Source organism: Protomyctophum bolini, assembly GCF_963924005.1.
Source record: "Protomyctophum bolini genome assembly, chromosome: 4".
NCBI lineage: Eukaryota > Metazoa > Chordata > Actinopteri > Myctophiformes > Myctophidae > Protomyctophum > Protomyctophum bolini.
In genome coordinates this window covers 5,451,214-5,595,392 of record NC_137865.1, presented here as the reverse complement: position 1 = coordinate 5,595,392, position 144,179 = coordinate 5,451,214, and the positions used below count along the sequence as shown (strand labels likewise).

General features: G+C 41.7%; 6 protein-coding genes across 9 annotated transcripts; 5 read left to right on the top strand and 1 right to left on the bottom strand.

Moving 5' to 3' along the window:
• The first annotated feature begins 31,187 nt into the window (after positions 1 to 31,187).
• On the top strand, positions 31,188 to 91,002 carry ano1b (anoctamin 1, calcium activated chloride channel b). Of its 4 annotated transcripts, none has more exons than XM_080761951.1 (25): positions 31,188 to 31,563; positions 44,653 to 45,135; positions 49,158 to 49,256; positions 49,833 to 49,984; positions 52,683 to 52,737; positions 53,470 to 53,521; positions 53,649 to 53,704; positions 55,804 to 55,842; positions 58,071 to 58,135; positions 59,170 to 59,304; positions 61,497 to 61,657; positions 62,632 to 62,726; positions 67,073 to 67,147; positions 69,423 to 69,500; positions 76,881 to 76,955; positions 77,408 to 77,609; positions 78,265 to 78,376; positions 79,305 to 79,362; positions 80,494 to 80,594; positions 81,483 to 81,625; positions 82,742 to 82,894; positions 83,299 to 83,351; positions 83,973 to 84,157; positions 84,398 to 84,503; positions 85,831 to 91,002. In XM_080761951.1, the coding sequence occupies exons 1-25, from the start codon at positions 31,453 to 31,455 to the stop codon at positions 86,143 to 86,145; spliced, it is 3,159 nt and encodes a 1,052-aa protein (XP_080618077.1). In that variant the 5' UTR covers positions 31,188 to 31,452; the 3' UTR covers positions 86,146 to 91,002. The 4 variants fall into 4 exon arrangements, with proteins under 4 accessions (XP_080618077.1, XP_080618078.1, XP_080618080.1 ...); XM_080761952.1 differs by having other exon boundaries at positions 62,632 to 62,714; positions 85,831 to 91,001; XM_080761954.1 differs by lacking the exon at positions 69,423 to 69,500 and having other exon boundaries at positions 62,632 to 62,714.
• A 3,682-nt stretch (positions 91,003 to 94,684) lies between these two features.
• LOC308314050 (proteasome activator complex subunit 3-like) lies at positions 94,685 to 95,473 on the bottom strand (the record flags this gene model as incomplete). Its single annotated transcript, XM_080761434.1, has 1 exon — positions 94,685 to 95,473. The coding sequence occupies one exon, from the start codon at positions 95,471 to 95,473 to the stop codon at positions 94,685 to 94,687; it is 789 nt and encodes a 262-aa protein (XP_080617560.1).
• A 2,194-nt stretch (positions 95,474 to 97,667) lies between these two features.
• On the top strand, positions 97,668 to 98,441 carry LOC308313897 (proteasome subunit alpha type-1-like; the record flags this gene model as incomplete). Its single annotated transcript, XM_080761224.1, has 1 exon — positions 97,668 to 98,441. One exon carries the CDS (start codon positions 97,668 to 97,670, stop codon positions 98,439 to 98,441), a length of 774 nt encoding a protein of 257 aa, XP_080617350.1.
• Positions 98,442 to 120,242: 21,801 nt separating this feature from the next.
• Positions 120,243 to 120,887, top strand: LOC308313896 (guanylate kinase-like; the record flags this gene model as incomplete). The annotated part of the gene is made up of 1 exon (XM_080761223.1): positions 120,243 to 120,887. One exon carries the CDS (start codon positions 120,243 to 120,245, stop codon positions 120,885 to 120,887), a length of 645 nt encoding a protein of 214 aa, XP_080617349.1.
• A 2,055-nt stretch (positions 120,888 to 122,942) lies between these two features.
• LOC308313895 (cytochrome c oxidase subunit 6A1, mitochondrial-like) lies at positions 122,943 to 123,284 on the top strand (the record flags this gene model as incomplete). Its single annotated transcript, XM_080761222.1, has 1 exon — positions 122,943 to 123,284. One exon carries the CDS (start codon positions 122,943 to 122,945, stop codon positions 123,282 to 123,284), a length of 342 nt encoding a protein of 113 aa, XP_080617348.1.
• Positions 123,285 to 128,663: 5,379 nt separating this feature from the next.
• Positions 128,664 to 132,446, top strand: tprkb (Tp53rk binding protein). The gene is made up of 5 exons (XM_080761439.1): positions 128,664 to 128,715; positions 128,978 to 129,126; positions 129,525 to 129,647; positions 131,649 to 131,825; positions 132,223 to 132,446. Exons 2-5 carry the CDS (start codon positions 128,986 to 128,988, stop codon positions 132,307 to 132,309), a joined length of 528 nt encoding a protein of 175 aa, XP_080617565.1. The 5' UTR covers positions 128,664 to 128,715; positions 128,978 to 128,985; the 3' UTR covers positions 132,310 to 132,446.
• The last annotated feature ends 11,733 nt before the right edge of the window (positions 132,447 to 144,179 follow it).

Below are 144,179 nucleotides of genomic sequence, written 5' to 3'. Positions count from 1 at the left end.
GAAGAGGAGAAGAGCCACAGTCTGCTCCAGGAGGAACCAGAGCCTCCACACATTAAAGAGGAACAGGGGGAGCATAAAGAACAACAGGAGGAGCTTAAAGAAGAACAGGAGGAGCTACTTCAAAGACCAGAGGAACCTGTTGGGTCAACGCTGACATTACTAGCAGTGAAAGGTGAAGAAGAAAATGATGAGGATGATGAAGAAGACATATCTTCCCACTGCTCTGAGATTGAAGTTGAACTTGAATCTGATGAGGATGATGAAGAAGACATATCTTCCCACTGCTCTGAGATTGAAGTTGAACTTGAATCTGACACTGAAGTCACTGACAGTCATGATTGGGAGGAGACCAATGAAGACGATGATGACGAACAGCATGACAAGAGTTTCAGTGACTCGGGTTCCCTGAAGAAGCACCAGGTTGTCCACACTGGAGAAAAACATTTTCTCTGTAAACATTGTGACAAGAGTTTCAATTGGTCAGCTGACCTGAAGAGACACGTTTGTGTCCACACTGGAGAAAATCCTTTCCAATGTAAACATTGTGACAAGAGTTTTACTGTATCATCCTACTTGAAAACACACCTTCGTATCCACACTGGAGAAAAACCTTTCCAATGTAAACATTGTGACAAGATTTTTACTGCATCATCTTCCCTGAAAACCCACCTCCGTGTCCACACTGGAGAAAAACCTTTCCAATGTAAACATTGTGACAAGAGTTTCACCTGGTCATCTTCCCTGAAAACCCACCTTTTTGTCCACACTGGAGAAAAACCTTTCCAATGTAAACATTGTGACAAGAGTTTCAAACAGTTAAGTAACCTGAACTCACACCTTCGTCTCCATACTGGAGAAAAACCTTTCCAATGTAAACATTGTGACAAGTGTTTCAGTGTGTCATTTACCCTCAAGTCACACCAGCGTGTCCACACTGGAGAAAAACCTTTCCAATGTAAACATTGTGACAAGAGTTTCAGTGAGTCAGTTAACCTGAAGTCACACCAGCGTGTCCACACTGGAGAAAAACCTTTCCAATGTAAACATTGTGACAAGAGTTTCACACAGTTAAACAACCTGAAGTCACACCTTCGTGTCCACACTGATGAAAAACCTTTCCAATGTAAACATTGTGACAAGAGTTTCAAACAGTTAAGTAACCTGAACTCACACCTTCGTCTCCATACTGGAGAAAAACCTTTCCAATGTAAACATTGTGACAAGAGTTTCAAACAGTTAAGTAACCTGAACTCACACCTTCGTCTCCACACTGGAGAAAAACCTTTCCAATGTAAACATTGTGACAAGAGTTTCACTGTGTCAGTTAACCTGAAGTCACACCAGCGTGACCACACAGGAGAAAAACCTTTCCAATGTAAACATTGTGACAAGAGTTTCAAACTATTGCATCACCTGAAGGCACACCAGCGTGTCCACACAGGAGAAAAACCTTTCCAATGTACACATTGTGACAAGAGTTTCAAACTATTACATCACCTGAAGGCACACCTTCGTGTCCACACCTGAGATAAACCTTTCCAATGTCAACTTTGTGACAAGAGTTTTACACTATCATCCTACTTGAAAACACACTTTCATATCCACACTGGAGAAAAACCTTTCCAATGTAAACATTGTGACAAGAGTTTCACAAAGTTAAACAACCTGAAGTCACACCTTCGTGTCCACACTGGAGAAAAACCTTTCCAATGTAAATATTGTGACAAGAGTTTCAGGTTGTCAGTTAAACTGAAGATACACATTCGTCTCCACGCAGGATAAACACCTTTTCACTGTAACATTTGTAACAAGAGTTTCAGTATCTCATCGCTCCTTAAGCGACACATCCGTGTCCACACTGGACAAAAACCTTTCCAATGTACACATTGTGAGAAGATTTTCAACAATTCAAGGAATCTAAAGAGACACCTTGGTGTCCACAGTTCTCACAGGGCAAAAACAAGGTGTCCACTTTAAACGGTGTGACCAAAGTTTAAAATACTCGGGTCACTTACTAAGACACTAGTGGTGGGAACTTTCGTTCTTTTCAGTGAACGGATCGGTCGTTCGTTCGTTCGTTCACTAAAATGATTCGTTCATTTCGGTCATTTCGGTCCTGTAAGCTATAGGATCTCCCGCACGGACCATGTGCGGTCCCACACGGACCCACCAGTCACTCGAACTAGTCGTTCAATCATTGGCCGAGCCAGGCCAATCGTTCTTCCAGGCTATGGGATTTTCTCTGGGAGGGATGGGGTCTAATCTCCTCTTGTGCGGCTGAGAGTAGCCATTTTTCCCCCTACGGTCTATGGTAGTAGCAGAGTAGCACTGTCAATTAGCATCGAACATTTGCACTCGTTATAGCTAAATACGGTATTAAAAAAATATTTATTATCGAAAATCTCAGTTACAATGAAACTGAATGGAGGTGTTTTTTTGGAGGGTAACTGTTCCGTTTTGGCAGAGTCAGACGATCCGCGATGTCAACACCAGTCACTCCTCCCAGTCACCCCCAGTCATGATGCCTTTTACCCGGGCATAATTTCCTCTTTACGTCCCCTGTCTGTCTGGGACCATCAGAGCTCCAATACCTATAGCAATTATCACAATTTAAATAAATAAGCATATAGAAACTATTTCACATTAACAATGTTGGTAAAACTAAGATATTTGAGGGGAAATATATAATTTATATCCACAAATACAATATTATCATTGATTAACTCCATTCCTCTACCCTCCATCCCTTTAGTTTCCATGGTTATTGAGCCCCTCCAATATTTAATCTATACTAACCAATTATGGTAATATGAATTGTATGCTATTAGTATAAAGAAGGAGCCTAATCTATTTTCATGTTTTTATAGCATTAAATACTATATATATTTATTGGTATGTATTAGCCTGTTTATTTTCCATTGATATAATTTCACCATAATAGTATAATTTCACCATAATATTATAATATCACCATAATAGTAGCAAATTGAATAACCAGTCACTTTTATTGTTTGATTGTCACTCTTTGATGAATTGAACAAGGTGGTCCACCTTGTTCAATTCATCAAAGAGTGACAATCAATAAAGCAAGCATTAAAAGTCCACAGACTTGGCTGCCATGACATCACAGGGGAGCATGAATAAAGCAAGCATTAAAAGTCCACAGACTTGGCTGCCGACATGACATCACGGGGGAGCATGAATAAAGCAAGCATTAAAAGTCCACAGACTTGGCTGCCGACATGACATCACGGGGGAGCATGAATAAAGAAAGCATTAAAAGTCCACAGACTTGGCTGCCACATGACGTCACGGGGGAGCATGAATAAGTCCACCGTGGACCCTCTTGTAAACAAGTAATTCTGCAAACTGTTAATACATATTTCAATCAATCAATCAAAGTTGAATGTTTCTACGTTAATCATCATGACGTTTGTTGCACTTGCAAGTAGTATTTGTATTTGCAACCAGAGGGCTACAAATACAATCAGTCAGTCAGTCAGTCATGCATTATTATATAGACTCGTCGGTCTTTTCTTCAGCGAAAAAAAAACGTACGGGTTTCCAATGCTAGACAATGTCAGATCCAAGTCAGTCATTCGTACACACTTCACAGTTAGTTTACAGCACTTCGTTCAGTCACCACTCTCTTCTCCCGGTCGGTTATACTGTTACAGCACTGTGAACGAAGAACGAAACTTTCGGTCTCCTCGGTCAATGTACCAGTATGACCGATCCGACCCACTTTGAACGAAGAACGAAACTTTGAACGAAGGACGAATAATTTCGGTCTTTCGGTCTCCTAGCTCGATGATTATCATTATCATTATTATCATAATCATTATTATCATTATTATTGATTGCATAGGGTCTGAATGGAAACAAGACCAGAAGGACGTAAGTGTTTGACTGTACTCTGTTGCTGTTTTTGATCCTTCAGCTATTAGTGTAGATTTTCATCTTACACCAAAATTAAAATCCCATTGAAAATGAATGGAGAATTTCACGTCATAGTGTCTGAGCAAATAGTTATAGTGTCTATTTTACGTTATGTTGATGTACAGGTTTTACCAAATTGTACGGCGATTTCTTAATTATTTACTGTAGTCCTACCAGACCCCAGGAAATTGCATCTGGCTAAAATATCCAAGAGATTGGAGAATAAAATAAAATTTATTCTTAAACTACACTTGTGTGACTTTTTGGTTTGTTTGTTTTTATATTTATCGTCTCTGCTTGGCTGCTGCCTGCTGACGCTATTTCCTGTTACCTTTACGCACGGGGCGCACCGTGTTTCTCCGGTCAGCTTGACAGTGTGTCTGTGTCCAGGGACAGGGACTGTGTTAGGTGCTTTTCTTGCATTTTTGCAGTGGAGAAAAACTGATCAGTGAAGATACTGTTAGGCTCGACAACACGTTTGTTAAAGGTGGTTTCACTAATTGGCGCAAATCAGCAGAAAAATTCAAGGAGCATGAGAGGTCAGAAGCTCACTCATGCTATCAGAAATAGCTGCTCAACAGCGAGGAACTTACTGGAGCTGTTGTTTAGAAGCATTCGCTTTCTCTACTATGGAACAGTTCTCATGCAGCCTACAATATGTGGACCAGAAGTTGCAGTCCCACTGTGATTTCTTGGGCTTCTACAATGCCCCCGACTCTACTGCAGAAACGCTGTTCAACTGTGTGCGGGATGTTTTTCTGCGGTTGAATATCCCCATTGAACGGCTAGCAGGATTTTGTTTTGATGGAGCAAGTAACATGTCAGGGCGTTTTTATGGCGTACAAGCACGACTGAAGGAGCTGTGCCCAGACTCATTGTATGGTCACTGCTGTAACCATTCTCTAGACCTGGTATTGCAAGAAGTTGCGCGTAAGGTGAGCCTTGTGGCGAATGCACTGAACTTTATGCGGGTTGTAGCAGTGATAAACAAATCATAGAGTAGACTATTGTCACGGTCTCAGACTTTGCTCATCTAGATGTTGTTTTTCTATGTTATGTTCTACTTGTTTAGATTCTATGTTCTGTTTATCTAGCTGTTGTATGTGTTTAGATTCTATGTTCTGTTTATCTAGCTGTTGTATGTCTATGTTCTTGTTCTAGTTGTTTTGGTTCTATGTTCATGTCTTCCCCATGTGTTTCTCATGTGTAATCAGCCCTCCTGTGTATATTAGTCTTGTTCCCCAGTCAGTCCTTGTCGGTTCATTGTTTGGTGTCACTCTGCTTTAGTCTGTATTTGTGATTTCTGTTCTGTTCACCTCCTGTTAAATAAAATAGACTATCGACTATAGTCTATAGAGTAGACTATAGACTAACCCTAACTAATGCTTTACTAATGTATTAGTTAATCATTATTTCAAGTGTTACCAATTATTTTAAGCCTAGAATCAAGCCTTCCAGGATCCTGGAATGACCATAAATCCTTTTATCTGTGAATAAATGAAAATGAAAAATGCTAAACAAAGAGCATTTATTTATCATACTAATTCAATATGCAATCTTGTTTGTTTTCTCACAGAATCAGAGGTGTTATGGTCATGACTCACCAGGATCCTGCATAGATTGATTCTAGACTGAGCCTTAATGCAGGTCAAACTGGGGGTCCTTGAAATTAAATGGGTTGAGAATCACTGCTAGAGCCGTAAAAACTTCTCTCATGAGGGTCTCTGGCATATCTTTTTTCAAATGGGGGTCTGCGGGCTAATTAGTGTCAATTTGGGGGTCCTTTGCATGAAAAACTTTGGGAACCACAGTTGTAGAGCATCGTTTAAATGCTTAATTTATAGTTTTAATTTGCAAATGAACAGTTTTCAATAGATTAGAAATAAGAGTACACTCTAGAGTATACTCTTATTTTGAAGAGTACACTCTAGAGTATACTCTTATTTTGAAGAGAGATTTTGAAGAGATCGTCCACCGGAAGTCTTATATTTGCCAAAGATTGTCTGGCTCCGTCTAATGAGCAAATTTAGAACTTCCGGTCTGAGAGCTAGCAGATTTAAGACATCCGGTTGCTTTCAGAATAAAATAAGGTTATTTAATTCGTTAATTAAATAATTTTTACATTACATTATTAGTATTATTATTACATTACAGTTATTGTAAAGACACACATTATGTTTCTGTGTAAAATAAGTAATTAAATAACATAAAAAAGTTATCTAAATGGATAAATGCTATTCACTGGAGTGCATGGACTTTATAAAGTGGACACTGGACAAAAGACGGCTCCGCGAGGCAACTATCTGGACATACCCACGCGTTTGGGAAGATGTCCTCTACCACCCCACAGTCTCCGCTAAGCGGGAGAGGTGTAAAATTCACAGCAGCAGAGCTTCTACTGGGGTCAATGCAAAAAAATGTACCGTTTCCGGACCCAGAATGGACACTGGACAAAGAGGCCTCCGCGAGGCAACTATCTGGACATACCCACGCGTCCGGGGAGATGTCCTCTACCACCCCACAGTCTCCGCTAAGCGGGAGAGGTGTAAAATTCAGAGCAGCAGACCTTCTATTGGGGTCAACACTCAAAAAAGTGCCGTTTCCAGACCCAGAATGGACACTGGACAAAGAGGCCTCCGCGAGGCAACTATCTGGACATACCCACGCGTCCGGGGAGATATCCTCTACCACCCCACAGTCTCCGCTAAGCGGGAGAGGTGTAAAATTCAGAGCAGCAGACCTTCTATTGGGGTCAACACTCAAAAAAGTGCCGTTTCCAGACCCAGAATGGACACTGGACAAAGAGGCCTCCGCGAGGCAACTATCTGGACATACCCAAGCTGTGAATTTTACACCTCTCCCGCTTAGCGGAGAGTGGGGTGTGGTAGAGGACATCTCCCCGAACGCGTGGGTATGTCCAGATAGTTGCCTCGCGGAGCCGTCTTTTGTCCAGTGTCCATTCTGGGTCCGGAAACGGTACATTGTTTTGCATTGACCCCAGTAGAAGGGCTCCAGCTGTGAATTTTACACCTCTCCCGCTTAGCGGAGACTGGGGTGTGGTACAGGACATCTCCCTGAACGCGTGCGTATGTCCAGATAGTTGCCTCACGGAGGCCTCTTTGTCCAGTGTCCATTCTGGGTCCGGAAACGGTACATTTTTTTTGCATTGACCCCAGTAGAAGGGCTCCAGGTGTGAATTTTACACCTTTCCCGCTTAGCGGAGACTGGGGTGTGGTACAGGACATCTCCCTGAACGCGTGGGTATGTCCAGATAGTTGCCTCGCGGAGCCGTCTTTTGTCCAGTGTCCATTCTGGGTCCGGAAACGGTAATTTTTTTTGCATTGACCCCAGTAAAAGGGCTCCAGCTGTGAATTTTACACCTCTCCCGCTTAGCGGAGACTGGGGTGTGGTACAGGACATCTCCCTGAACGCGTGGGTATGTCCAGATAGTTGCCTCGCGGAGCCGTCTTTTGTCCAGTGTCCATTCTGGGTCCGGAAACGGTACATTTTTTTGCATTGACCCCAGTAGAAGGGCTCCAGCTGTGAATTTTACACCTCTCCCGCTTAGCGGAGACTGGGGTGTGGTAGAGGACATCTCCCCGAACGCGTGGGTATGTCCAGATAGTTGCCTCGCGGAGCCGTCTTTTGTCCAGTGTCCACTTTATAAAGTCCATGCACTCCAGTGATGAGCATTTATGCATTTAGATAACTTTATTATTACTATTATTATTATTTAATTACTTATTTTTACACAGAAACATAATGTGTGTCTTCTAGCATCATATAGCATCATTTAAATGCTTAATTTGTAGTTTTAATGTGCAAATGAAACTTTTTTTTCATACTCTAGAGGGTACTCTTATTTTGAAGAGATCGTCCACCGGAAGTCTTAAATCTGTTCATTAGATCTGTTCACTAGACGCTGCCAGATTGGGCGGCTGTCTAGGCCTACTATCTGTTACACAAGGGGCAGCTCGTGCGTTTTCCAATGTTGACATTGACAACAGACTGACTGAACCATCTTCTACAGTAGCCGCCCTAGCCTAGCTTGTCCATTGATTGAATCACCTGTTGCATCAATTGGATTTCCCCGACCTTATAAAGGACTTCTTCGCCTTAAAAGAAAGCACTATCATACGGTAAGTCAAATATACAACGTGTGTGTGTGTGTGTGTGTGTGTGTGTGTGTGTGCGTTTGCAATGGTGATTAGCACTTTCCCCGTGGTGCAGCTGTATATAGCTCTAATAATTATAGGCACATATGTGCCTACAACTACAAACTACTATAAATGGTGCTTTGCAATGTAAGCACCATTTATAGTAGTTTGTAGTTGTACAATGTCTACTAAATAAACACTGCGCGCATTACGCATGGGCTGCGGGTGTTACACATGTCCCTTGGGAGGAGTGGAGGGAAGTTCTCTAATTTAACATGCAATTGTGTCATTGTATGGTCGGGGTTCATTCATAATCGCAGGGAGGGCCTCCCTCCACACACACACACACACACACACACACACACACACACACACGTAAAAGCTGTTGACTTTCACCTAGCCCTGCATGGTCCAGTGCATCAGAGTGACTCGCTGACGCACTGGACCAGGCCTAGCTTTCACCATGCCAGCCAGGTCCAGTCCAAGTGCTGAAAGTTTGAAACACGACTGAGCGTCATGTACGTAAACCATGGCTAGGTCCAGTCCAAGTGCTCTGAGGGTCAAGCAAGATTTCTGTTGTATAGGTATGGATTTCTGGCACATCCCAGTGTGTTACTTATCTTATGTTTAGACTTTATTTGTCCATCCCCCAACCCCACTTAGAATGCACAGTGAATGGCATAGCCTACCTCTAGTGAGGCTTTTGGACTATAGTGATTGATGATTGATTGAATGAAAATTGTATTAACAGTTTGTAGAATGGGTACATTTCAAAGAAAGTACAGGAACATACAAAAGCTGGTACGAAACCAGAAAAAGCACTAAGACTTGTTTACTTCAGGGTCCTCCATTTTCAATGCACCAATACATTTAAAGGCATACACATATACACATTACACATACTGTATGCAAAATATAAATCATCAAATACACAGTTAAAAAAAATCTTAATGGCTGTTGGTATAGGGCATTCCACATTTTAGTGGCATAGGAGCGAAATTCATTTAACCCCTTGTTTGAGCCAAATCTGGGTTGCACGTGGTTTGTTCAATGCCCTCTGGTGTTGTGATTGTGGACTTCGTTGACATTATATTTAGACAGGTACATGGGTATCTTAGTGGTGTAGCGAATCTTGTGGACCAGGACCATTGCAAATTGCTGTACTCTGTCGTCAACCTTAAGCCATTCCAACCTATTGAAATCAGCGGAGGTGAGGTGGGTTCTGGGAGTAGTAATAGCCTGACCAGTTTGTTTTGGGTTGTCTGGAGTCTTGTTTTTAGGGCCTTTGGTTTTGGCTGTGGTACCATGGGGTACATATGCTAGCTGCAATTTGAAACTCTCGATTTTTTTATTATGGGATAAATCTAGAGTTGAAATACCCTCCATTGACTCCCTACTCATCCGATCTGCTTGTATCAAACGACGTTAAACTCACCAACATTGCAGCTGTAGGCCAAGCTTGAATTATCCTCTTTCAATCTGCCGAGCTTGTTTTTCATAAAAATCCACCGTAGACATGTTATGAGCTGCTTTCTGTCAAGAAATTCTGTGCATGTGTTTTTCTGTGCAGTTTGGAAGCACTCGTTTTCTTCCACGGGTCGAGCTGCTGCCTCTTGCATTATGTGCAAATGCGAATGTGCAGGTGGTACCCAGGGCCGTTCAGTGACTTACGACGAGTGCTTCCAAACTCCAGCACTTAGAAAAATAATTACATGCACAATTGCACAGACTTTCTTGACAGAAAGTAGCTCTAAACATGTCTACGGTGGATTTTTATAAAAAACAAGCTCGGCAGATTGAAAGAAGACAATTCAAGCTTGGCATACAGCTGCAATGTTGGTGAGTTTAACGTTGTTTAATACACTAAAACATTCCGGGTGACTAAAATGTGACAAAATCTCCATGAAAACAATTCAAGAGACTAAAACTAAAATAGAAATTTGCTGCGTTCTGTAGTTGTTCCCAATAAGGACCAGGACTGCAGGTGTAGAACTACAAAACACTTGATGTAATAAATAATATTAATAATACACTTTAGGAATTTAGCAGATGCGCGTAGTTTTAGTCAAATAATGCGACCAACGGTGGATTTGAGAGCTATCATAGGCTAGCGCTTGCAGTGTGCGTGTGTGCCTGTGTGTTGCGTGTGTATGTTTATTATTATTTTTTTTATTTCACCAGTTGTCACAAAGCTGTAGCCTCTCTCAGTGAGGATCTTCATCAGGTAGTCAGTGAGGTCTCTGCCGGCCAGATCCAATCTCATGATGGCGTGAGGTAGAGCGTAACCTTCATATACTGGGACGTTGTGGGTGACACCGTCACCAGCATCTAGGTCGGACAATGCCTTTGGAGATGGAGGGCCAAGGTATACACAGATAATGTAAAAGACCAGGTCATCATCACACTGCAGTGTTGTTCTTGGCAGCAAATTGTAGTTTCAGTCTCATAGTCTCTTCAATAGTTTTCATTTTAGTCACCCGGAATGTTTTAGTGTTAGTCTAGTTTTAGTCTAGTTTTATCCTAAGATTTTAGTCTACTACATCTACAGTTGATTTAGTCGGCTAAAATGTATTTTGGTGAGCCTTGATGCTGTTGTAATGGCTGACTTTACACTTGCTGAAAATAGCAGATCTACAAGCTCACAATGCGTCGCAGAGCGACTCTTTGTGAGCTTGTAGATATGCTGTTTTCAGCATTCAGACCAAGTGTAAAATGACTTATACTGGATCTTTCGTCCACTACTAGTCCCTTCCTAACATTTTAGTCTAGTTTGTGTTCGTTGATGAAATTGTCAATATATTTAGTCTTAGTTTTTAGTCATCGTAGCTTAATTTCCATTTAGTTTTCACCAGTGAAAAATGGTAGTCGACGAACATTTTTCGTCTTACACTGGCCATATTCACACCATAAAGCAAGCACTCAATAAAGCACTCGAAATCTGTGAGTATGCAACACTCATTGTGTCCACAGGAGGGCTACAGAGAACATAGAATAATGTTATTTGGCTTTACATCAGCTGCCCAGAAACTACAGCATATTATTTCATGAGCACAGAACATGAACCATCCATTGCTTCAGTCTTGGCTGTTATTATCTCTTAAAGGGTTGGTTCGGATTTTTGGACATGGAGCTGTATGAAAAGCTTACCATAAATATCGCGGGTGTAAAGGTATTAAATGACTGGCCGAGTCCCTCTGCTCCTGTTTGGTTGGATATCAAGTAGTTTCCAGGGTCACTGGGGGCCACGCATTAAAAATAAACCAATCTACAAAACTACCGTAATTCGTGTTGTTGACCTATATCTAGCATTATAGACTAACTTTCGCTCAACTTTGACCCCACTGTCACATGGTACTATTTTCTTTGTGTCCAGTATCACTGCGCCGCATAGAACACCATTGAGCTGCCGCGCCGCGGAAGCTGCGGCGGGATACAGTACCAAAGCTAGATGCTATGCATCTGCCCCAGGTTAGCTAGCTACGGGGTTTCAACGCGAAGGCGCGCATACGAGGATTTTTTTGATTCAAAACATTGACGGTTCGGTAACTTTATAGGTGTTGACAACACTGTATTATAGATCAAAATGGTACGAAGTTGCAACTTTCCGGGATGTCCTAACAAGAGTACGTCTGGATCCAAACATTTCTTCCACCGTTTCCCTAATAATACGAGAACGAGACAACTTTGGCTTGCTGCAGTGGGTTTGAACGTCCATACAATCTTGAGAAAATAACAGTTTCGCATATGCAGTGAATGCCAGTGATCATTCACTGCAGCTTCCCTAGCTCTCTCCTCTCTCTCTGCCCTTTCTATGTCCATATTACGGAGTTCATCATCGGTATATTCCGGTTCATACATATATCCCATCGGCTGTGCAGTGAAAGCAATATCTTCATCACTGTCGTTGTCTGACTCGTACTCTGGGTTTGAAGTGTCTGATTCTGACATGTTGAAGTCACGCTGATTTTTAGATATAGATTTATATATATTTTTTTATAGATATAAAGAATTGAAACAACTATTATTTTCCTCTATGACACAAAACAAAACTTATAAAGTAACCGGACGTATGCGCCGTCGCGTTGAAAACAAACCCCGTAGCTAGCCAACTATAGCTGACCTGGGGCAGCTGCATAGCATCTAGCTTTGGTACTGTATCCCGCCGCAGCTTCCGCGGCGCGGCAGCTCAATGGTGTTCTATGCGGCGCAGTGATACTGGACACAAAGAAAATAGTACCATGTGACAGTGGGGTCAAAGTTGAGCGAAAGTTAGTCTATAATGCTAGATATAGGTCAACAACATGAATTACGGTAGTTTTGTAGATTGGTTTATTTTTAATGCGTGGCCCCCAGTGACCCTGGAAACTACTTGATATCCAACCAAACAGGAGCAGAGGGACTCGGCCAGTCATTTAATACCTTTACACCCGCGATATTTATGGTAAGCTTTTCATACAGCTTCATGTCCAAAAATCCGAACCAACCCTTTAATATAGAGATTTATTTATTTCCGAAACCAATTCTGATGCCCAGGCCATAACTTGCATATCGGTCGATAGATACAGAGTACAAATATGATTCCAGTATGTGTAATTTAAACAAATATATATAGTATAAAACAGTCAATCAAAATATGACTGTAAATGAAATACCATGTGCTAAATTACGTGGTATCGGAATGGCATATATGTTTGATTTATTTGATATATTCATGATACAATTCATAGAAGAGCAGTACAGAATTATCAGGATTGCACAAAAAGTCAGAGGACTTAATTCCATTGTGATCCAAATAAATAAATAAATAAATAGTTACAGCATATGATAAGAAGAACATGTGTACTAACATTACAATACTAATGACATTTACAACCGGCCATCATAGATCAATAAACAAAAGACAATAAATAGATATAACTAGATAAATACAGCACTATACTAATTGCCCATCAGCCACTTTTTCAACATATTTAAAAAAAATGTTCAAATCCTCCACCCCTGTATATTTAAATGAGCTTCTACCTACCCCTATGTCTCAGGTTTGGTGGTTTAAGATCAGCTACACTAGCCCTTGTGTTCAAACTATGGGACTGGTTAACATACGGGAAGTAACCTTTAAAATATAGACTGTCATATACTCACCGATAGCAGCATTTTAGGCAGTATCGGCAGCTTTTCCGATACTGGTATCGGTATCAGAACAACTCTACTAACTAACCACTACTTGAAGCCTATAGCATCCCTATTCTGGGCGGAACAAACCTCATTTTAGCTGGGGACCCTTCTGGCGGTCCCCGGACCCCCGAACCTGTGCTAGGATAATTCTACTTTATTTCTGTATTGAGGTAGGGAACACGACTACAGTACATTCACCTTGGGAGGATATTATTTTTCCAATGACCTAATATCGTGGTACTTTATTAGCGTATTGCAACCAAAAACAGACTATACAGCCCATAGCTTCTGTCAAGATAACCTTGTTTAATGTAAGATCTCTGTCACAAACGGCACCTGAAGCTCTTCATTAGCCTACTTCCCATAACCTTTTCTTCATTTTAATTTTTAACTGTGACTTGGCAGTGATCATTGGGATTATAAAAAAGGACCATTCTAGCATTATTATTATTATTATTATTATTATTATTATTATTATTAATTTGATGTGGTTGTTACAATGTTACATTGATATTTATTCAATTTCATAACGGAAGTCAATGGCAGTCTGATTGGACTGAAACCTACCTTCCCCAAATATCATATATGTTGTACATATGTCATAGCTGTTATTATAATGTTTTGTGGGCGGGACTGCGACGCTCTATAGAAACAGGGGTCTCCCCCAATCCCTACAGCTTTAGTAGTATAAACAAAACAAAATACATTTTCAGTTCAGGATACCAAACTTTTGCCAATGAAGAGAGTGAAGATGAACAGGATACAGAATAAACAAGTGGAATTCGAAGTGATACAATAATAGTTTATCGTTATTTAATGAGTAAACTAAATTGGAACTGTGAACAAATGCAAATTTGTTCTCTCTCCTGCGTGGAGGAAATTGCTGTCCCAACTGAAAAAAATATATTTTCTGTTTATCAAAGAGCTGGGAAGAGATGGAGAGACCCTTGTTACCGAACAAACAATGCTACTTGCTACAATAATGGAATATACAGATTGAACATAAAAAAGAAAAAAAACATTTGTAATCACTTTCAGCTCCTTCACCTCTGAAAGTGTAAAAAAAAACGTTGTGTATCATTTCAATTGAATGTCTGTGTCTAGCCAGTAGCCACTGTGAACACTCCACATTTGACTCTTGCCCTTTTGGTTGTGTAAAGATCTGGCACCATACCTTCTACAATGAGCTGAGAGTGGCCCCTGAGGAACACCCTGTGCTGCTGACTGAGGCCCCACTCAACCCCAAAGCCAACCGAGAAAAGATGACACAGGTATAGGGAACCAAAACAAACAAAATACCCAAGACAACGGGCAGCTAATGAATGATGACTTTAGTGTCACATTATTTTACGCTATATGAACTTATGATTATGAATGAGGTCCTTCTTTGTCTCTTAGCCTATGATTCATATTTTTTCTTCTCCTTTCGTACCCGTCCTCACCACTCATATTCTTCCCCCTCTCCTCTGCTCTGCCCTGTCAACAGATTATGTTTGAGACCTTTAATGTACCAGCAATGTATGTGGCCATCCAGGCTGTTCTGTCCCTCTACGCGTCTGGAAGAACTACAGGTGAGTGTATAGATTTATATTTGTACAGTAGAAAGAAACCAGACAGCAGAATGAATAGTCATGATGATTATAATGATCCCTTTCATGACGGCGCCAGGCCCAGGAAATAATTCGCAATGCATTTTCCCCATAGACATTTCTAAAAGTATTTATTTCTGACAACAAAGACAATATTTTGGACCAAACAAATAATTACAAAGAAGAAAAACAACAAAAAAGTGTTTTAACCTGCCGTTTCTTTTTGTTCGGCCCAATTTTTCTTTTTTTTGTTGTCATGATTTGTCACAACTCGAGTTGGCTTTGTATGACGCTTAAAAGGTCTTTAAATAAATACTTTTTGAAAAGACTATGAGGAAAATGAACGGTGGATTCATTTCCTGGGCCCTGGTAGGGGGCGGGACTGCGACGCTAGTCTATAGTGATCTATTTTAACACTTATTTTAACCAATCATAATACGTGTACAGCACCCATAAAATGGTACCCATGGGATATCGGTGTCTTCTTGGATACAAAATACATAGAAAGGAGGAATGAAAGAGACCTTCTCCATGTCGTCCCAGTTGGTGATGATGCCGTGTTCAATGGGGTATTTGAGGGTGAGGATACCTCTCTTGGACTGGGCCTCATCTCCTACATAGCTGTCTTTCTGTCCCTGCATGCCCACCATCACTAGCAGATCTACAAGCTCATAGCGCGGCACCGAGTGCCCCGCTACGAGCTTGTAGATCTGCTGTTTTTGAAAAAGATCGTGAAAATGTTCAAAATCTTTTGAATATATATTATTTCACAGTCATATATCTATAGCTTCTGGGCGGTCCCTGAAAAACGTGTTTTCAGACGGCCAATTACATATAATTTTTGGGGGTCCTTGACATGAAATATTGAGCACCACTGATATAGAAACATGAGGTATTTCAGAAAACTCGTCACATTTTTTTAAATGTCAACGTCAGGTCTAAATGCATGGGTTAGCAGATGAACTGTTTTGTGCCCAGAGTGAGACATTTCAGTTGGACACCAGAGTTGGACACCAGAGTTGGACAGTTTAGTTTGTTTCAGCTGTGTCACCAATGACCATTCCTTATCGGCAGTGGTGGACAATAAGTGATTTTATTCACATCAGTACAATATTCTACAATTCTACATAAATGCAAAAATAATTTTATGCCAATTCTTTAGTGCTTTTACTCAAAACCTTTCTACTTTCACCACTGCTTGTCAGACATACTATTGCCATGGACTGGACAAGGCATTGGAATCTGGGACAGGATTGCTATTGCACAGCACACAACAAGCACATATTGGTCACCCGTGACAAAAGGAAAGCCAAGCAGTTAGCGAGGTACTGCTCAGTTTCAGCCATTATAGGAAGCCTATACCTACCATTAATCTGAGTTCCCAGAAGTTTTATTTTTCGCCACTAGGGGGGCAACCTACCATACTCTTTAAAAGGCAAATAGAATAAATAAGTACTTCACAGTCAAACTAAGAACGATACAGAATTGCAAATACAAGTGCAATTCATCTATCATGATTTATTTTCATCTGTAAGCACCACACACGCGCACATGCACACATTCTGATAGACAGCCAGCCTCTTGCAGAACCACGGCTTAAACCTTTTGGTGTTTTACGCTCATAGCGCGGCACTAAAATAAATACTTGCCCTATAAGCCTATAACTAAAATGTAACATTTAAAACGCATACGATATCTTCTTCTGTTAAAAAATTGTTAATATTTTAACCCACACAGGGTGGGAACCCCTCGAGTGCCGTGCTTACAAGCTGATAGATCTGCTATTTCTTTTAAATCGTCAAAACGTGTGCAAATCTTTGAATATATTTTATTTCACAGTGAATATTTTAACTGATATCTTTTCTTCTGGGAGGTTCCAGGAACAATATCTTCAGATGGGGGTCCGCGGCAAAGTACAGATAATTCTGGGGGTCCTCAACATGAAAAGGGTTGAGCACCACTGACAAAGAAACATATAGATTTTCCAGAAAACTGTCAGGATTTAGAAGCCTATATATTTTTTAGAATCGAGTTCAGTTCTAAATGGGTTAAAGCACCCGACGCAAGTATGCTGTCGCATGCCTACTTCTGTAGTCCAGCTCATATCTTGCGTTCACACGGGCAGACGCAACGATGCAGCAGTCTACCATTCATTGTCAATGGAAGCCAGCGACATGATGATGCAAAGAAGACGCAATGATGCACGTAGCTGCTCCAATGATACTCCATTTGTCTTTGCATCTTTGCGTTTGCACGCGTGAACGCAGTGATAGGAATGTATGGAATGCATCAAAGAGTGTTGCTGCTTATAGAAGTATGTAAAATTGAGTTCATAATGTTTATTACCAAGTATCATTTTATCCGGTTCATGGGTGACATTTTATAGTGCAAATCAACATATATAATGTCAGAACAGGTCGTCAGCTCCATATATGGAGATCTAATGGGATGGCAGCGGCGACAGTGTCTTGAGTGTACAGAGTTTGATGAGGTCAGATCAACATATGGAATGAATTATGTATTGGCCATCCATGTATGGAGATCAAAGGGTGCCAGCAGGGGCAGTGTCTTGAGTGTACAGAGTTTGATGAGGTCAGTTGAGGTCAGATCAACATAATGGGATGAATTCTGTATTGGCCACATTATGGAGTGTGTCACGAGGCCTGACGGACTGACTGACTGACTGACAGGTTTTAGCGTGACCGTTTTTTCAGGTTTTCATAGTAAACAGCGACCTGTGGTCGCAATAAACATATTTATTCTTTAAGTGAGTCACAGCAGAGGCTGATGGGTTGGCAAAAACAAACAAAAAGAAACAGACAGAGGTAGCTGCCTGTGGGCGTTTTGCTCATGCACAACGGATTAGACATGGACCATTAAACATGTTAGCCTATGATGAGCTACTTTCTGTCAAGATCACCTGCATAGAGTGATTTTTATGAAACAAAACCTTTGCAGATAGAGGATAATCCAAGCTTTCTGTACAGCTGCAATGTTGGTGAGTTTGACGTTTGAATCAGATTTTCTATTTGGATGTACAGTATGGGCTGTCAAGGGTTGGTATTGCAACTCTAGCTCGATTCCTGTGTTTTATCAGTTGCCTGACTGTGTCCCTGAATGACAGAGGAATTAAGCCTACAAAAGCCTCTCTGGTGGTGTGTGGCAAACAATTTTCTACAATAAATAATCTACATATTATATTTCAGAACAAAAACCGTTAACTGTAACTGTAAGAGAAGGCGTGCTCTACTCAGGTGGAGTCATAGTCATAGTTGATAGGTGGAGATTCTTGGAAAAAAAACATGAAAAAAGGAATATCCACACTCTCCGCGCTCTTGTTTCAGCTCGCTTTTAAGAAGAGCATCCCTGAAGCCTTTTATTCCCATTGTGTTCGAACTGAACACTTCTGTGCGGCTTATGACCTTGACGTCTACAACCTTTTGACGCTGCACATCTAAAAAAAAAGTGCAATATTTGGCTGAGCGGCCTGGTCACACCTCCCATCACCACAGAGCTCAACTTCTGCTGTTTCTGACTAGTCACTACTGCACTCTGCTCTTTGAGCCATGTTTTTTCAACGACAGGAAACACATACTTCTCTCTCAGTGTTGTGTAAGTGCATCTTCACTTATAGTTTCATGAGGTTCACGTTACTTACTGCAGAACCGTTCAAATATAGAAAAGTGGATGCCATCATGCCACTGAAAAGAACTGATCAGGTTCAGGTTAATTTATTTGTTTGTCCCCGAGGGGCGATTTGAACAATAAAACAGGATGGCATTTCAAGGTATTCATAACATTTTCAGAACAGTTGTATAAATAATTCCTACAAGCGAGTCAGGTGACAAGTTACCTCCTCCTCCTATCGGCATTCAGAGCCTGGATAGACACAGGCACGAAGGAGAACTTATACCCATTGCTTTTAGCCCCTGGAACTATTAGGCGAAGGCCAGAAGGAAGCAGCTTGAACTCAGAGCTGAGGGGATGGGGGTTGTCCGTACAAATGGACTTGGCTTTCTTAAATACTTGATTCTAGGCTACTGAAATTGTAGCCACTCAGACAAGGCTCAGAACACCATCTATAAGTACAGCTGTTGGTACACGTGAGCGCTAATGTCAGCTGTGTGATCCTTCATTTTGTATCTCTTTCATATCATGGTTAATGTCAGTCAATGAGCCACATTTGGAACAATATAGTTTTAACTGTTTCTCAAAAAACAGAAAACACCCTATCCTCTTTATGGGAGGCAGACGAAGCTTGTGACTCCTGTGTGCTTTGAGAGTGCCAGATGAATTTACAATATATTCTGAACCAGATTGTGCCTATTGCTGACTCTCCTCGCTATTTTCATCATCTGAGAGGAAGAGATCCTGTGACTGAATGTCCCCCTCTTGTTTTAATTTTCAACACAACTGTATACCTGCATAAACATGGCCCATATACACTGGATATTGAACATCTATTGGAAACTGTACTGCCGCATCCGACATGTAAATGTCCGTCTGAGTTTCTGCATTGGCCATATGACTGGAGAACACTGAACTGGGAGGCTGTCAAGTTCCTCCATGATCGCTGTATTAGGCTGCAGATGCAGTAGTGAGAAGTAGTAGTACAGTATCTCCCAGGAGCGCATCCAGTGTCTCTTGTCTTTGATGCTTCTTAACACGGTTCTCACTCGCTTCCTGACTCCTTGTGAGTAACAATTGTAGGCACGGAACTAGTTTTTGTCTTGTCCAATAACCACCAGCAGTACCTGTTAGTTAGGCATCATAGTTTCAGTTGGCGATGAAAGCATGAAAACTGTAAGCTCTTTAACCGTTACCAGCATGTGCATTTGGAGCAAAATGTCGCAAACAAAGACGCAGTTCTTTGGGAAGTTGTACTCTTCTGCAAGCGTGTGTGTGTGTGTGTGTGTTCAGCTGGTGCTCGTTGACACTCATTAATGTCAAGGCAATTATGTTTCTGCACTGTCAAATACTGTAGGTCTACATCTATTCTAAGGTAGGATATACCTGTATATTATCCTGCTCATTACTGTACACAATGTATTATATATACATACATCTTTGTGTTTAAGCAATTTTGAGAACCCACACATTTTCTGCGTGAGTGCAAAGCACGCACACTGTGCGGCCCCCTACACACAATCATTCTATACAGTTGTGGCCCCCAGACAAATCTAGTTGAATACGCCTGTTTTAAGCCATATACGTCTTATCAGCCAGGGTTCCTTTTAAGTCTTCAGGGCAGATGGTCAATCCTTCAAGTTTTTTTTAAAGATATTGTTTGTGCCTTTTGCCTTTATTGATAGATTTATAGTAGTTTGACAGGAAAGGGGGAGAGAGATGGTGGTGGGAGACACGCAGAAAAGTCCGTCGGGATCAGGACTCGATCCCGCGACACACTGGATTACCAGCCTAGGTGCCTGGACCGCTCGGCCAGCCCAGGCCAATCTTTCAAGTTTTAACTAAAGTTTGAATTAGTTGTGTGCCGGACACTGCCGGTGTCATGCTCAGTAAATAGAAGATCTACAAGCTCACAATGTGACGCGTTGTGACACTTGTAGAACTCAATGAGTTGCATTAATTGGTGTAAAGCATGTGATACAAAATAAATTGATGGTTAATCCTTTTGAAGCGCTTAGGCAGGAATCAAACCGTTTTGCAGTGCTTGAAATATACACGTGTTCTGTATGGCAAGACAATTGACATTAAAAATGTCAATGATCTAAGGAAGGACCTGTTTGCTCAAAATTGTCTCTCAATGGAAAACATTCCTCGCACACAGGCTGCACTAACCTGACACTGCCAGATCCAAGAAGCTTGCTACACACATTTGTTTCACAGTCTTGGGGAACATGGTTACTCAATACCGCCCCCATCTGTCAGAGTCAGGTTAAGGCTGCACTGCTACAACATTCAAATTGAGCAGTTTGCCAATCTGGCTTTTGGCCCAGAAGCCTGAAAGCTATGCAATCTCCACCGGAATATGGACGGATTAAAGTCACTGATTTGTGGACACTTTTATGGACACAGAAGTCTGCCAAAGTTTTTAGAGAACTCCTCAAGTGTATATATTATAGTGTGACAAAGAGTTTAAAAATATGAAACTTATGTTTAGATACCCGCCAGATGCCACTTTGATTAAATATTATGTTTGCGCCTGCCCTTCCAACTTAGCACAAATCCTCATTGATGGACAAAAGGCCTGTCTTATCCAAGTGAGTGATGCGTTAGTCGCATATACCGATATATATTTTAAAGATTAGTTTTTGGCTTTTCTGCCTTTACTGATAGTATCAAGTGTAGATGGACAGAGAGAAGGGGAGAGACATGCAGCAAAGGTCGTCATGAACGGGACTCGAACACGCAACGCGCTGTCAGGCCAGAGCCTATTATGTGGCATGCGCCTTGACCACTTGGCCAGCACGCGCCCAGTTAGTCGCATAATTGCATTCTAAATACTACAGTGCTACTTAGGAGAAAATATTATACAGATAATACATTTTCTACATCACTTTGCTATGATCACTTTGGGGCCTGGGCAGTGTTGTTTTTGGCTGCAAAGTTCTATTTTAGTTGTAGTCATACAGTATAGTCTCTTGAAAAGTTTTCATTTAGTTTTAGTCACATTTTATTTTAGTCACCTGGAATGTTTTAGCCTTGGTCTAGTTTTAGTCGACTAAATATAAGATTTTGGTCGACTATATATAAGATTTTAGTCGACTAAATCTACTGTTGATTCAGTCAAACAAAATGTGTTCAGGCGGGCCTTGGTGCCGTCGTACTTACTTGCTGAAAATAGCAGATCTACAAGCCCACAACGCGTCACGCTGCAACGCGTTGTGAGCTTGTAGATCTGCTATTTTCAGCATGAAACCAAGTGCAAAATGACTTCTACTGGATCTCTTGTCCACTACTCCCTTCCTAACCTTTTAGTCTAGTTTTTATTAGTTTTTCTTAGTTTCAGTCTTATAGTTTTATAGTCATCATATAGCTTAGTTTTCATGTAGTTTCCATGTAGTTTTCGTCAGTGGAAAAAGGTAGTCGACGGACATTTTTCGTCTTCGTTTTTGTCGACGACAACAACACTGCGGCCCTGTGAAGCCATTTTAAGAATCGCAATGATGATTAAGTGGAACACATACTCGCATAGGATGTTTAGAGTTCCACTACGCTGTCTAAATAAACACCGTTCAGCTTTGTGATCCAAGTCTATTCCATGGAGCCATACGTAGACGTAGAGAAGTGTAAACTGAGCATAAAAATCACGAATCAAGCATCTATTTATTACACTAAACGGTAACGGATATCGACGCAGAGCCATCGTTTTATTAATGTACTTCCTGGAACATTTGTCATGTGACTGTGGACTACTGCCACCACTGTCCTAACCACAGCCAACATTACAATTAAATAGAAATAGACCTCCATGTGATACCCTCATTTCCTGAAATGGTTATGTAATGGACAAAATAATACTATAATTATTATCATGTACAGTAATCCATAATGCTTTTGTATAAAATTAACCCGTTTTTTTTAAACATTGTTATAATTTAGCTATTGAAAAATAGCAGATCTACAAGCTCATAGCGCGCCACCGAGTGGCACGCTATGACCTTGTAGGTCTGCTATTTTTGAAAAATCGTGAAAATATTTATTTCAGATTTAGAAGGAGGATTTAGAAGATTTTTTTATTTTATTTTGAAGTCGGGCCTAAATGGGTCAAAAAGGTCTTGGCAGTCCTTAGAGGCCATGCTGATCTTCGCACCCAACCCATAAACGTTTTAAACGTCCAAATCCCTAAAAGTCCCATGTGTTCTGTTTTCAGGGGTCCCCCAGGGCTATGTCCCCTTCCTTTTTTCTCTACACCATTTTATTTGCTGAAAATAAGTGACATACACATTGACGGCGCATTGCAACAAGAGTTTGCTTTATGTTTACTTTACGTGGCCGGTTAAGATTAAGGTTAGGGTTACGGTTAGGTTTCTGGTGTTGTTTGAGCCCCTCTTTTGGTTTGTGGTTTCTCCTCTGATTCATGCTGTCGTGGCGTATTTACATGTTCATAATATTTTATCAAACCAGTTTGAACATTGATTGGTTTCAGTCCTGCATTCCGCCTTAGTCTCTGAACAACAGCATTGTTCTATCATTTCCATTGATTTAGCTAATAATGTCTTAAGTTGATACAGATGAGGTTTTTTTTTATCCCACAATCTTGCAGCCCATTTTTTCACCCAGTGTCAATTATCTAATGTAATCCTGGGCGCTATACACTTCCTCTGCCAACCTGGGGGGGGGGGGGGGGGGGGGGCAGCGGACTGACCTCATGCTTCCTTCTATGCATGACTCATGAGGTGACCAAGCTGCTTCTTTTCACCTGACAGGGGGGTGGGGGGGGAGTTTCCCCGGCTGGACGTAGCACGTGGAAGGAACACGTTATTCCTACCATTTCCTTTATCCATCAGGCCAGGGGGAGGTAGTTTTAGAGACCAGGATTACTGCATGTTTTTGTGAGGGTGCCTACCCTATAGGGGACACGGGGAGAACATACAAACTCCACACAGAAAGGCCCTTTCGCCAGCCCCGCCTCGGGTATGGGCACTGAATGACGCACGTGGAGGAGAGAACATGCCCCCCAGTGCACACAGCGGGAATGGAACCCAGGACCTTCTAGTTGTGAGGCGACAGCACTACCGACTGTGCCAGGCGCCACCGTGGCCCTAACTCTTTTCTTTTTTTTAAATAGATTTGTTTTGGGCATTTCTTCATAGTTTAAAGTGAAGATAGACATGAAAGAGGGAGAGAGACAGAGAGAAGGGGAGAGACATGCAGCAAAGGTCGTCATGAACGGGACTCGAACACACGACGCGCTGTCAGGCCAAAGCCTATATGTGGCATATGGGGGGGGGGGGGGGGGATCTGCTTGTTGATAGCAGATCAACAAGGAGATCAACCTCACATTGCGTCGCAGCAAGACACATTGTGAGCTTGTAGATCGGCTATTTTCAGCAAGCAACCAATTGTAAAATGACTTATACTGGATCTCTTGTCTACTAGTCCCTTCCTATTCCTAACAATTTAGTCTAGTTTTTATTTGTTGACGAAATTGACAGTATATTTAGTCTTTGTTTTAGTCATCATAGCTTAGTTTTTATTTAGTTTCCATGTAGTTTTCATCAGTGGAAAAGGTTAGTCGACAAAAAAAAAATGTCTTAGTTTTAGTCGACAAAATCAACACTGGTTCACTGATGTCAACAAACAAACCCATCCACTTGCTTAAACCTGAAACCACTTGGCTTTGAACATCGATGGTAGGCCAATATTTGCTAATTTTAAATATTCATAGATCTGCAATCTTTCAGTGAGGGAGTGTTTTCTTCAGAATTATTATTCGTTTTCATGTTGGTACTAGAATGCAACATATCACTCAGCCATTGCAGTGTTTTTTACATACAGTAAGCCACACTCAACATGTTGATTGATGTATTGAGAATGTTATTTCACAGTATGCAGAATGGGTATAGCCTACATATCAAACGAAAGCACAAGTTAATACTGTTGTAAACTCTAAGTACTGGACCCTCGTCTGGTTTGACAGACAGGTAGTGTGTGTGCCGGCTGGAGTGGTGTGTGACAATCCGGTTGAAGTATACCTTTGGTAAGGCGACAGCGGTGGCGGGCCTGGGAGAACAATAACGCGACACGAGACAGTATCACGCTAAAGGTTCACAAAGTTTATTACACACACAGGAACATAATATGTTATAGTTCTGGATCCCAACTGACGTGACCACAAGATATCAGACATAATAACCGCTAACTGCAGCAAGGCTGACCTTGCTGTCTGAGATGTTTCTCGTAGCCTAACGTAATATATATATACATATAAAGTATGCTACAGATCAGGCAGTACACAATACATATCAAGTACACTGTGTCTCACGTACAAGTACACAGCCATGGGCGATCAGATTATAACAACAAATACAACAAATGTTACTGTGGACGACTGGAGGCGAGCTCTGACAATAGATGAAACGATACGAAACACACAAGATTAAAGTAAGCCAAGAGTCACACGTGAGCAAGTTAAACTTTGACCAAGCCAAGGTATAAAGAAACGGAGAGATTTTCACCCACAAAAAGCTGAAGTTGATACACACAGAGCTATAAGAAGAAAGGGGTGAGAGTGACGATGGAGGTTCTTTGGGACACAGACCAGCTGTGTGTGACATGCAGCAGCACAGCTACACGCACGTCTCGCTCTGTGACAGAGAAAAGAGAGAGAAGGGACAAGAAGAAAGGAAGATGGATGAGTTGCGGGGTTAGAGAGCAGGGTTGAGACTGGAGGAAAAGAGCAGGAGTAAGGGAGGGGGGGGGGGGGGAGGGGGGCGTGAGAGCGAAGGAGGGGAAGAAAGAAAGGAGAGGCGGAAAGATCGAGGAGAGGGGGGGAAGAGCCACATCCGGAGATAAAAAACCCGAGAATGTGGTCAACAGTCTCAGCTGCTAATTACATCTGTGAGCTTTGTTATGTCACATGCCTCTGAACTCTGGAGTTCTTGTTAGGTTTTTTACATTGTCTTTACCTCATCCTTTAGTTCTTGTTAGTTTTCACATTGTCTTTACCTCATCCTTTAGTTCTTGTTAGTTTTTACATTGTCTTTACCTCATCCTTTAGTTCTTGTTAGTTTTCACATTGTCTTTACCTCATCCTTTGGTTCTTGTTAGTTTTTACATTGTCTTTACCTCATCCTTTAGTTCTTGTTAGTTTTTACATTGTCTTTACCTCATCCTTTAGTTCTTGTTAGTTTTTACATTGTCTTTACCTCATCCTTTGGTTCTTGTTAGTTTTTACATTGTCTTTACCTCATCCTTTAGTTCTTGTTAGGTTTTTACATTGTCTTTACCTCATCCTTTACAGAGTGCACGTGTAGTTTTAGCTCGAGTCGTATTCGTCTGAGGAATTGACTATAGTTTTAGATTAGTGTTGAAGTTTGACTTTTTCAAGGATTATATAAGCCTTGTTCTATAGAAGCGGAAAACCTTTTTCAGCTTTTATAGATCAAAGGCTTAATCCTTGGAAAAAGAAGAACGAATGCATGACCTCGAACATGATTAACATTATTATTTGCCACACGTGCCTATAGAGTGACGATTCCGCCTATGGTAACGGGAGGGAATGTGTTAACAAAACATGTTATTGTTTATTAAAGGTCCCATATTGAGCTAAATCAGTTCAATATGGTACGGAAATATATCCATGAACCCCAGTACCATATAGGTATATATAGCGACCACAGTGCCTATGCAGTTACAGAAAGAGTTAGGCCTCACTCACACCTTTCGATCTAGCATACAACATTGATGCATGCTAGATGTAAGCAAGATGTAAGTGTCATGGCCGCCCCAATGCATTTCCAATGGAAGTCACATGGTTTGATACAACATTTTGCACTACAAGCTGTTGTATGGCTTTCGGCTGTGTTTCGACTGCCCCCCTCCCCCTCTCATACAACACAAATGTTGTGTCAAACCATGTGACTCCCATTGGAAATGCGTTGGGGCAAGATGTATCACACCCTTTGTATACAACACAAGCATACATCAGTCTGTTGCGAAGGTGTGAGTGAGGCCTTAAGGCCTATTCATAGTCTTGATTTTCGGTGGTGAGCTGACCACCGCTGACCACCGCGAAATAACGTTGAGCGGTGGTGAGTAAAAACAGAGAGAAGGGCTGGAGCGGCTCGTGACGTCATGTTGTAGTTCGGTGGTCACCTCACCACAGAAAATCCAGACTATGTATGAGCCTTTAGAATTGGGGAAAGCAAGAATAGAGAAGAAATAAGCAGTGGTGGAAAGTAACTAAGTACTTTTACTTAAGTACTGTTTTGAGGTATTTGTACTTTACTTGAGTATTTCCAATTTCCAGTACTTTCACTTCTACTACATCTCAGAGCCAACATTTTTACTTTTACTCCATTACAATTATTTGAAATTTTTAGTTACTAGTTACTTTGACGATTTCAAATTTGATTAGAAAACACACATTAACCACTTAAACCCTAAACATTTCAGCCATTTGTTGCGACGCATTGTGGGCTTGTAGATCGGCTATTTTCAATAGATTTTGTACACATTTTGGGACATTCTGAGTACTTTAAGTACATTTTGATGCCGATACTTTATGTACTTTACTCAAGTACATTTTCAAAGTAGTTCTAAATTTCAGTATTGGTACTTTTACTTAAGTAAAGAGTACTTTTTCCACCGCTGGATAATAAGGAACACAGAACTATAAAAGGGTGCTTCTCGGAGAGCGGCAGATCCCCACCAGGCGTGGTTGCTCAAATTGATCAAAATTGTCGTCCACTAAAGTAAAAGTACCAATACTGCAATTTAGAACTACTTCGCTACGAGTAAAAGTACGGAATTGAAAATGTACAAAATGTACAAAAGTATCGGCATTCAAGTACTAAAAGTAAAAGTACTCGTATTGCAGAATGTCCCATTTCACAAGTTCAAAATGATGAACAAAATCTATTGAAAATGTTTTCAAATGGCCGAAATGTATAGGGTCGAAGTGGTTAATGTATGTTTTCTAATCAAATTTTAAATTGCTAATTTTTTCAAATAATTGTAGTGAAGTAATAGTACAAATTTTGGCTCCGAGATGTAGTGTACTTGAGTGGAAATACTCAAGTAAAGTACAAATACCTCACAATTGTACTTACAGTAAGTACAGTAATTGAGTAAAAGTACTGGGGGGGAAAAAAACCCATATGAATCACTTTTGTGTACAGTACATAACATGAGTCACATGACGTGACTACATTATTTCAGAGTTCAACTGAGTTATGGGAACACACCCGCATGGAGTAACGAAGAATCTGGTGTTTCTTGTGAGAAGCGCAACATCTCATCCCCACTTCCTGCTCCGATCACCCAAGCACACACACACACACACCACACACACACACACACACACACACACACACACACACACACACACACACACACCCCACACACACACATGTTCCCCCCAGGGAGTGTCGTGTGGCCGGGCGCTCCTCCACGTCCTACGCTTGTGAGGTTCTTTTCTTTTTTTTTTTTGCTGTCATTTCCCCCCCCCCCCTTTTTTTCTTTTTTAAACTCCTTATGTCTAAAAATACCATCTGACCCCGGATGTTGGGGCTAGTGATGTTACATAAGCTCCTTGGGACTGAAGTGTTGGGACTTTGGTTTTCTGGAACTCAGCACTCAAAAGTAAACAATGGCCCGAAAGACAATTTCCAGGACAAAAAGGATCAAGAAAGAAATAATACCCACAATTATATAGCTTCATTGTGATTTCAGAAATTGTCACAGGTCTTCCTGGTTTCAAAGGAGAATTCTGTCCCAAATTAATGTTTACTTTAATTAAAAAAAAGAAAGAAAAACATGGTATGGTGACTATATACATTGTGAGATACTTGATGTGTCATCACTTAAATTTAGCTCAACTGGAGTTAGGAGTTTTTTTTACCATTAATGTGGAGATTGTTTTGTCCATCATTGATTAGAATGACTAAGTCGGAAAAAAACATCCGAGTTGGACTTAGATGGTTTAACCCGACAGCTTGAGTATCCAACGGAGTGTAGGAGCCAGGTTCAGTCAGTTCAGTGCTTTTTAATATGTTTCATTGGTTCAAAACCCACACACGGAAAAGGGTATGTTAAATAGCATTGATTTACTTTTTTTTAAAAGGTTGAAAAATGGAGATAGTTGGTTTCTGCGCCGATATGTTAGATTATATAGTAGCACTGATCAACTATAAACTGGGTTGGTCTTATACATTTCTTTGTAGGCCACACAAATTAAACTACAAAGTCTTCTCCTGTCTGGCTGGCTATAAGGTGGTGTGCTATATAGATTAGTACTGGGTTGATACCGGTATGCAACTATGCATGTATAACCAGGAGACATTACCAGGACATTTGTGAGCTCTCATTCTCCGTAGTCGGTTTCACCTTTTCATTATATAGTAAACACATTGACACATTTGATCCCGTTGCCAGGTATACTCATCCTGATTATTTTAATTTCGCGCAACTTTTGACCAGTAGGCTCGTCTTGAGCAGTTTGATATCGCTATAAGATTGCCTTGCTTTTATCCCTTGCTGTGCACTGTTGTCAGGGCCCCGCCTGCACTGTTTTTGTTTCAACATAGCCATTAGCTTCTGTTTTAGTCGCGGCCTTTGCACGCTCTTTTCTGGGAAACTACTACGCCGCTGTCCCGTGCACTCATTGTGTTAAATTATGTTCATATTGTGTAACATAATTATATTTGTTCTTTGCAAATATAATGTAACGTCACCCAATTTGCCAACTCTTTTCATCAGGTATTGGTAGACATACTGTACTACTGGATGTCATGCTGTGTAATGTGTGTCATGTCCCAGAAGGGGGTACTGCACAAACAGTGTTTAGCACACGCACATGCATCTGGCAGAATGCATTTTTGTTATTCCATAACATAACATAACATGAGTTAGTAGACTGGGGGACTAATGCTTCAATATAAACAACCTCCATGTATTATGATAGAAAAATGTTCATTTTAGGGTTGGGGTTAATGTTTTAAATAGTTTTAAAAAGCAGTAGCAAAAATAAGTTCTGTTTTTCTGCCTGTGCATTTTGAAACCACAGGGGTGGATAACTTAATAGTCCAAATGGAGTTCTTGGAGTCTCTCCAGGAAGCATTTCATGTTCGCACCATGCAGATTCAAGTGGTGATTCCCTGGTTTCTAATACTTTTATGCCTACACACATATCACTTGAAACTCTCTCAGGAATAAAATATGTGAATTATGTTTTCCCTTTGGATTTCCCCTCAAATGTTTGAAATAGTTTGTAATAATAGCAGATCTACAAGCTCGAGCTCGTAGCATGCCACTCCTCTCCTCTCTCTCTCTCTCTCTCTCTCTCTCTCTCTCTCTCTCTCTCTCTCTCTCTCTCTCATTAGCAGGCAACAGTGCAGCACTAATACTATCTCTCTCTCTCTCTCTCTCTCTCTCTCTCTCTCTCTCTCTCTCTCTCTGTTTCTGGCACAACAGCGCCCCTACTGGTACGGTAGTCATAGTCATACTGGTGCTCATGAACCAACACATACATACTGTAGGCACACGCATAGGTGAACACGGACATTGCTGTTCCTTGGAGTGGTTGCACCACTCAAAAAATCGTGAAAATGTGGCGCAAATCTTTGAATATACATTTTTTAACTCAAATCTTTGCGAATTCATAGTATCATAGTATATCATAGTATAATATGTGTTCCTTCCATTGCTATCAATGCATGTCTATGAGGGACAGTAACGGTAAAACAACCAAAACAAAACAAATCTTGAATCAACAGCCAGGCATGTACTGTAGGCCTACACACACACACACACACACACACACACACACTAATTGTAATCGACACCGTTGAAGCTCGATACACAAGAATGTCCACTGCCTATAATGCTGTTACCATCTGTGTTGTAGAGCAATAAACACATTGGACATGGACACTCTCCTGAACTAGGAATAGACTATACAGTGTGTACAGTATGTATTGTCTTATACAGTATACTGTACGTCAGTTGTCCCAAAGTTCAAACACTGCAGGTTGAATATCACTGGCTCTTTGACGTCTCTTTGATTTATTATTACTGTAGACCTTATTTATTTTTTTTTTTATTTTTTTTTTTACTTTATTGTAAGATGGCGTTGCATGGAAAAAATTGCCTATTTAAGATAGCCGATCTTCTAGCAATCTTCACCTTTCCCCTCCTTTTTTAATTAATTAATCAATCAATTAATATTAATTAATGTGTTTATTTATTAAACTTGGGACATTTTCACAACAACATTCCCAAGAGAGGAGGCGGGCGCCAAGTTGGATGTGGTTAAGTGAGTATATAGGCTACATTGAAGTATACATTATCCATTGACGTAAACATCAAGCAACTCTTGTAGTGGGGCTCTTCTGGAATGTTTGTCTTTCGTGGGCCATATTTATGTTAACCTCCAGCGTGTAATGCATCTTAACCTTGACCCCACTGTGATAGAGAGAGAGAGAGAGAGATGCTTGGTAAAGTGCTGTGGTAGTTTGTTGTAAATGATTAGGGGGGCTGGGGGGGGGAGAGAAGCAGCAGAAAGTGGGAGAGGGCACCTTGCGTAGATCACAGCTTTATCGTCGACTATGTTTAGATCTTGGCTTCCACGACTGCTTCTCAAGTAACAGGGCCGCCGGCTCAGCTCACCCCCCCCTTCAGACGTGAGACTATGAGAGCAAAGTGAGCGTTAAAGACACACACTGGGGCAACACAGGAAGTCTGAGGGGAAAAAGAAAAGAAGAGAGATGAAATGAGCCAATCAGAGCCACATGGTCGTAAAAAAAAGTAATTGAAAAAGGAGTCACAGAAAAAGAGAGGGAGAGAGAAACGGTTCCCGGGAAACTGGAGTTGTTCAGTTGAATCCCGAGCTCTCTCCTGTAACGGTGTTTGTTCCGCCTGTTCCTCTTCCGTCCGCTTGTTGTCCGTCCACTGGCTGTGATGGGAAGATGGCTGGGGAAGGAATAGAGACTCCCAGCTGTTCCCCGGGCCCTAGCGACCAGCAGCGATCACCATCTGCACATTTCCTGCGAGATGTGATCTTCCACGGCAAGTTTAAAGTGAGTGCAACCATGGGCAATTGGGGTGGAGAGAGAGAGGGAGAGAGAGAGAGAGGCTGATTGAGAAGGTTAGACCTGCAGTGAACACACAGTGGAGGATTATAGAGAGCTATAGGGTGATAAAAAGGGAAAGAAATGCTGAGAACATGAGGCAGGGAGTGAGTGAATGAGGTGGATTGTGTTGGCTTTATATTCACTACTGATAACATTCAGGCTTTAAGTCTTCTTTAGGGACGAAACCCTTTCCAGAAACATAACGTTCTCAGCTACTGTATGGGCATTGTTTTTTTGTTTTTTTTACTATTTATCAATGAAATACTTTTTTGTACATCCAATAGTGAAAATGGCATATCGTAAAGCTCACAGTGCATATCTTCGCATGTTAATAATATTTTGATATGTCCAGAATAGGGACACTAGGTTTCATGTGGTTAACTTTATAATGTGTCCTCAAAATGTGTCAGATTAACTTTTTTTTTAATAGTCTGAACAACACCTGAACTATAGCTTTTGAATCTGCTTGTTTTGCCACAGTAGACATTTGACGAGCTACTGTATATTAATGTTCCGTCTCTTTTACAATTTGATTAGGATAGAATTGTCTTCAGGTCAGATAACTCTTGTGACTGGAAAGAGACCTGCATTCCAAGTGCAATGCTGATGCATTAGGTGAAGTTGTCTGATAGGACTGTTACTTGTGTCTGTGAGTTACATCTGTGTGTCTCACACACATGCACGCGCGCGAACACACACACACACACACACACACACACACACACACACACACACACACACAGTTTACAACAAAAGAAACAGATTCGACCACTGTGTGTCTTGACGCTTAAGGTGCTTGGTGCTTGCTGTGCATTGAGTTCTTACTCCTGCGGGTAATATAAGTACGTCTAATGTGTAAACATTATGAACACGCAGAAGAATGCAGAAGCCGTACAATGACCTGACCCTCAGCATATCAGCATCTAATGTAAACATGTGAGCACGTGGAAGCTGCAACGTGGCCAAACAAAGAACTAAATTGAATGCGAGGGCAGCGTCAAATAATAGAACACTTTTTAACTTTTGTCGGTTGTAAAACCCACGGGGGGTGGGCATCTTTATATACACACATTTGTGGATTTATTTTCATCTGTGTCAGCCGGGAAGTTGCAGAGAGTGTTAGAGGGGCAGGGGCTGAAATCCCGTAAGAGGGCACTTTTTTTAGACACAAATAGCAGAGCTCACAACGCGTGGCGCTGCGACACGTTGTGACTCTGTGAGCTTGTAGATCAGCTATTTCGGGGCCCAACCCCAGCACTCTTTAGCTAGTGGAGATGCAGGGGTGTAACGACATGGATTTCTAAACACATTTTGTTCAATGCAAAATGCTGCGTTCAAGTTGCGGAGACTTAAGGGGGGAAAAAAAGCAATTCTCCTGAATGCTGCCTTCCGGCATGGCATGGAAAAGGAGTGGCATTTCTTCCACTGTAGTAAACGCTGCATTCGTGGTCTGGAGAGGGCAGTTGTTTTACGGACGAGTAAAAGGGGCAGGTGCTGAAGCCCTCCTTTGATGTCTACAGAATGTGTGCACGTCCCTGAGTCTCAGGGTTCCTAAATGTTGTTAACATAAAAGGCACAAATGCGGGACAAGCGTCTCATTTGGATCTTTCCCCGTAAAACTTGAAATGGTTTAGATATAACAAAACAAACAAACAAACAGGCAAAGCTTTGAGGGCAGCCATTACCCATGGTTGCGTACGGTAGCCTATTTTATTCCCTACATGCGTTCTTGCAAAAGGTTGCTGCCTCACAGACAGAGTGTATCAAATATGAGTGACTGAGTGAGTATAATCGCAAACGCTACAGATTACCGTGTTTATTTTTTTGGACCACAATTCAAAGAGATGATTCTATAAGCTGACCCAATGTTATTCTCAATAGAGAAACTATACACTTCCGTGACCCAGGGGATGAGTGAGTGACGTCAGGACTCAGGAATTCTGTACTCTATATAGCAGCGTTTTTTTTATTTAATTATGTTTTATGATACTTGCCTTGGTGATTCATTTTATTCTACACCTTTTTTTAATTTGTCCTTTCTGGGCGGGAACCCCTTTTGGGGTTTTAAGCATTATGTTATGCTTTAGCTGTTGAAAAATAGCAGATATACAAGCTCATAGCGCGGCACTCGGTGCCACGCTACGAGCTTGTAGGTCTGCTATTTTTTTTAAATCGTGAAAATGTGCCTCAAATCTTTGAATATATATTCCGAGTGAGTGAATATTTTTAACTCAAATCTCTTCTTCTGGGGGGGTCCCTGGAACAACATGTTATCAGATGGTGGTCGGCGGCCAATTACATATACATTTTGGGGTCCTTGACATGAAATATTGAGCACCACCGATACAGAAACATAGGTATTTCAGAAAACTGTCATGATTTAGAAGATTGTTTTTAAGTTTCGACGTCAGGCCTAAATGCTTAATCTAAAAATATGAATATGACTTGGAAACAGTCACTGATGTTACGTACTGTACGTGGGAGTAATGACATTGCCACGAGAACGAGGTTTGTTCCATATTGTCAATGTGGGTCAGAATGCCTGGATTAGAATCAGTCCGTTCTGTTTTTTAATGTAGGCCAACAATCCATTTGATTGACGGAGAACAAATAGGCCAATCGGCAGGGTCGCATGCCCCTATCTAAACACGCTGCATAACATCGATAGGACAATATTATCATACTGTAAGTAATAACAAGGTTACAGGATTGTTGGTCATAACTGAGTGTAGTGGCGTCATCGGTGGTGGGAACTAACCAAATGTGACTAAGTTTGACTGAGGGACTGCCATTGGTTTTTTTTTAGTTTTCGTTTTGTCATGTCATATGAAAGCATAGGGAATCATATAGCTTCAAATTGACATTGGTTGTTCAGTTTGACCCACCAGTTTTGGAGATATGGCTTATAGAGTAATGTCTTGCAGAAACAGCGATTTGAGAAAACAGGCTTGAAATATTCACTTCAAGCCTTGAAAGGTTCACCTAGCTACATGTTTAAGCATTTATTTCATATTTACATGTCGATTTCAGCTCTGACACTTATTTCAGACATGCTCTAGTATGTGAAGAGTCTGCCTGTGCTATTAACTCATTTTGATAAAAATAAAAATCTCCTCTGGTGAAAAGCTGGAATTGGCAGGCTCTCAGTCAAATCTGGTCACATTTATATAGTGCGAAGGCACTTTACATAGATGGTGTATTACATTCACCCATTCACACACACATTCATACACCGATGGAGAGTGCAATGCAAGTCACCAATCTGCACATAGGGAGCAATAATTTAGGGCAGTGGTTCCCAAAGTGGGGTCCGGGGACCCCTAAGGGTCCTTGAGGTAGTTCCAGGGGGTCCCAAGCTAAATGATAATTAGCAACCAAATGGACCCTTATGGGTCTGTAACTCAGATTGCACAAATGGAACCAAATGGTTCCATTTGTACACTCTCATTAAATGAAAGTTAAATTTACTTTGATTTTGCAATATACATTGGGGTCCCAGAGATAGAAAGGCCATTAAATGGGCCCACTTTTGTGGAATCTGCCAAACTGTAGAACTGTACAGGCACTCCGTTTGGCTCCTCTCCTTTCCTAGTCCACTTCCTATGGAGATGAAGAGGTTTCTTCTACATTAGGTCAAGTGACCCAGCAGCACGTAAAGTATTTAATATCACAGCTCCACCTTTACCGGACTTAAGCCCCGCACCACACCAAAGGGTCGGGTCGGGAGTGACAAAACGTTGTTTATACGGTCAACCACACCAATGCAACTCAATGAGTTGCATTGGTGTGGTTTACTTGGTGTGGTTTACCTTATACGGTTTTGTTCCAAGGTGTCCCTATACCGATGTGCTTTGGGCTTCAGTCAAAAGACAATGTGACTTAGGCCAAAAAGCATGTCTTGGACTTAACCCATTCTGACCTGAGATCAGATTCATACGAGGTTTCCACGGGACACACACTGGTCTGATTAACCCATTCTGACCTGAGATCAGATTCTAAAAAATGTCAGTCGCTCTTCGATTTTTCAAAAATAGCAGACCTACAAGCTCGTATCGCGCCACTCGGTGGCGCGATATGAGCTTGTAGATCTGCTATTTTTCAATAGGTAAAGCATAACATGATGCTAACACCAAAATGGGTGCCCGGTCAGAATGGGTTAAAGGACAACTTTAGTTTTTTTCCAACCACGGTTCATGTTTTAGGTTATTAGAGAAAGTAAGAGGTGATTTTTTTTTTTTTTTACATTTGCTGCTTTCTTTCGTTTTAGCAATTTTAGCTATTTTTGACAGGGAGCGGGGGTATTCGAACATGGTCCTAAATATGTTTTTTTTTTACAAAATAAATATGGTGATTTATTTTTTGATTATTTACTATAGTCCTACTAGACCCCAAGAAATTATATCTGGCCACAAAAGATCACAGGATCTATTTAATGTGACAAACTGACATATTGAGCTTACGACACACAGTATGGGAGCCCCCTATACCTTCACATTCAGTGGATCCTGTGATCTCCTGTGGTGACAGATGTACTGGGGTCTAGTAGGACTATAGTAAATATTAATAAAGAAATCACAGTAAAAATGTGTAAAAAAACCCCAGACGTATTTAGCCCCATGCTCGAATGCCCCCACCCACCGCCAAAAATAGCTAAAATCGCTAAAACGAAAGAAAGCAGCAAATGAAAAATAAATCACACTCACCTTTTACTTTGTCTAATGACGACCTAAAACTTGAACCTTTGTTGAAAAAAACTACACCAGTTTGGACCGTTTTAAGGTCAACCACACAATGCAACTCATTGAGTTCCATTGATCCCAGCTGGTGTGGTTTGGGCTTTAGGCAACATAAAAATGGCCTATAGGTCACACTCAAGGCCGTTACACTACTTGGGTTGGAACTGCATGATCTTTGTAATAAGGTTGCAGCCTTGCAGGCAATGTTGCCAGTGCCACAGTGTCTTCTTTCTTTTACTTAAGCCATTATTTGAATTAACAAGGTCACATTTAGGATTATGTAACTTTTGCTATTAGCATTATGTAACTTTTTCTGAACGCGTTTCTTTTCTTTTCAAGATGATTACCAATTTTCTTCTTGGTTTTTTGAGTGGTGCTGCAACCACTCCCAAGGAACAGCAATGTCCGTGTTCACCTATGTGTTCACCTGTGTTCACCTATGTGACGTTAATGAGCACCAGTATAATGAGTACCAGTAGGGGCGCTGTTGTGCCAGAAACAGAGAGCGGGATAGTGCTGCACTGTTGCCTGCTAATGAGAGAGAGAGAGAGAGGTGGGGGGGGGGGGAGTTGCACCACTCAGTTCACAGTCACACGGGTGTGATTTAACTGATTTTTTCCCATCCAACAACAACATTTGAAGCCGTGGGAAGTGCTGGGCGTTGTATTCCAGGCAGAATATACTTTTAGATGACTCTGACGAGGAGGCCAATGAACAACGTGATTTAGTGTTCGCAGTATGCAAAAACTGAGATAATCTAACCACATGAGCACCGCGCGTATAGTGCGTGCACAAGGTTGCAAAATGCAGTAGTGCCGGGCCTACTAACTGCACACAGTATCTCTTGGTATTTCCGAAATGCATTTTTGCCCTGCATGAGAATCTGGAGCGCTAATTTAACGCGCATGCATGCAGGCCTCTCGTTTGCAGAGCGGTATAAACAACATTATACAAATGGACTCTTACACTCTCAGAGTAGAAGTTAACACTGTGGATTTTGACTCATGTGCTGCTCTTTGACAGCTGCACAAGCAGCCATCAGTAATTCAATGCTGCGGACATGGACTTTAACCCATTCTGGACTGAGGTCGATAAAAAAAAAAGGCTTCTAAATCCTAAAAAAATTCTGAAAAACCCATGTTTCTATGTCAGTGGTGCTCAACCTTTTTCATGTCAAGGACCCCCAGAATGATCTCTATTGGGCCACGGACCCCCATCTCAAAATATGTCGTTTCAAGGACCCCCCCCCCCCCCCCAGAAGCCAACCTTTTAGTTAAAAATGTTCGCTCTGAAATATATATTCAAAGATTTGCGCCACATTTTCACGACTTTTCAAAAATAGCAGACCTACAAGCATACACCCATACATATAATGCTAACACCAAAAGGGGTTCCCGACAAAGATGAGTTAATAGAATAAACCGCTTGCAGTCGCACCCTAATTCTAACCCTAACACTGGATGTGTGGGACTCTGAGGTGCAAAAGACCTCCACTGGCTAGATTCCTCACGCAGGCCTTAAAGGAGTATAATATACTATAGTTCACCCCAAAAGAATACTTATTTTGAATTCATGGAGATTTGTTTGTTTTGGTTTTGTTGCTTTCCTATATAAGCCCATCATTTGACCAGTAGGAGAGTCTCTCCATTGAATCTTCTCTGTGTGTGTGTGTGTGTGTGTGTGTGTGTGTGTGTGTGTGTGTGTGTGTGTGTGTGTGTGTGTGTGTGTGTGTGTGTGTGTGTGTGTGTGTGTGTGTGTGCAGGCCACTGCCTTACAAAGTACAGTATATTTACTCAAGTAGGTACTGTACTTAAGTACAGTTTTATTTTTTTATGTTTTATCCCACAATTTTTTAACCCAATTTTCCACCCAGGAAAAATTATCACATTATCTAATGTAATCCTGGGCGCTACACTTCCTCTGCCAACCTGGGGGGGGGGGGGGGGGGCAGCAGACTGACCTCATGCTTCCTTCTATGCATGAAGAGTCCAAGCTGCTTCTTTTCACCTGACAAGGGAGAGTTTACCCCGGCCGGACGTATAGCGCGTGAAAGGAACACGTTATTCCGACCAGTTCCTTTCCCCTCCATTAGGCTAGCCAGGGGAGGTAGTTTAGAGACCAGGATTACGGCATGTTTTTGTGAGGGTACCTACCATAGGGGACACGGGGAGAACATGCAAACTCCACACAGAAAGGCCCTTTCGCCAACCCCCGCCTCGGGTATGGGCACTGATGACGTGGAGGAGGGAACATGCCCCCAGTGCCCACAGCGTCCCCAGCAGGAATTGAGCCCAGGACCTTATAGCTGTGACAGCACTACTGTGCCACCATGCCCCTCTTAAGTACAGTTTTGAGGTTTGTTAGGTTTTACTTCAGTAGTTTTACTACAAATATTGTACATTTACTTTACTCCATTACAAATAATATTGAAAACTTGAGTTACTAGTTACTTTGTAGATTTTGATTATTATACTATAACAAAACATTAACAGTAACCACAGTAGCCCTATTTACATTTTGGCCATTGAAAAACAGCTGATGTACTGTACTGTACTTTACTGTACTGTACTGTACTGTACAAGCTCACAATGCGCCTCGTTGCGACACAATCTGCTCATTTCAAATGATTGTTATATACATGTTATGCATTTGAAAACTTGGGACCTTCTGTACAATGAAAAGGTAAACTTTTTTCCCCCCTACATTGCAGTATTGATACTATTACTTTAGTAAAAAATGGGAGTACTTTTTCCACCACTGTGTGCGCACGTACGTGTTTTCAGTCTGAACGACACAGCTCTCACACAAAGGCGTCGTCAAAGTGACTCATTGTGAGTTAGATTCAAGATTGGCTATTTTTGAACCAGCATTCCCCGCATGTTTCAACTTTTTCTGTTGTCCTGGACATGGTTTATTTTTTGTGCGCCGCCAGCTGAGCTTATCAGACGTATACCAGTATCAGCAATGAAGGCAGCCACCTGCCTTTGGAACTTCAGGATTTTATTCTGTTTATAAACGGTAAGAGAGAAGCTCGCAATGCTCATAAGAAGCTCACAAGGCGATAGGCTCAGTTGTACAATTCCTCAGGCAGACACACAGCCACCAACACAACGCGAATGCAGTTAACTATGACGCGTATAGGTTTACATGTGGGCTCCCCACACACAGAGAGAGAGAGAGAGAGAGAGAGAGAGAGCATGTGCACGGGCCAGGAGTTTTGCATCTGTATCCTACTAAAAGTTTAAGGGGATGCCCTGCAGCCCAAGTGCAAGTACTGAATAAAAAAACCCTCATATGACTAATGTAACAATGTTGGATGATGGCTGAAACCGACCAACATATTGTATACTGTAGGGGCTTTTGAGAGTTATAGACGAATGAGCGTTTTTAATGCATGATTTACACATCCAGACTATATCAAGCTATTCCACATGCTCTTTATTTCTGTTGATATGTGGATGGGGGATTCCCCTTTTAGGCCAGGGGTTCTCAACCTGTGGGTTTGGCGACCCTCTGGGGGGGTCGCCAAATTATTTTGGGGGGGTCCACAAATTATTTTCAACTGAATGGCTGGAAAATGGAAATGAAGAGTTTACATAGTACACATTACACAGTACAGTAGGCCTACATGCATAAAAACGACCAAAAACTTTGAGAACCCCTGCTTTTATAGGCTACAGGTTATAAGAAGAAGTTGGCTTTTACACGGAGACCCGGGTTCGAATCCCGGATGTTAGCCTACATTGGTGCCGTGACCCGGATCTGGTTTCCCGGTGGGGAGAGGTCAAAATGGGCTATAATGGAGTGTAGCAGTAATAATGGCTCAGACTCAGTAGTGGCATTAGCTTGAAGGGAACTATAGTGGTTAAGCTGTTGGCTTTCTTACGACCCGGGTTTGAATCCTGGGAAACACACACACACACACACCAGTGTGTTTTATTTGCCTGATTGACGGAGAAACAAAATCATAGAAAATATATTTTACTCCTCTAGACCGGGTTAGTCTAGAGAGGTCATGTCAACTCAGACACATGAAAACATTGTCTCTGTGTCTTTAGACCCCCTGGTATGTTTGTAATGTATTTGTTTATTCATCATGTGTTTATTCAACTTGAAAGAGCAATACAGTAAATATTTTTAAAAAATAGGTTGTGCCGGGTCATTGTGAGGACTGAGAATCAGTACTATTGTGTATGCTAGTATTTATGTGTATGTGGATAACCTTCGTACACGCAGCAGGGCAAGTCGGGCAACACAAAACAGCACAAAAACACACAAACAGTTCTTAGCGTCTGCAGACTGAGCTAAGTTTAGACCCTGTTCGCTTATGACCCCACCACGCACCACTTTGTTCTATAACTAAATACGACATTCTTTAGAGAAAACGGTCTTTATACCCTGGCTGTCACAGTGACCATGATACACTGCCCCCGCAAATAAACACACTGCGCTTCAGTGAGCTCATACACTTTGTGTCGAATGACAGCGGGAGGAAGAGGAGAAAGGAGGGGTTGAGGGGGGTACTGTTTCCTCGTAGTTTATAATACTGCTTGTCGGCTTAACACATTTTGGACTGATGGCGATTTAAAAAAAAAAAAATCTGAAAAACCCATGTTTCTCGGTCAGTTGTGCTCAACCTTTTTCATGTCAAGGGCCCCCAGAATTATCTCTATTGGGCCACGGACCCCCATCTCAAAATATGTTGTATACCAGGGACCCCCCCAGAAGCTCTGAAATATATATTCAAAGATTTGCACCACATTTTCACGACTTTTCAAAAATAGCAGACCTACAAGCTCGTAGCGCGCCACTCGGTGGCGCACTATGAGCTTGTAGATCTGCTATTTAGTCTTTTTCAATAGCTAAAGCATATCGTAACGCTTAAAACACCAAAGGGGGTTCCCGCCCAACATGGGTTAATAGCATTATTAAAAACGTATGAATTATATGGATATGAATTAGTTGCAATCAGGGATGCTAATAGTTAATCGATGAATCGCCGTTAAGAAATTAGTCAGTTAAACTTAACAGTTAATAACTAATCGAATTAATCAAAACGTCTCTGCTTTCGCATGTGATGTGACAGACAAGACGGTGCACTTTTCATTTAACCCAATTTCTCATACAAATGATGTCATTGCCTGGCCCTGTATCGCAAATGGTCAAATATCTATTTGATTAAGGAATATAATATGCCTTTTATGTTCTCTCTGTATATCAGCAAAGTGTAGATTTTTATGTTAGACATTTTGGGAAATTAAGATTCTCAGATTAAAAAAAGAAAAATGACACTTATCAACTAACATCAAAAATGGAGTTGGGTGGTTTCTTCCAGGCAGCTAGCTATATATATATATTTTTAATATATTGGTGGCCAATCAAAGCGTGTCTTTTCTTGGACTTGGAACTTGGAAGTGATGTCACTGAGGACGTGAGCAAGGAAGCTTGAGAAGGAATGGACATGGTCACGTGACAAACTACACCCGGAAGTTTGGCAGAATGCACTGGAGTCAATGAGAGCTCAGTGACCAGCTCATGAACAAACACTATTTCTGAATGACTGAGACCTTTTGTAGAGTAGGCTAATGGCTTCTGGAAAATAACAGTAGACAACACATTATGTAACACATTAGTGTCTGCTGTGTTGCTTTTCAATGTGTTTTATAGAGGTATTGTATCTAAAGAGCACAAAGCACCTTTCTGACATCTTCCCACCGTTTCCTGTCTTGTCAGTCAAATCTCGCGATACCTCCGAGCCAGAAACGATACCTGCTGCTGTTTAGATCCTCAAATAAAATGGTATACTGTGCACTCTGTGCACATCGAAAAGCAAGTGATTAGAAAACAACCTGTGATATGTCTTAATTATTTTATATTCCTGAACCAATTATATGACAAAGGTCTCAATTGTTCATAAATGGTGTTTGTTATGAGCTGGTCCAGCCGGCTCCATTCACTGCCATGTATTCATTGAACTGCCGGTGTGAGTTTTGACTCCCATGAAAGTGTCCATGAAAGTGTCGTGGCGCAGCCCAGCCATTGCCTTTCCTTCTGAAAGCTTCCTTGGACGTGAGGAGGAAAGTGATGATTCTGACAAGTCCCAGAAAAGTTGCGCCCATTCATCCAAACAGAACAGTTTTATCTAATTGTCTTAAACAATGTCAAACTCACCAACATTGCGGCTGCATGAAAAGCTTGAATTATCCTTTATATCTGCAAAGTTTTTGTTTAAAAAAAAATGTTATGAGCTACTTCATGTCAAGAAATCCCTTGCATGTGATTTTTTTTTTCTACAGGCGCGTTCGGAAATACCGCACCGGAGCGCACTCGCCTATTAGTTTGCATTGCACAGTGTCAGAGTTTGGAAACGCTCGTTATCAGTAAAGCAACCACCTGCTGCCTCCTGCATTATGTGCAAATTCAAAACAGGTGGCATGGGCCGTTGAGTGATATAAAACGAGCATTTCCAAACTCCAAGACTTTGAAAAGAAATCACCTGCAATTAATTAGTAGCTTATAACATGTCTATGGACAAAAACTACAGCTGCAATGTTGGTGAGTTTGCCGATGTTTAATACAATTAAGATAGGACTTTTCTTTTTGGATGAATGGGCAGTAAATGGGAAGTTGCACCTACTGTATAGTTAGCACCTTTGCTGGAAGATGGGAAATAAAAAAGTGTCATAATTTAGAAGCTACAAAATGCCTTTAATATAGAAGACAAGTGTAACATATAGTGTGATTAAGCACGTAATAGGCCATAATTTTGATCAATGTTTTTTTTTAACTATAATAAACAGTAACTGAAATAATAATTGTAACTGAAAGAGCGTAATTGAAGGAAGGAATGGAACGTAATTGCATAGAACTTTAGGACACAGACACACACACAGACACACTTCATGCCCAACAAGTATGCCACTGTGGCTAGATGGCTACAACTACATTTAGCATGCTTACAATTCCTGCACACGTTCACAATTCTCTGTGGCATACACAGTAGAATTGGCAGCCTGGCGAGTCAAGTTGGCACCACTTTTTATTATGGGCACATGGCAATTATCCTGACTTAATGCGACTCTAGAGTGGACTGCAACCACAGTTTGGGGAGTCCCCACTTTGCTCAAGTGGCTGCAGCTGGCAGGCACCAGCTGGCTTTCCCACTCTCCCAGTATACTGGAGTCAAAGTCATAGATACTCCTGTACCTGTCAATACTCGACTACATGAAAGCTGCTCTGTGTGGAGTTTGCATGTTCCCGCCGTGTCCCCTATAGGCAGGGGTTCTCAACCCGTGGGTCGCGACATCTCGGGGGGGTTCACCAAATTTTTTTTGGGGGGGGGGTCCCCAAATTATTTTTATCGCGAGACATGGCCAAAGCATTTCCGGGGGTCCCCAGCCAAAAAACGTTGAGAACCCCTCACAAAAAAAACATGCAGTAATCCTGGTGGAGGGGAAAAACTGGTCGGAATAACGTGTTCCTTCCACGCGGCACGAGCTTGTATAGATAGGCTATTTTCAGCATGTGTAAAATCAGTCATTACGAATACGACGGCATCAAGGCCCGCCGAAATCTTTAGTCGACTAAATCAACTGTAGATTTAGTTGACTAAAATCTTATGGCATTTAGTCGACTAAAACTAGACTTAACACAAAAACATTCCAGGTGACTGTCTAAAATGTGACTAAAACCAAATGAAAACTATTCAAGAGACTACGACTAAAACTAAAATAAAAATGTGCTGCCAAAAACAACACGGTTGCCTGGCTGCGTGCCTGAAGTGTCCTTGAACAAGACACTGAACTCCTACACTATGCGGTGCATTTATTTACCATTCCAAATGTAAAGTTCACACGTGTAAAATTGTGTCTTTTGCAATGCCCAAAACACACACACATGAGTTGAAAATGTGTATACATTTATTGACTCTAGATTCACTCCAATCCAGCTTTGAGAGCGAGAGAGAGAGAGAGAGGGAGAGAGAGAGGGATATAGTCCCTATATCTCTCAACCCCCAACAGCCCCCTATGACGGGTCACGGGCACATAATACCCTCCGAATGACCTCTCTGCTCAACACGCTGCTCCCAAACCCTAATGTACACACACACACGCGCACACACACGTCACACACACGCACACACAAAGACTCACACACACACACACGCACACGCGGTCCACGTGGCCTGCTGCCTTGTTTTCCCCCTTTCTGTATCTAAATGCCCGTCCCTCCCCGTCTCTCTCTCTGTGCCCCCTCCTCCTCCCTGTCCTCCTCCTCCTCCTCCTCCTCCTCCTGCCAGCTGCTGAAAGCTCTGACGCCGGAGGAGAACACACAGTGCCAGCAGGGCCTCTACTTCCAGGACGGGCAGCGGCGCGTCGATTACGTCCTCACCTACCACATCAAGAAGCCCCCCAGTGGGGGGCGCCACCACAGCCGCCTGCAGTCCTCGCGACTGCTCACTGCGGACAACGCCTTCACACGAACGCTCCGCCGGGGAGGAGGAGGCAACAGCGGTGGTCGCGGCGGCGGCGCTGGCGGTCGCGGTGGCGGCCGCGCCACCGCGGGGGGCACGGACCAGGGGGACAACAAAGGCACGCAGCAGCAGCAGACGACGACACCGGGGGTCCCGTCGTGTTCGTCAGCGGCGGCGGGTGGCGATGTGGAGTTGCAGGGTCAGGGCGGTGACACGCCCGACTACCAGGAGGTCGACAAGAGGCTCATGAGGGAGGAGTTTGAGGCCAACCTCCGGGACATGGGGCTGGAGCTGGAGACAGACCACGAGGTGAGTTCAGGTTTGGAGACTATAGTGTCCGTCCGTCCGTCCGTCCGTTCTTCTCTCTTTTACGCTCTTCCGTTTTTTTTTTTTTCTTCCTCATTCTTTTTTGCAAAGTATAGGAAGTCCGTCCCGCGTTGCCTTACTGCTTCTGTTGGCGTTTACGCTGCCTCTGTCTGACCTGTCACTAACGAGAGAGAGAGAGAGAGAGAGAGAGAGAGAATACAATATTTACTCCACACTTGACCCCTTCAAAGAGAGGCATGAGATAGTACGACACACGAGGACACACACACACGAGGACACACACACACACACACACAGACACGGATACACAGACAAAGACACTGTGCACACAGGGGGGGAGGATCACAGGACTATGTGCTTCTGCTGACATCAGCTGGATTAGTGGTGGCATTCCCACCATGTTAAAGTCCCACAATAGTGGGACAATAGTCCCACACTGTGTTCTACAGTATATGGTACAGCACCAGTAGAGAGAGGGACGCGTGTTTCAGAGGCTATGGGGCATTCCTTAATTGCTCACCTTAAATGTGTGGCTTTTATAGGATGCGAGGGGCTTATTAACTTTGCATTTTTCATACAGTATTTGTTTAGTATGCCGCCGCTCCCTGCAAACCGTATAGGCCGTCCGCTGCATGTGCGAATAGTTGTCTCAGCCTAAATATTCTAGGTATGAAGTGTGTGTGGGTGTGTGTGTGTGTGTGAGTGTGCGTGCACACGTGTGTACAGTCTACGTACTGTACGTATGTACATGCAATACAGTACATACTATGCCGGTAAATGCATGCATTTAGAGAGAGAGAGAGAGAGAGAGAGAGAGAGGGGTGGATAGATTGTGTGTGTGAGTGTGAGTGCGAGTGTGAGTGTGAGAGATTCAGAGTTTTGCTAGCACTCCATTTGCCAAGGATTCCAACATAACAGCTGTTTCAACGTATCGCATAACGCGCCACACCACACCACCACACAGTATACTGTTGTAAACTCTTAAGTACTGGACCTTCGTCAATCCGGTTGAAGTATACGTATACCCCGGGCCCGTCGCCGCTGTCGCCGTACCACCGTAATTGTCTCACACCAACCCAGCCGGCACACACACTACCAAACCAGACAACAATTAAGTTGTCTGGTTTGACAGACAGGTAGTGTAACATATAACAGGTACTGTAACATAGAACATCACACCGCCACACTTGTAAACAAGTGTAATGTGCTTTATGGTGTCGACCCACTCACAGTTTTTGTATTGAGTTGTGCTTGAAATGTACTGTAACTCTGCAAACTGTTAATAGATACTTCAATCAATCAATCAATCAATCAACATCACACCACCAATGAGCAACACAAACTAGAGGGTGGCAAAAAGTAAGTGACCACTTAATTTAAAAAAAATGCAGATCTACAAGCTCACACACGTGTCAAATGGAGCTTGTAGCTCATTCGACACAGTACTATTTTAGGTGGAACAAAATGTGAACTTTTTTTTTAAATGCTCGCCCCCCCAAAATAGGGATACCAGCTTGAAAGAGGCTGATGAATTTATGGCTGTGCAGGCAAAAAAAAGAAAATACAAAAATAAATGTTTCCATATCATGTGTCACACATGTCCCAATGTAGATGTTTGGCCGTGCGTGGATGCACTCAGCAATTATCTAAAATCAGATTAATATACAAAAAAAAAACTACAACAAAATAGAACGTCCAGAGGTTTAGGGAAATACGCACACGGAACAGAAGTGGTTAAAAGTGAACAGCAGGGGCGGGGGGGGGGGGGGGGGGGGTGGAAATGGCCTCCCCTCCCCCCCCTGAGACCCCCCACATGATGCCCCCCCGCCCGCATACCAACCTCACATGACCTCACACGAGCCATGGGGGCCTCAGGGGCAGATATGTAATAATGACACCATGCGTAGCAGGAGCAGCTCTGTGGGATGCGAGGGCTTCCCTTTTAGTCTGACGATGGCATTGCTATGTATACTCGTATACTACAACATCCACGGCGCTCGGGTTACGGAGGGGGGGGAATATGTGGCTCGGAGAGATAGTTAAATTAACACGGCACGTGGTGTACACGGCGTGTACACCATGTGTACACCGCGTGTAAGCCCCATGTAACCCCAATTACCATTTATAGTGTAGGTTATATAAGGTGAAACATTTATGAGGCATTTTTAGGGACAAGGTTTTATAGTGTTTGTGTGTTATTATAGGCTGTAACTGAAGGTGCACTGCAATATCACTAACTGTAATATAAAACAAGGCATGCGCAACTAACCCAGTCCTCCAGGATACTGTAATATAGTCTTGTTGTGAACATTATAAGGGTACTGACTGAGCGGTGCCCGTTCATGGAGCCTCTACAGCATGTGCGTGCGTGCGTGCGTGCGTGCATAGTAAACAAGACTAGTAATAATGTGTCAGGTGAAACAGGTGCTGTCTCCATTGTCCCCCTTTTTGTCTTCGTTTTCCCCCCATATTATTATCATCGCGCGAGCACATGAACCACGTGACCGTGCTGTTTTCTGCCCCGTCAACGTCGCAACTCTTCTATTACGAGTATGACTAGGTCCTCTGAAATGACTAGGTCGTCTACGTCGTCATGAGCTTTCATTAGTCAGGTTTGACCTGACAAAAATGGACAGTGACCTATACAGTATATTGAGTAGAAAGAGGAGTATTCAGTCTGTCCACAGTGAAAAGCATTTAGTGCAGTTGACTCTGACGAGGGTGCCAGGGGAACTCCCAGTAGTCAGAGACCGCAGAGGTGTCAGATACACGAGCGCGAGCAATGACTCATTCAACCAATACGAGGCAGAATGCCTGCATGCACGGTGGAGGAATGGTGTCAATGTACTGTCTAGTGTCATGGCTACTGGAACAGAGGATTGACTGAATTGGTCCCCCTTTGCGTATAGAGGGAAGATGAATCTGCCATGTTAATGACGTTTAGAATATTTAGAACACTTTCCTGGGGGTCTTTATGTGTGTCATTTGTGGTTTTAGATGTTGTAGATTTTAGCAGTGAGCCCAGTGTGTCTCTGATGTCATGGACACTGGGCTCACTTACTTCCTGGACTATCATTCCCACAATGCTTTGGTGCACTGCTCCTCCTTGTGGATAGGGGGAGGGCTGTCTTACTGAGACAACATGTAGTCCAGAGAGTAAGTGAGTCCGTCCAAGCGGAGAGCGGAAAATATTAGTTTAAAACACAATGGATTGTCATTCGTCTCCCCCTTGTTTATGAGTTGGGTCAACATCATTTCCACACATTTCCACATACTGTACTGTAAGGACAAGAATGTTTATTATTTGTAAATGTTTGAAAGGTTCTCTCTCTTCTTCTTCTTCTTCCTTCTGCCAGGAAGTCTGCATTCCCGTCTAAATAACCAAAACTGGACCAGTCCTATATGCCAAACTTCCTCACCTGAAATTGTGTTGGTGCTATACAGGGACTATCTAAAGTCCAGAACTTTAAACATTCACAGCAAATCAGTAGCACGTGCTGTCACTTTGCAACATTCACAAACATGTAGGCCTGAGTGAGCACAAATGTAAAAAAAAAATTGCTGTCAAACTGTGTACACACAACATATTCAGGATATACTAGTGTACGTCAAGACCAGCAGTGGCGTGCACAGACATTTAGAGGGGCAGGTGCTCAAGTGGAGAAAAAAAAGGGCAACTTGTGCAGCGCGTGGAACCGGACGGTTGCCTTAATAGTGTGAGATTTATAGATTGTGGGGCATAAATAATATATTAGAAGCTTTTTTTTATCAAGAATTGATCAATGTCACCATGGTCCACATACTGTAACTGTACACTACTTTTTTTCCTTTTTTTTCAAAAGGGCACATTGCTGTCCAGAGGGCAAGGGCAGATGGTGCACTAGCACCCCTTAGTGTCTATCTGTGCACGCCACTGAAGACCAGTCCTCAAATTTGCCCAGCCCCAAACCATTGCTGCCCTTTGATATGTGCTTCATGTTTGTCATATATACTGACTCTCACAGGCCAAGACTCCAGGTGTGGGTTTTGTGAAGATTCATGCTCCATGGAGTGTTCTCTGTCGGGAAGCTGAGTTCATGAAGCTGAAGATGCCGACCAAAAAAGTAAGAATAATTACATACTAAACCTATTATTATGTAATAGGGTTATATGGAAACCTCTGTCAGAACGCCCAAAATCTACAAACTTATAAAGGACTTTCATTTAAGACCTGTCGACGCACACGAGTGAGAGGGCACTTTGGAATTGGATACAATATCCTTAGCACTAGCACGCAAAATGACACGTGTATAGCTTGAATCCCCGGTGTTTTATTAACACACATAGCTATAGCTTAGCTCAAACAGCATCAAGATGAACTTCTCATGGCTGTGGGTGGCAACAATTCCATGTTGGATCGTAAATGACCCGCTTGTCTCACACACACCACACTATACAAGCCAACGGGATTAACTCACTGTCCAAAAACGTATGCACAAGAAAGTCTGCAGCATTATACTTTGGCGCTGGGGTATGGAATAGTATACCGATAGTAACAACGAATTGGACAACCATCCCCGTCTTCCCTTTCTAAAATGGGTTCAAACATTTTGAAAAAGGTTCACATTATCTTCAAAAATAAATAGCCCCTTCTAAGCTCAAGTGCGCGTGCGTGTGCGTGCTGCTTTGAAACCTTCCAGGTGTACCAGATGAAGCAGTCCAGCAGTGTCATTGAGAAGATCAGCTCGCTGATCAATAAGGTCTCCGAGCCGCTCCACCCGCACGTGGAGGACACCCAGCGCAGGAACTTCAAGCACCTGTCCTACACGTTCTCCCGAGAGAAACAACACCTGTACGTACAGTCGTACACCATACCGTACAATCTCAATGAACACGTGCTGTCATAAGCAGCACCGCCCCATGGGAACCACTTCTGATAGAGGGTATGCGTAATGCGTGTGACATATTCCATCATCCTATACCCAGACGTTATGCGTGGAACGCCTACTGAGTGGCAAAAAAACTACTTTTCTGGCCTTGACAGCTTAGCCCTATATCCAAACAGATATGGTCCTATCTGAATCCAAGTTGATAATTTTGATAAACACTGTTAAAACTGACTTTGCCACTCGATTTGCCACTCACATTATGCGTGCGCATAACCTATATAAACTGTGTGTGTGTGTGTGTGTGTGTGTGTGTGTGTGTGTGCGTGGGAACACTATGACGAAAGACATCAACTATATGAACAGTTTTGATGCAATTCTCACTGCTGGGTATTTAACATTTTGTACTGTTTTAGTAGTTCCATCCCCACATTTGCAAAACACCTTCATTCTATTTAAAAGTTTTAGCTACAAGAATAACAGTAGAAACCTGAACAATGCCCCCCCCACACACACACACACACACACAATTTGTCCCACATAAAGACGAAGAAGTATAAACACGACACACACGTGCACATGCACACACATATGTGCACATGCACATAATGCACGCACACAGACGCAAGCACAGACGGAAGCATGCGTGCCCGCGGAAACTCTCACACACACACACGCACACGCACACACACATGTCACACGCACAGAGGCCGAGAAGCATTGATGGAGGGCCCTCGATCTGCTTTCATTCCAACTTGTTTAGACTGCCGCTGCTGCTCTCGTCCTCCTCCTTCCTGTCTCCAGCTCGTCTCAGAAGCGGCAGCTCAGGTTTTAAGAGGAGTTAAGGAATTACGAGATGACATCAGCTCTATTTTTAAGGCTCTGCTGGCAGGCTATAGTTTAAGTGATAAACTTGTCCTGATCTAGGTTGTCCGGCTGACCACGTCGTCCCTATTCTGGGCACGACATTCTAGGCGTAAACATTTGGGCAACTATAAGCCATATATCGTCCCAATGGAGATACTGTAGCTCATCGTTTTTCGTCGAAGGCTTTTTCGGGGGAAAAAATGTTGGGGACCAAGTACAGTACAGACCTCTGGGCCGGTCAACAAACTACCAGTATATCGTCACTGTCGGGAGGATTTATATTATTATTTTTTTTTCTTTCTCCATAAATCAACGATATAAACACCCTTTAAGTCTGTGTGTGGTTTTGAAAATATTGAACCAATGAAAAGTATCAAAAACCGCTTCAGAAAGAACCTCTCAACTCCATTGCATCGTGAAGCAACTAACTCCACCCCCCTCTCCCCTGCGTGGTACAGAGAGCTAGCCTGGCTCGGTCTGGCTTATTAGCCAGGCTAACAGAGAGCTGCTGCAGTCAGACTTGGAACGGTAGATAAACACACTTTTAAAGCGAGGCGTCAGGTTTTCTTCCCCCGTATAGTCTGTTAAAAGTAACTATGTTTAGGAAACTTTGCACTGATGCTAATGTTATGAGAACAATTAAATCTACTTCTAAAAACACCCCCTTTTGGTGTTTTATGTTATTTGCATATTGCATAATATATTATACTTTAGCTATTGAAAAATTGCAGATCTACAAGCTCATAGTGTGGCACCGAGTGCCGTGCTATGAGCTTGTAGATCTGCAAAAAAAAAACAATATCGTGAAAATGTGGTGCAAAACTTTAAATATATTCTTTGATTCTGGAGGGGACCCTGGAACAACATATTTTCAGATGGGGTGTCTCGGGTCTAAACGGGTTAACCCATTCTGACCTGAGATCAGATTCATACGAGGTTTCCACTGGACACACACTGGTCTGATTAACCCCATTCTGACCTGAGATCAGATTCATACGAGGTTTCCACTGGACACACACTGGTCTGATTAACCCCATTCTGACCTGAGATCAGATTCTAAAAAATGTCAGTCGTTCTTCGATTTTTCAAAAATAGCAGACCTACAAGCTCGTAGTGCGCCACTCGGTGGCGCGCTATGAGCTTGTAGATCTGCTATTTTTCAATAGCTAAAGCATAACATAATGCTAACACCAAAAGGGGTCCCCGTCTAGAATGGGTTAAGACCGCATAGGTCGATTCTACAAACATCTCATGTATGTCATCACGTACTGTAATAAGATGAGGTTTCCAATCCATGTCCAGTTTTATTTTTTTATGTCTGAAACTTTTCAGGGATCCAAATTCAAAACCGGAAAGCTCAAAATGCGGTGTTGCTTTTCGAGCTTGTATATGTGGAATATATGCTGCTTTTGATGCTTTTGTTTTGTGTGACGCTGTATGATCAAATACGTTGATTAACGGGGGAAAAAAACACATGGAATATGGAGTTATAGGGGTTTCTGCCCAACAGCAACGAAATAACGAAATGCCTTCTGAATCTTAAGTGTTTTCTGAAAAAGTCATGTTTCTCTCTCTCTCTCTCTCTCTCTCTCTCTCTCTCTCTCTCTCTCTCTCTCTCTCTCTGAAGGAGACCTCTATTTCTCAATTATAGACCGATAGGCTACAACATACAGGCTCTTGCATTATTTTTCAAATGTTTTAGGTGGTTTTCATTCAAGACAGTATGTGCTTTGGGTTTTGTGTGTGTTTTAGGGTGTTTGTGTGTGTCATGTCATGTCATGTTGTGTTTATTCACAGGTTTGACCTGTCCGACAAAGATAACTTCTTTGACAGTAAAACCAGGAGTTCAATAGTAAGTGTATAGTCTACTGTTGTTGACATGTAAATAAACAAATACATGAAGTACATCAAGAGGCCTTATTTATTAAAACGTCAACCTATCTTAATCTTATTTCTGATTTACTGTCTAAAAGAAAAACAAGTCACACAATTAGTTGTAAAAACACCAATACTAGTGTCCTAGGACTAGTCCTACAATTCAATGGCAATTCAATAGCTTGGGTTCCAGCCTGATTCGTTGTGTTTACCAGACAGTGGCCTTGTGGTTAGAGTGTCTGCCCTGAAACTGCGAGGTCCGGGTTCGATCCCCGGTCGGGTCATACCAAAGACTGTAAAAATGGGACCCGCAATGCCTCCCTGCTTGGCACTCAGCATCAATGGGTTGGATTGGGGTCAAATCAACTAATCAAATGATGATTTCCAAGCGCGTCACAGCTGCAGCTCACCGCTCCTTGGCTGCGGCTCACCGCTCCAAGAGATGGGTCAAATGCGGAGAACAGATTTCACTGCGGTAACGTGTTTGACAAGTCGAAGTCGTACGACTTTGGTCCGTGGATTTGTTATGTCACTCACTACGTCTCAAAACAAATCCACAGAACGACGCAGCGAATCAGGTCGGAACCACCCAGGCTGGCAATTCAAAGCATTCATTTTTGTTTCCTATAAAGGTTATCATTGGTAGTGGGATATCTTTTCATTTGTTTGTTTTTTATTAATTAATTCAGTGCCTTAATTCATTCACCAGGTTTTTGAGGTATTAAAACGGACAAAATGCACAAAGGCCAAGTACAGCATGGGTAATTCCCCCCACTTTCTCGATACATAATTAAATGAATTGTAACCGCAGAGGTTTGTGATTAATATTATGAATATATGAATAGTTGAATCATGTGAATCAAATACTTAACTTTGTTTCCTATCTAGGTATCACTAGTCTCCTGGCTAGTGCCGTCTACATGGCTGCCTTCCCTCTCCATGATGTGAGTAAAATGCCTCCTTTATGCTCTGTTTTAGAATGGCCGTCATTCAACCAAAATGGCCGACCTACAAGTTCACAACGACGCACGACGCAATCATGCGATGAAGTATAGGCCTATGCATTGGGTTTAACAATGACTGCACTTTTACACATTATAATATTGTTTTTAGATATATTATGTAAAGAAAACTAAAAGTGGACCTCAAGGTAGCGCGGTGGTACGTTTAAAGTACAACTTTAGTTTTAAAATGTAAAAGTACATACAGCATATAGCCCCATGCTCGAATGCCCCTGCCCCCTGTGAAAAACAGCTAAAATCCCTAAAATGAAAGAATTCAAGCAGCAAATGAAAAAAAAAAATAACCCTCAACTTTCACTTTCTCTATAATAACAACCTAAAACATGAACCAATTGGTTGAAAAAAACTAAAGTTGTCCTTTTAAATGAAGCGTCGAAAAGCGTCTGTTGCCGGAAATCTGCTGTTGAATGGCCGGTGGGTGGAATGTTGTGTTTGGTCGCTCGCATGTTGCAGTGAAGCGTCGAAAGCTGACCGGCAGATATCAGCTTGTTGTTGAAAAAGCCATGGGAATCAAGCCATAGGCTATTTTTAGGCACCATAGTAGCCGTCTGTCGGTGTCGGCTCGCAGGTACATTCAGCCACTTTATTTCCACACCTTCCAACCGACTGATCTCCAGACTTCATTCGACCGGCAGTCTTATAATCTGTTTGGTGGAAAGCTATACCTTTAAAGATGGAGTGCCGTGATTTTTTTCCACCCTAAAACATGATCATCAGGTCCTATTTTTATATTTCTTTCAAAAAAGTGTACAGTATTTGTTAAAATGTATTGTTTTTATGTGGACACGCCCACCAGTTCATTAAGTATGCCTGGTTTGCCTGGTGGGTGGTGATGGGTGGTGATGATCCACCTGAACTGAAGCCGCACCCACAGCTGTAGTTGTATGATAAAGGGGGAGGGGTTAGGGGAGGGGCTGATAGTGTGATATTACACTATATTACTGTTTATTTAATTGGCCCGTTTGACTGTCAAGGGTTCAGCCTCTAGGAAGAAACCCTAAATACAAAGTTAATACACCATTGCACATAAAAACGACTCCAGGGTGTCTAATGAAGCGCTGTCACCTCATAGACACATGAAAAACTGGGAAAATACAAAAATGGTGGCACTCCATCTTTAAAATACCTTGCTACCTTAAAATAACCTGCCCGTGAGATAAGTAGGTGCTGTTAAAACCCAAAGCCCTAAGTATGTATATGATCAAACAAATATCATGGCATCAAATGCCCTTTTGCCACATTTATTTTCCCATGTCTACTTCTTTTTTTTCCTGACCTGTTAGATACAGGTATGCGTTGTATTGACAAGTGGTTCTCAACCTGTGGGTCGGACTCGGGACACCCATGGGTGGGTCCCCACATGATTTTAGGTGGGGTTCCAACAGATGACGATGAAGTCACACAGTGGTTGAAGATCGACTATTTTCACAATATGTATCTGTGCAACCGGGAAAACTAAATGTAATGCCTCAGCTTCTACAATTCCGAGTGCTTGTCAGGGTGGGGTTGGGGGGGGGGGGTTCTAAAAAGGTTCTAAAATTGTAATGGCATGGATTTATAGTGGTAGTGATGAAAAAAAGCCCGCAGACCTAGTTAGATATAGGACTTAGAGGAGATCTTGATTTGATGTATTGGTGAAATGAGTATACGTAGGTATAACATGTATTGTTTTTAATTGGTGCACTACAATTTCTGAACAGATTATATTTATATTAATATGTCTGGGTCCCCACCTACTCACTCAGGGTTGACGTGTCACACCTGCAGTGGGGCACCAAAATGTGGTGTTTTGATTGGATAATGGGGGCACTCCCTTATTATAAAAAGTACAAACTTTTGTGTATGTTCACATGACCTGATGAAGATCAAATAGATCAAAACGTCAGCATTTTCAATAAAGAACGTCTTTCTTGTATACCTGTGGCGTGCGGGCTCCATCCAATATCTAGTGATTCTACAACCAAAATGTATCCACTATCCATATCAGTACAACCTTTAATGTTTGACTTGTGATTTTACAGGGAGAAGTTCATGGCGATATAGGGAACAACGACAGGAAGGTAAGCTCTTTACTTACCATATATAATAGCCCCTCTACTAACAGTGGAATATCTATATAATGAAACACTAGAGTGGTGTGTCTATAGCCTACATACAATTCCGTTCAAGTTTCATAAATTGCCTGTAAGGTCATCGAGGCTAGGGCAAGTGCTATGGGAAGTGCTACGGGCTAAGATCGAGTCTGAAGAGGTGGGTTTTCAGACTACGGCAGAAGATTGGGAGTGAGTCTTCAGTTCTGATTGCAACGGGAAGTGCATTCCATATAGTTTTGGAGCCAGAAGAGAGAAGAGTTTGGGACGTGTGGAGCGCTGTCCCGGCATTTTTAGCAAAGGTACTTTCAGCTTCCCTGCAGCGACTGTAGGGTTTGTATAGGGTCCGATCAGACTTGCAAGATATGGGTGCCATACCTTTGGTTGCTTTGAATGCCAGCATCAGAGTTTTGTACTCCGACCGGGAGCCAATGGAGGAAGCAGAGAAGGGGGGGAGAGACATGTGAGAATTTTGGCTGGTTGAAGACCAAGTGAGTGCGGCATTTTGGATCAATTGGAGAGGCTTAAGTGTGCATGCCGGTAGGCCAGTAAGGAGGGAGTTACAATAGTTTACGTTTTGATATGACTGAGCTGGGCAGACTCCTGGGTGAGGAAGGGTCTAATTGTAAACCTATACAGGATCGAGTGACCGCTGCAATGTTTGATTTGAATGAGAGAGAGCTGACTGTCCAGGACAACACCAAGGTTCTTGGCTGTTTCGAACCAAAGTTATACCAATGTGTTGTCTATGGAAATAGTTAGCTCCTGCATGGGGCAGGACTTATAGCTGAGTCTTCTCTGGGTTCAGCTTCAGGGCAGACAAGGTTTTAGAATTGATCCTCCTCAGTACCACGCAGAAAGTCCAGGATCCAGCAGGCTTGGTTTGAACTTTGAACCCCACACTGGGCAAAACCTATAGCCAGGTTGAGTGTCTAAACGGAAGTACCAGAATTTGGCGGGAATACAGCCCGAAATAAATGACGCTGGCGCTTTACAAATCTGTTCACATTCTCTGTGAATGTGTTGTGAATGATTAGTCAAAAAAAGATAGTTTCCGGGGCAAATACATACGACGGAAGTCCTCCTGCCCCCTATAGAGACTCTCTGCATTAGGTGACCAGGCTTTTCTCCTCTGAGATGAGTCAAAGCTGGGAACGAGGCTAGTTGAACCCTATATATGTTGAGGTTGGCGTCCAGTCTGAGTGGGATTATAGAGCGCCGAAGTCCTGACGTCACTCGCTCTTCCCCTGGCCTTGCCTGGTTCACGGAAGTCATTTCTCTATGGAGAATAACATGGGCTCTCTAAAAAATCGTTTCATATAAGCAATGTGGTCCAAAAATAAACAAGCTGTCTCTCTGCGTTATTGTCATGGAGGTGTCTCTGTATCGTTTGCGACAGTCAGTCACTCATATGTGATACAGTCTGTTTCTAGCGAAAATGTAACTAATTCAGTAGCAGTAACAATAGCGTTTTCTCAGTTGATTCTACATATCTATATGAGTGAAACGGCCTTTATACTTATACAGTAGTATAAAATCCCCCTATATGGGGATTACAATGCAAATAAAAAGTACATCCAGTGGATTTGCACCCTCTATACCGATATTGACGTCAGACTTCGGTGCTCTATGGTGTTGTAACGCTAAGGCCTCACTCACACTGTTGCAACATGCATTATGCATACAACATTTGTCTTGTGTCTTGTCCGTGTTTAATGGCCGCCCCCCAATGCATTTCCAGTGGAAGTCACATGGTTTGACAAAACATTTCTGTTTGATGGCTGTGTTGTGTCCCCCTCCCCTGCATCAAACAAAAATGTTTTGTCAAACCATGTGACATCCATTGGAAATGCATTGGGGCGGCCATTAAACATGGACAAGACAAATGTTGTATGCATGTTGCAACAGTCTGAGTGAGGCCTATGCTGTTGTCTATGAATGGCATTCTCACATAGGACTTGTCTCTCTCCAGGTGGTATAGAGAGGGCAGTGTGTATAGCATTGTGGCTATGGCATCATCTAAGGATCTGGTTTGTCTGTAGGCAAAATTGGCTGAAATCATTCAGCTCATCTTCAACTATGGGTCTGCATAGGATTTTTTTAAATTATTATTATTATTTTTAGCTATAAGGCAAGGTTTCAGAACGTAAACAAACGTCACAATAGCTGTTGTTGTTGTTTTTTACCTCCCCCCCCAGCTGTTGTACGAGGAGTGGGCAAGCTACAGCGTTTTCTACAAATACCAGCCCATTGGCCTTGTACGGTAAGGATGGTTATTTATTTAACATTTTTTTACTTCAATTATTTCCCAACTTTTTATTTTGAGCACTCACAAAATGTAAATACTGTAAAGGCAGTGGTTCCCAAACCTTTTCATTCCCAGGACCCCCAAATTGACACTCATTAGCCCCGTGGACCCCCAATTGAAAATGTATGCCAAGGACCCCCATAAAAGAAGGTTTTCACGTTTCTATAGCAGTGATTTTCAACCATTTTCATTTCAAGGACCCTCAGTTTGACCTAAATTAGACTACGGTCCACCATTTCTATATCTCTGGGACCCCAGCAGGTGCTGAACTATAATGAGGAGCACCTGCTCCTCATTAGTTCACTCCTATATGCCTCCCTCTTCCACTCCATCTCTGTCAGTATTGTTTGTCTTCTCTAAACTCTAGCCACTCCACACGGTCCTGTCCGTTTTTATTGTTGCTGAAAATAACTTTGCCTTTGACTACAAGTGTTTTCTTTTCCCTTGTACCTTTGCTTGGACTTTATTAAACAACTCCAGGGTGTCTAATGAAGTACTGTCACCTCATAGACACATGAAAAACTGGGAAAAATACAAAAATTGTGGCACTCCATCTTTAAACACACCTTGAGACCTGCGCCTGCATCCAAGAATGTCATTACAGTTGGAGTTAGGTGATCAGACCCTAACAGTTTGAGGATCCAATGGACTTCACCACTTTTTTATACTTTTTTTTCTCCATTGATTCAATATTTGTAAAACCACACAAAGACTGATTTATTAAAGTAATAAAAGTTGAAACACGAAGATAGTTGGTTTCTTCCCGACTGCGACGATATCTGACTGAACTGTGTATATACAATAGGGTGTGTGGTCCATTTTATATAAATGGACCTCTTTCATGTTTATTCAACAATTGTAACTGCAGTCGAGGAAAACTTGCCCAAAATAATTCCGCCCTGCACTCCTCATTACATACCTTGTGTAAACTTGTGCCTGGTTCTGTTCATAGCCTTACATTTTCATGTTGTTATTGTGTGTGTCTCTAGGAAATATTTTGGGGAGAAGATTGGCCTGTACTTCGCCTGGTTGGGTCTGTACACGCAGATGCTTATCCCTGCCTCTGTGGTGGGAGTCATTGTGTTCCTGTACGGGTGTGCTACTGTCGATGACAACATCCCAAGGTACACGCACGCACACAAACGCACACAAACGCACGCATGCACGCGAGTGCACGCACACACACACACCCACTCCAAGGTTTCCACTTTGCCCTCAGAACACTCCGAACACTCACAAACAGAACACTCACAGAGTCAAATCCTCTGTATCCTTTTTTGTTCCATCTCTCTCTCTCTCTTAGTGTCACATTGTCACAGTGGCACATGGTCACTTGTATCGCACTTGTTTAGTTGTTTCTCCCCCTCAACACCCAGCGTTTCTGCATGGTAGTATTTGTAAAGTAAATATTTGTCTCACACATGGGTAAAAAAATGCATTCTACTATTATGCTGCGAGAAGAGAGGGGAAACACATGAAAGAAAGCACATGAGGGCTGCGCAAGCAAAGAGGAGGTATACTGGTATATAAATAGAGGAAGAAGGAATGTAAAAGAGATAGTGGGGCGAGAAGGAGCGAAACAATGAACAAATACAGGAGAAAAGGGAGAAAAAAGAGGAATGCTTGACGAATGATCTGCGACATTTATAGTCCTGTTCTACTTCCTCTGGTCTGGTTCTCATCATCTGCAGGATATTATGACACACACTGCCTACACGCACTGCACACACACACACACACGCACGCCACGCACGCACAGCAGTATGACGGTCTGTAACACAACCCAGAGCTCCTGTGTGTGACACATTCGTAATCGTCACGTCCTATTCAGCATTGACAAGGCATTCTATAATAAGGTAATTTCCTGCCAAGAATGTGATCATTTTTAGACAAACCTGAATAATATCATACTGTACACACACAGTCTGCATCAGATATCGCTGCTGTCGGGGGGGGGGCAGAAACCGGGGAAACCGTATCTTAGATCCATATTTAAACTTTTGGTGTTTTCCCCCTGAAATCCAGTTTTGGATACGATACAGTATGTGTATGTGTACACAGTGAGACGGGGAAATGAAAAGGAGGGAAACTATTTGTTTTGTGAACTATGTTCTATTGCAAATTCCTCAGTAGGCCTACTATCTAGTTCAGGTTAATGTCTTTCACGCTGTGTGAAAAGAGGAGTTATATAACGGGCAATTATGGACACTGTATTCATACAATGAATGAATGAATGATGGTACAATTGGGGAGTTTTCCGGAGCTTGTTGGAAAGTTTAACGGGAGTTTCCTGTAATAATATACACATCCGTATTCCATGCTTTTTGCGCAGTGTCACTGTATTTTTTATCGTACATTACAAGAAGAAAAGACATACATGTCACATGTAGGTGAGGTATAAGGACCCAAACGCAGGACAGCCAGTGTTGGAAACCATGAAATGGTGTTTTAATGCAGAAGACAGGTGAACATGAAATCATCATCATCATCATCATCATACTATAATTCAGCGAATGTCTGAATGTCTGTCTGAATGTCTGAATGTCACTGACAGCGCGTTATCTCATCATTGATTGCACCAATCACTCCCAGTTTTCACACAGGCATTGACCATATGAATTATGGAGGTCTTAACGGAGCCCTTTTTTCGATTTTTTACACATTAATGATTAGTAATGAATTTAAAACAGCCGTTTACAGCAGTTTATTCGTGGTCTATCTCCGACCGAGCCACACTATTAGCACACATCTCTCCATGCCAAAAAAAACCTGCACGCTCCCAGAAACCGGCTAGGCTACTTTTTACAGACGCATATTTACTGTACAAATATTGTTTTTACATCACCACACCATCCCACGGGCAATGCGCCCGGGCGCAGTACCCCCTGTGGCCACAAGAGGGGGGCAAATATCTCACAACGGGTAAGGGCTAGTATCTTAAAACAGACTGAAACAGGTGACAGGATACAATGACTCAACAAACACTGACTGGGGAACAAGACTGATATACACATGAGGGTTGATTACAAAATGAGACACAGCTGGAGCAAACAAACATAGAACCAAGAAAACTAGACCAGGGAACAAAACATAGAAATACAAGACCTAGACTGTACAATAAATGACAAAAGTCTGTGACTGTGACAATACAGTACAGTAGAAGTTCACAATGTATTGTGACGCCGCCATCGGTTTTACATTTTTATCCTAACTGAACACTGACAATATAGTGACAGTACATTTGTGTGTGTGTGCGTGCGTGCGTGCGTGCGTGCGTGCGTGTGCGCGTGCGTGCGTGCACTCTTATCTTTTCCAGTATGGAGATCTGTCACCCGAAGAACAACATGTCCATGTGCCCTCTGTGTGACAGAGCATGCAGCTACTGGAAGCTGAGCACGGCCTGTGGCACGGCCAGGGCCAGCCATCTGTTTGATAACCCTGCTACTGTGTTCTTCTCTATATTCATGGCTCTATGGGGTGAGTGAACACAAACACATTCTCCGTATGCAGACGGCGGCCATCTTTCCATATAAGTTTAATGGCGAGGTGCAACTTCCCATTGGCAGCCCATTCATCCAAACAGAAAAGTCCTATCTGCTTGTATTAAACAACGTCAAACTCACCAACACTGCAGCTGTACGAAAAGCTTGAATTATTCTCTTTCTATCCTCAAAGTGTTTGTTTCATAAGAATCCACTGTAGACATGTTATGAGTTACTTTCTGTCCTTGCGGGTGATTATTTTTCCAAGTGTTGCAGTTTGGAAGTGCTCGTTAGATATCACTCAACTGCCCCTGCGTACCACCTGTTTTGAATTAGCAACTGTACTACATATGTAATATAATATACTATACTATACCATATACCTACTATAAAGTGATATAACTACATAAAAAGCAATTCTAGTGCTGTCTACGTAACATGCTATAAGTCTGTATAAAATGCTATCTAAGACTTAGATAGCATTTTATACAGACTTATAGCACTTTATGTAGACTTAGAATCTAAGTCTACATAAAGTTCTACTGCTATTTCTGTTTTTATGAGTTACTTTCTGTCCTTGCGGGTGATTCTTTTTCCAAGTGTTGCAGTTTGGAAGTGCTCGTTAGATATCACTCAACTGCCCCTGCGTACCACCTGTTTTGAATTAGCAACTATACTACATATATAAATATAATATACTATACTATACCATATACCTACTATAAAGTGATATAACTACATAAAAAGCAATTCTAGTGCTGTCTACGTAACATGCTATAAGTCTGTATAAAATGCTATCTACGTCTACATAAAGTGCTACTGCTATCTAAGGGGCTATAGGGCAAGTGCTACGGGCCATGATGGAGTCTGAAAAGGTGGGTTTGTGCAGACTATACGGCGGGAGATGGGGAGTGAGGCTGAAGTTCTGATTGTGATATGAATTATTTTTTCCCCCTTTTCGTTGTACAGCGGCTATGTTTATGGAGCACTGGAAGAGACGACAGATGAGGCTCAACTATGAGTGGGACCTGACTGGTTTTGAAGATGAGGAGGTGTGTGTGTGTGTGTGTGTGTGTGTGTGTGTGTGTGCTAGCTAACATATCTAAACACCTGTCAGTGCGCCAGAAATAGCTCATCTGCCATTCGCGGCACACTACTGTAAATCAAGCAGAACACGTACAGCACGACGCAGTGGGGCCTTATTTCCAGTGGTGGAAAAAGTACTCAATTGTTTTACTTAAGTAAAAAGTAGCAATACTGCAATTTGGAAGTACTTTGTTACAAGTGAAAGTACGGTAAAATTGAAAATGTACTTGAGTAAAAGTACAAAAGTATCGGCATAAAAGTGTACTTAAAGTACTAAAAGTGAAAGGACTCATTGTGCAGAATGTCCCATTTCACAAGTTCAAAATGTGTACGAAATCTATTGAAAATAGCAGATCTACAAGCTCACAATGCGGCGCGTTGCGACGCATTGTGAGCTTGTAGATCATCTATTTTCAAATGGCCGAAATGTATAGGGTTGAAAGTGGTTAATGTATGTTTTTAAAATCGCCAAAGTAACTATAGTAACTAAAGTTTTCAAATTATTGTAGTGAAGTAAAAGTACAAATGTTGGCTCTGGAGTACTGGAAATTGGAAACGCTCAAGTAAAGTGCAAATACCTCAAATTTGTACTTAAGTACAGTACTTAAGTAGAAGTACTTTCCACCACTGCTTATTTCTGAGTGTTGCATTCCATACTGTACCAGACAGTATGTCGTCTCTGTAGGTCTGTGTGTGTCCAAAAAACGGTTTTACTTTTTCAGGATTCAAAATTTAAAAAAAATAGCAGCTCGGCAATAAGCTCAAAATGAATACGAGGAGAATTTCACATTTCTTTCAAAATTGGAGAGAATGGACTTGAAAATAATAATAATAGGGGTGTTCCCTATGGAGACACAAACGCTCTCCTTTGTGTCTCCATAGGGAACAAGCGCTGTACCATGCAGTGTACCCTCTCGTCTCCATGAATTCAAGTCTACATGGGGAGAGTATTCAATAGAAATGAAATACATTTTATAAATGGTCTGATAAAATAGATGGCAAATATCTAAATACAGAATCTAGCACTAGCAAACATATGTTGATGAACATGAAAGTGAAATATCCCTTTGACTGTGTGTGTGTGTGTGTGTGTGTGTGTGTGTGCGTGTGTGTGTGTGTGTGTGTGTGTGTGTGTGTGTGTGTGTGTGTGTGTGTGTGTGTGTGTGTGTGTGTGTGTGTGTGTGTGTGTGTGTGTGTGTGTGTGTGTGTGTGTGGTCTTTTGATGACGATGATACCTTGTCATGATTTTCACAGGTGTATTTTGGTGTCTTTTTTCATGATGCCATCGGAGATGATCTGACCATTTCAAGTTTTAAAAGTTTTTAGATGTGATACTGTAATAATCATTAAAGTGGTGTCACAGTATTACATGTAGACAAACACTCACATTCTTTACCAACTTGATCTATGCATTAAGGGGAAACTTCACCCTTTTTGCAAAAAAAATAATATGTTAATGACATTTAGAAGATTTAGAACACTTTCCTGCGGGTCTTATGTGTGAAATATGTGGTTTTAGATATTTTATAATTTAGCAGTGAGCCCAGTGTCTCTGATGTCATGGACACTGGTCTCATTTCCTTCCTGGACTACATGTTGTCTCAGTAAGACAGCCCCCCCCCCCCCCCCCCCCCCATATCCACAAGGAGGAGCAGTGGACCAAAGCCTTATGGGAATTGTAGTCCAGGATGGAAGTGAGCCCATGCAGTGTCCATGACATCACGGAGCCCATTGACACTTTGAAATACTTAAAATATCTAAAAGAAAACACATATTACCACACGTGAAAACCCCAGGAAAGTGTTTCTTGTCTCCCAAACTTCATTCAAATAAGATCTGGTTGCAAAAGGGGTGAAGTGGCCCTTTAAGAAGTACAGTACAGGCATGTACGGTAGTAGATGTGCCAAAAGCGTTAGACCTTTGCTGCGGTGTGGACTGACCAGTTGCAGACTGGTGCCATTTTGGGGATTGGGGGATAATGGTTGCAAGGAAGGAGTTGCAAGTAGTTGGAGTTGCATTGGTGTGGCCTTGTTTGCCTATCTTAATATGTTTGCCGAATGATTCTTATGCTCAGAATAGGGATGTAAGGCTAAATTCATAAATGCATGGTGTTTATAATGAAAGTTAATGCACAGTATAGGCATTTTATAATGAAAGTCAATGCACAGTTATAGGAATGACATTTCTTTGCTATTGTCAGGAAATCCCTGGAACGAGTGAAGAATGTCCTGGATGTTTTCAGTAACGATTCTTCTCCCCTTTTCCCCTGCCTACTTGTTTTGTCTCTCTTTATCTCCAACCCTCACCATGTTTTTTTTAACAGGAGGCTCTCAAGGTTTGAATTGTTCCATTTCTACTACAATCACTCAAAACTCTGAAATTGCTCCACAGCTTTTGTCTGCTGCTCTGGCACTGCTCCTCTCTACCCACATGTTGTGTGTATTTCACCCACGCAAGCACACGCATGCACGCACACACGCACATTTTTTTGGTCTGCCAAAAAAAGCTTAGATTTTGTTATTTTTACTTTGGCCACTTGAACCCTAGTGTCCCTATTTTAGGGCAAAAATTCACAGAAATAGCCTACTGTTTCTACAAGCTCACAATGTGTGACCTTGTCGGTCTATTTTCGGCAAAGAGAGATGTGGATTTAGGGGAAAAGACTAGAGGATCTAGCATGGAGCGCTGGCCTGGAGGAACCCCGGTCGACTAAATATATCGCTGGTGTCGGGCAGAAAGCTCTTATCTCCATATTCAAAACTGTTGTGTGTTTTTCGTAAATTATCATGCGTACATTCTGGGCGGGAACCCCTTTTGGTGTTTTAGGCATTATGTTATGCTTTAGCTATTGAAAATGAGCAGATCTACAAGCTCGTATAGGTCTGCTATTTTTGAATAGTCGTGAAAATGTGGCGCAAATCTTTGAATGTATATTTCAGAGGGAACATTTTGAACTAAAATATTGGCTTCTGCGGTGTCCCTGGAACTATACATATCCTTGACATGAAAAAGGTTGACATAGAAACGTGGGTTTTTCTGAAAAATGTTACATTTGAACTCGTTACACTTTTCCACTCACACGTCCGACTATACATATACTACTATACATAGTATACTACAGTACTACTATATATAGTGGTTTTCAAGCCTTTAACAAGGTCCATTATTTCTTTGTGTCGTATGCGTTTTTCGCCTGCTGAGGGACTTATCAATGAATGCAGACACAGAGCCACAAGGGTTCCATTTGATTTCACTCAAGAGTTCTATAAGGGTCCATTATTTGTTTACCAACTCTCCATCATTTAGCTATATATAGGGACCTCCTGGAACACATTCAAGGACCACTGATGGTCCCCGGACCACTGGTTGAAAACCACTGTACAACTACTGTATCTGTACTGTATGTATGTATGTATACCCACAGCAGGACACAGTAGGTCAAATCCACTGCTCATGTAAATGAGCAATAGAACAGTCTTGTCTTTATCACAAAAGACTCCACTGCAGTGGTTTGCTTCCCCCCCCCCCCATTCTGACACTGAAAACCAATCCTTTAATCGCTAGCATTCTGGTGACGTATTATCACACATGCATGTCTTGTTGTCTATATGTCTGTGCTCCGTATTCACTCTGTTTCACTACCGCCTCTTCAATTAGCACCGCACTCTCAGCTGTCACCATAACATTCTATTACTGTACATGTCATGTGTTCCATCATCGCCATTATTATGTTGTCTCCTGAAGCGTTGTTGAAAAAAGGTAATAATCCATTAAAGTTATAGTATACTTGGTTGGAACAGTTTCATGTTACCAATTGTGTACTAGTACAACATGTATTTTTTGCATAAATAATATATGACGTTTTCCTGTAAGGTCTGCATGAGATACGATACGGTCTGAGACTTTTACATTGAATGGACATCCTCAGTTAAGAAATGCATTATTCAATTCATGGTGTTTTTCCTTTTTCTTATTTCTCCTTCTCTGTGGCCGACCCACCAACCACCTTCACCACCCTGTCACGGACCCACACACCGCCTTCACCACCCTGTCACGGACCCACCCACCTTCACCACCCTGTCACGGACCCACCCACCACCCTGTCACGGACCCACACACCACCTTCACCACCCTGTCACGGACCCACCCACCACCCTGTCACGGACCCACCCACCTTCACCACCCTGTCACGGACCCACACACCGCCTTCACCACCCTGTCACGGACCCACCCACCTTCACCACCCTGTCACGGACCCACCCACCACCCTGTCACGGACCCACCCACCACCCTGTCACGGACCCACCCACCAACTTCACCACAGGACCATCACAGGGCGGAGTATGAGTTCCGAGTCATGCAGAAGTCGCTGAAGAAAGAACACAGAGACCAGCTGAAGGTAGGACCACTATGTCTATATTTGGGTAGAAATGAGTGAGTTCTATCCACACTTTTCCTGGGCTGTGTGTGCTCCAGTTCCTGTTGATGTCATTGGATATATCATTGGTCATCTGACCAGTTTCATTGGCTTTCATTGGATCAAATCGACAGGAACTGGAGCAGACACAGCCCAGGCAAAGTGTGGATAGAGTTGTCTTCTAGGGGAAGTCCTTCCTTCAGTCTTCCAGAGTGATGTGTACTTTTCAATGCTGTTGTGTCTCCTCTGTGCTCATATACTGTAACCGTCTCTCCATCCCACTGTAGTTTGTTTAGGAATTATTTAGCGGTGCACCGATACCACTTTAAAGTAAGACTACTTTATTTTTCAGTGCTCCCCCCAGTATACCAGTAATGTACAAAATATAGCTTTTTGTTTTAGTTTGACCCAATACTACTGCAGCGTCGGTGTGACAGGTTCAGTTGTTGGACTGAGACGACAGCCGAACACAAAAAAAAACACTATTTCCAAGCGGCTATACATGCTGCTTTTCATGCCTTTAGTGTATACTGTCTTACATAGCCACAACAAGGAAATAAAACAGCTTTTTCACGAGAGCAGATGATTCTCTTCTGTCCGGACAGTGGCTCTCCCGGAATGTTTGTGGAGATGACTGATTTATCCTGCAACAGGTTGCGCAGCCACACCCAGCGCTGAGTCCAGTCGTAGTTTCACTCAGGCAGTGTTGTTTTTGGCAGCAAATTTCCATTTTAGTTTAGTTGTAGTCTTTGGACAGTTTTGACTGAAACTTCATTTCGTTTTTGTGATATTTTAGTCACCTGGAATGCTTTAGTGTTATTCTAGCTTTAGTCGACTAAATGTCATAAGATTTTAGTCGACTAAATCTACAGTTGATCTACAGTCGACTAAAATGTATTTTGGCGGGCCTTGATGCCGTAGTAATGGCTGATTTTACACTTGCTGAAAATAGCCGATCTACAAGCACACAATACGTCACGCTGTGACGCATTGTGTGCTTGTAGATCTGCTATTTTCAGCATGCAACCAAGTGTAAAATGACTTATACTGGATCTCTTGTCCACTAGTCCCTTCCTAACATTTTAGTCTAGTTTTTATTTGTTGACAAAATCGACAGTATATTGGTCATAGTTTTAGTCACCATAGCTTATTTTAGCGTAGTTTCCATTTAGTTTTCGTCAGTGAAAAAAGGTAGTCGACGAACATTTTTCGTCATAGTTTTCGTCGACGAAAACAACACTGCACTCAGGCTAGGTGTGACTGCTCCATCTCGCGATCGGTATCTGTTCAACCGTATAATATTGTGTGCTGTGTGTACAGTATGTGCTAGATAAATAGATACAGGGAGTATATTAGTATTAATGTATATGATTTGTTTCTGCTAGAACATACTGTGGATCATTTATCATTTATGTACAACTGTGTGACTACTAGTATTAATTGCTGGATCAAATAGGAACAGTAGCCTAGTATTTCTCCTAGAGACTATACTAAATCTATTCAAATTCTGTATTTTTATATCCTTTTGCAATTTACAATTTAGGCATTTAGCAGACACTCTAAATCCAGAGCGATTTTACATTAATCCAGAGCATTAAACAAGGACAACACATTAGCCTGGCGCAGCCAGACTCCATCCGCCCCTATTGCATAATTATGCATATGCCCCGATTGCAGCGCAGCGGTATATTAGTATCGCAGCGCGAGGCTAACAACACATGGTAATAGGCTACTTCAAATATTTTGTCATCAAGAACCATAATGGAAGGGGTGCCCGCTGGCCCACTGGTCCAGGTGTATGCCACACGGGCTCTGGCCTGACAGCGTGTCGCGTGTTCGAGTCCCGTTCACGACAACCTTTGCTGCGTGTCTCTCCCCTTATCTCTCTCTCTCCCTCTTTCCTGTCTGTCTTCACTTCAAACTATCAATTAAGGCAGAAAAGCCAAAAGTGTATCTTTAAAAAAAAAATCACAAGGACGCTAAGAACCTAGCGTCTGTCTAACAGTAGAACATCTGTACAGTATAGCTATAGACAGAGTATACACTAGAAAGTGCTATGTCTACGTAAAATGCTATCTCAACTTTTGTTCCCTAGCTGTGTCTTTTCTATCTGTCTATAAACACAGTATATATATATATATGTATTTGTTGTTGTTGTTGTTGTTGTTGTTGTTGTTGTGTGTGTGAATACCAATGTGTGGTCTGGTCTTTCTGTGTGTGTGTGTGTGTGTGTGTATGCTGTCCTTCTTGGTGCTAGAAACCCAAAGATCAGGGTGAGGATCGTCCTAACAAATGGCAGCAGACAATGCAGACTGCCATGGCGGGGTTACGACTGGTAGACTGAGCTTCCTCTATCCTTTTTTTTTTCCACCGTCCAGGAGCTTCCATCATAACTAACTGCACTCCGTCTCGTCTTCATCCTCAAAATGTATTCGTACTCCATGACATGACGGTGTTGCTTGCCATCGAAAATGGACACTTATCCATGCTAGCAATGTGTCACATTGCAACACATTGTCAGTCAGTCAGTTCTTTCTTATCGATTTAAAAGTCTGTTTCTTATTAACTTGAAGTGTCAGTTCTTATTGTTCACTTATAGAGTCAGTTCTTATTACAGTATAGTTTGAAGAGTCAGTTATGGTTAAGAGTTCGTTACCTTGAGGAGTCCATTCTTGTTGTTAGTAATAGTCAGTTCGTATTTGTATTAGCTTGAAGGGTCAGTTCTTGTTGTTATTGTCGGTTCTTGTGAAGAGTCAGTACTTGTTGTTCGTAAGAGTCAGTTTGTGTTACCTTGAAGAGTCAATAATTGTGAAGAGTAAATAATTGTTGGTATAGGCCTAAGAGTCAGTTCTTGTTGTTACCTTGAGGAGCCAGTTCTTGCCGGCAAGTGACACCATCATCCTATGGAGCATACATTTATTTTGCGTTATTTTCATTGTCTATCATCTTTCTCCTCCTCCTCTTGCTTCTGATGCTACCCCTGCTCTCTTCTTCATTCTGTTGCCCAGATCATTATCCTCCTTCTTCCTCATTCCTTCTGCTCCTCCTTATACCATTCCTTACTTTTGTGCCATGCTCATTGGGTTTCATTCATCACTATTTCCATAAACAAAAGTGTCAGTATACTTATACTCACAACTGCAAGATAGCTAGAACTGCTTCCTTAATTTGAATCTGTCCACTATAGCGGGGGCATTTCATTCTGTATCACATGCAGTGCAGGTTTCCCAGAGTTTTATAACTCACCTTCGGCTACATGAATAACGCACATTATACAAACAGCTCTGCAACGTAGCGTAGGTCTAGAGGCTACCTTGTTTAATGCTTCTTCAATTTCACACGCACGCACGCACACACACACACACGCACACACACACACACACACACACACACACACACACACTGAATTGAACCAGTCGAACCACTTGGGTCGGCGTGCAACGGGACACATCACACCGCTGGGACGGATATGTCCTGGCGCACGTCGACCCACGTGATTTAACTGGTTCAATTCACCCCAATTGGTGCGGTTTGGGTTTAAAATGTGGGTTTAAAACGCAGTGGGAGTGGGCATCAGGACTTCGGTACTAGACGGCAAAAGTCTTGTCAACAGCAATGGTCTATGTTAGAGATAACGCAACATGTGATCTGGGTGGTGTAGTTAGTGCACACTTTGTGAAAAGTGATTATCAACAGCTCCGGGTCCAGCTGGTGACATGGAAACACCAGGGTAACGGGAGCCGATTAACGGTCGCTTCAAAAGGAATTCCAGTTCTCTCTGACGGACTGCCCACCAGTGGTGGGGAAAAAGCACTCACGTTTTTTTTTTTTTACTTATAAGTAAAAGTATCAATTCTGCAATATAGAAATACAATTCAATATGTACTTTAAAGTACAAAAGTATTGGCTTCAAAAGTACTAATATCCCATTATATGTTTTCAAATGTATAATAGATCTTTTGAAAATAGCAGAACTATACAAGCTCACAATGAGTCGCATTAATGTAGTTGGAGTAAAAGTACAATATTTAGATCTGAGGTGCAGTGGAGTAGAAGTAAATTTATTGACAATTGGAAATACTCAAAAGTAGCTCAAAAGTACAGTACTCAAGTAAAATAACTTTCCACCACTTCTGCCCACTCTGCACCGATGGAATCACCCCCACAGACTTATATCTCCATCAACAACAAGATTAGTTTTCTTAGTGGGGTCAAGTGGCCAACATTTTATTTTTATTTCGGGCTCTACTGATATTGTGTATGCCACACATATCAGATGTGGCGTGGTGTGTTAGTGGGGGATATTGCTTGCAATCTCAAGATATATATATCACGATATATCCCGAGTCCACAATACGACATCGATATATCTCGAATAAACGCTATACACTAATACAATAAAGCACTTTCAGGCCCACAGAGATCTTTAAATTAAGATAAATGTCTAAACATCCTATAACGAGGGGTCTGGGAAGGAAGTGCATTGCAACTTGCAAGGCCCTTTGATAACGTTAAACAGAAAACCGATAATTCATGCCATTTATTGCGGTATCGGTAGAGCGGCCTCTCGATCGATTCACCTATCGTCCGATATATTGCCATATCGATTAATCGAATGCACCCCCACAGAGTGTACGAAGCCATTAGACAGCTGGCGTATAATATAAAGCCATTACTTTCTTTCTAGACCTTCTACTGTAGAGCTGATGCCGGACTCTTTCATTCATTGTCTGGGTTTGTTTTCTAGTTAGCTATGTCTATTTTGAGCTAGTCTCTGAAACCCAGACGTTTTTATTTCCAGGGAGGAGAAAAAAAAGTCTGGGGCCGAGTCCACTTCAATTCGGCATACAGCAGCGCAAACGTCGCTCACTCTCTGCTGATTTCTGATCGCCTGCACCTTTGTTAAATTGACGCACACACGTACACACACACACACACACACACACACACACACACACACACACACACACACCCCTCTCTCTCTGTCGCTCTAATAAATTAGTCTCATGTCCAGCAGCTGTGCCTAGTTTCTCCCGATCCGCCGGGAGCTGCCTATATGCCATAAAAAGCATAGGTGAGTTCCAGGCTAATTTTGAGCAGCTACTCACTTACTCACTTATAGCAAATGTAGCGAAATAGATACTGGCGTCTTTCCAACGTTCCCTATGACACCCTGCGGCCAACACTCCAAGCATCCTAAACACACCACAAGCTAATCTGATTTTAATCATCACGTCACAGGTGATAAGTGTTTAAACTTGGATTATGTAATGAGTCATGGTCAAGTTAAACAATACTTGTAGCTGTTTCACATAGCCTACATCTACACATAAAATAATGTGAGCCTCTGGATCTATACGTTTCTGGGATGTGCATATCAATTACATAATGATTTTAGGTGTATTTACAGTAGGTATGTATAAAGGATACTGTAGTAAATTGTGCCCGGTTTTAAATGGAGATGCCCTCAATGGGCCTCATTCAACAGTTCATACACACAACACAACTATGTGCTTAAAACCATGAATAGAAATATGTTATGTTATACATTAACAACAAATACAACGAAGCACATATATCTATGACTCCCAAACGTTTGGGAGTCATAGATATGTGCTTTGTTGTATTTGTTCTTTGTTTGCTACAATTGTTAGAATAGTGGTATAGAAAGGGGTAAATATTAACTATTTAAATGGGTAAAGAAATACAGTAAGGGATACATAACTATACATGTCATAATTATGACATTAATTAGTTAATAGCTCATTTAATTACATTTGTTTCTACATAATATATCTCTAAATATGTACTTATAGTATTACTAGTATTTGATCTATTTTTAATGAACAATAGTGAAAACCGCCTAGTTTCTATACAAAAGGCAAAACTGCATTTTATGCAACATGCCGTGGCACTGGCATTGACATGACAAATTGATCACTTGATGAATGAAACCCATTCAATGAATGTGTACAAGAAAAAGCTTGCATTTCATGCTGCTGGTTGTTGTTGGTCTGTGGACCGTGGTACAGTTACAGTAGATGCATGGGACATGCAGATGTGATGTATATTGTTAATATCTTATCCCATGTTTCCACACCATGGCATGCACTGACATCCGTCCATCCATCTTCAACCGCTTATCCGTAGTCGGGTCGCGGGGGTCGGGTCGCATGCACTATAACAGCAGGGTTATTATTATGCAGTGTTCCATTCGGTCAGGGGATCTTCTGGATCTAATTTATAATCATAATGTCTGTTCCGGATTACTGTGGTCAGATTGCTATAGCCTTCTTGCAGATTCACGTGTGTTTACTGTGTGTGTGTATGTGTATATTATGCAACATAATGATGCATAAATGCGTTAAAACTATCTGGCTAATTGAGAGAGATTAGATGCCAACGAATGCATGGTGTTGTGATTGCCACTAAATGTGTGAGTATTCTTGTCTTATCTGGTATTCTCTTTGCGGAAGCAGGTGTGTGTGCGTGTGCGTGCGTGTGCGTGTGTGTGTGTGTGTGTGTGTGTGTTTGTGTGTGTCACTGTGTGTGTGTGTGTGTGTGTGTGTGTGTGTGTGTGTGTGTTTGCATGGATGTCCATGACTAATCTTGCAAAAAGATAACACCGACCAGTGTAATTCTTTTCATGTGCACGCTGCCGGCACGCCAAGGAACTCAATTCCCAAAAAAAAAGAAATTCAAATCATTCAACGATAACAATGTTATTTTTGTGAATTCATAATCTCAGACTCACCGTCCCTCCAGGCTACGGGATACGTGTCCACAAGGCTATGGAGTGCAAATAGCCAATCGGGGGGCGCAAGCTGTCCGTCCGGTCTATGGGATCCACTACTAGTGAGACGGCGCGTGCGTAAATCAGAGACACCACATGTTTTTACAATGCATCAGAGAGAAAGATGGGGGGGGGGCACAGAATTGAGAAGACACACACATAGAGTCTGCACACCTGCGTTCGCATGCACAGCACATGTGGTGCAAGTACACCACACTGCACAGACAGGGTATAACCAGACAGTCGCCAAGAAAACGCCTGGTCCAGGCGTCAAGTAGTAACGTGGGCAAAAAAATGCTTTGCCAACTCTACAAGTTAAAGCCGCGCACTATAGCGTCATTCCCATCAACAAGCTGTTTAAATGGGTAACGAGACAACTCACCCCTTTTCTGTTTTCCTCCCGGAATCTTCCCCAGTGAGGGGTGGGAGAGAATGGACAGCAGACAGCTGGACTTTGAATATCTCCAACTTTAAACGTTCACGACAGCAGACAGCCTAATTTACGCAAAGGCTACTACAGTGAAGTCTGTTCACGGAAGTTGTTGTAGGATATGTGGAGTTTACCTGACGAGGTACCATTTAGGCCTACAGTATATACTAAATTGTTTATAGGGTCAATATAAGTAAAATGATAAAGCCTTTCCATAGGAGTATCTTTTTATAGTTTTCCAAAAAGAATACAAACAGCAATTAGCAGTTGTAGCAGTTAACTTATTATTATTATTATAGCACGTTTTATTGTGATGCCCCACTGGATATGTTCATAAATGAAACAAAGATGTCCAAATGTAATCACTCAATGTGCAAAAATAATTGGCATATTGGCAGTTGAAGTAATAAATAAATTAAGAAACAATACTGATATTTTCCGATAATATATTTTTTATGTTAATATCGGGCCAATAATATCGGGAGGCCGATATCGGACATCTCTACTATCCAGTGAACCACATTTTGATTGGGGGATAATGATTCACAACGCGGAGGCTAAGTATAGAACATCCCGCTATGCTATGGTCACTTCCGACAATAAAAAGGTATATAACTAGTGATTTTTTTGGCGGGGCAATACGCTCTTTGCTTTGATACTTTATCTTCGTCAACCTTGAAATAAGCCGTACTTTACTGAAACAACCCAGAAACCATGCTTTTAGTCTTTTATATTATTTTATTAATAATGTGGAGAAACCCAACGAATGTGGTTAAGATGATTTCTTTATGCATTTTGCATTTCTTACAGGCAGGGCGGTGACAAAGTCAAATCCAGTATTTTCTTTTATGAGCTGTTGGATGCGTCCACATGAATGCAGCTTTTTAACACAATAGCCTAAAAGCTACAATCTGTGACTTATTTGAATGAACAGAACATTATTTTGAGCAATCTTAATGGCAGAGTATATCAATAAACGTAATTGAAGCAGACAATGCATCAGATTGGACATTAAAGGTGCCGTCATATTCATAGTAGTTTGCTGCCAATACCACACTTTGTTGGTATAGACTAGAGAGAGACAGCGGATTGTAGCTTTAAAGTTTACGTTTCTTTGTATTATTATTATTATTATTATTATAAATAATTAGCTTGGGATATACTGTATAATGGTACTGTAACTACTCAAACGTTACTGCTTCTGACTGCAGTCGGCATTTATGTCAAAAAATGTATGCACACCGTCCCCTGGGCCAATCAGAATCAAGTATTCTCTGTGCCCAGCACCAGCAGCATGGCATGAGATGCATACGATTAGTGCTGTAGGGCTTCACTCACACCTGCACAACAGATTGTTGTATAGCTGATGCATGAGACCTATTGACTGATGCAAGCTCGCAATTCATTTCCAAACTGAGTCACACATGGTTTGACGCAACATTTGTGTTGTATGAGGGGGAGGGGGGCAGTCGAAACACAGCCGAAAGCCGTACAACAAAAATGTTGTGTCAAACCATGTGACTTCCATTGGAAATGCATTGGGGCGGCCATGACACTTACCCTTTGTTTATACATCTGGCATGCAACGATGTTGTATGCTAGACGTGAAGGTGTGAGTGAGGCCTACAGTAAGTAGTAAATGTAAGTCAGCAAACCCAACCAGTCACATGGTGTGTGTGCTGTGGTTTCGTTGAAGGATTAGTTCACCAAAAATATGGTTTTATGGTGTGCAATTGATAGATGGGCTATATCATTTTTGTGTGATTTTTTTTTTTAATCTATGTTTTCAGCATGGTTTTTTGAGGTGTGGTTTGATTGATTCATTTTTGTTCTGTTTAAACCATGTTAGTAGGTTAGGCTTAGGCGTGGTTTTGGTGTGGTATAAGGATCTCGCTCTAAACATGGTAGAAGTCATATCCACAGCAGACTTGGATTAACAGCATGCACAGACATTTCTTTCTCCATTGCAGAATCCCGTTTTCCTTGTTTGTATAGTGCTCAGAGCACTAACTACGCACAATAAATAAGTTAATTGAATCACAAGAGGAAAATATACAGTGATTCTATCCAGAATACTAAGCCAAAACAAAAAAAGAATGTGTTTGTTTTATTAAGATTTCAAGTCTGATGGGCTTGCATTAGTAAGTTCAGTTCCTCGATATTTGTGGTTTGCATGACCCTACTCATTATAATTGCAATGCAGGTAAGTTATAATAACGTTATAGTGCAGATATACAGTAAGATATTCAGAGGCTATAAAGTCAACGTCTAATCTTTAAATAAAAAGTTACAATAATGACAGATAAGAGTCACTGCGTGGCATTTAGTGGAAGCTAAACAAGGAACATTTCCATGACGGAACGATAATGCTACTGTATGCACTTTGCATGTTGTCTTGTTTGAGTGTGTTTTTTTTAGCCATGCGACTATATTGTGAGGACTACTGTGAGGGATGTGAGGGTTCTAAGTGTCGGAATGTGTCTAATTTCTAGAGGGACAAAGAGAAGCTGACGTGTCGAGACCGTCTCCCTGCCTACATGACCAACGTTGTCATGATGCTGTTAATGGTGAGAACAACATACTACACTCGACATTATTATGGCACTTTTATTTCCGATTAGATTTAAGTGCATTCTGAAAAAGAGTTAAAACTCACGTGCAAAATGTATTAATCGTGACTCACATAAGCCATTATGTAATTGTGTTTATATTACTAAGCTATAGACTTTAGTTGACATTTAGACACATGGAACATAATGAGCAGTCTCACTTGGTATTGGCTTGTACTGGTTGTGAAATACAACCAGATGACGATTTGATTTTAAACTTGAGGCCAACATCTAAAGTGAACATGTATCAGATAATATGTTGTGAGGTGAAGTTGACTCATTGACGTCTGTCTGTCTGTCTGTCTGTCTGTCTGTCTGTCTGTCTGTCTGTCTGTCTGTCTGTCTGTCTGTCTGTCTGTCTGTCTGTCTGTCTGTCTGTCTGTCTGTCTGTCCGTCCGTCCGTCCATCAGATTGGTGTGACGTTTGCCCTTGTGTTCGGGGTGATCCTTTATCGAATCTCCACCAAGGCGGCTCTCCACATGAGCTCCAACCCCATCACGCGCAGCCACGTCCGGCTGACGGTCAAGACCACGGCGGCCATCATAAACCTGGTGGTGATACTCATACTGGACGAGGTGTACGGAGCAGTGGCACGGTGGCTGACCGAGTTAGGTGAGTACGTGGGACGGGTGCAGTACTTAGTTTATAGACAGTTTTTGGTTTAGACTAGTCATTGGTTTAGACCAGTCATTAGTCCTAGAACTACAACCTATCTCAAACCTAACCTCCCACGGGGCAGCACACCTAAACCTAACCTTAACCCATGTCTAACCAATGACTAGTCTAAAGTAAGTATGCACCCCAGTGGGACAGTGTTCATTCCGTCGACTTAAAACTAAGACGAAAAATGAAAAACCTTTTTTCACCGACAAACTAAATGAAAACTAAGCTATGATAATAACTAAGACTAAATATACTGGAAATTTCGTCAACAAATAAAAACTAGACTAAAATGTTAGGAAGGGACTAGTGGACAAGAGATCCAGTATCAAGTCATTTTAGCTATTTTCAGCAAGTGTAAAAACAGTTATTACGACGGCATCAAGGCCCACCGAAATGCATTTTTGTCGACTAAATCACCTGTAGATTTAGTCGACTAAAAACGTATGATAAACATTCCGGCTAAATGACTAAAATGTGACTAAAACTAAATGAAAAGTACTAAAAATCGAATCAAAATTTGCTGCCAAAAATAACACTGTAATATTACACACATCGCACATACCAATTTGCTCTCCCGTTTTTATTGTTTTTCTTCTTTTTCCAGAGGTCCCAAAGACAGACAAGAGTTTTGAGGAACGCCTTATTTTTAAGACCTTCATCCTGAAATTTGTGAACGCTTTCACGCCCATCATCTACATCGCTTTCTTCAGAGGAAGGTTAGTATAGCCATGACTGCATGACGACACCCCTCAGACCCGTCGTCATTAGCATGGCAATCTTGTTAGCCAGTGAATGCATACAGTACTTAAAGGGTAAGACCACTTTTTTTGAGGTTTTGAGGTTGTGTAGTTACTTTGCAATGATGCAACTCCAAATGTGGACAAGAAATAAAAAAAGAACTGCTCCAATGATTAGAAATTGATAATTCAAAATATGCTCCTCATTGACTTACATTGTAAGCTAAAACAGCTCTCAAAGTCGCTCTTTTAGTACGTAAACAAACACAAACAATGTTGATTCAGACAATATAGAGCATCACCAAAACTCATGTGGTTTTATGTTTTCATAAAAATGTTATCTTCCTGTTGATTTGTCCATTTTATTGGGAAGAAAACCCCGGACTGGATCCGTGGATCCGGATCCAGATCTTCAAATAGTAAAATCAACAGGAATCTAACATTTTTATGAAAAAAGAAAACTAGTTTTGGTGATGCTCTATATTGTCTGAATCAACTTTGTTTGTGTTTGTTTACGTACTAAAAGAGTGACTTTGAGAGCTGTTTTAGCTACAATGTAAGTCAATGAGGAGCATATTTTGAATTATCAATTTCTAATCACTGGAGCAGTTATTTTTTTCATTTCTTGTCCACATTTGGAGTTGCATCATTGCAAAGTAACTACACAACCCAAACCTCAAAAAAAGTGGTCTTACCCTTTTAACATGAGATTATTTCACAATATGCACATGCATCCCAGTTTTTATACGGTGTTGGACCCAAAAAAGTGGTCAAATGAAGACAAAGTGGAACGTTCGCACACGATATAATTCTCCTCCGCGTGCGGAATTATATCATTCCACGTTTTCTTCATTTGGGCAATAATTGATTCCCACTCCCTAACCATTGTGTTTATTTTCCCTAAAAGGCTGGTGGGCAGACCAGGCAGCTACTTATATGTGTTTGAGTCGTACAGAATGGAAGAGGTAAGGCATTAATCGCACGTTTTTAAGCCATACTATTACCCTGTGTCCCACAGAAGAAAATAGCCAATCCAAAAGCTCAAGCTCTCTGTTTGATTTGTGCGTTTTTTTATGATGCATTGACCCATTCTGGGGGCGGGAACCCCTTTTGGTGTTTTAAAGCATTACGTTATACTTTAGCAGTTGAAAAATAGCAGATCTACAAGCTCGTGGTGCCGCGCTACGAGCTTGTATATCTGCTATTTTTGAAAAATCGTGAAAATGTGGCCCAAATCTTTGAATATATATATATTCTTTCAGAGCGAACGTTTTTAACTGAAATATTTGCTTCTGGGAGGTCCCTGGATCAACATATTTTCAGATGAGGGTCTGCTGCCAAATACAGATAAAGCTGGGGGTTCTTGACCTGAACCACTGACATAGCAACATTTCAGAAGACTTTTAGGATTTAGAAGACATTTTGTAGAATCGTCCTCAGGTCTAAATGGGTTAAAAAAACGGATGGACTAATAGAGATCTGTCCCAGTGTAACTGTAGACTGAAGCTGATTATGATTCATCAAACTACTGTGGAGAGCCGATCAGAGCTCTGTGGTTCAAAGATGAGGCTGGTGTTTCACATGAGTTGTTTTATTCCCTTAATGTTACAGGTGTGGTTCTGAAACAAATACACAAATCAAATATGCATAATATATCAATTTAACTTATGCAAAAACATAGGACTTAACATGAAACTAACATAAACATGACTCACTTGGCTTTTCCATGGACGCACGCACACATGAACAGAAAAGGCTCAACACTGCACACCAAACTTTTCTCTTCTAGAGCTTTAAAGGGCTGTATTTTGCGTGTCTTAAGTACCAGGTCTTATTCCCTAACTTGAGTAAACTAAAGACCTGGAGGCGTGGCCAATGCCATTTGGCTATTCTGAGTGGCCAAAGAGCATTGACCAAGCCTCCAGGTCTTTAGTTTACTCAAGTTAGGGAATAAGACCTGGTACTTAAGACACGCAAAATACAGCCCTTATGGTCCATCTGCCTTACACATAACAATCAGTGAGTTCTGTCCTCTAATGCTAATTGGCCCCACCTGGAGGGCCTTTTCAACAGTGTCACTGTGTGTTCCTTCCCAGTGTGCTCACGGGGGCTGCCTGATGGAGCTGTGCATCCAGCTGAGCATCACCATGCTGGGCAAACAGCTCATCCAGAACAACCTGTTTGAGATCGGAATACCGTAAATAAATATGTGTTTCTCAGCATTTTTTAATAATAATTAGTATCCCACGATTTTGAAACCCATTTTTCACCCCTGTGTCAATTATCTAATGTGATCCTGGGCTCTATACACACCCCTCTGACGACCTGGGGAGAGCAACAGACTTGAACTCATGCTTCCTTCATGCATGAGTGTCCAAGTTGCTCCTTTACACCTGACAGGGGGGGGGGGAGTTTCCCTGGTTGGACGTATAGCACGTGGAAGGAACACGTTATTCCAACCAGTTCCTTTCCCCTCCATCAGGCGTCCCGGCTGGCCAGGGAGAGGCAGTTTAGAGACCAGGATTACTGCATGTTTTTGTGAGGGTACCTACCCTAGGGGACACGGGAACTGCCCATAGATCCGAAGTCCCGTTAGTCCGAACATGCACTGCTCCCGTGCTTGCGGTTTAGGTTTAGGTTTGCTCCCGTGCTTGCGGATAGGTTTAGGTTAGGGTTAGAGATAGTAGGGATAGTAATTTCGGAACAATGAACCTTCTGACTAATGACACGGGGAGAGCATGCAAACTCCTTTCTCAGCACTTTTTTTACTGATCCTCTTACCTATAGTCGCAGTACAATGTGTGAGCTTAGTTTGAAGGGCGCAAATAATATTGAACTTTTACTAACAAGTTATTTCTCTGTGTTATCAGTATATGCACCCAAAAAACAAACACACTTGTTCCTTTTGTTGTGCAGACATTCTTTTGATTGATTGATTGTGTGTGTGTGTGTGTGTGTGTGTGTGTGTGTGTGTGTGTGTGTGTGTGTGTGTGTGTGTGTGTGTGTGTGTGTGTGTGTGTGTGTGTGTGTGTGTGTGTGTGTGCGTGTGCGTGTGCGTGCGTGCCGGTGCGTATATGTTCCTCAGAAAGCTAAAGAAGTTGATCCGCTACATCAAGTCAAAGCGCATGCCGTTCCAGGAGGAGGAGCGAGAGAAGAAACTGCAGAGATATGAGATAGACCACTTCTTGGAGCCGTTCGCTGGCCTAACACCAGAGTACATGGAAATGAGTCAGTGCCACACACACACACTCGCACACACACACACACACACACACTCCTAGGTGCTTCTAACACGCAGAAATGTGTGTAGAGACGAATGAATTGGCATAATGACTAAGGTAAAAAAAGATAAGCACCCTTCTCTAGTACTGTAACTGTGATGCTAGGTTTCTATAAACACTGCTTTGTTGTGGCCTGTTTATTATTCCTATTCGTCTGGCGGATGGATTTTTATTCTAGGAGGCCACCAGAAATGTTTAAACTCTCCATACAGAGTCATACAATTCCCAATTTTGGAAGTGATCTGGTCATCTTGTGATACTGAGGGACTTGAAAATAGCAGGCTTTGTTTCCACATAATTGTATTGATGGTGATAGTCCTGCAATTTAATGTTTCGCACAGACATTTTCTAGGGGCTCATAGACTACAATTAAACAATAGACCCTAAGTAAACATCAGGAAAAAAAATATTAATGTAATGGAATTTTCACTAAGCCACCTGACTAAACTCTGGTAGGGGTATCTTTAAACTAATGCCTTTATTGAAGACTATGAATGGAATGTGTGGGGGGGAACCCTGCTATTTTCAATTCCCTAACCAAACAGAAAGAAAACTGTTGACATTTACATAAACTATTTTACACAGTGCATAATGGGCAGCGGTGGCCTAAGTGTTAGAGGAACGCCCTTGTTGCCTAGCCATGGCTCATGACTCGTATTCATACGAGAGTCAAGGCGCAACTGCAGCCTGTTTTACGCGATCGCTACATTGTTTTGACTAGTAGGTTAGTAGTTCATTCTGATTCTGAATTGTCTAGTGTTTTTGTTGTTCGGGATTCACTCCTGAAAAACAATACATTCATTAATAAAAGATGCTTTGGCATTGTGAGTACTGACACCGCAGGGAAGGCTTCTATAAATGATACCTAACCCAATAAGCCTTATAATACATAATAGAAACTAGCAGCCAAGAGACTGTGTATAGTGGAGTTATGTGTACAACGCAATACAGCTGTGATTCTATAACATTTATGTGAAATTCCTATGAAATGCAATTCGATTCAATCCATTATAAAAGGTCAAACTCTCCATTTCTTCTATCACTCTGTCATCTCTCTCTCTAGTCATTCAGTTTGGTTTCGTGACGCTGTTTGTGGCGTCTTTCCCCCTGGCGCCTCTCTTTGCTCTGCTGAACAACATCATCGAGATCCGACTCGATGCCAAGAAGTTCGTTGCTGAGCTCCGAAGGCCCGTGGCAGCCAGAGCTAAAGATATCGGTAGGTTTGACCCGGCAGTGTTGTTTTTGGCAGCACATTTCTATTTTAGTTTATTCATAGTCTTTGGACTGAAACTTCATTTGGTTTTAGTCACATTTTATTTTAGTCACCTGGAATGTCTTAGGGTTAGTCTAGTTTTAGTCGACTAAATGTCATAAGATTTTAGTCGACTAAATCTACAGCTGATTTAGTCGACTAAAATGTATTTTGGCGGGTCTTGATGCCGTCGTAATGAGTGTTTTTACACTTGCTGAAAATAGCCGATCTACTTGTTACCGGGGCGGACCGTGGGCTTTTCAAAATCACCCAAATCACTGAATGCTCCTTTTAAATATATTTCTTTCTGTAAAAAACAACAAAAATAAAGCCTTAGAAAATCACCTTCTCCTTGCATGTGTTTTCAGGTATATGGTACAACTTACTCCGAGCAGTGGCGAAAGTGGCTGTTATAATTAATGTAAGTAGAGCTTCATCTTACACATCTATCAGCTCCCTGCTGCAATCAATCTGTATTGATCACTAACCTGGTGCAAGACTTCTCTAACTGGATATTTTCCAACCAATTCACATGTATAAACCCGGCCCACACGTTGTTTAGAATAACAAAATGATCTTGCGGCCTATTTAGAGACCATTTACATGAGCATATTATGTTGGCTTTGAAATTAGGTGTGGTCTGGCACAATCACTGCTATCTTACGCACACTTTGCACTTAGATTTAGCAGCCGTCTAACTATAACAAAATTGGAGGCGAAACACACTAGACGCAGTTTTAATTTTTTTATTTGTATTGAGGGAAGAACATTGAGAGCATGCTCACTTTTGCAATCTCCATTAACATTTCTGTCTCTCTCCCCTCTTGCTCTTACTCTCCCTGTCTTCATACTGTTTTTGTTCACCTTGCTCTCCCTCTGACTCCCTCCTTCCTTCTATGTCTCTCTCTCTCTCTCTCTCTCTCTCTCTCTCTCTCTCTCTCTCTCTCTCTCTCTCTCTCTCTCTCTCTCTCTCTCTCTCTCTCCCCGTTTTCCCATTTCCTCACTATACGCGTTCTGTTTCAACCCTCCCAACTCTCTCCAGGCGTTTGTCATATCCTTCACATCGGACTTCATCCCTCGGCTGGTGTATCAGTACATGTACAGTCCCGACGGGTCCATGCACGGCTTCGTCAACCACACCCTGTCTTATTTCAATGTCAGCCACTTCCAGAACGGCACGGCGCCCATGGACGCCATGCACCTGGGCTACCCCGTGGAGATGTGCAGGTGAGAGGCCTGGAGAGGCCAGTAAAGAACCAGTAAAGGGAGGCCAGTAAAGTTCTTCTCCTACTCCGTCTGTCGGTGTGTGTTTTGTAATTGTTGAATAGATGGAATTGGTGTTTTCAGAAAACGCAGGTCAGGATTTAGAAAGTGTTTTTTTAGAATCAGCCTCAGTCCTTAATTCCTAATTGAGTGAATAGACCCATCTATAAATCAGAGATGGAACGTTCCTCATTCCGTCTGCAGGTATAAAGACTACAGGGAACCGCCGTGGTCGGCCACTCCCTACGAGATCTCCAAGGAGTTCTACGCCATCCTCGCCGTGCGCTTGGCCTTCGTCATACTCTTTCAGGTAACGCCGTTCCCCTCAACTCGCAGTTTGATTTGATTTATGATACCGTTCTATTTCTATTTTTTTATTTAACTGCCAGGACCTATATACACACTGCCAGGACCTATATGCGCACCTGCTGTAAAAAATTAAACCGGGTGTGCTGAAGTAATTTCTCGAATTAATTTTATTTAACAAAATCAAGACTAATATTATTATATATTATATATTATATATACGCATCCGTGGCATTTACTATGAAAACGTGCATTTACCCTCAGTGTGTTTGTTAGTCCGTCACCCCAGGCATGACCATATATGGTGACATTATAACGTGACATCACGAGACATCATCAGGGACGGAGGGCCAGGAACTCTACATCAGACCTCAAACCCTTAGATCTCCATATATGGAGCTGACATGTTCTGACATTCCATATGTTGATCCTTCCCCATCCGTCCTTCCTCTTCGATGTCTCCCTTTTGACTGATACCTGTCCATTTAATCTCTAGACGCCCCAAAGTGATTAGTGCAGCCGTGCCAGGCACCTGGGCCTGGTTCTCAACAGGCCCGACAATTATGGACCGGCCCTACCCGGGCCCTCATCAAACCCTGTACACTCAAGACACTGCCCCCGCTGTGACCCTTACATCTCCATATATGGAGCTGACCTGTTCTGACATTCCATATGTTGATCTGACCTCATCAAACTCTGTACACTCAAGACACGCTCCATATATGGCCAGTACAGAATTCATTCCATAATGTTAATCTGAACCCCCCATGCCAAAGCGCCAGCGCTCGCCCAGCAGTCTGCCGTCACCCAGGTGTATGCGTGCACGCGACCTCGCCCTTTAGGGCGTCTTACTGGTGGTTAATGTGTTGCACCTCAAAAATAACGGGTCAAAATAGGGCTGCCAGGTTTGAAACTGGTCCAAATATGTATTTATTTTAGGGTATAGATAGAATGTATTAATGTTGGTAAGCGAGTGTGCAATTTCACTGATAAAGTAAATTTAAAGAAAATTCATAATGTTTTGTAAATGGTGCCGTTTATATAGCGCTTTAAGCACATTACATAGATTGTGCATTACTTTCGCCCATTCACACACACACAGTCATACACCGATGATGGAGGAAACCATGCAAGGCACCAACCTGCACATCGGCAGCAATTAGGGGTTCAGAGTCTTGCTCAAGGACACTTCGACACTTAACTCTGGGGGAGCCCACAGGGATCGAACTGGCCACTCTACCCTAGCAGTTGTATATAGTGCAATAATGATATGTTTTTATTGTATTTCTCCCCTCTACAACACACACACACACACACACACACATTCACAGAACGTGGTGCTGCTGATGAGCGACGTGGTGGACTGGCTGATTCCCGACATTCCCAAGGACATCAGTCTCCAGATCCACGAGGAGAAGATCCTGCTGGTGGAGCTCTTCATGAAAGAGGAGCAGGGCAAGATGCACATCCTGGACTGCATGATGCCGGTGCCACAGCCACAGCAGCCCCCCGGCGGCAAAGTCCAAACGTCGTCGGGCCCACAGCAGCCCCCCGGCAGCAAAGCCCACCACCGCAGCCCACCGCAGCTCCGCCCGCGATCCACAGTCCACAGTAACAACGCCAACAACTTGAATGTAGTGGGTTAGTACTTATAGCAGAGTAATGAAACACCAACGGTCCTTTTTTTTTTGTGCGCGTGTGTGATTATAATTCACCCCAAAAAAAAAATCTACGTGGTGATTTTTCTTCTCCACCCGCAAATAAAAGCATCCCACCTGCGCGACCGATGAGCAACTCATCCACCGGCCAGTAGGGGGGCAGTGGCGATTGTTCAGCGACTATACGTAAATAGGCTCCCGTTCTATTTCGCTTGTAGAAGTATAGAGCACCCCCCTTCTCCCCAAAAGCAGCTAGCGGCTAAAGCTAATCAAGCTAGTCAAGTGCTCAACATCGTCTATCTAAGAGTCTTTATGAAGAATTCGTGTTTTAACCAGGTGGCGACCTGGTTTTGAGCCGCTAACCATAGCCGCTATGTTTCCCGTAAATACGAGAAAAAAGGCCTAGAAATGCCTCCAGGCCTCTCCACTGTGTGCGGACCTGTATAAGGCTCCAGGCAAAGCCAATCGGTATAGCCGAGAGCTACCGATCGAACGGGAGCCCCGATCCACGGTAAGTCATTAATATAATGTTATCAATTAACAGGAAGCTATAAAAACACGTACAAGAAGTCATTGGCGCTCCAGGAGTTCATGGAAAACCACGATAAGTAAGCCATTGGGCGTTCTATGAGTTTTAAACTATATGAATATAGCTTGAAACCATATATTTGCAGTTACATTTTTTGTTGGATAATTTATACGCCATATGGTACGTAGGTACGGTAAATTTGCCCATATGCCCCTGGTGTGTAGAAAAAAAAACCTAAACATTAAGTCCTTTCACTTTGACGCAGCCACTATCCAAATCTCCATGATTTTTCTACATTCAAACTGGCCTTATAGTGTTTCATTACTCTTTAACAAGTAAATTACTCCACTGATAAGCTACGTATACTCCCAGCCAAATCAGAATATCAGGGTTGCTACTGTAGCTGGGGTGAAGCTATAACTCGACAGCTGAGGTGTAACCAAGTATGTGCCCTTATTCTTGTCCAGAACATTCCAGCGAATGGGAGAGCAGCGCTCTGATGATTGACTATAGGGATGGACTTATATGGAATAGGAGCTTGATGAGAACATGTAGGCTGACTACAGTGTTCTATATAGGCTATGAAACAGAGAGAGTTCACACTGCCATTTTTCTTTCACTGAAACACAAAGTAATGTCTTAACCCAGGGGTCTTCAACAGGGGGTCCGGGACCCCGCCTAGGGGGTCCTCGAGAGAGATACTGCCAGCCAAATATTCTTTGTGTGATAGGAACTTTTTTTTATTATTTTTTTTTACATTAGCCCTCACATCCCTATTCTGGGGCGGGGGGGGACATTAGCAGAAAAAAACAGATCTACAAGCTCACAACGTGTCTGCGTTTGTGAGCAGACTGCGAAGACAGAGACTTGGTGTACAGGGACAAAATAGCAGACCATGTACCGATGCCAAAGGTCAAATTCACAAAGTCTTGAGGGTTTAAATGGTTAAATGTCTGAAATCAGTAACGCACATTCAACATGATGTCTGAAAACACACATTTAACAATGGGGCGTCCCTGCTTCATCTCTTCACAGCAAAGTCCAGGGTCCTTGGCGAAGGGGTCCTTGGCTTAAAAACGTTGAAGACCCCTGTAACCACAGCTTCATCTGGAGATTAGAGCTCTCAGTTGTAACTATATGTTTATGTCTTCCAACAGTTATAAGACTGATGCAAACCTACTGTCTTTAAAACAAGAAGAAAACAAAATCACTGCCTTTTGTAATCTGTATTTACTGTATTTAAAACAGTATTTTCAATAACTAAGACGATGGCAATATATATTTTATAGCACCAGAATTACATTGGTGGTGATGGGAGGCAAGCTTAGGTGGCTAAAATGTTGTTGTTTTTTTCTTTTTCTTTTTACTGTGTGTCTTTGAAAATATGTGCAATAAGATCTGTGCAATAACAATAAGATCAAATAACATTTGAGGTATGCTTTAACAAAACAGCCCTGCAAGTGTTATGTTCTTAGCTAATAGATCTTTGCTTAACTGAAAGGTCACACAAAAACATGGAACGGACTAGAGATGTGACGGACTGGCAGCAACAATGCAGAATACCAAAATCACATTGGCCAAGCTTTGAGGGACAGACAGGAACAGGAAGAAGACAGACATGGCAACACAGTTTCACAAGACCGTTAACCTGCGTTATCTTTTATAGAACACTTATGCCATATCATAATAGTACAAATATCCAAAATCACAGACGATATCCAGTCTAATATCATGATATGGATATAAAATTAATACTAGGGATGTCCCGATCAAGTTCTTTTTTCTCCCCATCCGATTCATTTGAAAATGATGTGATCGGCCCCCGATTTCCGACCACACGATCGGACCGGCACAACCCCAGTGAGTTTAGCAAGAATGTTCACAGATGTATAGTTGCCGGTTGGTGAATGTCAGATTGCTATACAGTAGCACGAAATGTTTTGTACAGAGGATATTGCTTGCAATATGTAATGGGAAAATTAAGATAGGATATTGCTTGCAATATGTAATGGGAGAATTAAGATAAAGTCTGCACCATTATAGTAATACTACCAATGACTTGAAACAATTATCCTGTTAGAAAATACAGTCACCTCTAGAATTGTTGGCGCGCTGGTTGAATGACGTATTATCACATTTATCACATACAGTAGCCTTGAGAACCGCTGGTTCCAATGGTAACCTATGGGCCATATAAGGCCCATGGGTTTAGAAGTCTCTCTTGTTTTTGTTGCATGAGGCAGCTTTATGTACAAGTACATCCCCCAGCCATGTACTGTACTACTCTATACCTGCTGGGCATAACGCTAGCATGTCGCTGGGACTTACCGTACCCCCAGTCCTACCTTTAGGTGCAGAGTGAGTGCCAAAGCAGGGATGCATTGGGTATACCATTGTTATAGTCTTTGGTATGACTCGGGACCAGGGATTGAACCCCCGACCTCCCAGCATTAGGATGTATACTCCATTGTGGACACTAAGCACGCGTGTCATTTCAAAATTGTATATAACTAATTCCCCACCCTGTCGGTATATGCAACTTGTGACACAAACTGAGTCGACAGTATCTGTGCCATATGCACCACTTTGGCATAAAGCACTACCCTCTGGTGTGCCTCACAACAGGGCCTCAAGGCCGCTTTCTGTTGGTGCAACCTTTGTTTTCAGCGTCTACATTTCACATGGTCTGCATTCCTTCGTGCATTAAACATGGTACGGAAAAGGCTGCCCCACAAGCAGAAACTGATGACGAGGACGGGATGATGGAAAGACTTGTCTTATAAACCCATCAACGCACTTTCATCCGAATCAAGCAACTGGCTGCTGAACTGTCGTGTCATTTGCTGGGCACCTTCATGCCACCCCGGAGGACGGAGCCTAAACCATTTGAGTTTAATCCCATTAACTGTTGCACTGTTGCACCGCCAACTTGTTTCATGTTTTAGCCCCACTATAGTGCGCACGTGGAGCTCTTTAAGGATGGCAATGTGAGTTGCTTCAAACCCGTTTGGTCCTGTAAAGGAGCAGCACGGCCTTTAGGGGCTGCTATACTCACAGTCTTCTCTATAGCTCTGGTCCATATAGCTCGCCTCTAATGCCTTCATTAGAGCTATGGAACTGTTCTTCTCTTCCTATACGCTCGCATAAATCAGACCAGCCTCTCGTCTGTAGCGTAAATATATTAAAAAAAATAAAAATAAACGTTTTACCTACTCACCAAAACAAAGGCGGTTTGTGTAATTAGAAAGCCTACTTTCCTTTGTGGAAATTAGCACTCTGAGCCTCCCACCTCCGGAAGGAAAATCTTGTCTTGGGCGCAGTGGAGTAGTGACTAAAAGTATTTATTTTCCGGTGGAAAAACAATCCCTTTCTGGCCAAAAAGTGCATTTTATGTGGTGGGGGGGGCTCTCACAGTGCGTCCACTAAGGAAAGTAGGCTTTCTAATGACACAAACCGCCTTTGTATTGAAGATTCATTATTCACATTCATCATGACTCACTATCCTATTTCACTGTATGTGTAAAGGGCTTTTCATTGTATACGCTTTTGCAGGACAATGTCAAATAACTTGTATACTACTTCTTAGGCATAACGCAAGACATAATTGTGAATCTTTTGTTGTTTTTAATACTTGTTATTTCTATTCATTGATTGCCTTTTATCAATAAAGGTTGCCAATAATGCCAATAATTCTACAGGTGACTGTATTTGGTATGTATGTTATAGTGAACACAGTCGATGCATTCATTATATTCCTCCTTATATTACAGATTGCACAAAGTGTTGTTAGATAACACTTTCATGTTTTTGTTTAAGTTGACTGTGACTGTGAAGAATGATGAAGTTATACACACACAGGCAGTGGAGAAAATAAAAGGTTAATCAGCTAGGTCTCTGTCATACTGTGCAGGCTAACTTCTCCATGTGTCAGAATTAGAATCAATTTTGGGTGGGAACCCCTTTTGGTGTTAGGGTTATGTTATGCTTTAGAATCTGATCTCAGGTCAGGCTTCAGATCACTCGTCTCTTTCTCAACATTGAGATGGTCCAATGCCACTGATGTTTGGAACGCAGGTAGCTTGGCACTTATGCAGAACCCTGGAGTAATGGGCATAAATGTTGGTCTTGTCCGGTAGAACGAGTCCCTTCTTCTTGCCATGAGATCTAGTTTATTTATCCTAAAGGACCACTTCACCACTTTTCAACCTATCTTCATACAATAGGTCCTCACTAATAATCATGATAAAATGGCACGTTCTTTTTCTACTCTGTCTGTGTCTCATAGGAGGGCTGTGGGCAGTTTAGAAACCGTCTTCCAGTGACATCATCATTAGGCAGATTTATTTTTAAAACAAAGCCTGGAGTTTCTATTAGCTTGTATTCCCCATCGATGATGTCACTGGAAGACGGTTTCTGAAGTGCCCACAGCCCTCCTATGAGACTGAGTAGAAAAAGATTGCGCCATTTTTTCATGATTATTTGTGAGAACCTACTATATGAAGATAGGTTGAAAAGTGGTGAAGTGGTCGTTTAATTGTGACAACTTATTGCCTGGACAGGGATAGTACATTTCTTGGAAAGGCATGGGAATACTAGTCTGTAAAATGAGGGCAATGAAGTGGTATTTGTTTTTGTGGATGTATTTTAAAAATATATATTTTACTTCATGTATCATTATGTATCGTCTTTTAAATCACTTCTTAAAACTCACTTTTATAGATTTTAATGTGATCTTTGTATTTTCTTATCGATTATCTTTTAGGATTTATACATTTAACTTTATTCTTGTCATTTTGTATATAGTATCTTGACAAAAAGGAATGGTCCTGCCCGTCACTTTATACAGAACAATGTTTCGGTCCAACTGATCTTCATCTGATAACTGCAGGGGTCATTGCCACGCTGGCTTGTGGTGGACATTTTTTGTCAAAATTAATAACAGGTCTGACTCTTCAGCCCACAGAGATCACTTCAGCACACGGGGGGTCATCAATAGGAACGTGTGTCCATCGAGACTTGTCCTTGTCTGTGACAAATTCTAGATTTCGTTTTTACACAAATATGCGACACGTTGTGGGCTTGTAGATCGGCTATTTTTCGAATTGCCAAGATGTATAGCGTTGAAGTGGTTGATGTATGTTTGTTTTCTAATCAAAATTAAAATCTCCGAAGTAACTAGTAACTAAAAATTTCAAATAATTGTAGTGAAGTAAAAGTACTGGAAATTGGAAATACTCGAGTAAAGTACAAAGTCAAATACCTCAATTTTTTACCAAAAGTACAGTAGCCTACTTAAGTAAAAGTACTTAGTTACTTTCCACCACTGCAAATTGATGCACCCAACCATTAAGGTGGTTGCACACCGGCCGTGTTTTTCGGACGACCGATGAAGAAACGCCGTTTAAAAATCCGAATTTGCGCCAAGGGTGTGTGTGGAGACCTTTAGGGCTCATGGCGTTCATGAAATGACTTGCCCAACTCACTGTCACATCTACTCTACATCATTTGGCATTTCCAAAAACAGATAAATGCAAGGGGAGAGTATATCTACTTCTACAGTTTGTTCCTTCAGCAACAGGTCTGCTATTTTGGGCTGAACCCCAATCAAAACCCAACCCCAACCAAAAAAAACCTAACCCCCGACCCTTAACAAAAACGATCAACTTAAAGGGACACTTCACCCTGTTTGCAAAAATATATATGTTAATGACGTTTAGAAGCTTTAGATCACTTTCCTGGGGGTATTTATGTGTGTAATATGTGGTTTTAGATATTTTAGATTGTAGCAGTGAGCCTGTTGTCTCTGATGTCATGGACACTGGTCTCACTACCTTCCTGGACTACAATTCCCATAATTCTTTGGTGCGCTGCTCCTCCTTGTGGATAGGGGGGAGAGCTGTCTTACTGAGACAACATGTAGTCCAGGAAGGAAGTGAGCCCAGTGTCCATGACATCAGAGACAACAGGCTCACTGCTACAATCTAAAATATCTAAAACCACATATTACACACATAAAGACCCCCAGGAAAGTGTTCTAAAGCTTCTAAACGTCATTAACATATATTTTTTTGCAAAAAGGGTGAAGTGTCCCTTTAATCCTTACCTCAACCCTAACATTCTTAGTCCGAGGGGAACAGTTGCAGAAAATAGCAGATCCACAAGCTCACAACACGTCGCACAGTGACTTGTTGTGAACTTGTAGATCGACTATTTTCGGAACAGAGGTTACTAGGTTTAGGGCTGTATCTATCTTATCCCTAAACTAATTTGCCATTTTTTTTTTACTGTTTAAAAAAACTTTTTAAAATAGTTCAAATAGCCCATCTAGAAGCTCACAATGTCTCGATGGAGATCGGCTAGTTGAACTATTTTAAAATGTGGTTTTTTTAAATAGTAAGAAATGGCACATTAGTTTAGGGATAAGGGATAAGGGTGGCGCAAGATGGAGCCTTTGGAGGGAAAAAGAGTACAGAGCCAAAGGTAAAGTTTACAAAGCACAGGTTTAAGTGGCCACATTTCTGACATGAATAATAATCTAATATATAATATAATATATATATATAATGATAAAGTGTGTAAACAAAAAAACATGAATTATACACCGATGCTATAGTGCTGTCAAAACATTCTATGAAACTATATCTAAACTAGATTTCTAGGAAGACTGCAACGTAACAATTAAGTCACTTCTGAATGTGATGGTTAACCATTTGAGTGCATTTCCATACTAAACCAAGACCTGCAGCCTACATACATTTGAAAAAAAGCTTTGGACCAAAATAAAAATGTAGGCTAATGACAACTAAATTATTTCATTTAGCTCAGCACTATAGCTAACATTATTAGGCTACTGTTTAAATAAAAATAAATAGATAAATGACTATCCTTTTCGTTCAATTGCAGTACACACTATAGTACACTGTACACAGTGTTTCTATGGGCTTTGTGTGGTGCTTTTGAATGCTACTGGTACAGTGTTTTTAAAATCATGTAGGCTACTTTTGAATGGTGAAATATGTTTTAAAGCAATGTTTAGTAGATTATATATAGTTATATTTGACAGTATAGCCTATCTATACTTTGACTGAAGTACTGTCACTGAATCCCAGTGGTGGAAAGTAACTTAGTATTTACATTTCTACTTCACACAACTAAGTCTAAATCTGTCTTCAAGGTGATTCATGTTTTTATTAAACAAATCATATTAATACAATATAAATGACCTTGGGTTATGCCCTCTAAGATACTAAATACATATAGTGTTGTGGAGAGGTGGTTGAACTGTACTGTTTAGGCAAATGTAAAAAAATGTAAAATGTTCCCATTTGTAATTTTGAAATATTTTGGCAATTTGGTTACCCATCAAAGTTCCACAATGGAAACAATTATAAGACCTCAGAACAGTTCACGCTGTTTACATTTCTGACTAATAAAGTAGTTGATTGAATATTGATTGAAAATATCTAATATCAATAGTCAAAATAGACCTACTGTGTAGGCCTACATACAAGCTGACAAAGGGTCACATCGGAACTGCAGCCTTTGGAACTGCCCCCTCTTTCCAAGTACTGGCACTCCAAAGGGTCCTGGGTTGCCAGTTCTCGTCACTGCCTCAGATCAAACTGTGATTTCCTGTTACCTGTCATCACAGCGAGCTTGTAAGATCAGCTAGGCCTATTTTTACTGTCTTTCGAACATTTGTGAAATTATGAGATATACAGCTTAACTGGTTAAACTTCTTATATTGGTATTAGTGTCTACTGTCTAACAATGTTTACAGAAGTGATAAGAGTGATAGCCACGTGTTATCCAGGCTGTTATACCCTGAAGAAAGTGTTGACAGAATTATCCATCCCATTTTCATCTCATCCATCTCCCAGCAGGCATTGCCAATCCGACCCACATGGACGGTCATCATTCGTGTAGTCATACTATACTGATTATGCTTCAACTGGTGCGCGTGCCTGTCTCTCTCTCTCTCTCAGCCGAATGGGACAGTCAGTAGAGCGAACCCGTGTTACTGCTTCTGGGAATTCTGATCTTCTCGATGTTCTTCATGATCGTGTCGTGCAGCGTCACATAATAGTTCCTGAGATCGGAGACGATGATCTTCAGACTGACGTATATGTTCTCGTCGATCTCGACGATCGTGCGCCAGTAGTCCTCCACCTGCGGGTGCCTCACTATCTTGGACATCTGCTGCGCCCGGGTGATGTAGTACCTCGATATGTGGTCCAGGTAGGAGAAGGCCACGAGCGCCACCACCCGGAGCTCGGCGATCGTCTCCTCCTGGATCGACACGCCGAAGTTGTTGCCGTCCTCGATCTTGGGGACGAGCAGCTGGACCCACATCTGAACCGTGTTGCACTTCTCTATGAGCGTCTTGATCTCCGGCTTGACCTTTTCGATCAGGTCGACAAGCTTGGCGTTGCTCTTCATCGTCGTCTCGCCGCCGGGCACGTCGACGAAGACCGCGGCGGCGCCCATCGTCGCCTTGTCCTCCCACCCGCCGCCGCCGCCGTCGCTCTGCGCTTGTTCCAGCCTCCTCCTGCGCATGAGGTTCGCCATCAGAGCGGGGTCGGGCCCGCTCAGGTTCATCTCCGAGTGGATCTCCGTCAGCTCGGAGACGTTGATGCGGGGGTCGGTGGTGAGGAAGTGGTCCAGCTCCAGCAGCTTGTTGGGGAAGAAATTGGCAACGAGGTGCTCCGCTTCTCTCGTGATCCGTTCCCTGAAGGCGTCCACCTTGGTTTTTATTTCACTGTCCACTTTGAGTTTGAGTGGAGACATCTTTTGAATCGAATTATATGAAGATGGCCCTTACAGTACCGGACATGTGTGTGCCTTTCCTAAATTATGACATCAAGAATTGTGTGAGTTATTGAATTACCATTGATGTGCATTGCCGGTTTGTCTGAGAACGATTACTAGTGAGGGTGCCTTCGCGCCTTATACAGACAGACCTAGGGCTCCGGTGTGTTGTCACACACAACACACACACACACCGTAGCCTTGCACGCCTAACAACGGCAGTTTGTGCAGGCACAGTTTAAGGCCCTTTCCCAATTCGTTTTTTAACCCTACCCCTCAGCCCTTGCCCCTTCCCCTTGTTCCTACATAATGAGTGTCAAGGGGTAGGGAGATGAATCATCCCCCTAGGAATCGGAATGTCCCTTATAGATTGCTACGTCATCGCTGTGCGACGCAATTGTGCGACGGAAACCCTTGGACGTAAACATCCCGTTTCAGTGTTTATTGGGTAACTTAGCAACCGGTTTCTTCTTCTTCTCTGCGTTTTATGGCGGATCGCACCAACATAAAAGTGCATACCGTCACCTACTGTCCTCTTTCCGCGCCGTACTGTAGGCTACTGTAGTGTACATTATGGCAGTACAATTGAGATAACCCTTCCCCAAACTTTGATGGCATTTCTGTCTCTAGGACCCCCAATTTATATTGTAATATCAATGTTAATTAACTCTGAGAGTGTACAAACTATCATTTAGCCCATAACCCACTTTGGAAACTACTTTCCATTTGATTTAAGCTGTAGAGATGGAACGTAAATATAACATTGCTGTGGTTATGATAAAATAAATATATTGTAATTTTGTCTCATGTTGGTAGCCCACCATGTATGCAGAATGTAATTCACCTGCTCAACAAGTTGTACCTGATTCATTGATTATTGTCTTAACAGTTTGTATAGCATGGGTACATATATATATATACAGGGTTAGAAAAAGGAAAAACAATTTACAGTATAGAAAGAAGGGGCTGTGGTCACTGTTCATTGTTTTTAATATCATTAGGAACAGAGTAATTTTCTATCAATGAAAATGCCATCGTGATTCATCTCCATCCAATGTACAGTCTGCACAGCAGCTTGCAATCTGTTCCATATGGTTTGCCTGGGGAAAAACACAACACCATTGCTAATTAGTTATGTACGTTTTGCAACTTGTGGGGATTAGCTTAACATTGGTCATGATAAAACCATCACTGCAGCGAGTAGCCAACGTTATGCACTGACAGCGTTATGTAGGTACAGTAGGCTATTTCACGGCTTTTAAGAGCTCCAAAACTGCAGAATGTTGACATATCGTGGTCTGGGGGGTCGGACTTATGCCTGCTAATAAGCTAGCTTGCATCCGAGTTGTATCACCGGCGCACCAGCGCTAAATAAAAAAGAATAAAGCGCCGATGCGGTGCCAAATGAATGGGTAACGTTGTATGAATGCAACACCGTATCATTCATATCGTTAGTTCACGTGAGGTAACGTTAACCTTTGCTAGAGATTGCGATATTTTTGGCGATGCAGATTGTTAATACATTCAAATAATATTGGTTATTATAATATTTTTCCATAATAAAGGACATAAAAGGCTTCTTACCTCGTCCGCCTTTCAGCCCTCAGTGATGTTGCTCCGTTTTGAGTCCGGTCGCGATGTCCCTTCAAACGAAGGGGATTCTACCCCTCGCCCTCAGCCCTAGCCCTCGCTCCAAAGAGAATTGAGAAAACCCTTCCTCCTCACGTGAACGCGCATAAGCAAGGGCAAGGGCTAAGGGCCAGGATGAAGGGGGGAATTGGGATTGAGCCTTAAGTGTTTCCTGATGTTTGCCATTGTATGCTAGGACAATGGAGGCACCTATTTGGACTCAAACCAGTCTCCATGGTGGTTGGCAGATAGGCCTACTTCAACCCTACACCACCCGGATAGGATCAACCAGAATTTTCATTATTAAAGACTGAATGTCTTCTAAGTGCAGCCGTTTGGACGTCAAAGATGGACGTCATCATGACATGATGATGTCATGATGACGTCTCGACATCATGGCAAGAGTGTGTATAAAGGCCTCACAGCCGAGGTAATTTGCGGTCTTTGGTCTTTAGTGGAGCGATACAGTACAGCACAACCACGGCTGACCCTCCATCACACAACAATAATACATATAGCTATAGTTTCTAACAAATCGCGAACAATGTTCCACAACCGGTACGACAACGACGTTACGGTCTGGAGCCCCCAGGGGCGCATTCACCAGATCGAATATGCAATGGAAGCCGTGAAGCAGGGATCGGCGACGGTGGGTCTCAAGTCTCGCACTCACGCGGTCCTCGTGGCACTGAAGAGAGCTCAGTCGGAGTTGGCCGCCCACCAGAAGAAGATCCTGCACGTCGACAACCACGTGGGCATCTCCATCGCCGGTCTCAACGCCGACGCCCGGCTCCTCTGCAACTTCATGCGTCAGGAGTGCCTGGACTCCAGGTACGTGTTCGACCAGCCACTCCACGTGTCTCGCCTGGTCTCGGCCATCGGAAGCAAGACCCAGATACCGACGCAGAGATACGGACGAAGGCCGTATGGCGTGGGGCTGCTCATTGCCGGATATGACGATATGGGCCCGCACATTTTCCAAACCTGCCCCTCCGCCAACTTCTTCGACTGCAAGGCCATGTCCATAGGCGCGCGCTCCCAGTCCGCACGGACCTACCTGGAGAGAAACATGGACGCCTTCCTCGACTGCGATCTGCACAAGCTCGTGCAACACGGCGTCCGCGCCCTGAGGGAAACCCTGCCCTCTCAGCTGGACCTCACCACGAAGAACGTGTCCATCGGGATCGTCGGCAAAGACATGGACTTCACCGTCTACGACGACGACGACGTCGCCCCGTTCCTCGAGGGACTCGAGGAGAGGCCACAGAGGCTGCAGGCTGCAGAGGAGGAGCCCGCTGCAGAGCCAATGGAAGGCTGAGGCAGAGGAGGAGCCCGCTGCAGAGCCAATGGAAGGCTGAGGTTGGAAATGTCACAGCCCTGATCATCATCATCATCACTATCATCACCAGTCGAAATAACTTTCACTCAAAGGTTTATACAACGTAACATTTTCACAAAAAACATTTTTTTTCCCTTCATGTAATCGGGAGTGAATAATAGCCAAATATTTGACCCGCTTTTCTCCCGATGATTTAGTGCCAATTAAGACCTTTCTATGTGTTGCCACTGGCTCACCCGCCAGTGAGGAGCCCCAACTGGGAGGACATAGTGCCGACATAGTGCCTCCGTCCTATACTACCATTCAACAAACAACCGCCTCGCTGACAGGCTACAGCCCCTCCAGCCTGTAGGAGTACCGGTATATACAGGCCAATGAACACGGGCATGTTGTTTCGGTAAAGACACTCGGCGTAACCGGATGCAGCGTGGTGGATTTAGACCTTGGAAATATAATAAGAGACGTCACCGAGAGGAAACCCTGCATGAGGCGAAATGGACATATAGCGGCCGAAAGTGGTATTGCAGCTCGAGCCAGCACTATTATGCAGCATTGCGCATGTTCACGTTATGGGCCAATGACACGTGAACGCTATATGTTTCATACGTGAACGCGCGCAATGATATAGTCAACGGCCCAGCGTGTTCATGTACGTCTGGCCCATAAGCAATCCTAGAAGAACGCCTCATGTGCTGGGTGAGCCTCTAGTATTAATATATTCTCTAAGATGCAAACCCCTGTAAACTCTATGGTGGTGGGGGCAAGTACTTTTACCTCCCTGCATGCCACCAGAGCTGACCTTTTTTTATCGCTCACCGGTGGTATATACAATAACTAATAACCATTCCGCATAAATGTAATGATCTGCATGTTCCACGGAAATTATTTGATTGGCTGAGCACGGAATGTGATGTATGATGATAAGAGTGCCCCTCACTTCACACAAGTGTGATTGTTTTCTTATACACCATGTAAATTTGTCGAAAATGTTTGTCATGTTGCGACGCGTTGTGAGGTATTTGTGACAAATGTTCACCCGAGATATGGAGACTTGTTATAGGTTTAGGTGCTAAAGGACAAAAGAAAGAAACACTGATGGGGCTAAAACTTCACGGCATAAAACTGTTAGCCAATAGCCTGTCATAGTCCAGTCAAGTCAAGTCATCTCAATCCATTAATAAGAGCACTATAAATGATAAAATATAATGATAGTCGAGTAAGTAAGTAGCCTTGCCGAGCCATGAGCCTGTCTCCTGTTTCTGCAGCGTGAGGCAGCTTGATGTACAAGTATACACCCCCTAGTATGTCGCAGGGATTTTCCCCTAATCTAACCCTTGATGCCGAGTGTCACGCGGGGAGGCACTGCATGGGTCCCATTTTTACAGTCTTTGCTATATGACCCGGCCGGGGATCGAACCCCCGACCTCTCCCAATCTCAGGGCGGACTGAGCTGAATAAAAAGTATAGATAAAATAAGGGGGAATCACACAATCACAGATGAAATAGATGGAACAGAGTTCAAAGTTCATGTGAAAATTCATCATCCATAGGGGGGGACCTGCACCTATGTACTGTAGAATTACTAGACCGTCACAGCGTACAGTGGCTGTTGTGTTGTTGTGGCCACTGTTGAACGTACAGTATATGGCCTCCATCTTGCGCCTCCCTTATCCCTAAACTTATTTGCCATTTTTTTACTATTTTGAAAATCATTTTTAAATATTGTTCAACTAGCCGATCTACACCGTCATGAGCTTGGAGATCAGCTATTTGAACTATTTTAAAAGGTTTTTTAAAATGGTAAAAAATGGCAAATAAGTTTAGGGATAAGGGTTAAGGGGTGGCGCAAGATGTAGCCCTATATAGTGTTAGATTAGATTTGTGGTTCTTGGTCACTTCAATTTCTTAAGGCTTAAAGGTCTTAAATACTTTCTGAAACGTCTATTTCTGAACGTCGTTCATTTTCCTCATAGACTTTTAAAAAGGTATTTATTTAAAGGCGATTACGCCACGGACAAAGCCAACTCGAGTTGTGACACATCGTGACAATAAACACAATGTTTTTCTTCTTACAAAATATCGGCCCAAAACATTGTGTATTGTGTTTTTGAAAAACATTTTTGAATAGTTAAAATAGCCAATCTACAAGCTCACAACGTGTCGATGTAGTAGACTAGTTGAACTAGTTTTTCAAAATTGTAAAAAAAAAAAAACAGACCCAAGACAATGCAGATGACCTGACCATGTGGAGCAGATGGTGCTCCTGGCCAGTGTGTCTTGTGATGATGAATGACAATAAAAACAGATGTTATCAACCTATAACACTACTGGAATGACTTTAATGACAACATGAGGCAAGGAACTGAAGTATTATAATTTACTTAAATACCAGTGACGCTGCCACATAAATGTGTGAAGAAATGTATGTCCTGCCCTGGTATGAGTTTTGAAAGAAACATGTTATGAAACATACTGGGTGATAATAAGGGAATATATTGGTTAAAAAAAGGTATATTTTTTAACCCCGAAATGTAGTGTGCAGTAAAGATTTTTGTTTTGTGTAGTTAAACCATGTCATTTATTTTCCATTGACAAGGTTTGTTCACATGGAGCTGTGGGGAAAAGGCATGTTAGCAATAGTTCCAGGAAGTGAGGTACCAGGAACAACTATAAAAGTACAGGAAGTGACATGAGGTTCCAACTTCCAGTTATCAAAAAGAGTGTTTGGTGGTGGTTTGTCAAAGAGACTCCTTTAAGGTCGATGACAATACTAAACCATAATCAGAAATTGAGTATAGTGGGGCTGAAAATCCTTGAGATCTGAAAAAGAAAGGTTTTGGTCAAAGAACATTTCTGAGGGTTTAGCTCTGAGTCAATTCAGTGCTTTTGGACAAAGAGGAACATGCATGCTGTGGCCTCCTGGTTGGGTGAGGAATATACTTTTCCCCCCCTTTTTGAGCAATGCATAGCCTTTTTATGACTTCATGGATTACTTGTTTCTTTGGAAAATAGAAGATCCACAAATATGTTTTTATTTTTTAAGGTTGTGAGTTGTGACACGGTACATGCTACTAGCCCTAGAATGCTGTGATCTTACACAGATTTCATGTATTTCCAGTATTCATCTATGCCCCCCCCCCCCCCCCGCTTGCGGTTAGCAGACTGACATGTGCAGCATAAATGTAGCACAAATGGGTCACACAATTGGCAACCCACCATGGTATCCGCTATCTGTAGCACTCTTATGGCTCAGTTCATTCCTATATACTCAATAGAAGCCAGTCCATTTCACACAGCTATTTATTGTCAAGTCCAAAGTCAGCTTTGGCGTCGCACAGGGCTAGCTTAGCCGCAATTTGCAACTCTAGATTTTTTTACAATTGGTTGAATCTAGAGTTGCAATAACCTCCATCGACTTCCTATGCATGTTTTTTGGTTTGTGACCTCCTGGTCTTAAATTACGTTAAACTCACCAACATTGCAGCTGTAGTCCAAGCTTGAATTATCCTCTTTCGATCTGGTGTCGCTTGTTTATCATAAAAGTCCCCATAAAAGTAGTTATGAGCTACTTTCTGTCCAAAATATTCCACAACTATTATTCCGAGCCGCCATCTTGGATTTTTTCAACGTGCCATAAAACAAGATGTGAGGGGGAGCGCTTGTTTAATAGAATCTTACCTGCGCAGGTAAGACACCCAAAGAAGAGGCCGACACCCTAGGGAGGGAGGGACGCTATTAAACAAGCGCTCCCCCTCACGTCTTGTTTTATGGCACGTTGAAAAAATCCAAGATGGCGGCTCGGAATAATAGTTGTGGAATATTTTGGACATAAAGTATCTCATAACATCTTTACGGGGGACTTTTATGATAAACAAGCGACACCAGATCGAAAGAGGATAATTCAAGCTTGGACTACAGCTGCAATGTTGGTGAGTTTAACGTAATTTAAGACCAGGAGGTCACAAACCAAAAAACATGCATAGGAAGTCGATGGAGGTTATTGCAACTCTAGATTCAACCAATTGTAAAAAAATCTAGAGTTGCAAATTGCGGCTAGGGCTAGCTGTGCTTCATGAGCCCCTAGCTCTTTTCGGGTCGTAACACATGCTTGGCCACATATTTTACAGGTGCATCCAATTTTTGAGCACAAAAAAGCACAACCTTTGAAGGAAACCGCCTATACAGACAATACAATTTGGATTCAAGGAATTCATTAAAGTAGTTATTATTAATTTAAGCACATTGACTCTATTACAGGACAAAACCACAACAAAACATACCCGCAAATGTTCAGATTTACCTATTTCTGTTTTTTACTAAAGGGTGGATTTTTCTGACCAAACTGCATAGTATGTATATTTTTAAGATTCTGCCAGGTACCAGGCTGAAATAATGTCCCATGGGGTTCCATTTTTAACCATATCTGACATTTTCCTAACTTTGCTTCTACAGGGAAAAACATGCACATGTTCGATTGTATACGTTACCACTTTTAACTCTTTGATTGCTCTTTCTTGCACTCTTTGTTCTATCCCTTTGTTTGCTGTGCTTGCTGTGTTTTTGTTGTTTTGAATGTTACACTATGACTATCTATGCTGCTGCATTGTCTGAAGGAAGACTAAACAAAAATAAGGTTTACTCTTAAGTAGGCCTACCTGCACAAGATGTAACAAAGTACAACCTTGATCCTTGAAATATCCTACCCAAACCACCAAATGGAAATTAATAGCTAATCTTTGAGAGATACAGAGACAAAATAACATTTTTTTTCCACTTAATGTTGACTTAATGTAATAATTAAAATGTGTACTATTAAGATTAAAACATATCTTGTATCTCTTCGGGGCAAAAATTAATACCACTGTCCCCAGAGGCTGCAGCTCTCAAGACCTGTAAAACTACATTTCAGAATCTGTGAATCAGTCTCTGTCACCTATACCTTAACCTTAACCTTAACCTTAACCTTAACCTTATAACCTATAATTGTTTGGCCCGCGGGGGAACTTCAGTATGTCAGTATGTCACCCTTTTCCACCGGTTGGGAACCGGTTCAGTTCAGAACCAGTATTTAGTCCATGAACCATCCATCCATCCATCTTCAACCGCTTATACGTAGTCTGGCTCCACCAGAGTGTTCCAGACTTCCCTCTCCAGAGCGTGGATATCTCGCCCCATTAAAGCATGGATATCTAGCCCCATGTTTATTCCATTGTTCTGGAAATTCCATTCTGGAAAGCCATGGATAGCTAATTACCATAATGCATTACCATGCATCAACCTCCATTCCTCCATTGTTTGTCCACTGAAATTAGTTGTTGTACTATTCTGCTATGTCTGTCTAAAAGTACAGTAGGCCTACTTGTTAGAGTTAAAGGAATATATCCCACCCTTTTCACATTGGCCTGTTACAGCGCCACCAACATGTGGATTTTTGAAAATGACTCAAATCATGAATGCAGCATGTACATTCTAAAGTACTCAGATGATACAACTTCAGTTTATCTTCTAGATAGTTCCAGTGATCCTGGACTGCACCAACACAGAGTAAATAAGGTGGTTGAATGGAGTGATAAAAACGCTCTCATCATTAACACAAAAAAGACAGAAGAGATTATTTTCGGTGCACCACTAGAGACACACAGATCCCCCATCACTATGCTCTCAACTCTGAGGCTTAATCTGGATTTTGGCCAGGACTAGACTGAGCTGTGGACATTGCTCTCTGCCCATATGTTTCTATGTATGTAACTGTATTTTATTTAAAAAAAATTGTCCTGTGTTATGTCAAGTAGTAGTATTGAAGAAGCGTTGTATATCCTAGGCTATATATTTGTATTATTGAGATTCAAACATATCTTGTATCTCTTCAGGGCAAGAATAACAAACATCAAAGACATTCCACAAATTTGTTTTAGATGGTTCTTAATAATATCCAGAGAGGCCGCATTACTAACCCTGTCCAACCCTGTATGCACTAACCCTAACCTTATACTGCACTCGGAAGCGTGCGTTGGAATGGCCCTGTCCCCAGAGGCTGCAGCTCTCAACGCCTGTAAAACGACATTTCAGAGTCTGTGACCTAATTTATTTGTTTTGGTATATCCTCCTGGAGAGAAAAACATACTGAACTTTTAACTTACTAACTTACTAAGAAAATAGTAAAGTCACTCATGTCATGACTCATGAGCTAATTGAAGTGACCAACATCTGCCGTAGGCGCATACATATAATGGATTTGCTTGTTTTTGTCATTATTGATAGTTGAATCATTTAGATTTATTACCTTTTTTTGGCCTGCGGGGGAACTTCAGTATTTCAGTATGTCAGTGTTTCAAGTTTTTGTTGTATTTATCTAATGTGCAAAATCACACAAAATGTATATACACTTCACACAATATTACAACGCAAAAAAGCTAATGTTACTTCTGCCGAATCAGTTACATTTTCGCTGGAAACGTAAAGGATACAGAGACACCTCCCCGACAATATCGCAGAGACAGTTTGTTTCTTTTATAGGACCACAATTATTATGAGACGATTTTAAGCACACTGCTCAAGCAGAAGTGGTGGAGTTGGAATGTATAGCCTACACTATAGCCTTCAATTAAGAATGTTTTAGATTACATCAAATGAATCTATTGTGTGTGTGTGTACTGCATGATGCAGTTGGATGATGTTGATTATTTATTGCCACTTATATTTATTTTATATAGATGATGATAGACGCCTAAGCTTCCACTGCTGCTGGCTGCATGCTGCTGCTGCTGTTATCATGGAGCCCATATTTGGAAAGCTGAGGTACACCACACACAGAACCATAACTTATTTTTCTTTAACTTTTATTGAAACCCGTATTTTACCTGCATCGTGTTTGCACTACATATCTGTTTACGGCTTGAAATGATTGGCTCTCTTAATTTGCGGCTCTGAGGGAACTTTCTCAATGCTGCTCTCAGGGCATCTTAAATGCTATACATAGAACCATGTTAATTTTCTGCTCTGAGGGCAGCTTTTGAATTCCGCTCTAAGGTTAGCAAAATGCTATACATACACCAATGTTACATTTCTGCTCTGAGGGCAGCTTTTGAATTTCGCTCTAAGGGCAGCTTAAGGTGTTGTACAGCTTTCCTGATCTCCTCAGTGCCATGTCGCAGCTGATGGGGAGGTTGGTCTGTGCTGGTTGGATATCTGGGGAGTTTGCTGGTGGGGGGTCTATTCAGCAGGTCTATTCAGCAGTTCCTCAAAGTTCTGCCCATCTATGTAGTTAGCCATCCTTTGTTTTAATGCTGCATCTTTATCTCTGACTGGTCTTTGCCTGATATATTTGCATGTCGTACACCTGCTTCATGTTTCCGTTTCTTGCTGCTTGTGTGAGTATTGGTCAGTAGGAATAGTAGCAAAAAGTGTATGAAGAAAACCCATAATGGCGGAAATTATAATCTGGTACAAGTGGCCTATAGGAGAGTGAGAATTCAAGGAATCCAACAAGTTTCACAGCAATCGAGAGCTTATTTAGGCAGTTGTGTAACAACCCAAGGAATTCAAGGGGAAATAACTGTGATTGTATACGACCTGAGGTTCAAGAGTTATTGGGCAACACGTGAATATGCCTGTTATAGTGCCACCATGAGGTGATAAGAAAAATGTGGCATTTCTTCCTTGGCCTATAGTGCCCTAGTGGGAATGTGTGGGTAAAAGTTTCACGGAAATTATTTGAGGCCTTTTGTTCAAAAAGGCCTCTCCTGCAAACCTTGGAAGTCTTTATGACATGACTATGGATTATGTATATACCGATTTGCAAAATCTGTAGGAGTAACGAAGTCGGCCTCCTCGATCGTGATGTGAAACATTTTTGGACAGAGGTTCTGCACTGGCATCCAGACAGTGTGCGTGCACAGTTTCACGACAATAGTTACTCATAAAAACAGACCGATCGGCCCGAAAAACATGTCCCACAGGTAAAGTAAATGCAAAACATTGAAATACTAATGGCATTCTGTACTTTTATACACACACACACACACACACACACACACACACACACACACACACACACACACACTATTTCTGACAGCAAATAAACATTTCCATGGTTTTGTAAGGGAATCACTAAAGACCGCATTGGACGTAGTCGAGCCAGTTGAGCTACATGCACGTGCACCCACATGTAGGTCAGAAGGCCTCTGTCCGTTCGCATAGAAAAGCATTAGCAAAGTTCGGTGTGACTGCACCCTTAAAAATGTCCCCAGAGGCTACATTTCAGAATATGTGAAAGTCAAGATGACAGAGACTGAAAGCCTCTGTCACCTTTAGTTTGGTCAGCATGTCAGTGGGATCAAGTTCAAGTGGTATTTATGTAGAATGCAAAATCACAAGAATGTCCACTTTACAACATAAAACCTCTAATACCTCTAAAACATGCAGACGGCCAGACGCCGACATTATGCTTGATCATAATAAAAAGTCAGTTTTCTTTTAAAAACATTCATGGATTCAACGTGTCTTACAGAAGTATCGGGGCACGGTGGGAGAAGGCCCTACTCCACCAGCTGACATTTTATACATTTTTACGGGTCCGTGTCATTAGTAAACAGATGACAGCTTCCGTACTCCGGATTTCAGAAGGTGTAGTGCCAGACTCAATATAGCATTCAGGTGGTGTAGTTCCAGAGTATATAGATTCAAACATATCTTGACTCTAGTTCGGGGCGAGCATGGGGAAAAAACAAAACCCTTCAAATCAAAGACATATAACATGCACAAATTGTTTAAACGGCATTTAGGTGCTTTTGGGGCGGGAACCCCTTTTGGTGTTTTAAACATTATGTTGTAATTTAGCTATTGAAAAATAGCAGATCTACAAGCTCATAAACTACGAGCTTGTAGGTCTGCTATATTTGAAAAATCGTGGAAATATTTATTTCAGAAAACTGGAGGATTTAGAAGATTTGTTTTTAATTTTGAGGTCTGCAGGCCTAAATGGGAATGTCCACAGAGGGTGCAGCTCTCAAGACCTGTGGAACGTCATTTCAAAGTCTGTGAAAGTGACAGATACTGAAAGGCTCTGGTCAGCTGTCCTTAAATTGTAGACACTTTGCAAAATATTTAAAAGAAAGTGAAAATAGCAGCGCTAAAAGCTCACTGATCAGAGAGAAGCAAAAGTGTTAAAATGAAGAATGGAATATAAAACAATGCCAAGGTTATTCATAGTAGGGCTTTGGGGTGATTAGACAGTTACATTATGAAAGTTGAAAGTGAGATCTGTGTAGAGGGTAGTTTAGATTTAGGACCAATGACAAATTGTAGGACATTCAATCTGTGACAACAGCTCTGAGAGGGACTATTGGGAGCGAGTGGTATGAATATTTCATGGGTATTGTCAGCGTAGCAGTGACATTGGATGAAATACCTGCAACATACGTGGCGAAGCATGTATAACGAGAAGAGCAGGGTCCTATGAAGCACAGAGCCCTGTGGGATGCCAAAGCTGACTTTGAACTTGCCTGACTGGGTTCTATGGAGTATATAGGTATCAACTGAGCCATAAGAATGCAGTTACAGATAACAAGGTGGGTTGATGGGCGGTGTGTATAGCAGAATGGTATGATCCACAGTATCAAATGCTGGCTAAGTCCAAGGGAATGCTGTCGCACAAAAAAACATATTTTCCGCCCCCATGTTCTATATGATGACACGGAGCTCCGCCCACAATTGCTCTCACTGTAGCCTATATATATTCTTGCCATTTGTGTCGCATATGAAATGGGACCCAAGAAGCTCTTGAAGAACTGAATACAGAAGAACATACATTTTGATTCCAGGTAAGAATATATATATATATATACATTTATATTTTCTATATGTATACTACTAGCAGTAGTATACAAAGCTTATAGAGTACTCTCTTATGTGTCGGTGCATATACCTGAACCACATCAGTGGTGATCATTGATTAACATGTTTTTTGCACTTATGCTTTGCTTTTCCAGTTACCATGGCGGCACATCTTATGGCACACCAGGCTGCTGTGCCAATTGGTTGGTTCATTATTATTATTATTATTATTATTATTATTACTATTTTCATCATTTGCTCTAACCAGTGGTGTCAATTAGGGTCTCCCAGGATGACAATTTCATCCCCTGGTGTTCATATTTAACCTCAAATTCAGTTGTTTCAACATGACATTCCTCTTTTGGGCATGTCATTATATGCAAGCATTTTCTCTTTCTCAACCCCAACAAATTGTAAAAATGTGGGGTCTAATTGTTTAAACTTTTGACATTTCCATCCCCCCCCCGTTCCTGAAATTATGCCTCTGGCTCTAACTTTCATTCTTCTTTCTTCCCACTATTAAGCATGCATGTTTCGAGTGGAAGTGTACCAGATCTGTACCGCACCAAATCGCCGCATCCAGCGACTACATGGTTGAGTTGAAGAAGACGCCTGCACACACTGCGAGGGCTGCTGTCGGTTGCTTCACCTACGAGCTCCAAAATCCCAGCAACAAATCAGTCACCAAGCCGATGGCTTACTTGTTCTCTGTGCCCTATGACTACAACCTGTACTCCAACTGGCATGCAGGGGGGTTCTATAGCCGCAGCAACATTTGCAACTACGATCTTTGGTACGTGTAACCGAGATCTCCTATACTCATAGGGGACGGTCAGGGGAGTCTATAAGGGCTCGTATTCAGGGAGGCCTTATTATAGCCTAAGGACAATTCTGAGCGTGGATTTAAAAGACGCAAAGTCCTTCTCTTACTCAGGCGGTGAATTTAAAATCGAGGCCACAATGACAGACACTTACACGCCTGTCATGATTGTGGAAATTTATAACGCCTGATTTCAGGGTTATATTTAAAGAATGTCCACGTGATATTTTTGGGTTAAAATTAAAAGGTTTTTGTTATATTACGTTTTTCTGTCGCCCTTCCTTTTTGATGCCTGTAATGTTTTTGCAGCCATGAATCGAAAGACTTTTGGCTTTTATTATGATCTCCAGTATATTGTAATGTTTTTGATCCTCATTGTTGGAGGCTTTGTACACAAACTAAAAATGTACTGTTTAGTATTCTTAAAGATTAAATATAATAATGTAAAATAATCACAGGTGCACTTAAAATCATAAAAGCATGTAATCAGTCACTTGTGTTTGTGTGGAAATGTTTACCAAGCATGCACACAACTAAGAGAAAGGTATTGGTAACTTGACTTTGAAATGACGTTCCACAGGTCTTGAGAGCTGCACCCTCTGTGGACATTCCCATTTAGGCCTGACCTCAAAGTTTAAAAACAATCTTTTAACTAGTATTGGCTTTCATGGAAATCGGACTGTTGATGATGATGATGATGATGATGGGTATTTTGTTCAAAAATCGACCTGCTGGTGGCGCTATAACAGGCCATTTTGAAAAGTGTGGAATGTCTTCCTCGGCCTAGTGGGAATGTCACGGCAATCGCACCACGCTGCATTCATGATTTGAGGCATTTTGTTCAAAACGAGTCAAATCTTAACCAATCGGGAATTAGCCAATCGGGAATTTACAAAAAAATAATTGTATCACTGTCTGGTGATGGTAGTGGTAGATCTCACCAGGCTTCATGTGAAACAAGTCATTAACGCATATACTGTATATATTGTGCCTGACAGGGTCATCCACCCCTGAACTATACATGTACAGTAGGCTACAACATCAGTTTTTAATAGCATTGGATACAAAAGTAATCCAATGTCACAAAAATGCACAACGAATTGTCCTAAAATCTAAATGATTCAACTATCAATAATGACAAAAACAAGCGAATTCATTATATAAATGCGCCTATAGTTATGTTGGTCACTTCAATTAGCTTATGAGTGAATTTACTATTTTCTTTAAAGTTAAAAGTTCTGTATGTTTTTCTCTCCAGGAGGCTATACCAAAACAATACTAATAACCAAACAGTGTAGATTCAAATTATCATAATTATTACAATGAGAGAGGATCATATTACTGTGTAGCCTATATGATGTCACATGTGTTATTGTGACCTTGCAGATCTGATTTTTGTATGCGTTTAAACATTTGAGTATAGGCCTAGATACTTTTACTCTGGTGAGTATACATTTTGATGCAAATGCATTTATAATTTGACTCGAGTAAAACATTCAATAGAGGACTTTTACTTTTAACAGGGTAGTCTATATATTTTGTATTGTGTTGCTTTACTTTTGCTTGAGTAAAAGTAAAGTTTCTTTGCGACACCTTGGCTTGCATTGTCCAAGGATAATGCGGGATGCAGCTGCTGAAGTACATTGTGTACTTTTCATAGTGTATGACTTGCATATCTTGTTTGTCACGTAATGTGACTTGTTCGCCAATTATATCTTTGTATTTCATAAACTGATTGATTCGGCATGGTGTCATCTTGTCCTCCGTGCTCACCGATAGTGGCAGGGCAACAAATTATTTAAAATGCATGGATAAAACCGAACCTGCCTCCCAAATGTATTATTGTCTGCATGTAAAGAAACTTCCATAATTTCTATAAGACACTACTGATGATGTTTTAAACAAGTTATCTGGCCTCACAAATTGTCAATCTGAATTCCTGGTCACTATCTCTCAATACTAATATGTGAGATGGCTTGACATGTTTTTTTAACACTACATTTCCTTTCTGACAGAGACACTTTGCCTCCCACTGACTGGATTATTCACAACAATGTGTTCATGTTTACACTTTACAGAGAGATGAGATTTATAAACAACTGATTGGTACAGTAGCCTACAGTATGTCCATGGGCTCATGTTTTCCCCTAATTTTGCGTGCCTTTATTTGGGCTATTGGGAGAAGACGTTTGTTCTATAAACTCCAGTTAATTCTTGAGTTCCGCAGTTACTGAACGGACAATATTAAATTGACCATTGAGTTCTCACAACAAAGCGTCAATTTCCTGGATCTAACGATGTTTAAAGATGAGTTGAGCAAACTCCACACTATACTTGTATAGGAAGATAACCTCAAGAAACACTCTTCTGAGAGTGGATTCATTCCACCTGCCTCATCTGATTTCAAACATTCCCTTTGACCAGCCACATTTGATTGTGATTTTAACCAAAAAGCTGCTGACATGACTATCAGATTTAAGAGAGGGGCTACCGTCTGTGACAGTGTTGTTTTTGGCAGCAAATTTAGATTTTAGTTTCAGTCATTAGTCTCTTGAATAGTTTTCAATTAGTTTTAGTCACATTTTATTCACCTAGAATGTTTTAGTGTTAAGTCTAGTTTTAGTCGACTAAATATAAGATTTTAGTCGACTAAATCTACAGTTGATTTAGTCGACTAAAATGTATTTTGGCGGGCCTTGATGCCGTCGTAATGACTGTTTTTACACTTAAAAAGTAGCTGATCTACAGGCGCTCACAACGCGTCACGCTGCGAGAACGAGAAGCGAGGTCGCGCTGAAACAACAGAGCTTCTTATACGGCATAGTTGAGAAGCAGGAGTTAAACTATTAATCTGGTGTCAGTGAGGTCAGATGTAGAGTTGCTGGCCGGCTCCATATATTCAGATCTAGCATGTCGAACCATGTATGGCTATCCAGGGTTCGATGAGGTCAGTGTCGTGATCTTCATATATGGAGATCCAGGTGATGATAGTCATGGGCATCTGCGGCCAAATGTGGCATCATGCCACATATAAATCTGTTTTCCTGATATGAAAGTGTTTGAGAACCACTATCGCATATCATGTATCTATCCTTGAGCATGCATATTGTGTGTTCCGATAAAGCAGCAGCGACCATGGCCTCATTCAGTCACATGTTTGTTATAGTGTCTGTTGAGCGGTTATAAGTCCATATAGCTCCTCATTCTCTTAACATCCTGCTCCAGAAGGAGCTACCAGCCAACAGGACCAACACAAGTTTGAACGGTGAGTCGATTTCCTTTTTTTTTTTTTATGTTTGTTTCAGCAAACTTTGGTTCTTTAAGCATAATTTGATGGTAAAACATGAATATATACAGGCAATAACCACCAGCACCTTTATCATCTCATTTCTGTATAGCAGTTCAATCATTAATTTTAAAGTTATTAATGTTTTCTTCGTATTCATTATGAACTGTTTCTAGATGCGGATCTTCGTGTCCATACTGGCTCTTCTGGTCCAGTGCCACAGTGTCGCAGCAGGTATGTTCAATAGATTTAACCCAATCTGAACGGGAACCCCGTTTGGTGTTTTAAGCATTATGTTACACTTTAGCTATTGCCACGCTACGAGCTTGTAGATCCGCAAATCTTTGAATATATATTCTTTCAGAGCGAATGTTTTTTACTCATATTTTTTGCTTCTTCTGGGCGGGTTCCTGGAACAACATATTTTCAAATGGGGGTTGGCAACCAATTACATATAAGTTCTGGGGTCCTTGACATGAAATATTGAGAACCACTGATATAGAAACATGAGGTTTTTCAGAAAATTGTCAGGATTTAGAAGACATTTTTTTAATATATTAATTATATTAATTATATTAATATTCGATTTTATTTGAACTCTCAACCACTTCAACCCCATCTATACTTTGGCTACTGAAAGATACATAGGCAATCTACAATCTCACAATTCAATTCAATTGAAATACAAATACTGTAGGAATGCCATAGGTAATGACCCATACATGTGTTTTTGAATGTATGTCTAGCTCTGCTTCTGCACAGTAAAAAAGTAAATAAAATAAAGCACACAAATGATCCGTTTCACCAAATGTATATTTTGCTGTGGAATTTTCATATCTAACAAAAGAAATGCCAGTCTTTGTTTAGTTTTTTCATTAGCTAAACTTCTCCTCCCATTATTCTCTGTATGAAAACGCAGCACCCCCGGGTCTCCCCGGTGATGACCCTCCCCTGGATGGGCTCCCTCCCCTGGATGACCCTCTCGTGGGTGATAACCCTCCCCTGGATGCGGTCCTTTTCCTGGCTGACCATCCCCTGGATGACCCTCCCCAGCTGCGAGCGGGTCCCCCTCCCCATGATAACCCTCCCCCGGGTGGGATGCTCCCTTTCGGGATGCCAGGTAATGACCCATAAATCTGTATTTGAATGTATAATACATACCCTTACATTTGTAGCTCTGCTTCATGCACAGTAAAAAAATAAAGCACGCTCCGTTTCACCAAATTTTTGCTGTGGAATTTTCATATCTTTTTGTTTTTTTCCATTTTGGTAAACTTCTCCCATTATTCTCTGTATGAAAACGCAGCAGCCCCGGGTTTGATCCCTCCCCCAGGTCTCCCTGCCCAGGGTAACCCTCCTATCCCCTCCTATCCCCTGAGTTCCCATCGCCTGAGTTACCTGGTCATGGACCTGAATCGGTATTGGCGTGAACAAAATGCAGCAGGTACGTTCAGAGACATTCAATAGATTTGAATGGGTCAAATACCACATTCTATTTGATTTTGAACTCTTAACCAGCTATAAGCCCTACCTGTCTACTTTGGCTACTGAAAAATTGCCGATCTCACAATTCAATTATTTTTCTTAATTTAATTTGAAAGAAAAATCTTAAAAGATTTTTAAAGGTTTTCACCAGGGAATGCCAGGTTCCCATGAATCTTTATTTGAATGTATACTGTATAATACCATTACATTCCTATAGGTCTGCTTCTGCACAGTAACAAATAAAATAAAAAATCCCACAAATGATCCATTTCACCAAATGTATCTTTACTTTACTTTATTTGTTTATTTAGACGGGACAGAGCATATTAATGAACAGATTTATTTTTAGCGTAAATACACCGGATTTAGCAGAGATGCTATTTTCCATCTGTAGTCCCTTTTTAGGACATTGAACAATGAAGAAATGTAAAAATAATAATAAAATAAAGCACACAAATGATCCGTTTCACCAAATTTATATTTTGCTGTGGAATTTTCATATCTTTGTTTTGTTTTTTCATTTGGTAAACTTCTTCTCTCATTATTCTCTGTATGAAAACGCAGCATCCCCGGGTCCCCCTCCCTCGGATCTCCCTTCCCTGGACGACCCTCCCCTGGGTAACCCTTCCCTGGGTAACCCTCCCCTGGATGGGCTCCCTTCCCTGGATAACCCTCCCCAGCTGCGAGCGGGTCCCCCTCCCCATGATAACCCTCGCCCGGGTGGGTCCCAGCTGCGAGCGGGTCCCCCTCCCCATGATAACCCTCGCCCGGGGGGGCCCCAGCTGCGAGCGGGTCCCCCTCCCCATGATAACCCTTCCCTGGATAACCCTCCCCAGGGTGGGCTCCCTTCCCTGGATGACCCTCCCCAGGGTGGGCTCCCTTCCCTGGATAACCCTCCCCAGCTGCGAGCGGGTCCCCCTCCCCATGATAACCCTCCCCCGGGTGCAGGGATCCCTTTCGGGATGCCAGGTAATGACCCATAAATCTGTATTTGAATGTATAATACTCTTACTCTTTGTAGCACTGCTTCTGCACAGTAAAAAGATAAAGCACGATCCGTTTCACCAAATGTATCTTTTGCTGTGGAATTTTCAAACAAAAAATGCCAGTCTTTGTTTTATTCTTTTCATTTTGGTAAACTTATTCTCTGTATGAAAATGCAGGAACTCTGATGGGTTCCCTTCCCCTGGGTCTCCTTCGCCTGGGTTCCCCGAGACGACCAAATGAACGGCTTCCGATTCACCGTGGACAAAATGCAGCAGGTACGTTCAAAGATATTCAATAGATGTAATGGGTCAAATACCACATTAGATTTTTAACTCTTAACCACTTACGCCCTGCTGTCTATACTTTGGCTACTGAAAGATAGGCAATCTCACAATTAAATTAAATTGAAATATTTTTTTCACCAATAGGAATGCCAGGTAATGACCCATACATCTGTATTTAAATGTATAATACCTTTGCATTTCTAGCTCTGCCTCTGCACAGTAAAAAAAAAAAAAAAAAAAAGCACAGAATGATCCGTTTCACCAAATGTATCTTTTGCTGTGGAATTTTCATATCTAACAAAAAATGCCAGTCTTTGTTTTTTTTTTCCATTTTGGTAAACTTCTCCCATTTTTCTCTGTATGAAAACACTGCAGCTCCGGGTCTGATCCTTCCCCCGGATCTCACTGCCCAGGATAACCATCCCCTGAGTTCCCGTCGCCTGAGTTCCGTTCACCCGGAGCTTTGGGATTTGCGTGAACGATTTGCAGCAGGTATACGTTCAGAGACATTCAATAGATTCTAATGGGTCAAATACCACATTCTATTTGATTTTGAACTCTTAACCAGCTATAAGCCCTATACCTGTCTATACGTTGGCTATTGAAAGATAGCCGATCTCACAATTCAATTATTTTTCTTAATGTTTTAATTTTAAGTTTTTTTTAAAGATTTTCACCAGGGAATGCCAGGTTCCCATGAATCTTTATTTGAATGTATAATACCATTACATTTCTAGCTCTGCTTCTGCACAGTAACACATAAAATAAAAAAGCCCATGACACAAATGATCCATTTCACCAAATGTATCTTTACTTTACTTTATATGTTTATTTAGACGGGACAGAGCCTATTAATTTAAAGTAGCGTAAATACACCGGATTTAGCAGAGATGCTATTTTCCATCCGTGGTCCCTTTAGGACATTGAACAATGAACACTAAACAAAACTGACATTACGAGACACGGACAGCATACAAAAACACAGTAAGAGGAGAAAATACGAAAAAAAACTATTGCTAGGGCCAGCTCTATTGTGGACTGACTGGTCATAGCCTACTTTGCTGTGGAATTTCCACATCCCCCCCTTTGGTAAAGTTCTTCTCCCATTATTCTCTGTATGAAAACGCAGCACCCCCAGGTCTGATACCTCTGTTGCACGGACGCCCCGTTATGGATTTTGGAATGGAAGTCATGGCTTCGGCTGCCGAGGCTGCTACTGGCTCGAGTGACATTCTGTATTGGCGGATGATACTGCAATTAGTTAAACAACAAATACAACAGCAAAAGGTAATGAAACTCATGGCGTATAAGTATAGAACCCATAGTGAATGGATGTATTGTAACACAAAAGCCTTTTCACATTTGTAACGCTATATAGAAGTACACATACGATCAGAAAATGTATCGTCAGTGTGAGCCCATGCTAAAACAAAACTCAAAATACCCCAAAAATGACTCTTTTATTTTTTTTTAATCAATGACACTGCACCGCCTTGAATGATTTTTGGATTTTGGATTTTGCATTCCTGAGCCAATAATTCAATGGTCAATGGGGACTCAGTGAGTCTTGGCCGGTCACCAAATTATCGGCTTAGGAATGCGCCAAAAACGAACTAACTAAAACTACTCTTAAGCCCTATAGGCAAGGCACATATTTTTTACAGGACATTCCAACAAGGTCATTCAATATGCCTTACCCAAAACATCAAGCAAAGGAAACACAACCATAAAATGGCATAAAACAAAGAGATAATTTACCAAAGAGATAAAGCAAATGCAATTCTAGCAGTAAACAGGAGGAATGTCAAATAGTCACATATGACTAACAACTAGTGCATGATCGAATATAGGCCTACATATGATATACATATTTGTAACAACTAACTGCCTATACATATACAAACGGAGACCGTAGCCATGTTATCATTGAAACATGGACGGTGGTCGGACTGACAGATTAGAACAATTCGGCCTACTCGGTGTCCTCAGATTCAATCTTTATTGTCTGCTGTTCCCCATTTCCAGTGAAGTCTTACTTGCAGTTGTTTCAGAAAGTGAGAATGACTCACTCTCAAGGTCCAAGAATATGATGCCTGGAATCTGTTCTTGAGAGATTATAGCTCTTGAATAACAACTTATCAAATGCACACTTTGTACTGATAAGGTCACATATATGCTTGGTCTCTGTTGAGCCTTTAACTCATTTAACTTTATTGTGTTGTCAGCTCCTGGACCAGAATCTTCTTAGCGTCTATCACTATGCCGCCCAAGCCTTGGCTCTGAAAGAGGCCCATGAGCAGGCCCAGGGAGTGGCCCCGAGAGACCCCCACGGAGTGACCCCGACAGACACCCAGGGAGTGGCCCCGAGGTGGTACCCCCAGGGAGTGACCCAGAGGAAGGGCCAGGGAGTGGCCGAGGAGACATAGAGAGTGGCCTAAGCAGCTGCAGGTACAGTACGTGTTTCTTAGTGTGTGTGTGTGTGTGTGTGTGTGTGTGTGTGTGTGTGTGTGTGTGTGTGTGTGTGTGTGTGTGTGTGTGTGTGTGTGTGTGTGTGTGTGTGTGTGTGTGTGTGTGTGTGTGTGTGTGTGTGTGTGTGTGTGTGTGTGTGTGTGTTTTCGTTCTGTTTAATTAACAATTAACAATATTGAAACTAAACTCTTTGGATTGTGTTTTTGTCCAAATATAGATTTACACATAATGTTCCCTCGCCTTGGCTGCGGAGATCGACCCCAAAGACAAATCAGACACAGGGCGAGGATGAAGATTGAATTGAAGAGGATGATGAGGATGACATGTATAATGATTTGATTGCTGAACTTAACTAAATGCAATGTTACTTAAACATGCACTGTCAAGACAGCTTAATAAACGGGGATAATCTTCAGATTCACAAAAGACGACTCATTTATTATTTTCCCATTGGCATGTGTCCGTAAATTGCCACCTTTAGGGCCGATACTCCTGTTTCGGCGCTGTAGTGCCGAAATGATTTCGGCTCGTCTCAAATGACGAACCGACTTTTATTCGGCTCTAAAATAGGAGTATGAATCGACCCTTAGAAAGTATCTTGAGACAAGTTAAGATTTTGATATTATTTCTATTCATATTGGTGGGAACATTATATATTTGATGGTACAAAAATATAATGGTCAATTCTCTGGGAAAATAACCCTATTTCATCCGTTCCATTTTCACTTAATTATCCTGTACAAGCCTGAACGGATGATATTGGTATCCCGACCTGAAATTGTATTTTAGTTTTTAACTTTATTAAAGCAAATACAAGATAATAGGGTTTACTTTATGACATATGATATAATTCTGTCAGTTTACATAGTCTTGTTTTGTGCGTCTTGTAATAGTGTGGTATTTTGCTGCCGCCTGGTGGTGGCTGGCTGTAATATGCAACTGCACCATGATAAGTGGTTGTGTAGTCTCTGTCCTGAAGTCTCCAGTATTGATTGAATTGATTGAATTCCTGTCTGGTTTCATTCTAGATTTGTGTTCTATGGGTTTGTGTAGAAGAGAAGCCAGGAACCCAAATGGTCCCCGTTTTTTATAGGAGAGACCAGGGACGGCAACATTATAACATAGACAAATATGGTGTTGCATTTATCACAGTGTTCACAATCAATTTAAATTTAAAGCAGTTGACAGTGGTGAGTTCCAGTATGATCATAAAGAGAATCACTGGGTTAGAAAACAAAGACATGAAGTCGCTTTGATCAGGTTAGTAATAGTCTTATACGTTCTCATCACTGACATGTTTAAAGATGGAGTGCTGTGATCCCCCCCCCCCCCCCCCCCCTACTTTGAGATATAAAACCCTACCAAGACTTAAGCTTCATAGATTTCTTTGGTAATTGTGAATACAGAGGAAAAGGGAACGGAGGGTAAAGGGTTAAGCAAGAAGAGAGAGTTAAGTAACAGCTAAATGTAAAAGACACACAGAGGAAATATAGGCACAGTACAGCTCCATGTTCATAACAGTTCTGTATACTATAGTGATGTGTGCTGCACATCACTAGTAGTGATGTGCAGCACACTAGTAGACAAGGGGCTCCATTTTCGCCACCGCTAAACCCCTTATGCCACAACCTCTTTGCCGTTTTTACTATTTTGCAAAACATCTTTGAATAGTTAAAATTGCCAGTCTACAAGCTCACAGCGTGTCAATGTAGATTGTCTAGTTGAACTATTCAAAAATGTTTTTCAAAATAGTAAAAAAAGGCAAAGAAGTTTAGAAAATGGAGCCCTAGTAGTGTAGTCCCTTCAATGCCCATTGCCCATATAATATAATATAACGATATTGCTGTATCTGTCCATCTGTCTACGTCCATTTTTATGCCCATAATATGAGTCCCGTGTCAGGCTAGTCCAGGCCTGCAGTACAAATATATAACATGGTGACATTAGCGCACTCCAAATATGGGGAATTGCTATTTTATCAATATTATTATTAGAAATCCGTTGATCCGACTGACTTCCCACTTTGTATCACATGCCCTCTGGTCCCATTATGCACCCAAGCAAGGCAGAGTTTGAAGTCGACAGGTCCCATAGATGAGCATGACAGTTAGGTCGGTGGTTCTAGACAAACGGATCTCCCTAATATGCCTGTATATACTGTACAGGCATAACATCGGTATCGTATCGGTCGGATCTGTCGCTCTGGACAATTGATCCAACCGACTTGATGCCGGGCATGACTCCCTCGTGTCACGTCGACCAATTTTATTTTGAAGTCGGTCGGTCAGACGGTTCTCGAGGTATATGTGAACTGCAGACACCATGTATGCACAGACAACATGGACAAACATTTCACACATTTAAGGTGGGATAAATAAATGAATTCATGAATAAACCGTGCTCTTTCTTGCCTTCGCAACCTGCGTCATCATCAAAGGCCATTCCAATAAAGATTGCAATGACTTACGTCGGCATTGTTACGGCAACGGTTTACGTTGAGTGTGATGTCGGGCTCTGGCCCGTGGGTTTCATGTTCAACATACTGTATAAGATGTTGAAGATGTCTTCAATGCCACACAGTTATAGAGTGACAGATGAACACCTCTATCGGATGCATGGCTGCTCCCAGACCCGTAGTCATTAGTGGCCCGTCGGGGGCCGGGAAAAGCATGCTCCTCAATAAGCTCATGAAGGAACACAAAGACGTCTTTGGATTCAGCGTGTCCCACACGACCAGAAGCCCTCGCCCCGGCGAAGAGAACGGCAAAGACTACCATTTTGTCACGAGGGACGCCATGAAGTCCGCCATCGACAACGGGGAGTTCCTCGAGCACGCCGAGTTCTCGGGAAACATGTACGGGACCAGCAAGGCCGCCGTGCGGGACATCCAGGCCAGGAACCGCATCTGCATACTGGACATCGACATGCAGGGCGTGAAGAACATCAAAGGGACGGACCTCAACCCCGTCTACGTGTCCATCCAGCCTCCGTCCATAAGCGTCCTGGAGACGCGGCTGCGGGACAGGAGGACGGAGTCCGAGGAGAGCCTCCAGCAGCGTTTACACGCGGCTCAGAAGGACCTGGAGATCAGTAAGGAACCGGGTTTATTCGACGTCATCATCGTCAATGATAACTTGGAGGGTGCCTATGGGCAGTTAAAAGATGCTCTTTGTGAGGAAATTGCCAAAGCCAAGAAAGTCGACAGTTCGTGCCCCGAACTCTTTGCAGACAGTCCTTTCAAAACTCATATCCGGGTTTGAGTGATCCGTCAGAGCGATGGTATACCTGTAACGTCTAAAACTATATAGAAGTAGTCTACAAAATGGATACAATAATATATGCCTTTACTGTATATATACCGGTAGCTACTTTAAATTGGTTGTTTTTTTGTTTTAGAAAGATAGTTATTAGGGCTAGTTATTTTTTTTACCTGCATGTTTCTCTTGAGTCCAGGGCCAATGTCAATGAAGCACCGTCCTCCATGCAAGGTGGGGAGATTGTTTTTGCCATTGTGTGTCCATCTGTCCGTTTATATGGCTAATGTCAAACATCTTTGGGCTGTGTGATATTCTGCACAGTAGTAGTAACTCCACCAATGTTGCCGTCTTGTTACTTGTACGCGCCAACGTTCGGCACTGGGGCTGGCTATAGTCCATAGGTGCATGCGTTTGAGCTCTCAACACATTTTGGGCCGGAACCCCTTTTGGTGTTAGCATTATGCTATGCTTTAGCTATTGAAAAATAGCAGATCTACAAGCTCATAGCGCGCCACCGAGTGGCGCGCTATGAGCTTGTAGGTCTGCTATTTTTGAAAAATCGACTGACATAGAAACATAGCTTTTTCAGAAAACTGTCAGGATGTAGAAAACATTTTTAGAATCGGATCTCAGGTCAGAATGGGTATTAAACCACCGAACCAATCAACACCACATGTCTTACGTACCCCCTGCCAGCAGGCTCATTTAGTACCTTTCACAGAGATTAGTTTTTTCACGTCTAAACAATTCTGAAATATTAAACTTCCATTTTAGACTGGAAGTCAATGAAGGCTCAGATCAGCCTGAAGGAAATCATGCCCAAACTGAGATGACTGGCATCATCAATATGACGTTAGCGATATATAATAAATGCAATATTCCTTGTTGGGGCGGCAGGAGAGTGACCGCTTCGGCACTTGGGAACCCGGAAGGTTACCACTTACCAGTGCGATCCCGGGCTCCCCCAGAGTTGGTGTCGAAGTGTCCTTGAGCAAGACACTTTAGTCTACTGCCATGGTTTACTGCCATAGGTGAATGTAATGCACAATCATTGTAAATCGCCTTGGATAAAGGCGCTATATAAATGCAGCATTAATTTTGTCAGCAGGTGCTACGTTCTATGAAATCATTAACCATGGTACTACTAACCTAATTTCAAACCATTGCTTAGCTGAGATGTTTTGACAATTTGATGTATATGGACTTCTTAATGAAAGGTTAGGTCCAAAAATATCCTTTTTTTTTCTGAAAATAAATGCACAAGCCAGTTAGAGGAATTTATATGAATGCATAATGTTATTGTTTGATTATGTTATTATCTAACAGATTTATTATCACAAACATTCGATTGAACTTGGACCCCCAAATGTACAGTATGTATTTCACCTCCTCGAGGGCCCCTGAGGGTCTCCGGACCCCACTTTGATAACCAATGCTGTAGATGACAAACGCCAAACCAAAACCCCACATCTAATACCTTCCTTTTCAAAATCATGTTTTTCACTCTACTGGGTGGTGGCCACCTTGGATTGCTGTGTCAAAATGATGTCATAACATCAGACTGACTGATCTGTTGTTAGATTCATACACGATTCTAGGTGCTCTGGTTTTAGAAATAAAATGGTCAAGGTGGTACCAGGGGCCATCATGGATTTCGCGCATCTCTTATAAAGGTCAAATCAATCATTACAACACGGAATAGATGTTTTTGACCCTACTGTAACTACTAGTTACAACACAGTGTGGGGGCCCAGTGCTTCTACACACTGTATGCCACAGCACGCTGCAATACTGTATATAAGTTGCTTTTGGCTGCTTACAGAGTCTATGGAACGGCATGGATACCTGTGCAAATCGGTGTTGCTAATCATACTGGACAACTGTGTGTGTCGTCAGAGACCAAAGCTCTGGTCTGTCTATATAAAGTGAAGGTATTATATCAACTCTCACACATATGAACTTAAACGGAGCCATTTGTGTTTCTATGTGAAAGAGAAGAAGGAAAAGAAATATAGAAAAGAGAGAAGAGAGTCTTCTACTCCCTTGATCGCAACGTAAATGCCTATGTTCGGAAGGATCTCTCAAGCCCTGCTGCGGTCTTCGGCGACCAGGACGCAGCGTCAACTCTCTGCCTCGGCCTCCCACGGCGAGGGCCCGGCAGCAAAGACATGGAAGATGCTGTCCTTTCTGGTCGCACTGCCCGGTGTCGCAGTTTGCCAGTTGAACATGTACCTGAGATGGCAGGAGCATCATAGCCACCACGAGCAGCCAGAGTTCATACCGTACGCCCACCTCTATATCCGCAGCAAGCCTTTTCCATGGGGAGATGGCAAAAAAACTCTGTTCCACAACCCACATGTAAATGCCCTTCCTGATGGCTATGAAGATCTTGACGACTAAAGACTCTCACTCAGGGCCAGGTTTTTATGGATGTGGCTTCAAGGACGTTGGCCCCTGAAAGGCCTGAATATGGTGTGTCTGACTGTTTCCTATAGGCTAGTTTCACAAACCACATTTCTTGTGCATTTAGACCGTTGTGAGACAGGTTAGTTTTATCCTACCCTGATGTTGTGTTGATAGTAATCCCGCTCGGTACGAGAAGAACCCCCAGCCGGGGTTGCTGAAAGACCCATACAGTAGCAGTATAGCTAATTATTAGTCTGTTTAAGTATGTACACCTAGTCCACACCTATTTCAGACCACAGCCAGCTTATGCATGGCTGATGTGTGGTGTTCAGTCAGTGCTGCCAATGTCTGCTTATTCTAAGCGACTTTGGGCTTGTTTTTCTGTAAAATTGCTTGCAAATTCTCTGCAGGCCCTTATCTATCTAATCTAAAAAATATATATATTTCACATTTTCTTTTCAAGATCTTTTTGAAAGTAGCAGATCTAACAAGCTCGCAATGTGACACGTTCTGAGCTTGTAGATCGTCTCATTTTCAAATATCCAAAGCAATTTGGTTTAAAGTTCTCCATGTGGCCTATAGTTGCTTTAGGATCTTATTTCTCTCAAAGAATCTCGAAACACGGCTGGTGTTTAATTGTGACATCATAACCTATATATTTTATAAATGCCTTCCAGCCAAACAATACAGAAACATACAGACCATCTTTGAACACCAGAGACAAATGGCCGGTCCCAGGCCCGTGGTGATTAGTGGCCCATCGGGGGCAGAGAAGAGCACTGCACTCTGAAGGAATACGAAGGTGTTTTCGGCTTCAGTGTGTCACATACGACTCGAAAACCTCGACCTGGTGAAGAGAATGGCAAAGATTACCATTACGTTTCAAGAGAGATCATGCAGGCTGGAATCGACAACGAGCATGTTGAGTTTTCAGGAAATAATGTACAGGACCAGCATCAAAGCTGCCGTGCAAGACATCCAAGCCAAGAACCTGATCTGCATACTGACATGCAGGTTGTGAAACTTAAAAAGGACAGACCTCAACCGAAAAGTGCTTACAGGGATTCAGGTCTTGTCCCCACACGTCTCAAGATTTGCCATTGACAATGAACGGAGAAAATAGGTCAAAATTAATGTCCGCTAAATATGACGTAAATTAAACGTCAAAACATTAAACGCCACTGACATTGAAGGGAAAATTTACGTCATATGTAAACGAGCAAATCAGCTAACCAACAACAGGCATTCTGATTGGCCAGTATGAGAGGATGCATGACGATGTATGATGATAAGAGTGCCCCTCACTTCACACGGGTGTGATTTTTTTATTTAACACAAATCTCTTCTGAGGGGTTCCCATGGCACAAAACATGTTATGGGTGGGTGGGGGGATGCCAGACTAGAGAGACACACATGAAAGCATTATAACAGTAGGATATACTATAGGGCGGGTCATACTTTTTTTTTTTTTTTTATCAAAATGCTTGGGTGTCTATTTTGTGTGTTTTTTTCTGGAGAATTCAAATGTGAAATTATTTTTTGGATAGGACAACTCTTACCTACATGAATTTGCATTTTTAAATCGCTAATTGTACCCGTTCTACCTCATTTATAAGATTTAAAATCCAAAGGAAATTCTAACATGTGGGGTGTCTAAATTACTTGTTTTTTGATGGAGAATTCAAATATCACATTATTTATTGGATAGAACAACTCTAACCTACATTATTTTGTACTTCTAAGTTGCATAATTTGCCCGTTTTAACCTCTTTTTAGGATTTTCAAAGACATAAAGGACATAATTTATATTGACAAAGTCAAATCAAATTTACATTTATTGACAATTCAAGTGCATGTATATATCACTGGATAAAAGTACAATGATCAATCATCACTTTCTGAACTTTACAAGGTTGAATAAGTCCTGCTTTGACTCAGCTTTAGACATCAGCCTCCTGCTGGTCTCCTGAGCCCTGATTCCTCCATCCCTCTTTTCCAGAGAAGTAAATAGCAGAAGCCTCAGTCACCATTTTGACCACCCTCTCAATGCTTTGAGTGTGGCAAGGCCAGTTGGGCACCTCCATGGGGGTGTCGATGAAGTTCTTAATCTCTGAGGTGTTTAGTGTGCAGGTGAGAGGTGGCTCTGACACACCTTCTGACCAGCGAATCAATCCACCAATGCTGGAAGCATCATGATTGATCTCAGGTGTACTTCTGGATCTTACAGAGTTGTCTCCCAGCTGAGTGTCTGGGTCTCCTTCTCCCCTGATGGCCAGGATTCTCTCCACCCCCTCAATCCTCTCCTTCTGATCCTTCGAGCACAGTAGTGTTTGGAGGATGGCTTCACTGTGGGCATACCACGCAGATCATGTAACAGTTGGCATCACAATGTTCAATACCTGCTTCCTCTGGGACTTGAGACAGTCCAGCTGAAACAGTATGTGCCTAGGCCCTTCAATCCAGCACTCCTTGACCTTCACATTGAACCAACAGGGATAATACACTCCAATTATGTATTCAACAATGTCCTTCAGTTTTGTCAGATTTTTTCCTTTCAGTCCATGCTTTGACACCCAGATCCTGAGAAGTCTGTTTGCTGTGGTGAGCCAGCGGCTGTGGTTTACTGTCCCTACTACAGTACACACACTGAAGTCAACCTGCCACTGGCCTGGGGTCAGTCAGTCAGTCAGTACAGTACACACACTGAAGTCAACCTGCCACTGGCCTGGGGTCAGTCAGTCAGTACAGTACACACACTGAAGTCAACCTGCCACTGGCCTGGGGTCAGTCAGTCAGTACAGTACACACACTGAAGTCAACCTGCCACTGGCCTGCCGGGCCAGTAAACCACAGCCGCTGGCTCACCACAGCAAACAGACTTCTCAGGATCTGGGTGTCAAAGCATGGACTGAAAGGAAAAAATCTGACAAAACTGAAGGACATTGTTGAATACATAATTGGAGTGTATTATCCCTGTTGGTTCAATGTGAAGGTCAAGGAGTCCTGGATTGAAGGGCCTAGGCACATACTGTTTCAGCTGGACTGTCTCAAGTCCCAGAGGAAGCAGGTATTGAACATTGTGATGCCAACTGTTACAAGATCTGCTTGGTATGCCCACAGTGAAGCCATCCTCCAAACACTACTGTGCTCGAAGGATCAGAAGGAGAGGATTGAGGGGGTGGAGAGAATCCTGGCCATCAGGGGAGAAGGAGACCCAGACACTCAGCTGGGAGACAACTCTGTAAGATCCAGAAGTACACCTGAGATCAATCATGATGCTTCCAGCATTGGTGGATTGATTCGCTGGTCAGAAGGTGTGTCAGAGCCACCTCTCACCTGCACCTCAGAGATTAAGAACTTCATCGACACCCCCATGGAGGTGCCCAACTGGCCTTGCCACACTCAAAGCATTGAGAGGGTGGTCAAAATGGTGACTGAGGCTTCTGCTATTTACTTCTCTGGAAAAGAGGGATGGAGGAATCAGGGCTCAGGAGACCAGCAGGAGGCTGATGTCTAAAGCTGAGTCAAAGCAGGACTTATTCAACCTTGTAAAGTTCAGAAAGTGATGATTGATCATTGTACTTTTATCCAGTGATATATACATGCACTTGAATTGTCAATAAATGTAAATTTGATTTGACTTTGTCAATATAAATGATGTCCTTTATGTCTTTGAAAATCCTAAAAAGAGGTTAAAACGGGCAAAATAAGCAACTTAGAAGTACAAAATAATGTAGGTTAGAGTTGTTCTATCCAACAAATAATGTGATATTTGAATTCTCCATCAAAAAACAAGTAATTTAGACACCCCACATGTTAGAATTTCCTTTGGATTTTAAATCTTATAAATGAGGTAAAACGGGTACAATTAGTGATTTAAAAATGCAAATTCATGTAGGTAAGAGTTGTCCTATCCAAAAAATAATTTCATATTTGAATTCTCCAGAAAAAAACACACAAAATAGACACCCAAGCATTTTGATTTTCAAAAATAAAAAAAGTATGACCCGCCCTAATATACTAGTCTTGTTTAGTGGTTGATTTTTCCCATCACAGTATTTTTTGTAAACTTGTGGGTCATGAAAGATCTTTGTCCATGTAGGACGTTATCTCTTCTTCCAGTCCCATAGGTCACTGGTTCCCAAACCTTTTCATGTCAAGGACCCCCAAATTGACACTAATAGCCCACGGACCCCCATTTGAAAAGATATGCCAGGGACCCCCATAAGAGAAGATTTCTATGGCTCTAACAGTGATTCTCAACCCGTTTAATTTCAAGGACCCCCAGTTTGACATGCATAATAGTCTACGGACCCCTATTTAATAGCATTTCTATCTCTGGGACCCCCAATTTATATTGTAAAATCAATGCTAATTTAACTCTGAGAGTGTACAAATGGAGTGTACAAATTAATGGTCCCATTTGTACACTCTCTGAGCTACAGACCCATAAGGGTCCATTTGGTTCCAAATGATCATTTAGCTGGGTCCCCCCCTAGACTCCCTCAAGGACCCCTCGGGGTCCCCGGATCCCTACTTTGCGAACCACTGCTCTAGGTGACTTTGGAGAAGAGGTTCCTGCTACAAAGAGAAGTTTGCCTTTAGCCTTATATTATGTGCATAAAACATTACAGCTTGTTAATAGACAGATTCCAGGTTCATGTGTTAACCTGGCATCCTATAGTATAATTTGTATAGTTTCAATGTACAGATACATTTTTGGATATTCTACCGTTTAGTCAGTGATGATAGGTTATTGCCTATGATCCTATTTCTATGCATTTGATCATTTATTACCTTTAGTAGGCCTTGCTTACTAAATTGCTCTGGATTAAGAGCGTCTGCTAAATCCATAGTTATGCTAAATGCCTAAATTGTAACAATTCCGGTTTACAACAAGTCAAAGTCACAACTTTTACTTTTAAGATATCTTGAAATAACATTTCTACTAGTAATGTTATTATGGGTAATATGATATATCCTGGCCTCAGCCAATAAAAAACAATTCACGTAAAAAAACATAATAATAATAATAAATCGAAGAGCAGCAAATGTAAGGTAAAATAAAATACCCTAATTGCTCCGAGGTGGAAAGCCTGGTGAGTAGTCTAATGTGGTGATACGAGGTTAAAATTACCACATGTCACCGGTCCGTCCATGAAAACGGTTGTTAAGCCAGTGTAGTTACAGTATTACATGTTGTGTAACTTGTGTGATGGGTTACATTACATTTTAAATGACACAATGTAGTGTGCATACCAGTGCATTATACATCGCCTTATTTGAATCTGTGGCAGTTTTTATTTCTTCATAATGTAAACGAATGCATGTGGAACCAAGTTACCCAGCTTGTCGACTGTGTCACTCTGTTATTGGTCCCCCATTTGCAAGCTACAGAGAGAGTACAGGGAGTGAGGAGAGAGCGGTAAGATCACCTTTTACTTTTACATTTCCACGGGCAGGAAAATACAAATTAAATTTCAGTAACATTATTAAACACTACAGTAGTTTTAACTTAATTCACATCGGTTAGTCACTGAGAAAAGGTGTTTCTTTTGGCACAACGTACCATAATTATGCAGTACGTGCTTAAAACTAGTTGTTGAAATGGTCCAGCTATGTTTCATATTGCAATCATTACCCTAATATACATTGTTCGTAATCATATTCCGGGACATTTTGTGCAGTCATCATCATGCATGTAACCCAGGAGTTGGAGCTCTATCCGGAGCACAGCGTCACGCAGCTGCTGTTCAAAGATGTGAAAAACGCAGCTGAACTGAGACAGAGCGCTGTGGACGGTAAACTCAACTGTGCCCTGATCACCCCCACTATGGTACGTGTCGTGTCGTGTGTGTGTGTGTGTGTGTGTGTGTGTGTGTGTGTGTGTGTGTGAGAGAGAGAGAGATCGTGTTAACTATTTTTTTTTACAATTACATTTGAATAAATTGCTGCCATTTGTTGCGAAGTAATAATAATGCGCTCAACTTATTCAAACCAATTTTTGTATACGGTAGTTTCAGAACATTCTATAAAACATTCCTTGTATTATTATTTTTTGTTTGGAATGTTGCACGTTTTCTCATGCCATTTAAAGCTCATTTGAATTAAATTGAGAGACAGGCTGTCTGATAAGAGAATGCGTTCTTTAAAGATTGAGACAGTGAACGCATGATTTACACACACATTGAATTCCAAATCATTATAATTAATTAATAATCATCTTTTTCACAGCTGGTGAATCCTCTCCAAGTGCTGGTAGCTGCGAACAAGGCTGTGCACTTACAGAAAACTGGCAAGATGAAGACCAGAGGTTTATATTCAGAGATTATCTTCAACCTCTCTCCCACTAATAATGTGAGTAAATGTAAACACACACAGTCACACACACACACACACACACACACACACACACACACACACACACACACACACACACACACTGTACTCTTAAAACCCATTCCCTAATCCCTGCCAGTGACGTGTCACGTCTATTTTTTGAAAGGCTCACACTGCCAACGTCCAAACTGTGTTTTCAGTGTTTTCTTACCACTCTTATGATCAACCTTACAAATCCCTGTGAAGGTATTTACGGTCTCATATAGTCTTTACGGTCTCGTCGGCTACCGTTTCACCTGACATGCTTATGTAATGGGTAAAATAAAATCACTGGGACAGGTGAAGTTGGCAAACATGACTATACGGTACATTACAATAGCGAAAGGGGCCATCTTGTGGCGATAGACTGCAATAGCATTAACTAAATGTGAAGATGCGAACACATGGCCATGTTAAAATTAATTAGACAGTAAAACCATAAACCGGGGTTTAACATTTTGCACAACGCCCAACCTTACCTGGTAGAGCCTTTTTTTCTCTGCCTCGTAGTTCTTGTATCATTCCAATTTCACCCTGACCACCAGTCATTCTTGAATGGACGGTTGGACGGTTTTTCGGACAGATATTTTTTTCTTACCAACCATCTGGTATGCAATCGTAGTGAAGACGAATATTCTCTGTGACTACTTAAAGGTGAGTTAAAAACACATGGACAGCAATTTCTGGCAGTGTTCATTTTGTTGGCAGTGTTCAACACTGGTCTGGACTATTTTGGTTAAATATTCTTGGCAGCATTATAGGTCAGTGATATGATGCTATGTTTTCATATTTGATGATGGATTTTTTTTTTAAATTACACTATTCAATTAAATAATGTCCCTCTCTGTTTTATGAATGTCCAGTTACTGAAATCATATTTGTGAATCATTATAACACAGGTATAGAGAGGAAGCAACACAGAGGAGAGGATTTTGATGAATTAAATTACTTTACGCTGATCAAAGATACAATGAATGGGAAAAGAAATAATATGTATGTGTATACAGTATGTATCTCTATATTAACGTTTTCATATTGCTGTTTGAAATCTATCTGTGTTATTGGAGAGTGTGATATTTGTATGTAGGGATGTCACGATGAATTGCATGACACGTCATACAAGTAATTGCAATTAACCCATTCTGAACAGGAACTCCTTTTGGTGTTTCAAGCATTATGTTATACTTTAGCTATTGAAAAATAGCAGATCTACAAGCTCATAGCGCGACACTTGAGTGCCGCGCTACAAGCTTGTAGGTCTGCTATTTTTGGAAAATTGTGAAAATGTGGCGCAAATCATTGTGTATATCTTTTAGAGTGAACGTTTTTACTCAAATCGTTGCTTCTGTGGGCGGGTCCCTGGAACAACATATTTTCAGATGGGGGTCGGTGGCCAAATACAGATAATTCTGGGGGTCCTTGACATGAAATATTGAGCACCACCACTATATGATATACAAACATAGGTATTTCAGAAAACTGTCATGATTTAGAAGACATTTTCAGGCCTATTTAGTAAATGGGTTAACTTGTTGGTTGTGTTTTTGGCGTTGAACATGTAAATATTTACTATATACAACATTTCAGTTTTGCTTGTTGGCTTCGTAAAAAAACGAAAATGTAAATTATTCACAGAAAATACTGTCGGTCCAAATAATAATGATAAGCACACATGGCAAAGTCTCATCACAGAACGGAATGCTTTGAAACCCATTTTCTCTGCTTTTTTCCACTATTTTTTCCACCAACCAATATGTCAATTTGAAGATAAGATTCCCTGCTTTCACATGACAAAAACTAAAAGTTTAAATTTCAATGACTTAACCTCGGTCAGAAACGGTCACATTTTTGAAAATCAATATTGGGGTGGATACTATATTGAAACGACTCAATTATGCAAAAACATAATTGTTATTATGTAATAAGTGTGACAGACAGGCATTATTATTATTATATATTATTATGTCTGTCTTCCTCCAGATCTCAGAAGCCTTCAAGAGGTTTGGGATCAGTGACGGTGATGACTCTGTGCACGTGACTGTGGTTCACTCCAAAGATGAGTTCCATCTCGTGTCGGACATCACCGGCAGAGTGGACGGACAGCAGCTTCCCCTGGAACACATGCCAATGCTGACAGACGCTGCCAAGGTCAAAAAGGTGAAGTCTTAACACTGGTTGACTGCGTTATTAACCTATTTAGACCGGAGTACGATTCTACAAATGTCTTCTAAATCCTGACAGTTTTCTGAAAAACCCTATATGTTTCTATGTCGGTCGTTCTCAAACAATTTCATGTCAAGGACTCCCAAAAATATATGTAATTGGCCGCCGACCCCCATCTGAAAATATGTTGTTCCAGGGACACCCCCCCCCCCCCCCCAGAAGCAAAGATTTGAGTTAAAAACGTCCGCTCTGAAAGAATATATATTCAAAGATTTTGTATTATTTTGGGGTATTTCGAAACGTTTGACATTTTCGGCTATAATGAAATGCCCAAAATAGGGACACTAAGTTGCGAGTGAATAAAATGTCTTGTTTCCTGTGTTGGTTTCAGCTGTACAAAGTCAGCCCACAGGAGGAGAAGTGTGGCACTCTGTTGGATGCGTTGATCTGCAGGATGGCTACCAAAGATGTTCTATAGTTTCACAAACTCAACTCTGCTCAACGCTCTGCTTACTTTGTGTCTTTGTTACTGTTATTATTGCTGCAAAAAAAAAATGTATGTATTGTCACTGTATGTAAGACCTAACAATACAAAATATTGAACTTGCCATCTTATCTTGTCCTCAAATTCTTTAACATTGTCATGTACATGGAGGCCATTCATTAAATACATGTTTATATTTATTTGCATTTTCTTCTGCTAATGTTCGATAAATGGATTAATTCTTTCAGTTACAGGTTACAGTAGTTCCTCAGTAAAAGCTTTGGCGGTCCTGTGGCTCTTTTGACATGTAGCATGAATCAGGATGGAGGTGAAAAGCAGACTTCATTCTATTGAGGATTACTCGATGATGACAGAAAAGATGAAGGGCATATGGTCCGTTTTATTGATTTAGCCATGCAGAAGCAGCCATCGATGGACTGTGGGGATCTGGTCTTCATAGCAGATCCCCCGCAGCTGACCGATCAGGAAGACCTTGACACAAGGGGGTCCACAGAGACCACACACATTGTGTCATTTTGTGTATGAAGCCATAATATCGTTGGACAATATATGTCTGATAATATCGACATACAAAATGTAATATCGGTAAATCTGTATCGGCATTTAAACATATGCTGTCAAAACAACATATGTCAAAGCAACTATTCACATAATATTTTTCCCCCCACAAGCCCATGGCAGCACAAATACTAAACAAAATCGTCGAAGAAACATCAGGAAATGTCCATAAATACAAAACAAATCATAATAATAATAATAATAACGACAACAAAAAAACACATTACATATAAGTTAAACAAACAAATGCACAATGTCCCATCACGGCTTTAATTTATTAGTTCCAACTGCTGTAGGCTTCAGCATATCTGAATTAAATAAATTAATTACTGCACTTTTTCTTTTTTTTTAAGATTAGTTTTTGGGGCTTTCATGCCTATTGATATATTTCAAAGTAGACTGACAGTAAATGGGGTGAGAGATGCGGAGTGACCGGGGAGTGGAACCCACGGCACGCCATCAGGCTGGCTCGGCAGCCTCGTCATTGGCGCCATAACTTTAGTTCTTTTTTTTATTTATAGTACAAAATCACCCAAAGGGGTCTCTGTGCACTTTACAGCAGCAATACAGCGAAAACAAATCAAAGACACAAAACATAGCAATAAGAAAACATAGTAAAACATGGTCAAATGTGCATAGATATAGATCCTTGACTAGGCGGAACCGTAGTGCATAGAGAAAAGATGTGTTTTTACTTTTTAGCCTCTATTTAAAATGTCCATGGAGTTTGTTTCAACTTCAATTAAATCTCTTATTTTGCATATAGAGAATGTTCACGTTTTGAACGTTACAATTTACGATTTAGGCATTTATGTTCACAACAACACAAGGCAACGCATCAAATGCATAGAAATTGTCATCTAGATTCATAAGTAAGTAAGAAGCTATCATCCATCTAACAGTAGATTGTCCGTACATTGATAGAATGCCAGATCAATAATGACCTGGCATCTGTATATAACATGCCATCTAAATGTTTGGACAGCATGTCTAAATGCATCAGCATAATTATATGGCAGAGGATATGTGACGATCTTGTTACCTGATATTAGTTTGGTGAAATTAAGAGTTGGATGTCGGAAAATCGGGTATCGGCAGCTAAAAAAGCCAATATCCCTAGTAATGAGAATCAATCTCACTGTATTTAAACTGTTTCATATTGACTTCTGCAACCTCCTTTTCTATAACATCTAAAACATCCTTCTTTTTAACTTCACTGCTGTCCAAAAACTCAGTCAGATTCCCCTCTTCATTTTGAAATCTAATTTTTTCAAAGTGACGTTTGATCTGTGTCTCTGCGTCTCCTGCGTTGTTGCATTCATATACTGTGATGACAGAGTCGCTGTTTATTAGGCCTGCACGCTTGTGTTCGGCAAGTCTCCTTTTAATATTCTTTGTCTTTCCTACTTTGAATGCTCCATCTTTGTAAGGAGTAGGTGTTCTATCTAGGCATTGGAAGAAATATATATACCTGCAACGGTCATCATCATCATCATCATCATCATCATCATCTGATGATGATGACCGTTTACTATACCGTAATTTGTCTTTTTTGGCATTTTTGGCTTTCTTCTTTGGCTTCTCGAGAGTGTTGTCCACGACAGATTGAACCACTTGGTTTTTTGCGGCCTGCTTGTAAATCGCTCCTCCTATTATCTCAACTTCTTTTGCAAGGATTTGGTTTTGGGTAGATTTCAGCACTTGCTTTGTTACAACCTTCTTCCCAACTTCTTTTGTTATCTGCTTCGAGGATTGCTTAATGACTTTGTCTCCCCCTTCCTTCATCATTGAATAAAAATCTAGTTTTGGGGCAGATTTCACAAAATCACTTGGGGCCATTGGGGCAGATTTCAGGATTTGACTTGGGGTTGATTTCATGATTTGTTCCGTTTGCAGTTTTGCAGCCGAGTCAATTGCTCCCCCAATTGAAGCTCCAGCTGCAGCATCCAACCCTATTTCCAGACTCATTTTTCCCACACCAACAAGTACATCTGTGAATTCCTTTGCTTCAACTATTGTCTCTATATTTTTAATGAATCCAACCGGTTTGTTGGATGCAACAGACACCACCGTGTCTGTTAAGGCCCCCATGGAAGCAGCTAATGCTGCTGCTCCCGCAGGACCCGCTAGGCTTCCCACCGCCCCACCGCCCAAAACAAGTGTGCTTCTGGTGGCGGACACGTAGGCTTCTTTTGCCTTTTCCTCCTCGCCTTGGATGAGATGAACGACCATTTTGACGTGCCCGACGACCGGGATGGTGTTCAGGCTGCTGTTGGCGGTCTGGTAGGCCTTTTGGGCGCCTTCTTCATCTCCACACACATCATGAACAAGTCCTTTGACGTGCCCGACGACCGGGATGCTGTTCAAGACACCCGATGTGCAGCTGTTGGCGGCCCGGTAGGCTTCTCTTGCCTCTTCATGGTCGCCAGCGATATCATGAACGAGACCTTTGATGTGGCCGAGGCCTGGGATGCTGTTGAAGAACCAGCTCATCTCTCCACCTCTGGTCTGTCTGCTCCTGTCAACGTACACGGCCCCAACAAGCTCCAGTCCAACTCCAAGCAAAGGTGATGAAGAACACCTTGGTCAAAGGGGGAAAAAATGAAACAAATACATATAATAGTAATAATATATAATACAATATAACATACAGTGGGGTAAAAATGTACTCATAAATAAACTGATAAACGTAAATTATCATTGTCTCTAGGGAGTGTGCGTGCAAAGTTTCACACAGACTGGTCCAGTTATCGGTAAAAACGCGCGTGTGTACGCGGATAGACAAACGGACGACCACACACACAGACACACACACACAAAGTCACACACACGGACACCGACGAGAAACATAGTCTCGGTCACGCCTTCGGCCTGTTGGAAACAACAAGACCAGAACACTAGTAACATGTACGATTGTACGTAAGTACAGAGACACTAGGCAGGTCAGGGTATATAAAATACAATACATAATAACACATAAATAAAGCTACTACTACTGAAGGCAAACCAAATAAGGAACAAGAACGGAGGATATGCAACTAAAAATCCAAAGTCCCAAGAACACAGCCCACACTACGAGGAAATCAACAAATAAGAGCTAGTATAAAGTAACTTACTGTGTTGTGTGGCTGCTCCGGACTGTACATGTAGCAAGAGGAGAGATGAGGAGTCGCACTGTCCTCTGCACACCTTTTAAAGCCTGGAAAATGAAAGACACTCCCCTTCTGTATGTGTGTGTGCGTGTGCATGTGTACTTTTATTACTATACGCGTGAGCGTGTAATGTTTCCATAAGTATAGTAGTTTCAGAATTAGACATTGTGGCGACACGTTTCCCAGTGAAACGGTTGTTTTATGGTTATGGTTAGAGGTTGGAGATATGCCCGATTTATGGTTACATGTTGGCGTGTGGTGTCATCTGTCATGCACAGACGATAGAAGATCATATTGACTGTACTTTCTTGTAGAACCACTATGCTACACACAAAGCCTACAGGAACATCTATAAAATCTTCAGCATAGTGCAATCTATTGGACAAGAGGCAGTAAGTTATCTGTGTCTAGACAAACACATGAGTACTCACAAATCACAATACCAAATGTCCCTGGCCCTTGACCTACTTACAAAGGTTTCTCAATTACAACCGGTGGATAAGATGCAGCTCGAAATCGAAAGGAGAATTGGTAAATGATTTATACGGAGTTGCGTGCCAGTGTCATGCACCAAATAATAGCTGATCTACAACTGTGTGTGTGTGTGTGTGTGTGTGTGTGTGTGTGTGTGTGTGTGTGTGTGTGTGTGTGTGTGTGTGTGTGTGTGTGTGTGTGTGTGTGTGTGTGTGTGTGCACATAAGCTTGTTACAATATGTCAGGCCATTTACAAGAAATGAGCACCCCCCCACACACCCACAGCAGAGGTGGAAGTAACTAGGTAGCCTACATTTACTAAAGTACTGTACTCAAAGGGATATTTCACAGATCTACTTTTGCTGATGTTTGAAATAAAACACACTTTGCCTATTATTTGGCCAATGTTTGAACAGTTTTTATATTATAGTTGTTGATTGTTTGATTCATGGGTCTTTTGTTAGGAACTGCGGCATAGACGCCTTGCGGTGTGAGCGTTCATATTTGAACCCCAGTTGTGAGCGTTCATATTTGAACCCCAGTTGTGAGCGTTCATATTTGAACCCCAGTTGTGAGCGTTCATATTTGAACCCCAGTTGTGAGCGTTCATATTTGAACCCCAGTTGTGAGCGTTCATATTTGAACCCCAGTTGTGAGCGTTCATATTTGAACCCCAGTTGTGAGCGTTCATATTTGAACCCCAGTTGTGAGCGTTCATATTTGAACCCCAGTTGTGAGCATTCATATTTGAACCCCAGTTGTGAGCATTCATATTTGAACCCCAGTTGTGAGCATTCATATTTGAACCCCAGTTGTGAGCATTCATATTTGAACCCCAGTTGTGAGCATTCATATTTGAACCCCAGTTGTACGAGCATTCATATTTGTTGAATAGCTTCATGCAGGTATTTATGCTTGTGTTTTTCTTTTTGACATTTTTTCCATGACCATAATCCAAGGTTGAAGTACCAACAAACATCTATAAATGATATTATACAGCAGCTTGGTTACACATGTAAACTGCTTGTGTGTATATTTGGAAGCCTCAGTAGTACAAAAAAAATCGATTCGAATTAGAATTGTGATTCAAGTTACTGTAGGCTAGTCACTTCAGTTGACTGGAGTAGACTGTGACGAAATCCTATGTATCGAGAATCATTTTGAATAGAGAATAGTTTTGAATCTGGAGAAAAATGCTTTTGAATAAATAAATAAAAACGTTTTTGGATTAAGTCATTATGACTTATGAGAGGCCTGCAGATCTCAGGAATACCCACGCCGAGAGTTGAGACATCGACTATACACTATGTTCAATGTCTGTGCACTGTATCCTGAACCCACTGCATTTCCAAAGATTGTGCATCTACTATGTGTTTGTGTGCATTGCTTGTTAATTGTGAAGTATGTGTGTGTGTGTGTGTGTGTGTGTGTGTGTGTGTGTGTGTGTGTGTGTGTGTGCATGCTTTATTCATAATATGAATAAAGCATGCACACACACACACACACACACACACACACACACACACACACACACGCTATATTATAGCCTAGTATACTAGCCTGGTTTCCAGCCCATAGACCCCGCCCACTCGACTGAGCGCACATGGTGCCAACCCTCGTTTTTTGGCGGAGTAGAATGCGGTTCTTTGATGCGCATTAGGATTCGAATGAGGCTTCACACCTGCCAAACAAAGCGCACTTTGCGACAATGTGCAGCAGGATTCATTTTAAATCGCAGTAAAGCTTTCTTGTGTGAAGGCTACCTTAAAGTCCTGATTCAGAAACAACAGGTTCATTTAAGATGCTGCACTAACTGTAGGAGTAGAGTGGTGTCCATCTTTGAAGTTAATAGGTTTACCCATAGAGTGGTCACTCTTCATGGAGACACAGCTGCGTACAGGAGACTCTGCTCTCTGATGATCAACCCTGACAACCAACAAGCAACATTACATGTATTCATCACCATGAAGTAGATCTGCCATTTTCAAAAGATTTGTATACATTTAAAAACTTGAAATGCATAATGAGCACTTTTTGTACTTTACGTACATTTTGATGTGAATACTTTTGTATAATAGTACTTTTTTCCACCACTGACATAAACCTGCAAAACCGACTGTAGCTTCAACACACCAGCATATGCACATGCCCTAGGCTGCCAAAGATAAAAACTAGGGATGCACCGAAAATTCGGCCACCGAAAATATTCGGCCGAAAATGGCTAAAAATGTATTTTCGGCCTATTCGGTTTCGGCTCAAATAGGCCGAAAATATATCACCGAATAGTCAAAACACTGGGTCGCTATAAACACAACACGCGATTGTCTTGAACGTAACCAGAGCGCTGCGCATCTACCCCTCTCTCTCTCCCCAACTTCAGTCTCCCACACACACACACACACACACACACACGGAGCGTCTCTGTGGCTGCGATGCGCTCCGCGAAAACTGCGAGCTCATCAACAGGTTGCAAAATGCCCAAAACAGGTCCCAAAACATGGTATTTGTGAGCACCGCCACTGTCTATTCTTTTGTCGTATGACCAAAAATGCTCCCCAATGTCTGAATCTGTGAGCTTGCAGGCAGGGCAGGCTACAACGGACGAACACTAGCAGTGTAGCACTAGCTCGTTAGCTCTTCAAATTTGTTCCACCTGTGTACTGTAATCTCAGCAGCGCATTGAAGTGGACATAGGGCTAAAGCAGAAGCAGAACGTCCGTGAACGTTTTGCTTAACAATGAACAGTTGTTCAGTGCTGTTTAACTTTGGCAATATGTGATACTAGAGCCTAGAGAACATGCTAATATGGCTGCTAAATAAGAACGTTTCCCCCCCCCCATCAGCTAGCGTGCCATTGTGTGTGTGTGTGTGTGTGTGTGTGTGTGTGCGCGCGCGCGCGTGCCCACACAGACTGTGTGTAGGACAGTGGTTCTCATAGTGGGAGTTCCAGCTAGAGCTAGATAGTTAGAAAGTAAACCAAGTGGACCCTAAGGTTCTGTAACAGAGTGCAAAAATGGAACCAAATAGACTCTCAAAATTTACATTGATTTTACAATAGAAATAAAAAATAAATTGGGGTCCCAGAGATAGAAATGGAAAGAAAGACAGTCAGCTATACACGGTCAACATTACAGATAACAGTATCATTACAAGTACAAGGAATGGCAAATCAAATTGTATAAATAACTGGGTAAAATATTAATTTTGAAGGAGTATTCATTTGTATTGTCTTCATTGTTAGTTACAACATGCCTACAATAACGTGAAGCATTTTTTTAAAGGTAATTGCAAAAAGGTGCCATAATCTGATTCATCGTTTAAATAATCGCCCGATGAATCGATTATAAAAATCCATAATCATGTCTTTTGCCATAATCAGGTAGCTTTACAACAAAGATGTATTCGGCTATTCGGTATTCGGTTTTCGGCCAACTGTTTCCTATATTCGGTATTCGGTTTCGGCCAAGAATTTCCCTTTCGGTGCATCCCTAATAAAAACTAAAAGTTTACATCTGTAGCCTAGCTGTGAGATGGTCTGCATTAGCTGCTGATACTTCAGCACTTTGGTTAGAAAGGCTTCTTCCAGGCTATAGTCAAAGGTACAGCCGACCTCGAGAATGAACACCTCTCTATGGTTTTCATTTACAACAATGACATCAGGGGTGTTAGCTGAAATGTTAGAGAACACAGAATCATCATTACACAGGTTAAACATCCTCGGAGGACCTGAAAATGGAAGAGATGTCTTTCGATATCAAATCCACTATTCTGTCATGCCTACATATGTAAAGGCCCCTGTAAACAACAGGGGCAACCATTTAAGATGTGGGACATGGTTTCAGCTATTTGTTCATGGCCATGATGGATACAGTGAGGAGCATGATTGCCTGGAAACCAGATGGAGAGATTAAGTTTAGAAGGTAGAACCTGTAATCTCGCTTTCAAAGTAAAAACAACAATGCACTCATCAATGGCAACATTTTTGAACACAGAGTGAGAAAAAGAATGGTCCGCAGCAGGAAGACATGCAGTCTTTCCTTGTAATCTCAACTCAGTCCAATGTTGTCGCTGTCTTTGTTGTTGCGCCCATAGGAGGCGACATCGGGCATTAGTCAGTGGAAGTTGATGCTCCGTTCCACACACAGTCATAGTCGCTCTGGCAGAGATACTGGGGTCAGATATAACATTCTCTGAGGCAGCCACCGCCTCAGAGTTAGACCCTACCCACTCCAGGGTAACGTCAGCCCAGCAGCACATGTCATTTAGGTCTGGCCAGTCCGACCACACACCAAAGCCAGGAGAGTGACTGTCCAGCTTTCCATTGGGTTTCCTCTTGAAGCCCAGGAAGCTAGAGTCCGAACACACACACACACACACACACACACACACACACACACACACACACACACATACACACACACACAGTGTCAGTTCAGAGTGATAAAGATAGAGGTGTGGAGGTCTGGTCAGGACACGATATAATGAAACTGAAAGTGTGTCACATTTTTGTTATCTTTTATCACACTGTAACTTAGAAATGGAACATTGGTCAACTTTGCTCTTTGCTCTGACGAAGCCACATTTCATATTGTGATTGTAGAGCTTCAGTGGCCAATGGGGCATCTACTTATTTATGGATGTGAGTTTGGCCATCATGATACAGCAATGGCTGAACAACAGGTGAAGGCGCGCTCTATAGAGTCATGGTAATAGTCTCTGTAGCTGATGGGTGCAGCAGATTCTTGAAGATCAATGGAAAAAAAACTAGGGAATATTCTGCACTCTCTTGTATAAAGTTTCATATGAGTTTCTTTATTTCATGAGCAGTGTGCACCTAGAGAAACGAGTGTGTTTCGGCACGCAGGCCTTCCTCAGCGTTTCAAACTAAAGTATGTCTCACAGAGAAGACAGGCTATAGGCTAGCCAAGCGACAGATCACAGTTGGGTCTCATTTGTGAAATCAATTCACTCACAGTTCATACAATGTAATACGTTTCACATTCAGTATTAAAAAATATTTTACAAATTTATATTTTTTCCTCAAGTACCATATATTCCAAACTCTGAATTTAAGAAGTGGATTCAAGCCTCTTTTTGAAGCAGAACACAGTCTCTATCTCCACCTCTTCTTAGTGGGGTTGACTATCTCTAAACCTTGGAATCTCAGAAAACAAAGGTCATGTTTTACAGAATTGAAATGCCTGGCCACTGGAGACTTCTCATTATTATTTCTGATATTGCTCTTATGTTCAATAATTCTAGTTTACAATTCTCTTTTTTGTTTTTCCAACATTGCAATATCCACAGGGGCACTTCAAAAACTAAACTACGTCTTGCACGTGATTCGTCCTGTGTGTGGGTGCAAAATAGTGTCTCCAGCGATCATAGCATTACAATGAATACAGTTGAATGACCTATCCAATGACCAATCTATCGTTATTCAGAACAAACAAAGGGGGTGCTATTGTTCTACAAGATAGAGAGGCATGCATTGTGGAAATAAACAGAGTGCAATACTGAGTATAGTATTACATGATATTAACCTGTGATCCCACCATTCGATTTTCTTAGGAAATTAAGAGTATAATTGACATAGCCTTGTCTGATATCTAAAGATAAACATAAATGTATGCTCAGAGAACACCCAGTATACATCCTATTATATATCCTACCCTATACCAAAAATACACAAGAGCTGTGAACCTCTGTGCCCCAGGACGCCCCATGGCGGGTATTGGCTTTGACCGAACCTATTTCACAGTATATTGATTTTCATATCAAAGATTTAGTGACTAATTTACCTTCTTATCTAAAAGATACGTCTGACTTTTGAATAGAGGAAACTGAAAGTGTTTGTTATCTTTTATGAAGTAATAACGGGTATAGACACAGCAATGCTGGTTATCGCATAACGTTAACCTCTGTTGTACTTTCACAATTAGATAATCTGATATCATCATGATGTGTGACTGAGAGGCATAATTTACTCCCCTGTTTTATTACTGTTAGTTGTGTAAAGAGATAAGAAATGTGGGTGGATGATTTCCATGAAACCATGTGGTTTCAAGAGAATAACCGTCCGATACACAGCTCAGCATATTTCCTGTCAGTAGGCTGGGGTGCAAAACCAAAACTCAACTGTACTACACCATGCCATACATATTAGGGATATGACACTACCGAACCGATTGTTGGTAGAATTACAAATTAAAAAACTCTATTCCATTTCTCCCCCTTTATGTCCCATTCCAAGTGCATTTGTCTTAAATGTAATGCCAGCGCTGCTATTCCAAAGACATTTTCAGCAATGCTATTATAATGGGTAGATCTTGTTGAGCTGGTCATTTTGAAAGTAGCTCTCAAGTCAAAGTCTCAAGTCTGCTTATGAAAAGTGCTTCTTAAAATGGGAGTTAAATATTAAACGCTATCATCATCATACTAAAATTCAGCGAATGTCTGAATGTCTGTCTGTCTGAATGTCCCTGACAGCGCTTTATCTCAACATTGGCTGGCCCAATCACTCCCACTTTTCACACAGGCATGGACCATAATTATATGGAGGTCTTAATGGAGCCCTTTTTCCAATTTGACACATTAATGATTTATAATGAATTTATTAGTGGATTAAAAAATGCAAAAATGGGTATTGTACTGTCAATATGACATGAATATGAATGCAAAGTAGCGGTCCATGTGTGGACAGGCTACCTGTCGCCGTTGTGCATGGTGAGATGTGTGCAAACCGTGTAGTTTATCAGGAGAAGAATACCAAAGGATGCAAGATTTATTAGTGAATTAAAAACGCTCCGGGCGCAGTACCCCCCCACGGCCACAAGAGGGGGGCAAATATCTCACAACGGGTAAGGGCTAGTGATTACAATTTACAATTTAGGAATTTAGCAGACGCTCTTAATCCAGAGCGACTTACATTAAGCAAGAACAAAAAAGCATGGGAATACATCACATAAAAACATTTATCAGCTTTTTTGTCTGCTTATAAAAAGTGCTTCTTAAAATGGGAGTTAGATTATTTAACGCTATGATTCTACTGTATGAGCTGTTAAAAAATGTTCTGTATCAAATTCTAACAGCATCAGGATGGTTTCAGGCCAATGCAACATAACAGCATACCGGCATGCGCACTTAAGCCTCTCCAATTGATCCAAAATGCCACAGCTTGCTTGGTCTTCAACCAGCCAAAATGATCACGTCTCCCCCCCTCTCTGCTCCCTCCATTGGCTTTCGGTCACCAGTCAAGTATACAAAACTCTGATGCTAGCCTTCAAAGCAATCAAAGATATGGCACCCCCATATCTTGCAAGTCTGATGGACCCTACAAACACTCCCGCACGCTCAGATCAGCTGACGCAGCTGGAAGTACCTTCGCTAAAACGCTGGGACAACGCTCCACATGTCCCAAACTTCTTCCTTCTGACTCTAAAACTATGGAATGCACTTCCCACGGCAATCAGAACTGCAGACTCACTCCCAATCTTCCGCCGTAGTCAAATCCCACCTCTTCAGACTCCATCTTAGCCCGTAGCACTTGCCCTAGCCTTCACCATAAAAAATGTATTAATAGACATATAAGCTATAATATATTGTGTAGCATGTGTGCTTCAGGAGAAATGATGCAAAGTAACGAATCTTTAGGTTATG

What these genes read in the sequence shown, in the direction of transcription:
- tprkb (XM_080761439.1), top strand. Translation starts at nt 128,986, where the DNA reads ATGCATGTAACCCAGGAGTTGGAGCTCTATCCGGAGCACAGCGTCACG. An exon ending in ACCTCTCTCCCACTAATAAT is followed by an intron (nt 129,648 to 131,648) that starts GTGAGTAAATGT and finishes GTCTTCCTCCAG; the next exon opens with ATCTCAGAAGCCTTCAAGAG. An exon ending in ACGCTGCCAAGGTCAAAAAG is followed by an intron (nt 131,826 to 132,222) that starts GTGAAGTCTTAA and finishes TGTTGGTTTCAG; the next exon opens with CTGTACAAAGTCAGCCCACA.
- ano1b (XM_080761951.1), top strand. Translation starts at nt 31,453, where the DNA reads ATGGCTGGGGAAGGAATAGAGACTCCCAGCTGTTCCCCGGGCCCTAGC. An exon ending in GTAAAACCAGGAGTTCAATA is followed by an intron (nt 52,738 to 53,469) that starts GTAAGTGTATAG and finishes TTCATTCACCAG; the next exon opens with GTTTTTGAGGTATTAAAACG. An exon ending in TACCCCGTGGAGATGTGCAG is followed by an intron (nt 84,158 to 84,397) that starts GTGAGAGGCCTG and finishes TTCCGTCTGCAG; the next exon opens with GTATAAAGACTACAGGGAAC.